Genomic DNA, 121,896 nt, shown 5'->3' with positions numbered 1-121,896 from the left:
TAATGCAGTCGGCATTTATACAATCGCTGTTTGGAATGTCGCTCACTTGATTACGTCGCTATTATGAAGTCGCCGTTTTGACAGTCGCTATCCGGCCTGGATGCCCATTTTTCTAGCAGCACAAGGTGGTCTTCACGTCACACAAATGCATGTGATGTTTGTGGAATGGTTGCACCTTACTATAGACATCGTGTTTGTTGCGCATGTCTCTGAGGTTGAGTGCAGGTTGTGGAGGAATACTTCAGTGGCTGTTTTGCAAATGAGTTGTCATTCTACGAATATAAATTTCTTTAAATATAAAATAGAGAAAAAGCATTGCAAATTAAATACTAATTTACAAGTTTTTGTGTCACAGCAGGAAATCATTTATATTGCCATTTTGCTATATACAAGTGTTTTGACACTGAAAATCACAACTAAACATACTAGCAGAAAATTAGAATAAACTAATTTGGAGCATAAGCACTGTTACAGTCATCTGTATAATACTATAATACATGGTTTGGTCGCAATGTTTCGATTGTTTTTTCAAAAATTTGGTTTTGATACTCATAAACTGATTCAGTACTCCTCTCCTTATTACAAAAGCAATTACTTTTCAAAAGCAATTACAGCACTACTACAAAAGCAAGCAAAACCTGTTTCTGTTTAGTTTCTCCGCCAACAGAAATTAATATAGCTGAAATATGGTTTAGGCTAACACTTATGTTATTTTACACTGGCCACCCCTACCAACTCATGTAAAAAAATGATAGCCACCATATGGTGTGCTACACATTTATATGCAATAAAGTCGGCTTTAATATGACAACCCGCTTTATATGACCATGATGATATAGTCCCAAATTTTGCCATACAAATGTCTCTGTTTACTATGACCTGTATTTGAGTATTACGACCACTTTTTCAATTTTATTCACCCAATGTTTCTTTGTCAATTATGCAATGTGACAGGAATGATTGTGCCATGTGAGTTTTCTTTCGCATCATGTAAGAAATGTATGAGATTTTAGAAAGTTCAGTCAATTTTTTTCCGACTGTGTCGATACTGCTTAGTGTGTGGTGCTGTATCAGGCTTGCAGCTGTGGTTATTATGACTATTCCGATGTTGTGACCAGAATGGTTTGGTCCAAAGAGAGTCATAATAAGCGAAGTCTACTGCATTAACATGCAGTGTAATAATTTCGTTCATTTCTCTTTGCTATCATGGTATTAGAAGATAGTTTTTACACGACCTCAGAGATGATTCCCCACCAATCAAACATCGGTTATTGAGCAAGACTTAGTACAGTTCTCAGAGGTGAGCAGTACAGCAGTACTACAGTACCAAATTATTTTATTGCGGTACTTTAATCAGTACCGATACCATCGGTACTTTCAGAGAACAGTACAGAATACCTGTACTGAATTACTTTTTTCTAGAAATTTAAGTTCGTCCCAGTACTTGGTACTTCTAAAATGATTACTTCAAGGTTTTCAGAAATTTGCTTTTTAAAATTTCATTTTAATTGAAACTTGATTTCAATTTTAGTGTTTTTTGCTCTCTTTTAATCTACAAATGTCTAATAAAGCGGCATAGAGTGAGTTCACATTGTTTTTGACCTGAAGTAACCTTTAGCGGGGCCATAATATCAGCAAAAGTTGCACTTGTAACATGATCCACTGTACGAAAAGTAGTTTGGTACCCAGTACTGGCAAAGTACCGGACTACTTTTTTGAAATAGTACCAAATCCAGAACCGTTGGTACATGTTTTGCCAAGTACCGTTACCGATGGTACTTTCTACGTACTGAGTGCCCACCTCTGACTGTTCGAGATCCATGTACTTTATAATAAAACGGTGTCATGCACAGTGCATATTATTTAAAACAATGCATTGTAATACATAACCGTTATAAAATAAAAGATCCTCTAGCAACTGCTCTTAACATGCAGTCCTCAAATATTACTACAACCAATTTTTTCTTTTCAACATTATATATACTGTGCCTATTTCGGAAACTACACTTTATCAAATTTGTATGAAAATATTGTTTTAGAACGTTAGTAATCAGCAGCAAAACGATAAAATAGTTGTTTGTTTTATGAGCAGCCATTCGCACAGTTTGGTAAATCAAAAATGCAACTTCAGTAAATGGCATCCAGTCAGTTAAAAAAATGCAAATTTAGCAAATCAGCAAGTAGGCTTATATGCAAAAAAATTGGCAATAGTTTCATTTAGTACATTTCACTGCATTCTAGCCTACAGTTACTTGCAAGCTATTTTGTATAGGCCTAGACTATATTTGTCACCTGTCCGTATTAAGCTTGATAATAATTTATTTCCAGATGTTGCTGAGAAGAGGAGGATTTGGATAGAAGCACTAAAGTCACAGCTGGTACGATTTGAAAAGCTAACAATTTGGTCAGGTAAGTTTATTTTCTGACTTTGTCCTAAATCTGCGATTAAATGAATAAACTGCATGTGCATGTTATGTATTATTTGCCATAGACATGCATCAAGTGCAGCAGAACAAACATTTATGTTGAATTTCAAAACTTACCTTTACTTGGCCTAGTACAGTAAGGCTGCTGGCAGACTGGTGATGCTGTGAAAATATTTGTGTGATAATATTTTGTGAAACTTGATTGAAATGACATGTGGCCTATTTAGCCGGGAAATATTTCCACATAATCACTGGTAGATTAATACAGCAGCCTACTAGGCCAAGTAAAGGTAAGTTTTGTAATTTACATGTCTATTGCAAACATATTGCCAGTGCTAGTGTACAGAGCCTAGCTTAGTAGGCTGCTGGTAATTCTGGTGAAAATATTTGCCGGCTAAATAGGCCACATGTCATTTAGATCAATTCTGGTTGTTGTATTAAGTTTATCTTCAGTTTGAAATGCCTGCTTCTTTTTTTAATTCGTTCCAAACAGATAATTTAAAGTAAATTAAGTTTTCGCTTTCAACTTGACTTTGTTTCTTAAACAAGAAAAATTTCCGTCTTAAATTTATTTTTATAACGCGGCGAACTACAACCGGTAAATAATTAACTATTATGTTTATTTAGACAACAACCCACGCAGATATATTTCGCTTTTATGCGAATTAAACGAATCCAGCGACATGGAACTCTTCAATATGGCGTCACTGCGCTTTCCAACAGAGATGAATCTGTATCCATTGAAATTGTCATCATCGGAAGCCGCGATCTTTTGTGACGTTTTAAGGAAACAACGAAAGGAGTTGAAGGAGCTTCATCTGAGCGACTGCTTCTCCCCTGGTGATGTGGAAAGATTAATTTCGGCGATCTCTGAGATGCCTGGAAAGGTTTGACGATTTATTCAACTTTTTATCGTTTGCTTAGAACAGCATATGACGTCATAATGAATTGTTTACATTTGTGCTTATGACGTCATAATGGCTAGTACGAAGATATTTTTCAAGGCAGTTTGTTGAGATTACTGGGCAGTGTAGGTCGGATATTTTGTGCTAATTTATATAAAATTGCAGAATAATTTTGCGACGGTTTAGTGATTATTTGAATCTACAAGGAATGTGGAATCTGCGATAAACTTGGTCGCTTAAAATTCCTTCTTTTTAACGAAAAAATGACAAAATTTTGTTGGATCAGTTTTAGCCTGACATGTGCCGGTTAATTTTTGGGTCGACTAAAAAGTTCTAATTTTATTAAAACTGAAAATATTTTTGCGAACTTATTATCAGGATTTGTTTTTACAACTAATACTCGATACCGGTTTTAATTGACCGCTCAAAATTATTTCTATTTAATTCAAAAACCAAGAATTTGTGTTGGACCAGTAGGCTAGGCCTAAATCTGACCGCGTGGTGCTGGTTAGTTATTAACCAATTAATGGTAATATTAACTTGTATGTAGTAATATATTAGCTGCATCAATACACCAGGTTGTAGTTTACAAACATTTCATCTGCAGGTAAAAAGGTTGAACATCGGTGGCAACAAAATCAAAGACATTCCAGGACCAGAATTTTTCGCTAAAATTGGAGAAGTTCTGTGTATGGAAGATTGCTTCGAAGATGGAAGAAAGAGATGATTGTTGGTTGGTTGCTTGGTTGCTTGGTTGCAAAGGTTGCTTCGAAGATGATTTCTCCGCAAATTCGAGCGAGAAACAAAAAATTCAACTCGTCCTTGACCAGCTTCATGGCTCGGTATTCTTTATATCTCGTCATGTTTGTGTCAACTTGAACTTTGCACAGAAATTTAATTTTTAACAAAATTTTTAATTTATAGCGGTTGCGAGTTAATGTTGGTTATGATGACGAAGGTAATGACGTCATTCTCTCTTCGAGCAAGCACTGCTGACGTAATAATGGTAAGTAGGTTTCATTTTTAAACAGAAATTCATTATTTACTCAAAATTATAAAAATTCCTTCCACACATCGATTCACTTTTATAAAAGGAATTGCGTCGTGGCCGGGATTCGAACCGCGGACTCCTGCGACATCGAGCGATCGCTCAACCAGATGCGCCATCTACAGATTTATTAATTCATTGATAATATTGATTTATATTTGTACATAAACTAATAGTGATGTCATAATTATAATTGTTGGACATGTTTATTCAAATAAATATTCACTGCATTATGTTAAATGGTGAATTTGCTGTAATATTTTAGATTTGCTGATTCTTTGTGATTTGAAATATCCAGAGTGAGTTTTGTGGAAATAAAATTTGTTGTAAGACAGAAATTGGTTTTGTGCCATATTTTTAGCATCACATTTATGCACAAACGTTATAGATAGGATTTTATCATCGCTAATTGCTTTGTAGAGTTCAGCTCTAAATTGCTTATATCTGCTCAAATCTAATGAGACTGGTGCTATGGCTTGTAGGCTAAAGCATCCGTCTCGAATGCTGCCTCTACCTTGTAACCAATGATTAACAGAAATATAAGCTACCAAAATTTTTATCAACTTGATGCAGACAAATAACAGTAGTAATAATAATAACAGCACGGCGTGTAATTGGGGCAAGACATCAAACACACAGAGTTATATCAGGGGATTATCTTCCTGCTGCAACTTTCGCTACGAGTTGTTCGGCTGGAAATTTACGAAAACAGTCGCTGTTATGCGTTCCTGAGATTCGGAAAGAAACTGCGTCTTTGCTTACACCCCGTTTTTATGACAACCAGGTTAGCAAGCAGTGACGTATTTTGAATTGCGTTGAGGAGGGGGGAAATGCCGGATGTCGATGTCGGAACGGAACCACGCCCGCGCTCCCTTTTAGGAATTATTCGCTTCTCGCTCTTTTTTTGCACAAGCAACGCTAGGTTTAAGGACTGCTGTAAGAACATCATTTTATGTAGTGACTAAAAATTATACCTTTGAGACTAATTCAACAACAAAACGGTGAAAAGGATACAACTTAATACGCAACACAATGCACAGCAGCACGTCAGAACCTTGTGATGTCGTGTGTGACCGTGTGATCGTGTCGTGCGTGATCTACTTTTGCATGAGACGCGAAAGCGATATTTGTCGTGGGTTTTGTGCAGTCTGATATCACTTTAACAGCTTAGCAGTGTCACTGCCATATTTTCATACTCGGTTTATGGTTGTAGCAATAGTTATGAAAGGACGGTTATGACGACACATCACCAACATTGTTTTCTGCTTTTGTCCGGCTTTGAAAAAACGGCAAAGTGGGCAAAGAGCCGAGTGCAGATGTCGCATTTCAATTGCATCTACACAGAGAATGAATACAGATAAAAAGCTATTTAACGATATTTGTGTGCATAGAATGTACCAAAAAAGAAGATTGCGTAATAACGTAATTTTTAGCAAACGTTTGTGAAAGGAGCTCCGTGACGTGGTTACGTACGTTGCGTAATTATTTATAATTTCGTGCAACATTAGCGAGCACACACACTTGGTATAAACATATTGAAGTGGAAATAAAAACTCTCCAGGAAATTTGATTTTCTTGCGAAGCGAAAAACTGGCAGTTATACCCCGACCTTTTCATGATGGCCGGTTAAGGTGAAAAGCGAAACTCGGCGGGCCCTGGATGCATAATAATTGATACGTTTGCTTTTGTAAGACCTCAAAAATTTCCTCTTTCAGTATCAGAACTCCAAAGACATCAATTGCGGAGCGGAAGTATCGACCAAAGCTTCTTCCTTTAATGTGAGGTGTAAAACTAAAAAAATTTGCGTCCCTCGCGTTTTGGCCTGGATGGTCAACCAGCCTTTAAAAACTTTCGACTTTCTACGAAATTCAAAATATGGCTTCGGGAATGGTGCGATATGTTTTGCTTTAGCGCAGGGCGGCTAAAATCTAGGTTACGCCGCTGTTACAGAATAACTATGACGCGGTGAAAATGAATCTCCAAGATTTAACTTTGCCTAAGCGCTAAAACATCACATCATAATCATCATCTGCCAATGATGTGATCTATGTGTGTGATCTACTTTTGCATGAGACGCAAAAGCGATATTTGTCGTGGGCTTTGTGCAGTCTGATATCACTTTAACAGCTTAGCAGCGTTTATGGTTGTAGCAATAGTTATCAAAGGACGGTTATTACGTCACATCACCAAAATTGTTTTCTGCTATTGCCCGGCTTTGAAAAACGGCAAAGTGGTCAAAGAGCCGAGTGCAGATGTCGCATTTCAATCGCATTTACGCAGAGAATTCATACAGATAAAAAGCTATTTAACGATGGTTTGTGTGCATAAAATGTACCAAAAATGAAGATTGCGTAATAACGTAATTTGTAGCAAACATTCGTGACAGGAGCTCTGTTACGTGGTTAATACGTTGCGTAATTATTGATAATTTCGTGCAACATTAGCGAGGACACACACTTGGTATAAACCTATTTAGGTGCAAATGAAAACTCTCCAGGGAAGTTGACTCTCTTGCGCAGCGAAAAACTGGCAGTTATACCCCGTCCTTTTCATGATGGCCGGTTAAGGTGAAAAACGAAACTCGGCGGGGTCCTGGATGCATAATATTTGCCTCTTTTGCTTTTATAAGATGTCAAAGATTTCCTCTTTCAGTATGAGAACTTCAAAGACATTCATCGCGGAGCTGAAAGATCGCCCAAAGCTTCCACCTTTGAAGTCGTGACAGAGATGCCTCTGGTTTTGCATCGACAATTCCAGGTCAGCCCCGCTTTGGTGATGGCTTTGCTGACGGCCGCTTGCGATGGCATTCTCACCCCAGTCTTCTGCATGAGCTCAATGTTCTTCGTCTGGCGAAGAAGTTCGAGGTCGACGGAATCCCATTCGAAGATGCAGCTCGACATGAACTAACATTGGATGAGATACTTTAGTGCACCTCGCAGCTAAGCGACGCATGAAGCGCCAAACAATAAGCCACACGATAAGGTGAAAATTTCGAAATTTCCGCAGCGATTTTAAATGTAGCCTAAGTAGGAAAATAAATTTAACTTTTGAGGCATTTTAAAGCGTTTTATACGAGGTGTAAAAATAGATAAGTTTTGCGTCCCTCGTGTTCTGAGTTGGATGGTCGAAACGCAGGAATTTAACAACCAGCCTTTATGCACTTTCAGCTTTCTACGAAACTCAATATATGGCTTCGGGAATGGGGCGATATTTTCTGCCTTAGCGCAGGGCGGCTAAAACCTAGGTTACGCCGTGGTTTCAGAATAACTATGACGTGGTGACAATGAAGCTCCACGATTTAAGTTGCTACTCCTCCTAAAGTTGCCTCAGAGCTAAAACATCACACCATCATCATCATCATCATCTGCCAATGGCTTATTGGAATCTGCCTCGCGTCCATCGTAACAAAGCGACTGCTTTGCACGAAGTATACACATGATGACACGTGATGACGCATGACGTATAGGCCTACAGAGTGGTGAAAACAAACCGGAACGGTCCGGAACACAGTTCCCGCAAATGAGTTATTGCCGGTACGGTGTACCTGCAAGGGAGAAACGCCAAGATGTCAAAAAGTGATAAGTCAGTTCGTTAAAGTAGAAAGTTAAAAGTTGTGATACGAAACGAAACAAAATTTTCCGTGTAAAGTTTTTAATAGATATTTGCACCAAACGTAATCACCGCTTTATAAACCACCAAGACCAGAATTCTTTTACACTCAATTTACACTCACCGTGTCAATTTATTTTACTTGTTGACCTGCTTTTAGCCCCTCTTGTTCAAAAGTTGGGGAACCCCCTTTTCCATAATATTTGCCCCTTTTGCTTTTGTAAGATCTCAAAGATTTCCTCTTTCTGGATGAGAATTTCAAAGACATCCATCGCGGAGCTGAAGGATCGACCAAAGCTTCCCCTTTTGAAGTCGTGACAGAGATGCCTCTGGTTTTGCGACGACAATTCCGGGCCATCTCGGCGTTGGTGATGATTTTGCTGACGGCCGCTTGCGATGGCATTCTCACCTCAGTCTTCTGCATGAGCTCATTTCAAACATCAAGTCAACAGGAACAGATACATCAGCTTTAAAATTCTGTGCCTTCATAGTTTACAAATTTTGTCTTCTTCAATTCTTCAATTCTTCAAATTTCAGTCTTCTAGCTGCAAGGTCAGACCGCTGAGCTAAAAGTACGTTGTGCTTTGACAGACCATTTTGGATTGCAACAATCTCCACCAATAAACAAAAGCTAAGAAGGACTCTCACCGGCCTTCGCGCATCGCTTCATCAACCCATCGGCCATGCTTTGTAGTGTGGGTTTTATTTCCGACGTTGTCACCATCGACAGCAAAATTTCTCACAATTCGTTGTCGATACTCGTCGACCAGTTGGCAGGGCTTAAAGAAAATCAAATACATTTTAATTTTGACAAGGCATTTACATCAAATTTTACCAATTTTGCTCGAGCTCGAGCATTAAAGCTCGACATATATACTTAGTCAATGCCAGTACTAATAATAATACAATAATAGTAATACTATTTAATCTCTTTATTCGTTATAGCATGGTACTCTTTACTCTAGTGTAGAGCTTGCATGTATATTACAAGTTTTCTTATGTATTTGTATATTTCACGTTGTACTGTACATTTTCAAAACATTATTACAATTCGCAACGGACTGTGACGTAACCGCCACATTTATTGCTTAGTTAACTAGTTACTCTAGGCCAATTTTTATGAACACATGACCATACCTCTGCCTTGACACACCTAGTGTTGAAGAGTTAATGCAGATGTAGTATTCGCTTTAACCACCTAAAATGTCGGGCTATTTTAGCCTAAATGGTCCAAATAATAAAACAACTTAAAAATTAATATGTGTTCATCTGATCGTATGCAAGTCATTCCTAGGACAGTAACTAATTAGCATTATTCACGTATTGAGATGAGGTTCGTTAGCATCGAGGAATACTGTTCGTCTTGCTCAGTTAACGGAATGATAGAGGAATAGCCTACCTTGAAACAGCGTTACACTTCACCATCCATCACGTGCGGGTAAAGGAATGACAGAATCCGCAACTCCGGCACGTAGCATTGACGGATGTTATTGCAATATGTCAAGTAATGTAGCACATATCTCGAAGCGTTACGCATGTGACGTGAAATGCATCAAATTTTTCGTGGTAGCTGCAGCGCTGTATTTATATAATTTTGCCTTGTATTTTAAGTAAAGTTTAAAAAATAGACAAATGTAGCAGCAGATACCAACTAAATTACTTTTAGTACATTCCACCCAAACAGTGATTCCTAAAGGTGCTATTGTTACGCCAAGTGATTATGACATTCTGCTAACTGGGCGTATTGTTGGGGTTGTGAACTGTTGTTAATTATTGCCTGATCGTTTGTTCGCTAATCTGACTCCATTGATATGGCATTCATTAACCCGTGATAGCCAGTTAAGCATCACAGTATTAAAACCAAACTGTCGATGTCTTGAATCATTATTTATTATAGGTTCTCAACGAAACGGTTGCTGTTTTCAGAGCATAGAATCTAGCTGCATTCGGTAGACTGCAAATAACAGAATGTCCAAAAACAGAACTAACGCATTGAGCGCTGTAGTGCGAATGATGTAATTCAGAAGTAATCAAAACTGAGTCTTGTATACTAAACACGGCCAGAGTATAGTACGGCGCTTGTTGTTAAACACACGAAACAGAACACAAATAACGTTATATATCATTAGATCTGCACGAGAATTCCGTAGGAATAAGAGCTAATTATGACAATTAGCACAAAATAATTAACGTAATGTAGAATGAACATTCGACTATGCTCCAACCTGCGGACCTTGTTGCCACCAAACTACGGATCGCGAGATTAGTTTACCCGGCCCGCCTCACTGTGGCAAAATAGAGCTTATTGTTTTGAAGTCTATTAAAACAAAGTGGCAATCCGGCGCGCGATCGTCAGTTCTCTGCTTATCTGGCCCTTTGTGAAAAAAGCTTGGCTGCCGCTATTTCATCGGAAAAAATCGTGCGTTCGAAGCTTTGCTCTTTTTCACAGATTCTTGTTAACCTATAAACTTAGATTTAAAACATAATAAGCCTAACCTAAATCTAACTTCTAACCTAAATCTTACTTTACATTCGCGGCCAAAGGTTTAGGACCACCCCTAAAAATTCTGAATCAGACAACAAATACCATTTAAAAACTTCGACTTAACAATTTCATTACTTTTTAAAATTTCTTCAATTTTCAACTTGATAGATGTTGGATTTTTGCACCGTTCTTAGCTCCCTTTCATCAATATTTGCGCTCCATGGAGAGAATTCCGGTTGTTCAGACATCTACAATGGTATTTATATTTACCAAAACCCAACAAAATCACTTGCATAAGGAGTGATCCCGCAATGTAAGATGTCTACGCTGTACACTCTGAAACAGCAATGTAACGTAAACCAATGTAAAGTTGTAACACCTTATGTTGTAACAGTTGTAATTAAAAATAAAAACACTCAAAAACAAAATAAATATTACATTAGTAACTGCATTTAAATGGACGAACTTTACTTAAAATAGCATGATAGCTTATGTTTTTACAGTTATCTTGATTGAATGCAGTGTAGTCACTGTCATGTTGTTGAACGACGCTTTCCGTGCGCTGTTCATCACAATCACCGTGTTGCCGTTTTAAAAATATTCCATCGAAAATCAGGCGTTTCAAAGCTAAAAGCCTACCGACATAGGACAAAAATCCAAGATGCTGTATCTAGGATAAAATATCTTGCAAATGACCTTCGTTTTCAGGAAATTTCTTCGGAGAAGAAATGAAAGCGCTCTGGTCAGAACGACGGGAGTTTCACGGTTTTGGTTTCCGGAAAATGACTGAGTGGGTTGGACTGAACGTCTAGAAGAAACGGGTTCGCGGCTGAAAACTGGACAGAGTGACGCTGTGTAGGAGGGTAAATTAAATTTTGCGGCAAATCAAGCAAGGAATCACCGCAGAAACCAAACAAAAGGCTTTCAAGATCTATCAGCCCGAGGTGGTTCAGACAAAAGTCAAATCACAGGTACGATTATGGCAGGGCAGGCGGCGAAAGAGCAACCTGGGCGTGGCCTTGACCATGAGATAAAATTGAAAAGTTGTTTTGCATATCTTGGAGATAGGACAATCTTCAACAACTTGTCGTCGGAGTCACCAGAATATAAGGCATGACACGAGTTCTCAAAATTGTGTAGACTAAATAAAAATTCAAATTATAATTTAAAGCGCATGGGCAACATAAATGCAATAAAGCGAGGAGACAACGCGTTATAAAGTAATTTATTATCACGAGCTATCTTCGTTAAGCAGATGTCTAATAGAATACACCTTCTTTATAACTACCTCTATTTTCAAGTAAGTGATGTTGAAAAGCTTAATGCTTGACAAGAAATATCTTGATAATGCCACCAGGCGGACCCAAATAAACCTGATCTTGTTGGCTTAGATGACAAAGACTGGTACAACTGGGCTGTGCTTACTGCTCAGGAGATGATCCTTTACTCCAACAAAAAAAGGACAAGAAGCAAAAAAATCCAAGGTAATCGTCTTCATTGGTAGGTACACTTAAAGGTTTCCAACCAAGACGATATACACTTCACTAGGTAGCTACAAAAAACATGTGAACGTCTGTTTGCCAATTAACAAAGGAATCGTACTCCAACCCTCATCTTTCCACAAGGTATAGTCAACAAAACAACATAAACCTGCCAAAGGTGACCAAGGTACAATCCAACCAAGGAAAAGTGTTAAAAAATATCTTTTCAATCGGATTCCAATCCTGCCGGCCGGGAGCCATCAATGGATAAAAGTTGAAAGAAATTCAAATTTACATAGCCAACATGGCTGCAAACCAGTACTATGAGCTGGATTTAAAACTGTGACGTCTGCCAAGCTGGATTATAAGCTGATCTAAAACTACGTAAAACTCTCTAGTCAATGGCGATGTCTGTGGCGCTGGGTGGGTTTTACAGGACCCGGATGAAGACACGATTTTCTTACGAGTTCTTGCTGCCTTATCCTGTCATGTTCTCAGACCTCAATTCAAAATATGAGATTCATTACCATTACCAAATCGCCTTTGTCCCAAAAACATAAAATAAAGGAACGGAACGATTTTAAATCGTGGCTACTTACAGTTGTGATTCCATTCAACTGAAAAACGCAGCAACGAGACTGAAAGCTACATCATAAATTAAATTACGTCATAATTACGTCGGCAAGGGCGCCTTTAAAGGTGATTATCCATAAACATAAATTCGTTAGGCAGAAGAGCCTTCTCGCGGATAAAATTTTACGTTATGTTAACTGGTTAATGTTAAAACCTAAAAATAGGACACAATAGGTTGATGGGTTAGGTAGACACAGTAGGTAAGCAAGTACCTGAACTACAATAAATATAAAAACGTATTCTGCCATAGGGTTATATCAGACATGTGCAACCAGTGGCCCGCGGGCCGCACTGCGGCCCGCCAGGTTGTTCCGTGCGGCCCGCGTGGTGCTCAGCAAAATGTTAGAACGTCATACTAGCCATCACTATTTCATGCAGTTTACATCAAAGCAATGGAAATTTTCGCACGCTGTGTATAGAAATATTGCCCTTTGTGATGCAACAATGCTGCGTTGCATAATTTCTCAATACGCTTGACTGAATTTAGTTTCCTCATCTTCCATCGACAATTATTTATAGTTTTTCAATAAATTGTCGCACAAGTGTGTCGTGGACTGCATTAAATCTATTTCTTAACTACATAAACTGCATAGGAAAGTCGTTTTACCATACTATTTTTTTCTGAAAAAATCATGTGGCCCGCGTTGTCATTCAAAAGTTTGTATTTGGCCCTCCAGTGAAAAAGGTTGCACATGCCTGGGTTATATCAACGTTTAAAGCAAATGGCCTCACGCAGCTTCAATTTCTTACCTCTGCCATGCTCAGGATTCCCTTTTCAGCTGTTCCACAATTCCTATTATACTTTCTAGGTTATAACGTAAACGAAAAAAGCTCTTTCGGTGGTTTGAGGCGAAGCACTCTCTTTTCAAGTCTTTAACTTGCAGAGCCTCATTCAAAAACATCCAAAAGTTTTTGGCAGAAAAACACCAACGTCACCTCTGTATGCTGTTGCAAGACGAAAATTTATTTGCGTCCAAGTATATTCTGGGACCACAAGTTCATCTGTTTAACAACTTTTCTGCCGATGTGTTGACTTTTCTCAGCGTCATGCCACACAATCGTTTGTACTTTCGATGGATAGAAATTGATGGTGTAAAATATAACATTGGTTGTTTTGTTGCTACATATGTTCAAGATGGTCTTCCTGAGTTTGGGAGACTAGAATTGGTAATGTTGTGTGAAACTATGTACGTGTCTCTTGTTAGAAAGTATGTAGTGATTCCAGAGGACGAGGTCTTAAATGCTTACGCTACGAAATTGCAAAAAACGAACTGTTTGAAATTAAATATTCACATATTGTGAGTCCACAGGTTTTTCATGTTATAAGTTGAACAGTAAACTTTTAATTCCTCAAATAATCGATATTAGTGGGATTGTTTGATTGCAATTCTGTTTGAATTTGTTCTAACAAAGTGCATAACATTTGTTATTATATAGTTAGGAACCACATATTTTAGCTTAAATTTAGGTTATCTTGAGCATATTCGTTGTGATTGTTAGCATAAATGCCGTGTTTTTATGTGAAAAATAAATCAAAGAATCGTAGCACTTGTGCATGTTAGCATTCCCTGATTGTTAAAAATAGGTCTTTATATTTCGAGGAAAGTAATTAGGGTAATGAAATTTGTATTAAATGTCTGCCTATTGTACTTACACAGGATTACTTTTAAGTTGTTTCGACCTTGTTTAACCTTGCATCTAGTAACAAAGTTCATAAAAATATGGCATTGCATGGATAAGGAAGGTTTTGAATTAAACAGTGACGAAATGTCACCATCTCAATATTAATGTGATATTTATCGCGATAACAGCAACTGTTAGGTCAATAACTCTGACTGTGTCAAGTGGCTTCGTATATTACATGGCACGAATGAGATTAAGCCACTAGTCTTTCACTTATAACGAAGTAAATGCCAATCACATCGTACACTGGGTTTTAGTTGTAGCCATCATTGTTTCCAGTGCATCGGTGGTGCGTAGGCCTAGTCAGCCATATAAAGGAGTTGCAAACTGTATGCAGGCAGATTTATGGGTATTACTTGGACCACAATAAGGTATGGGCAATGTTTTTTCAACGAAATCAACGTCTTAATAGTCAATGATAAAAATTTTGGACTGATGACGGTCACTTTTTTTCCAGTGTAGTAGGCCTATGCTACATAGCCTAGACATGAAAAAATGCTAGTCCTAACTTCATTATCGATATTGAAAGCATTCATTGCAAATGCAGCAGAAGTAGTTCACAGATCTGCCAATTGACTGACCTATGCGTCGAAGTGATGAAGCTGTTGTCTGTCGATCCACAAAATTACTGTGATGCTCCCAGGGAAGGAATTCGAAGCATTATGGAAAAGGTATGTTACAAAAATAAACATAAATAAAGCCTATATATATGGAAAAGTTTATCATAATTTTGTGAATAATTTTATTTCTCATTGTTGCTTCAAGTTTAATTTGTTGCTTTGTTGACGAGGCTAAAAAGATTATTATCAAATGTAGTTTGATTTTATTGTTGGTGCTTAATTACAAATATGCCTGTAATTTTGTCTGTAATTAATGTTAGTTTCTCATCATCTCCACAAGTTTAACCATTTGTCAACTTGGCTAAAACCACTGCTATGAAATGCTGTTTAAATCTATAGACCGCCTAATTATGTATACATAGTTTATTTTTGTTTTGAAGAGTTGAAAATTATAATGCGTTAATCACTCGACTTGATTAAGATCGATTTCATCCGGATGGGAACGACCGTTGCCACAAATTTTCTCCTCGAGAGGAAAGATGAGACAATGGCACTTGCTCTCACTGAGGGTTGGAGAGATCCTCTTGGAAACCAATCAAAACCAAAAATGTTGGACCTCGTAAGTTTATTAACTCTGATATTTCCAGTTGACAATGCAGTTGGATTCAGCTACTACCTACTAGTGACTTTAAATGTGGGTTTTGTATTTTTCGTCTTTGCTTATTTTATAGTTTCTATGGTTTTAAATACTTAATCAGAGATGAGTTTATTATCACTTTTTACTTTGATTTAAAGCAGCGGTTCTTAACCTTTTTGATCTGCTTTCCTATTCCTAATTATATCCTAGTTTTCTGTTGGTTGTAGAACTGCACCTACGCTTATGTTAGTGTCAGGCAAGAGCTCAAGTAAGCCTCACTTCTGTGCGTAATTATAGTAGTTTATTTGTTTGATGCTGTCATGCATTCATACATGTGAGTCTATGCTGTTGTTAGATTGAAATTATATACAGCTTGGCAATGCATATGTTTTGGTGCCTACAACTGTTTTGCTTTGTTTGGCAGCAAAAGTAAAAGAATGCTGAGTTTGAGTCTTGTTTAAGCTCAATTGCTTTAAGTTGTCTTCACAAAACTTTGCCTCATCGATTGTTTGGTTAATGGTTATTGTTCACTTTGTGATGCTGGTCTATTGTGTTTATATATTGATTAGTAATTATGCTATTGCATAATCAAGTTTAATTTAATATTTTTAACGTTCAACTGTGACATCAGATGTCTATGTATGCAGCTTTTCCGAGTATGAAGTAGCAGTTAAAAAGATTGCCATGGAGATGAGATTTAAACAAGTCTTAACTATCATCTCAAGTCCATGGTCAAGATTGTCTCGCACGACTTCACTGCATGCGTAGATGCCTACCTCACACTGTGAGTTGAAGAATATATAGAAGCTTTCAGTCTGACGTCAGCAACATAGACATCAACTCGCTCTTTATGCAGTCTGATGATGGCCTCACTCCTATTGATAAGTAAGTTTGTTCGTAAGGCTGTGATTATATTATTATATTAACATGAAGTATAACAACAGATCGTCATATTCATTTAAATCAGCGATAAGCAAGCTACCAACGAAGTGACACCTATCATTGCAAACTGTGTTGTAGATTGAGGAACGTAGATATAGGAGCAAGTAACAGCTCCAACTAATTATGACATCGTTTGTGCTTATGATCTGGCCCGCCTGTAAAAACTCAACACTCAAACAGCCCTTGAGTTGGAAAAGATTCATCAAATGTTTACGTCTTCTGATATAAAATACAACATCTCACACTCCTCAATGCTCAGGTTCGATGGAAATAGAGCAATATTATCTGGCCCAGCAGGTGGCGTAGTGGGGTACACTATGACATCATTTGAAGACCAACCCAGCATTGGGTGCAACATGGGAGGTATGGTGCCGCTAGGATATCCAGTATCAATATGAGCATGTATGTTGCATGCATGCGCAAGCTAGTCAAATATTAATAAGATTACGTAAGTTATGTCCTTGTGTTGTCATCGTGAAATTTATGACACTATTTACACAGGAACATCAACAGATCTAAGTCGATACGACGAGGAATATGAGCATGTGTTCAAGTCTACTACAGCTGGTGTCACCATACAAGCGCCACAGGTATTTTATTTTGAAATCTTAAATTAAGACAAAATTTCAACAATGACACAAATTTTCCTGTTAATGTCAACAACAGAACAAAGTTTGTTTTTATTTCAATGTGCCGATATGTGCTTATATGTGTTGTTTGGACTCTACATGCTTTGTTGTATTTTTGTGTATACAGTCGAAATCAGTTAATCGCATAGTCAATTTTCCAAGCTTTTTTATGCGATTAACCGGTGTATGTGTTCCTACATTTTCTCCGTTATTCTCTTTTAAACACCGGCGCACGCATTCTTGCTCCTCCGCCGATTTTTGGAATGACGCAATGCATTATGACGCAACAAGTGAGCTTCCTTCTTTTCGATTTCTACACAAAAAATTTTTCAATAACAAGGATTCTATCGGACAGACATAAATCTTTTCGCTTTGCTGGCTTACTATTTCCTGGCATTTTATATCGTATACGTAGGCTACAGTACAGTACAGGTATTCTACGTTTTTGCAGTGGTTTGCGCTTTGCGACGTAACAATGCTGAAATAAAAATTAGTCTTGTTGTTCTATTGTGATGTAACGATTCGTAACAATCCTTAAATGAAACGTAGTTTTGTGGTTCATAATCACTGTAGAGAAGGCTTTTTTTCGTGAAGTTTTACTTTATTGTTCAAATCATTTACGTGCTACTGTCTCTATAGCCTTGCGAGAGATCTGACGATGATTTTTGTTTATTGGTGAGGATAATCTTCAGCGACTTAACACTTCATCAAAGGAAATATGCGGTTAAGTGATACAAGTCTACAAATCAATCAAGAAAACCTATTCGATTAACCGATTTATGCGATTAACCCTTATGCGATTAACCGTTGAATTTTCTTCACAAGTGAATGGGAATGGTTTGGGATTATGCAATGCTATTAAGCGATTTATGCCTTTAACCCATATGCGATTAACCGATTTCGACTGTATATTATAGTATTGAGTATCTTGTTTTCTTTCGATCTTTTTGAGATATTTTATCTTTACCTTTTGTAAAATATTGTGACTTTGTGACTTTCATAGAGGATCTGTCAGGTGATTCACGGTCCAGCGATTATCATCCACAAAATCAGCACAATCTTGGTGGAACCTGACTGCAAGGGAAAGATGACTAAGAAAGGTATTGCGGTATGACATCATGGTTGCGTATGACTATGTATTGCATTATGACATCATGGTAACATCACTTTAGATTGTGTTGAGGGTTGTCTTTTTGTTACATGATAGACTGACAACATCATTGTAGCTTGCCGCGATTAGAAATTGTAATTTTGTGAAAATTCGCTTATTCAGGTGACGTGACCATCATGATAGGGAAGGGAAAGCCGAGGCATATTGGCCAGGAATTGGACGCCATCCAACTCTCTATATTTTCACACAGGTCAGTGTTATTTCGTAGATACAGTTTTTGGAAGCAAGTTTTATAACTGACAATAACTGGAAAATTGAATATCAAATGCATGCAATAACCATTGTGGTAGTTGTAAGGTGTGGTTGGGTTCTTTGTCATTCTCCGTTATTTTAAATAGGTGGTATTTGTTATTGTTAAGTGTTATTTGGTGGACTGAATTTCTCGAAGCGATTTTTATGACTGACAATTTCCCCAAAAGACAATAACTGGGAAATTGAATACCAAATGCATACAATTATTATTGGGGTAGCTGTAAGGCGTGGTTGGTTTTTTGTCATTCCCAATTAACTTTTATGGGTTATGTGCTATACTGGGATCACTGACCCCATCACTATATTATAACCTCTGACTACTAACCACTAACATTAAGGTCTGGCTTGAACTTGTCATATTTATACATGTTTGTTATTTTATATTACTGGTCTAGATAATCGTCCAACAGTGCTTTTACTTGTTTGTTCTAATTTCTGCGAATTTATTGCACCAAGATTTCTCAGCCCTTGACATTTTATCTGTGGTTCAGTCGTTGAAAGTCCTGTCTAGTCTTTGTATATTGCAAGACTTGCTTGTGTAAATACGTTGTTGATAGCTGAGTAGGTGTAATTCTAGTATGATCATTCTGTGTCATTAGAACACTCATTGTTTATTGTGTAACATTACATGAATCGACAGGAACGACTTGACTTCTCGTGCGCTCTTTTCGGACATGATGGTGGTCTTGTTTCCAACGCTTCTCACATCCTAGGCCACCTAGGGGCCATGTTGGATGCCGTGCAGTACCAGATGAGGGCGATAGATATCAATGAAGGAGATTGCATCCTCTCCAACCATCCATGTACTGGAGGAGTTCATCTTCCTGATCAATCTCGTGAGTATGATCATGTGATTTGCTTGGTGATGTGATAAATGTTATAGATCTGAACATGAAGTTTGCCATACGATGTTCAAAAATTTCATGGTTGTTTCACAACGGTGTTTATGTTAACCAACCGCTACTAATACATTATCAGAAGTTTGCGATTTATGCTGGGACCACCACCATTATGTGGTTACCTAATTTACCAGCTATGTGGTTATTTGGCAATTTAGTTGCTGATGTGGTAATTTATGTGGTTACCAACAATCATTTGTTTAGTTGGTATTATATCATATGAAATTACCTGATTATATCAGACAACATTATGTAGCATGGCTTCATTATTTCCAACCACACACCAGGTTTTCATTCCTGAGCACACGAAGCCGATATTTCTCACGGCGAATTGCCACGAAAAATTTGCCATTCCGTTCGTGGTCCATGTGTATTTAGTGCTAGTTTTGCGGTAGCTCAGGCAACTTGACAATCTCTTCTCTCTACAACAAAGGCTGTCTCTTATTTAAACAAGATTAAATAGTTACGTCTTTTTCGAATGTTTTTACTTATTTAATTCATTTGGGTGACTTTTTTTTAATTAACAGTTTGCGACAGTTATTTTACTTCATTATTACCAATTTGTTACATCACAGTGTATTATCACAGTTTAAATCATCATCTCACTGTAATGGTTGGATAATAAAATGTCATATAAACATCTCAATATACATATGTTAATTGATAATCTCGTATTGGTAAATTGGATGATTGCAATTACCTAATAATTTGTTCTTTTCTGATTTGTTTGATATAAATCTTTTGAGAACAATTTCGTTGCATTTCGATCACAGAGCCCATATCTGCACTAGATGTCACTATTGATGAGCTTATAGTCGAGTGTGTGCAAGCATTATCAGATCAGGGTTTCCCCTGAAAGCATCAAAACCGATCTTTATTTGAATCCGAGGTATGAGCGGACCGACTGCGCCCTCATGTGTCAGCCTTCCACGGTGAAAAACTTAGATTTTGTCGCATCAAAGTTTGGTGACTTTTTGCAGACTTTCCAAGCCAGGTGGGTTCTAAGGTCAACACTGATGCAGTTTGAAGTATTTTCCACATTTAGTCGCAAAGAACCTCATCCATGTATAAGTTGTTGTCGAATGATATTTGTAGAATGTTCACAACCAATTACTATGCAACAGCTACGCTGTCGTTTTATTAAAACTTAGCATTCAAATTTTTAGATTATTCAAACATTATTATTTAGGTCACTAACATCAAACTGATTCACGCATCTGCAGATACAAGAAAGGATTTGGTTTTGCCAGTCCAGGACGTGACATCATCAACGACGGTGGCAGAGTTGGAGGTATCGGACTTTCTGGGATTGAAGATCACGCTCTAGTGACATCGAGTGGTAAGCCACCACATGTCGAAAAATTAAACAGTTTTTTCATATCTAGTTCTCGTATCCTGGACATAAGATCATATCAGATTTCATCCATCAACAATGCCACCTTCTAATGGAAATAATTCAGCCCTTTTAAACACGTTTTCTATCGCTGATTCTGATATCGCATCCCATGCATAGTTGACGTAATTCGCTGCATCTAGCAGATGATGGTTGCCATAGGCAACATCCGCTGCCCCTCTGGGTAACCTTTTTGCTTGCTCTTGTTTGCGTAACTTCAAAGTCTCTTTTAGCTCATAAAGGCTAAGAACATCCTTAACATACAAATATCTCAACTTTTCTTTAGTGCTGCAATTATACCCATATCGCATGGTTGCTTCCAGCTAGTGCAGTTGGAAGGGAAAATGCCACCTTGACGTTGTTTCTCTCAAAAGCAGAAAAATGACAAGGAGCGGTGTCCATCTACAAGAGAACCCGGCGTCCTGTTCTCTTCTTCACTTCAGGATGAAAAACTTTATTGAACCATTTCCAACACATGTCAACATCCATCCATGCTTTACCCTGACTTAGTACTTTAGAGGCCATTCTCGACTGTTGACACAAGCCGGAAATTTTGGTTTCCCAATCAATGTACAAGGAACTTTATGCGTTCCTGTGGTATTTGTGCAAACACCCAGTGACACTCATTCGTTAGCTTTCTTTTTCCTCGGATAGTGCTGACATCGCCAGATGGCATGAGCAAGGTATATCTGAGCAAGAGCTAAAAAAATAACCCAGTTTCCCAGTTTTGTTATAAACATTCTCGGGATCATACTGAGCAATAGCATGCATATAAATCATTTAATGCAGCCAGTAATCCAAAGTTTTCTTTATCCACTTCTGCTCGTTCACCGTGGAGAAGAAGTTTCTGCTCCACCATGTGATCGGAATCGGCTAAGCCACTGCCATGAAGCTTTCAAGTCATACTCTGATATTAATAGTTGTTCGGCGATTTGCTTGGCTTTTAAAACAAGCAATGAAGGCTGAACTGGAAGGCTTGTGCAGTGCATGCTATCAATCCAAACATACAACATATCCTCCAGTTCAGAAAATCGAACAACAGATGCTCGAAATTGTTATGTTTTGGTCTCTTCATACATCAAAGCAGATCATTTTCAAATAGCTTCTCGATTCTCCCAAACCTTTCGAATAATGTCTTCACTCACTTTGTCCTTTTGAGCAAAACTTTGCTTACTAGGAGGAGCTGGGTCGCTCAACTCTGTGATTCTCTTAAACGCTTTCCTTTGCCTGTCATCATGCGCAGTTAAAAGTTACAGAATTACTAGGAGTAAGCTACTGTGCAATTATACTCACAGTCTAACACAATAATTTCATCTGCAAAAACTTGTACAATTTTACTGCAGGCTAGCTCACTACTGCACCCATCTCGTGCAGGCGTTGTATAAAGTGCATGCAGATTTGAATCCACTGACCTGGTACACTAATGATCTATTTGCGATTACAAGTTTGATACTTAGGCCTACTTTACTAATCTAAATTAAAAAGTTCATCTCAAGGACCAAGCTGTGCATTTGTTGTCATAACCGTAAACCCAGAAGACGAAATTACACTTGTGTAATTGTTACGGCTTAAAAGAGTTGATTGTGATGCGCAGTACTGTCACCATACACATTTCAAGGGAAGAAAAAACGAAAACATTGCTAAGTACGCGCACCTACCAGTTGCGTACTTAAGCTGGAGATTACTGGTCTAGATAATTGTCCAGCACTGCATTTACTTGTTTAGTCTAATTTCTACGAATTTATTGCACCAAGATCTCTCAGCCCTTGACATTTTATCTGTGGTTCAGTCGTTGAAAGTCCTGTATAGTCCTGTGTATATTGCAAGACTTGCTTGTGTAAATACGTTGTTGATAACTGTGTAGGTGTAGTTCTATTATGATCATTGTGTGTCGTGAAAGCACTCAGTATTTTATGTGGAACATTACATGAATCGACAGGAACGACTTGACTTCTCGTGCGCTCTTTTCGGACCCGATGGTGGTCTTGTTTCCAACGCTCCTCACATCCCAGGCCACCTAGGGGTCATGCAGGATGTCGTGCAGTACCACATGATGGTGATACAGAATAAGGAAGGTGATTACATCCTCTCTAAATATCCATGGGCTGGAGGACTTCATCTTTTTTATCTAACTGTGATCACTCCTGTGAGTATGATCATGTGATTTGCTTGGTGATGTGATAAATGTTATAGATCTGATCACAAAGTTTATCATATGATGTTCAAAAATTTCATGGTTGTGTAGCAACGGTGTTTGTGTTAACCAACCGCTACTGAAGTATTATCAGAAGGTTGCCATTTATGCTAGGATGTAATAGTGATTTATGTGGTAATGTTGTGAATGACGTGCTTTATCATATCATATGATGCTGAAAACTTTCATGGTAGTTGTTAAGTGAAATGATGAATTGATTTCTGGTTTTCTAGAAGGTCAGAATTATCTTTAAACCCTGTTGAACTTGTTTTTACTTGTGACCTCACAGAAGTAACAGCGGTTCTCATGCTCCCAGGAGAATTCACTAGTTGCAACCGGACCCACAATCTCCATGGCAACCTGGCCGACTTGAGAACGCTAGTTGCCGCTAACCAGAAGGTAAGTGTCTTTGTGACGTCACAACTGTATAAATCACAGACATTTCAACGAAGCTTTCTGTTTAGGGTATCCACCTAGTCCAGGAGCTCATATTGAGCAGCGCGACATTCGATTTCGAGGGGACATCCCCCATCGCGATAAACAAGTTGAACGCGCCGAGAGCGATCAGAAAGTCTGTCATCATCTACTCCCTCAGGTGCATGGTGAGCTACGACATCCCGCTTAACCAGGGCTGCCTCGCCCCTATCCACGTCAACATACCCAAGTGGTCCATACTCAACCCCGATATCCAGATATCCGGTCGTCCTCAAGAACTTCCAGCATCCCCCGGGCACTGGCAGAGACGGGGTTTTGAGGAAGATTCTCTTTTGAAACAACTTGACGCTGTCAGTGTCGTTTATTAAACTCTGTTCTAGCAAATGTTTTGATTTTTTAAAGTTACTGATTTTTTTCAAAACTTTACGTTTTTAAGCCATATTTTGTTGCACTCGTAGATAATATTTTTTGCGTCACTCGCAAAATAACCGCGGTGTAGTTTCAAATGACATCTGGTCGTATTATTGGCTGTCGCCCTTTCAAACCTTGTCACGTGCATCAGCCTCAGCACTGCTTCTACAAGATTTAATTTTAAAACAATTTTGCGAGATAATTCACTGAAAGCGAAATGCAGCTTATTCCAACACCAGCCGGACACAAAATCCAGCTCCATGCGACCTGATGCGTGTTGTTGAAGCTTCTCGACTACTTGTGAGTGACCTTGCAGCCCAGCATTGGAGAGATCGCATTCTCAACTTACTCCACATACAAGCCTGATGCGGAGAACGACGCAGGAAAGTTTCGAGCCAGCATCTTTTCTAAGAATCCATTTTTAAAATCAGAGGCAGATAACTTACAGCAGATACCGATTATACACGGCCCACAAGGTAAAAATATGTTTCATGGCAAGTTTGTATCTACCCAAGGTCCCGGCTCACACCTACTCGTCTAACCACACAATTACGTAATTTTTGTGACCTCATTTGACCTTCCTTGCGCCTTATCACGTTACGATAGTCGATCTAGTGGCCATTTTTTATCGCATGTTGGCGCTAGTGCGCTACGATTATTCCAAGCTTTTATGTGAACATCTTACATCATTTGCTGCGCTGGTGTTAAGTAATCGCTTGTACACGAAGCAAAATAATGGTTGGTTGCTGTGTTTTTCATAATAATTATTCTATACAAAGCAAAGACTAATTTTCTTTGATAACAATACGTTTTAACATTACCTATTATTACGCAATAAAAGTTGTGTTGATTCATAAATTCTTATGTTAGCCAGAATAAATCAATCAAATAGGACAAAGTAACGTACACGTGACAAAACTCATCCAATCAGTGGCGATAAATATGACTCTGAAACACGACGACAACCTGAAAATTTTTAAAGCAGAGCGGAAGTTCAGCTGAAATATGTTGCGCATGCGCACAAGTATTCCACGTATGCGTGCATAGCTGCAACCGACCTTCTTCTTTGCGTAGTGATGCGTGTCTGGTCCAGGTCAGTGCACAAGTGACGTCATCTCGCTCCACCGACGGTGGGGAAATAATTGGGTGATTTCACCCCATCTAAAGCGATATATTCGACTTTAAATGCGATTTTTAATGAATGCTAATAAGATCACTTGAACCATCAATGCGTAGGTTTATGCGCAACGTAACAAAGCATTGTGTTACGCAACATAGCGTAAATGTAATCCAACCACCTTTAGTAACAGACATGGGCGAGGTATTTTGCTGTCGAGCAATGTGTCGGTCATTTGATGAGATCAGTGTGAAGTGCTGGTGCTGGTTGGAGCTGGACCTCAGTGCGAGTTGACTCCAGCAATATCAAGCTCCTTCTGGATGGAACCGTCGTTCCTGATAAAAGATTGTTTTTAATATAAACATGAATTGATTGATTGAAACCGCTTTGACCACGATTTGCTGCATTTTTTGTTCTTGGCAGCGAGTTTATCTTGATAATATTTGTCTTTTCGGGAAAGCATCTGTAAAATAAATTGAACGAAGTTCTAAAACAGCGCCGGTGTGGTGCAAAAGGCAAAAGTACGTTCCAACACCAGAAGGTTTCATATTTAATTTAGCTGCTGCTCCTACGTCACGACTCGCGATTCCTACAATGTTTTGTCAGTTTAACAAAAATCAAGCAAACTAACACAATTGCGCTGATAGGGGCGATAAAACGAAGCAGTAAATCTCTGATATTCTTCACAGTCTTCACATATCATTCACAGTGTCATAAAAAACTTTACCTCTTTAAATTTACGTTTGTTTACTCACGCGGAGAAGCTTGTTTGGCTTCACAAAGCTGACCACCTTTTGAGCCTGGGCTGCAAAATTTTTGTTTAATTTTGAGCAATACGCTTTCCTGCTCGTATGAAGCGGTTTGACAAGAATCCACTTTCAACAAACAAGACCAGTCCAGACCTGTCCAATACCAAGACATGTCACCAACAACAAAGTTACAGACGTAGAAACAAGCGTGGTCACTCCACGAATGCGGTTTTGACATCTGAGACCAAAATTAGATCGAATGTACAAGTGGTATGTAATGTAAATGCGCTTGGTTGGTTATGTAAGGCGACATTATCATTCAACCCCACAGCATTGGTGCCGGATCACTGCAAGTAATGCGTCATCGAGAATTAAGAAAAATAAAATTTGATTAGGAGATTTTTTCCTAACTTTGTGCTTTTCCAGGAAGTTGCATAAATTTTATGAGATATCGGGCGACATATAAATATGAGCAAATACGCTTCTTGTCACCACTAACTGGCTGGTCATTAATAACAAGATGAGGCTTGGCGAAATAAACCTCCATCCTAGCTGCAATATTCCACCTGAATAAAAAGCGACTTTTGGTTTATGATTTTGTTACAACTTGCTCGCATATGTTGTTTACAAAGTAACTCTATCATTTTTTGAAGTTCAAGAAAATCGTTTAACATAAAGATTTCATATCGTGTAATATTGGCGTAAAAACAACTTTGCCGATCATATAAATGTATTTTCTGTGTATATATTTATACATGAGTTTATATCGGTTCATTTTCCATGGTCTTTTCCAACAGTATATTGTATAAGCAAATTCGTGTTTACCAATGCACGCCGCAAAATGAAATAAGCTAAATCATACATAATGCTTAGAGTTGAATCCATGTATGTGCATTGAAATGACAAATATGCTAATTTGCAAGGGTCGGGGTATATAGTGATGACTAAACGGCCAATTGTTAGACGACCCTTCACGGACTTGGAATGACCACTCGTTGGCGACTAAACCTTACCCACTTCAGGCAAAATTTTGAGTAGAGATAAAATACTCTTTAGCTTGGTTGTTACTCGATTGAAGAGCAACAAGGACTGTTAAAGCAAGATGCGCAATTATGTCGGAAGTGGCGTTTACCCGTCGGTTATTTTTTACTCTTTGTTTGTCGCCACTGTCTGATCTCAAGTTGCCAGCGACATGACGTTCTAGGTCTAACGCCACTCATGCGTGACAAATACTTCAACGAACCGGAACAAATCCTTCATCAATCAAACCAATGACTGCTGCGATGTAAATATTTAAAAAATAAACTACAATGTAAAACTGGTCACGCGTTGTTTGTAGCTGAGAGCGATCTGCAACTTGCTTCAATGCAATGGACTAAAGTTGCCACAACTGCTCAGAACCGTTTATAACGTCACTGATCATTTCTACATTTTATAATCTATGGAAGTTGGTGAATTATTCTAATAGAATCGAAGTACTCTTATAGTACGTAGAAGTACTACTGTAGTGGTAGTTAATATGATATTACTGTGATAAAGATCTGCTACAGCTTTACTTGAATCAAAACGAACCCCGTGATAAAGCAACTGAACAAGGATAATTAACTTGCTTATGCCCATGCATGGAGTTCATTACAGTAATGTAACTCATGTTTTAATAATGATGATGCCAAAAGTAAATATTTCAATGGCATTAAGTCTTATTTAAGCTATAGATTACGTAACAAATTACGTTTGACTAAATTTCGACCTAAATTGTTTTCCAAAGCACATTGTGTGAAGTCGGATGTTGGACGATTTTGTTATTAAGCTTGTGATTAAGGTTCATAATGTTATAACAACATAAGTCAAATGTTCAACCATTTTTTTTTTGTTAAATATTTCTATTAGCTCAAAGTTAAATATATCTTACATTAACGATACTTTCAAATCCTTTTAACAGCTTTGTTTACGACGCACACGTCACAAAAGTGAACGCCGGAGTTATTTTACGACCCAGTTCCACAATCGTCGTCTACATCGAGCTAACCATTAAATAAATTCTTTGCTTTTCATTATTTAGCAACGTAAGTTGAAAGATTTTTTCCTGACTTTGTACTTTTCCAGGAAGTTGCATAAACTTTATGAGATATTGGGCGACCTATAAATGTGAGCAAACACGCTTCTTGTCATTCGTGACGCTTTGAAACCGGGGAAAGGATTTTAAATGATATGAAGTGGTGTAGAATGTTTTGCAAAAATAGAAAGACAGATATTTGCTCTTTCTGACAGATGTGTCAGTCGATATTATACACAATGTAAAACAATTACACTTGATGACTTGGGTTTGAATTAAGTGCAATAGTAATGGTAAACTATAGCTAAAACGTATTGGATGGAATACGTTTCGTAGGTAAGCGATGTGTGGCGGGAAGTATTTATTTGCAGAATAGAAATGTTAGAAATAACAATGCATTTACGAATAAAGCATTTTAGTTTGTTACGGCTCTGTGGCGGTTAATGCCAAATTTTACTTCCCTTTAAATACTCCGCATCCCAAAAATTTTTATACTTTCCGCTAATTGCCTTGGGTAGTGTTTAGGTTTCACATATATGTGTCTATGTAGATTTTCATTCAGTTTATTTTGTCCAGTTCGGTTTACTTTAATGCAACTTTTATCGATGTTTATCATTGTGCTGGCAGCATCGATTTATTTGCAGTGCTGGTCGAGGCTTCTTATATAAACAAGTGTGTCTGTGTTGATTTTCATTCAGTCGAAAAAAGCACAGAACTTTTATTGGAGTCAGATCATCTCGAAGTCATGACGAGGCCATCTCTATCTCTCTCTTTTGTGGCCATAGACGATGCCCGTTAAGCGTTTTCGCTTCTCAGTGTCCATCCTACGCTTTCAGAGGATGATTTCATATGATGGATGATGACGTAGATACCGTCTTTCGCCACAGTTATTACCGGTACCGGGCTAGCGCCAACAGCCAAAACAGAGCTGTGGCTCAGCATCTTCGACTACATTTGCATGCTTCTAAATGTGAGGCAGTAAAATTACAATTAAAACAACCAATAGTTCTACATGAGCTGGTTTGTGGTCCGTGGGTTGAGGTGCTTCTAATTGGCTGAAGTTCAATTAATGTTGAGTCGTAATAGAATGTGGATGACTTGTTGTTTCTTCATCGTTTATTTAAAGTGAAGCGATTATAGCCACCATATGTTTATTCACGATATGAGGTCGGCAATTTTATATCGTCTTATTATTTTAACGTTAAGCTGATTGCTGATTTTTAACAAAACTACCTAATTGTCGACAAAATTGCTGAAGCTGCAAAGACTGCTCCTCCTACCGCCAAGAAAAGTGCTCGGCTATTTGCTGAGATTTGACGTTTAACACTGTTGCTTATATGATATGTCAATGGCGAAAAATGAACGCTATGATAATTCCATTTGTTTTATTTTGCAGGTTTCAAGTTAGGTGTATGATTAATACTAGCAGTAATAGCAGATTTATCTTAATATCATTTGTATTTTCAACGTTTTCATCTTGAAGATCAGGTAAATGTTGTTGGTTATTACTTAGCTATATGTTGCTAGCACCTGGAATAGCGTAATAATTACAATCGCCGTAATCGCCGTAAATCTATGAACTAAAAATAATCAATTCCGATACCATGTGTAGTAGCTTGCCTGTTGTATTACGTTGTGGTTAGGAAATAAGAGCTTGCGTGGCTGGAGAGAACTTGTTATCAGCGGCAGTTAAAGAGCAATTATGCAGCTATTGAGAATGTGACGTTCTGCGTTGTCCTTATTTCAATTTGGGAATTCCCCGAGCATGATTCGCCGAATTCATAATCAAAAAATTGGCGGGAAACGTACCACTGCTGGTTATATGTCATAATCGCTATTGTCTGTATCAGTCAACAAAAGAGTTGCTCACTTGTCTAAGATTATACCCGCTATAGAACATGAGTTTTACAAATTTTGCAAAAAAAGGCTTTTAACGAAAAAACTGTCACTTAGCTTCTTCTTTCGTATGAAGTCGGCTCAAGCATATTCGGCTACCAATTGCAGCCATTTCCTCCCTTCTCCGTCAGGGGTCTTCAGGTCCTCTTGGCTTATGGGTGGGTGTAGGACACGACAGTCAAAGAAGATGTGTTCTGCTGTTTGTGATTCTGCACCGCAATTGCATGATGGTGATATTTTGAGGCCCCAGCGGTGCATGCATTCGCCAAAACGACCTACTCCTGTTCTGAGGCGGTTCAGGATTGTCCAGACTTTTCGAGGAAGGTCTGCGCCAGCAGGAGGGGGGGGGGGGTGGAGGGATCCACATTGAACTGAGGGGGGGGGGGTGCGGGACACTTCTTTCCAGTCGTTGCACCATGCAGTGTCGATGTTAAAGTCACTTAGCTCATGATTTACGACATCTCAATATCTCATATTTCATTGCTTTTATTTAAACTCTTTTGATTGTTTCGATGTTTCGTTTGTTGTTTGATGATTATGATGTAACACACAAAGTAAATATAACTTACTTACGTCATTAAATTAAGAAAAACAGCATTAGAGACTTCCAAGTATTTTTCCAGCTGGGCTTGTAAATAGAAAAGTGACTAAAAACTCAAAGTAATTCGGGACGTCTATCTTCTAATAAATGTATATGACGTTATATTCACTGCACATGAGCTATGTGCTTGAGACCTACCCAGGTCTAGTGTGGTCAGATATGAAACATAGATAAACGAAATTTTAAAAGCATTGATTGCAAAATAGGAAGTATTAGAAGTATAGGAAGTACATTGCATTGATTGCTAAATATGATGTCGTATTAACTGGAGTAATAAAAATTATATTCTATTTTTTTACTGAGCACAAAAGCAATGAAAAGTGTAAGTTATATCGCCGAGTTATTAGCAACCGTTGTTTGTTCAGCGTAATACGGTGCCAGGACGCAATAAAGTGTCCAGGAGATAACCCGCCATATATCAACGTAAGCAAACAAGCTCGGCTCGACTTGGTGTAAACTGGGTGCCCTCCTAAAATGTGCAAAATGGTTGACTTCGATCGGGAATTTTAGAAGTGCCGCGTTTTGTTTTTGCCGACCACAAAAATTTTTACGACGTGCGTAGTCCATTCTGGCTTTGCGTTGAAACGTAAAAGCGTCAAAGTGACGTCTTAAACCCATGTTATAGATCTGATGGTTTGACACCGACCCCATTTATCAAATATCCAAGGAAGGTTAATTTTGACTTTGCCTACTTTAGTTCGCATTCGTGCGAAATGACTGTCGTCTAAGTAAAACGTTCAAAATGACTCGAATAGTTTAAGCGATTTACTCATCAGCAAATTAAACGTTCGTGGATTATTTTCCGAGCCAAAGCAAATATTTGCACAAGCATAAATGATTTGCCGTTCCTAGAAAAGGCGGTTTTGATTCTGTCTCTAGGTTCTATGCTATCACATTGTAATGAGCTCTTGTTATATCAAGAGTGGAAAACCATTTCTTACCATTCGAATTGTATGCGCATGCATAGACTGGCAATTATGAATTAAGCTTGAGAATACATTTGTTTAAAGAACAAGAATATCATTCCAAAAACAATAAGTTCTGTTTTTCATTAACGATATCATATCGTATCATATATGCCATATCGTATCATATCACGTACGATATCATGTCCAGCGGTATCATCGTCAAGCAGTTTTTTTACTTCTTGGTCGATTAATTTTCGTCTTTCTGGTGATATTGACTTTGGGTCACACGTAAACAGCTCGCCTGAACACATAATGCGATGCACGATGTAGGGTATTACGTCATCGGGAATCTTCTGCAGACAAGTTGTCAATGCCGGAAACTCAGTTAACATCTTTTGATGTTTATCCGGGCGGTTCAGTTCCAACCAAGAAACGTGTGAAATTGGGACTTGCGTCCCCTTCGCATAAATTGCCGTGTGTTGGACCCAATAACACAGGTTTCGCTGTGTTGGTTAAAGGACTAATTGAAAATAAGTCAGGACATCATATGCTCAAAATCGCCGTCTGACCATCCACTGCAACAGAATTAAATTGGGAAGCCAAGATGGACATCTAAATACTGTTTAAGAAAAAGTAGAAATTTCTGTCTCGTTTGCGGCAACTTGAGAGCTGACGGTTTGCGCTTCGGCGTTGTATGGTCTACCTTAACTATGCTAAGAGCACCACCGCTGTCAATCACAGGGCGAATATGATGACGTGGCATCGTAAAAAGTCAACAGAGAGTTATCACGAGTCGGTTTGTGGATGTCACGTGATGCTTTCGATAACAACCCTGTTAGTTTCCCTGCTCTGACAAATTGGACCCGTGTTTGCACGTTCTCTCACATTTGCGCGCGTTTGCACCGAAACTGGCGTGATAGCAAAATTCATTCTCGTCGCCTGATGCTCTGGTTGTGCGGCTACTCTACCCCGGTCTTCTGCTACACTGATGTCCTCTGCGAGTTGTAGTTTCCTCGGCCTCGGCCTCGATTGTGCGAGTCATTCATTTTCCGACTAATTTTGATTACTTCGCCCTCTGTAATTATTTCTTTAACTTGGTAATTGTTGGAGCTATTACCACACTTTGCTGCGTGGTCTCCATAACACGAATTACTGTGAATAGAATCAGTGAAATCAGTGTGGCTGGTGACGAAATTATCTTCTGAATGCGCTGGCGATGTCGCGCGTGGTTCATTGTCAATGTGATATGTTCGAGCATACGCTTCGTGAAATGTTGAAACGATCTCCAAAATGTCATCGACCAATCAATCAACCAATCAAAATGACATCGGCCTGCCACCGTGTTCGCGAAGGTTCCTAATTGACGGGTTGAAAAGTGCGACGTCAACTTTTTAGTAAATCGAGCTTTAACCTTTCCCTCAGATGTAGGTGTGAGGTTTTTTCACCGATGACGCACAAATATCACCGCATAAGCTGGGAAGGTTTTAAGTCAACGAACGATAAAGCTGATGTTAACATGTCTGTGTTGTCTGTGCGCTCCTCGAAGCTCTGTGTAATTAGACGCAATAACTTGTCGAAGCACTCAGCACTGTCATGAGTTGGGAGCTCTGGCAGCGAACGCAGTTGCGCGTGTGTCAGTGTCTCCGACCAGACTATTGCCGTCTCTGTCCTGTGTTTCCTGACGAGATGCTTTCGGCATCGATCCATTGATCTAGTAACCTTTCGAGTTAGCACAATCGCCATAAATCTATGAACTAAAAATAATCGATTCAGATGCCGTGTGATGCAGTCCTTGGTCGTGTAGCAGCTTGCCTGCGGTATTGCATTGTGGGTAGAAAATAAGAGCGTGCATGGTTGGCAAAAGCTCGGCATGATGACGATATTACTTGCATCGTTGGCAGGATTATAAGTGTAACGAGAGACCTGTTTGTGGCGATTATGCGATCAAAGTAAAATACACGGCGGCGTGTGAAGGTGAACTCTTGGATACAGCGCACAGATCAAAGCTCTGGAACGTGACACATCAAACAAAACCTGGAAAGATTCGAAAACCATCTAACATGCCCACAAAGCTATACGATTTGGCAAAGTACCCAGTACTCGTTTTAACATGCATATGATTGATTGATCGTGGATGTCAAACGTCTGCGAAAACACCAGCAACAATAAGATTCAACCATTTCTTGTTTTCAATTTATATTTTCTTGAAATAACAACTATCGCCGAGCGCTTTTATCATTTAAACAAAATCCCGCGCATTTTGATGGAGAAATTGGTCAGGTTGGACTTAATCTGATCGCAGCTCGTGGGAAAGCTCAACGCTGCTGGTAGCCTAGGATGCGTGTTGAATCGAAGTTCATTGATACTCTTGTCTTTGCCTTCGATTTTTTATCTCAACTTATGACCGATGGCATCCAGGAACAGCAACAAACGCAAGATAAAAGATTAGTCACAAAACTCACGGTTTCTACGAACACCAGGCTATGTTGCTACTTTGACGGGCTTGGCTGACAAACTCAATAGTTTGAGTCATTGCTCCATCTCCCCATCTAGCGGTGATTGAAATGCAGAGATGACTTTCAATTCACTTAAAGTAAATGAGAGTTTAAATGCATTGATTGCTAAATATGATGTGGTATTAACTAGAAAGATAAAATTTATATCTTATTTTTACTGAACATAAAAGCATTGAAAAGTGTAAGTTATATCGCTGAGTTATCAGCAAGCGTTGTTTGCTCAGCGTAATACGGTGCTAGAACGCAATAAAGTATCCAGGAGATAACCCACCATATATCAACGTAAGCAAACAAGCTCGGCGCTCTTGGCTTTTCTTACCTAGGACACTTTCCCATTTTCAGTGCAAAATTGCCACTTTTAGTTGATTTTCTCAAATCACCAATACGGTCGTGTCTAACTAGTTACCACGAAACCGTGTCGCACAATATCCAGTCTCATAGCTTTCATAACTCCGGTGGCAAAGAGTCTGTTCTGCCAACACCGGCAGCAACGAGATCGCTCCGGATATTCGGAAAAAAACGAAACGGCTTTGGGACTCTGGCGACAACGAGACGGCTCTTGAACTCCGGCGGCAAAGAGGTGGCATTGAAACTCCGGCCGCAGCGAGATCGCTCCGAAACTCCTGCGGCAACAAGGCGGCTTGGAACCACCGTCGGAATCGAGACGGTTCGGGAAGTCCGGCGACAAAAAGACGGCTCTGGAACTCCGGTGTCAAGGAGGCGACACTAGAACTCCAGTGGCAACAAGACACCTCCTAAAGTTTTGCTCAGGAACTCAACTCTGTTGGTAACTTCTTCTCCTTGCGTTTGAGTATCTGTTCATCAAATGAACCCGTAACTTTGTCCCTGTACGTAGCCTATTTACCCTGTCGTCTTATGACTTTAATACAAGTTTTAATTCGTGGGTACTTACAGCCGTGATACAACTCAACTAAGTCAGTGCAATAACAAAACTGAAGGACACGGTAATAACATACGTCACAATTACAGCGCAGCATTCGCTGAGCCTTTAAAAAGGTATTCATCGACAGACATATATTTTTTAGGCAGGGGAGCCATCTCGCGGTTACAGTTTTACAATCCACAGCCAAGTTAATTACACTGGTCAATTAAAAAATCTTAATTCTGGACGTGGTTCTAGCTTGGTTGCAGCTCAGTCCTACATTTCCGCCTCTACGTCAATGTCTTGGTGGCATCGAAGCTACTCAGGCGTTAAGATTAGGCGGCGAAGACCCTAGTCCAAGATCGTCGGCGAAAAAAAAATTGAAACAAACTGCACCGGAAATCAGCTCTGTCTACAACAAGACTGTTCCGAAGCACAACTCCAGCGGAAACGAAACTGGTCCTGAAATTAACTTTTGTGGCAAATTTTTACGTATGAGTATAAGCTCATCAAATGTACTCGGCCAGATGTTGAAGCCAGCTCTTCATCCCCTGGTCCAAAACTGTGAAGCTTTGCGCAGTTTTGGGAGGGTGAATGATCCCACGGTCAAATAGTATATGGTCAGCGGTCTGGGACCCTGCTCCACACTCGCATGCTGCTGATGATTTTAGCTCCCAGCGCTGCATGTTTGCGCCAAAACGGTCACTTCTGTTCTAGGGTGGTTTCGGATGAACTAGGTGGGGCGGTGGCTCTGGGCCAAATTTTTCTTGCAGGACTCAAATATTTTGTGGTCAGGGTGTAATCAGTGTCTTGTCTCTTTTGTAGTGTCTTGCCGAATAGCAATAGAAAGGGGTGGCATGAACTCAGACATTGAGGACCAAGCATCTGGAACAAGGTTGTGCAGATGTTGTGTTCTTCATTAGCCCATGGCTGATAAGCTGTCTTGTTCGTAGCACAGTTCCTTCTCAGTGATGCTGGAGCAGTTCCTTGTAGTACCGGCAGCAGGTGTGTAGTGCCAACAAAACAGCTTCAAAATTTCGTCCCGCGTCAACAAGATTAAAGTGCTTGGAGCAGTCTGGAAAACTCTGGAACTTTACTCGGAAAAAGACGGAAACGGAAACGCGGACACGACGCTGTTCTAGGAATTTCGGCAGAAAAAAGACAGCTCTGGAAAGTCGTCGGAAACGAGAGTGCTCTAGAATTTAACTCTGGCGGATGGAAGTCTACTCCGGGAAGTTTGGTGGAAGCGATATTTCTCCGGAATTTAACACAGACGTTAACTAGGCCGTTCCAGGAACTCCGGCAGCCACAAAACAGCTTCGGTGACTCCATCGGCAAAGAAACTGCTCTAGAATTTAACACTGGTGTCAGCGAGACTGTTTCGGGAACTCCGTCAACAACGAGGCTTCTCCGGCAACTCGGACGGAAAAAAGACTGCTTCGAAACTTAACCCGACGGCAACGACGCTGGTCTGAGAAATCCGGCGTGAACGATTCTGCTTCGAGGACTTTGGTGGTGACGAGGTTGCTCAAGGACTTCGGCAGAAACACGACTGCCCTGAAAATCAACTCAGGTGCCAAGGAGACTGATCCAGGACTTAGGAAGAAGCGAGACTGGAACTTAACTCGGGAAGATCGTCCAGAACTTTAACCAAAACGAGATTAGAACTTTTCTTCAGCGGCAACGAGGTTACTAGAGGTTACTCCAGAGTTATACTCTAGTTATATCCAGAGAAACGACGTTACTTCGGATTTATACTTTGGTGGCATTGACACTGCTCCGGGAACCTCGAAGGGTACAAGATTTCTCCGCAATTCCGGAAGAAACAAAGCTACTCAGCAACTTCGGCATAAACAAGCCTGCTCAGGAACTCAAATTCGTCGGCAACGCACAGACGTGTTCGTGCTGGCAACAGCAGCACATATAATCATCATATATATATATATAAACTAATAATATACTAAAATGAAAAATACTAAAACAAAACTATATAGATTAAAGAACTAATCGTTCTGTTAACAAAGTTTAAATTTTCAAGTTTACGTCATCAACAATTTTGACCAGGTATAAAACATAAGCTAAGATAATTACTGCAACGTTGAAGCATGTCGAAGTCAGAAGAGCAAAGATTGACCGAAGATAAACCTCAACTTGTACAACCTGATAACAATGAAGAGAGCTCATCAGATGAAAGTGATGAACAACCTGGAACATCACGTGCTGTTGCAATGCAAGCGGGGATGTCTCATGGTGAGTAATCTGAGATTAAAAAGGTTAAGTCTTTGTACTTTGCTTTAATTACATAAAAACCTGTTAATATATTACTTGGTATAAAAGTTTTGTTTTTCCTTTGCCTTAAATCCAGGGCCTGCAGATGCAGGAAATCAAGTCTTGCAAACAATGGAAAATGCTGAAGCTTCTCAGAGTGCTTTAAGTAGAATCGATCCAGGATTGATTGAGCTTGCAAGCAAAATGGCTGAAAGAAGGATTGGTAAGTTTTATTAAAACTGATTTGCTGAATACGTAGGCACACAATTGTTGTTAAATATTAAGGATAGAGTCTATTTACTATTTGTCTTTTTTCTAATATGATTTTTTTGATAATTTTACTAGGTTGTTTTACAAATGACTGTCTTTGCTTTTAATTGGGTTACGCAGGGCCAGTCACGATTAATTATGCTCCTCAATTTAATCTCCGCGATGAAAGACACTATCAAGACAACAGAGAATATAGTCAAATGGACATCACAGATTCTAAAAATGTAACACCAACACGAGTTAAAGTGAAACAAACAAATCCTTTAGGTAAACATTATAATACCGTGCAATTTTTCCTTGTAAAATTCTTCTTGTTTTTCATTATGGTATCACATTGTTTTTCTTTCCTTGAGTTTAAAAGATGTTTTATAGATTCTGCAAAAAGATCTCAACCAAGCATTGAGCAGCAGGATTCGGCAAATAATCCCTTTGATCCTCCACAATTAAACACCCAACCAAAAGGTGTAATAGATGTGCTAACGTAATTTGTTCAAAGCTAATTGAAATCGCTTCTCTAATAATATCGCTTTTGTGTTCAAGAAATGTAATACTGTGCAATAACAAACTACCTTCGAAGTATAGTAAAGTTAAATGTCTCTGTATTTGCTTGATTTGTGAGTACATTTATTAATTTCTACTTTTGGAACACAGCGCACTTTCGTGCATGAACGAACGCGAGCGGGGTATTAGGTAAATTAACTTATGGATGTTTGCTTATTTATTAACTAAAATCAAGAGCCCTTGCTCTTGTTTGTACAAATAGGTGCACCAGCTTGCCCCGTGCTCTTGTTCACTCATTCTATCTCACACAAATTGTTCATCTTAATTTGTGAGTTTTGCAAGGCTTAACTTTAAATATTAGTTTCAATGCAAAGCTGGTTTCTGATGATGTAAAACACTCCATGCAACAGCTGCAAACACTGTATAAGAAATAATAATTTTTGTTCTATCACCTTTGTCATGTTCTACATTTATATCAGGTTGTAATTTATATCTTGACAAAGTAAAACAATCTTTGATCACCAGTTTAAAACTTTCGTTATCAATTGAAATAGTTTAGCAAGCAACTGAATGTAACCACTTGCTAACTATAGGCCTACTTATAATGTATATTAACTATTTATACGTCAGTGGTTTTTGTTACACGTGATGGTAATACACCTGTTCACGTGGTCATCTCTAGATCCATCTGATGTGACCCAACCAAAGCAACCGATCGAAGCAAATCCACAGGTTGAGCGCCACACAGACATCTCAGAAGTGACCAATCAATCCAATGCTTTGAACACTGAAATACGTTCTACAAGTAATGATTAGGTTATAGACTGAAAAGCAGTGAATACTGTTTGTATAAATCATGTTTTGTTTACACAAGTTACAAATTCTACAGTTAATTAAAATCCGAAACACAAGGTGTATATTCGATACGTTCAATTTCTGTTTGAATCTGATTCAAATGCATCACTTTGGTTTTTAGAAAATGCAATAATGTACAATTAAATATTATCTTTAAAATACAGTTTAATGTTTTTGTATTTATTTTACTTTTGCAAACATTCATTGTGCTTATTTCTATTTTCATTAAACTGGTTTCAGTAACATTAATTTAGACACTTTAATCTCTGTTGTATCGCAGCTTCTGGAAACGTTGCCATTCAACCAACAATATATCAAGCAGATAGGAACACGAGTGGTGTATTAGGTAAGTTAACTTAATCATGTTTGCTTATTTATTAACTAAAATTAAAAGTCCTTGCTCTTGTTTGGGACATGATTGGATTTTACACATCTGTTAATTCTGTTTTGTGGGGATGTGGGGCATACCTTTCAAGCGCATGTTAAAATGCAACGTGGTTGTTGATGAATAATACACCATACACCACTCGCAAACATTGTTTAAGAAGCAATTTGCTAAATGATCTGAGACACCTATACCATTGTTACAGTAGTCATTATTGTGTGCTGCGTTTGTTTTGGCTTGTAATTGTCCATCTTTACAACATCTGATATATTTGCAAATTTTCATGAAGATGTTAAAATCAACGGTTTAAATTTATATGAATTTTATTTGCAAGTTATTATTTGTTGCTTGCAGCTAAAAGCTTCATGCTTTATAAACTGTGTTCGTTTCTTAGAGCAAACCGGTTTTACGCAACCTAAACAACCAATTTCAACATCAACTTTACAAACGGCAGCACCAAGTACCAGTCCCTCAGTTGCCAGTCTACCAACGACCTCATCTGCAGGTATGTTTTGGAAGTGTGCAACATTGCACCTTTTTAAAGTATTCTTTATACATCGGTTTAAAATTTTACTCGAGTTAAGCCTATAAGTAGACTTCATAATACCACTCAGGTCAAACTCTGCCAAAGTTCTGTGTGAATATGCTTTTTTCAATGACTGTAGACAAAAAACAAATGCAATGGCATTACAACGAAAGTGCAATGGGTATCGAACACTGGTTAAAGTACAACGAGTCAAGCGCTCTAACCGCACCGTCACCATGTAACCATGTAACCATGTCTAGTGAAGCTAGTGATTTAGTGATCTAGTAAAGCGATGTGATTTCCCTATTTATGCTGACTGCATGGACAGCACACAAGTATGCATCCAAAGTTTGCTTCGAGAAAGCTCCATTTAAATGACATTTCTGTTGAAACATGTTTTCTTAGGTCCCGGCCTAAAAGTAATCGGTAATTGCACAGAAACATTTAGTGATATTTCTTTTGAAACATAACGCTACTTTACTTAGTATTTAAATCGCTATACCTTATGATTTGCCAAATTGCACAATATTAAATCAAAGTTTGGTTTTAGGAAACAATGCTTGGAACTTTGTAAGTTATTTTAGCTTTATCGAAGTAGTTGCTGATTTTTCATTAAAACTTTTTCTATTGTGTTATTTATTAGAACAAAGAAAGGACACAGAAAGAAGGATTAAAGAACAAGAAGCCATTGAAAAAGTCAGGCAGGAGCAAAAGAAACATCGAGAGGCTGATCTTCGGCCCCAAGCTGGCATCAACGTACCACTACAAAACTTTCCTGTGGTGCATCCCAACCTTGCCGAAGTGACGTTTTATCAAGGAGGAGCAGCACCTAAGCAAGAAACATTTGTCCCATCTACTGATCACTTAAAGGGCATATCACATGAAAGAAGTATTGACTTCGATGACCTGGTGAAGTCAGACAAACGCTACACCGGTGTGATCGGGAACCCCGGTGCAGGGAAATCGACCCTGTCCAAGCGTCTTGCGAAAACTGAGGAGTTCACTACCTTTCACATCAACTTTATGGATTTACCCGATGATGACAAGCTCACTTTACCTGAGATGCTAATTAACATTAATTATCCTAATTTAGATGAGGAAACCTGGAAAAACGCATTTGAGTGGGTTAAAAACAATCAAAGCCAGTGTCTACTGGTTTTTGACGGGCTGGACCAGGCCGATTTCACATTTAAGAAGAAGTTTGCTAAACGCACTTATGACACTAAACAATCTGCGCAAAATATCATTGCTGGCCTTTTTAATAAAAATTACCTTCCTGGTGTTAAAATCATAATTACTTCACGACCTCATAGCATGCTTAATCTTCCCCACTCCCTACAACCAAAACGTACCATTTTTATTCGTGATTTGTCTTATGATAACATGAAATCACTATTTTACGCTTACACTGGTACACATGCTAAAAGTTTGTGGTTTCAACTTTCTCAAAACGCTCCTGTTGTGTTTTCATTGTGTTACAATCCGTTATTGCTTCAGTTAGTTATCACAGCTTCTCTAAATCCTTCAAAAGATGTTGGAGAAATCACCACAACAACTCGTGTCTTTGCTACCGTTTTGGAGGGTCTGAGACGTAGTGATAACACACGGCACCCTGATATCACTGCACTGACACAGCAGGTTTTCAGATTATAACTGGTCATTCAAAGCTTGTTGAAAGTATAGGTCATAATGTGTCTTTATTGCATTGCAGATTAGCAGGTTGGCTTACAATGCCACTAAAAAGTCAACGGTTGTCATTACACCAACCGAAATGAAAGAAGAACTTCCTTCAACTGATGATGTCCAGGATATCATAGTGGCACTTCATGCTTATAGTGGATTGTCACAACGTGTGTTTGATGGCGACCAGAAGTACTTCTTCTCACATCAAATGTTCCAAGAGTGTTTCACGGCTTGGTACTTTATTAGCCAAATGTCGCTGGCTGAATTTCAGATTTTTGTTACAAACGAGGCTTTTGCTGATGAGAAGTGGTCAGTCATTCGACGATTCATTTGCGGCTTGTTAATAGATATGCTCCGAGGTATGTCCACTTTATTAAACTGGCCATCTTAAGCACTAGCTGATAATTTGGTGTACCGACACTTAATCACGCGACAGTTAATCACGCGACACTTAATCACCGACACATAATCACTAGGACACTTAATCACGCGACACATAATCACTAGGACATTTAATCACGCGACACATAATCACTAGGACATTTAATCACGCGACTTGGATACTTAATCACGCGACATTTAATCACGCGACACATAATCACTTGCGAGCACAAACACAAACGCGAGCAACGTACGATCGCATCCTTGATGCAATTAAAACAATGATCCCCACTGCTGCACCGGAATGCGTTTTTCTCGATTTTGAGACTGCCGCAGTAAGTGCTTTCCGCACAGCATTTCTTACAGCAAATGTTAGGAGTTGTTATATTCACCTAACGCGAAGCGTCCTGCGCAAAGTTACTGAAATTGGCATGAAATGTGACTACGAGTCTGATGACGAATTAAGAACAACTGTTCGGTGTTTACCTAGTTATCGGTAGCCGATCCTGTAAATGTGTGATTATGTGTCGCGTGATTAAATGTCCTAGTGATTATGTGTCGGTGATTAAGCGTCGCGTGATTATGTGTCGCGTGATTAAGTGTCACCAAACCGATAATTTGCAGTTGCTCAGCAATTACACATCTGCTTTAGAAGTAGGTGACTCATAAATTAAAATCAATGAAGTTCCTGAACACATTCGTTGATTCTTGATGTTTTGGCCAACTCTACAACAACAAAACATCGTTTTCTTTCTTTATAGCAAACTTGTTCTGTTATTGTATTAGCGTAACATGTTTTAACTGGTCCATCTTTAAGATTGTCATGGCAGAGGTCCAGTGTCGTCAACAAACATGCAGACAAGAAGCACATTTTCCATGAAAGGTCTGTCGCCATCAGGTTAGTTGATGTTCATTGCGTGTCGGTATATAGGCCTATGCTTGTTCTATATGCTTGATTATGCTTGATTCTATTTCACTTTGAGATAAGTGTAACGCAATTATGAAATGTCAGAAGTTTGACTCTGATCTATGTGAATTGTACTGGTAATTTCAACCATCGCTATTTTTACATTAAAACTCTTAACAAAAGTGATCAGTTTAAGATTACTCAAGTGTAATAATGTAATTTCAAATTTAAATCTGCATTGCACAAATATGTGTTGTAGTTAGAGAGAACCACTGGGTTGAGATTTTGTACAATAATATAGATTAGATAATGTTAGAAATTTGTTCAGAAAAGTAAGGTTCGATGAAGAAAAAGTGGATAGCTTATTGGCATCCGTAGAAAGTCAATAGAAGTTTTACAAGATTTAAAGAGAATAATATCCTACCAGACCAGGGCTGTGTTATTGGTTTTGTTCATGATGCAAATGGTTTATGGTTTGTTTGAATTGATTTGAAGGTTACTTGGAAAGTAATTTTTATATTTTTTATGTTGTCCTGGGTACTTTGTGTAGCTTTATTTCTGAGTAAACGTATTAAGCGTTTTATTTTGTTAAATTTTTTTGTTTATATTTAGTGGTTTGTCATCAAAAGATGGCCCAAAGTTTACCAACACACTTGTTAGACCTGATACAGACACAGTTAAACCTTTGTGACTACCCAGTTTACACACCATTTACATAGACACATTGTTTGTGTTAGAGATATCGAAATATAGTACCCGTACTTTGGTCGTCTACTTGCTTGTATTCAGACAGAAAATTTGTAAAGATTGCAAACATAACAAACAAAATGGCACCTCTGCCAACAGATCATTCCAGTTTTCCGCCATTACATTAGGAACCATTGCTAGGCATTACAAAATTGCAGTTAGAAACTGCATAGGCTACCACAAACCATTCATCAGCGTCTAGCCAGCAGCCAGCCAACGTAGGTTATTATATTTCATGTTCATTGTGCTTATGTGAGAAATTATTTGTTGTTTGGTGAGATACATAGCTACTGGTATAAAGGTTTATTGGTCGTGCTAGTTGTTACCAGCAAATATCAACGTTATTTCTGTTGAGCACGTTTTAGGCCTTTTCGGTTTTGTAACTTTTTCCTGTTCATTGGCGGGTGTTAGTAAAAACTGGCGTACAACTGGTAACAGTGGTAACTGGCACAACTGGTAACTGGCAATTGGTGACGTCAGGAGGAAATTTGATGATGTGCCCAGTTAAAACTGCTATTGCGATAAAGGACACGGCTCGATCAGTCTACTGGTAGGCCGCTAAGAAACACTTGGTTTCTAAGCACCATATCTTACTAGTGGACTTTTATTGACTAAATACAAAAATATGCAATATTTTTACATTTAATTTACGCAGTTACTTGTTTTTTTTTAAAAAAAAAAACGGGTTTATCTCGTATTATATAAAAACATAGGCCTACATACCCATACAGGTAAATTGAAAAAAGCAATTTGAAAGCGTCATCGTAAAAACATCGTCTAAAAATACATAAACTATTGTGAAGATGTCATCTGATTTTATCTGTTGCGTCATTGATTTGAAAATAATCAAAACAATAACAAAGTCACGTGATAGATTCATTGCCTTCTTTTGATAACAAACCGATCTAGTCTGGGAACTGCTAAAGTTAACTTTGAAATTGTGCTTGCACGGTTTAACAGTTGTCAAAATTCTGTTGTATTCCAGAAGTAAGTAGGTTAATGGGAAGCTGAAATGGACACTATTACGACATTGAGAAGGGGAGCTTTTTCTGTCGCCGGAATAGTTAGGCTACACATCAGACATCAGCACCACTGATAGGCCTATAGGTTTTGCAAGCTCCCGGTATGTTATTATACAGAAAAATAGGCCGATGACTATGACAAAAAGCAGCCTTTTATGTATGGTCTAGACTCTAGCCTATACTTGGTACTAATTGAAGACAAGTTGCTGGAGATTAAGCCACGTTCCTGCGTATGGTGAAATCAGTGAAGAACCTGGCAGCAGGTAAAACCAGATAAGCTATAAGTTCTTGACAAAATAGCCTACTTGGTATAACACTTGGTAATACATACAGATGATAACAATAGAATACTCATTTGGTTTCCAGAAATAATAAATGTTGGTAAAACACATCTTTATATGTTGTTACTTAAGGTTAGATAACTTGAACACTATTACGCAGTTTGGCAGTGGTGGTCGTGGTGTTGTGTGGTGTGTTGGCAATGGTGTTGTTCAAAGTAACCACATCAGTTAAGTAAAAGTATTATTACTCCGAAAAAATTTGCTCTACTACAAGTATTGCTGTTCAAAACTACTCCATGATTCCTCATCGCTTGAGCCCAGCTTTCTGAGGTAGCCTTTGTGTAAGTTTTGCTTGTCACGTACATTTTTTAGTTTGATTTTTTTATAGTATTGCTCGAATTTAGAACTGTCCACCAGGGCCACTGAACAGGAGCAAGTGTTGTTAATGCCTTGTCTTTGCATCACAATGTTGAGGCGCCACTGGATATTGAACACGGAACCTGAGCCACATGTATTACTTGGCCAGTGCTCGAAGCACTCAGGTTTTGAGCTGATTAAAGTAGTTTAAAGATTACCAGTACTGATAGTTATCGATCTAGAATATGAGGTTGTGAAAGGACAAAGTATCAAGATCTTACTAAAAGCAATACAACTGCAGGAATATACATAGTCTTATGAATTTAAATAATTTCAGACATAGTTTTGTTCTTTGTCAGAGGCTCAGAGCATTGTTACTTGAAATTCAAATTATAGACTGTAAATGCTTTGTGCAGATTTGATTGCAAATGAAAATGACTGCAAATTATTATTTTTGAACTAAAACATTTACTACTTCAGTTTTCGGTAAACCTACTCCGGTATGTTACTTTGGTGTAAAAATTACTTCGGTAAAAGCACCCATGGACCAGACTGGAAAGCATAGAACTTTTGGACAAGATCTCCAGGGTGCAGGAAATCTAAAATTACGTTTACCTGGTGTAAAATGGTACATTTTGCTGGACATCTGGAAAGCAAAGTGCAGTGCCTGTGGGCTCTTTTTTGGGAAGTAAATAAATGTGAAACGTTCGGGTGCAGCAATCATTGTCTACAAAAATCTCAAGGGTGCAGTTGCCATGCGTTCCACTATGGCCCATGAAAAAAAACTACTTAAGTAGCCAAAGTAAAAGAAATTTATTTAAGTAGACCATTTAAGTAAAAATACTCTGTTACTGACTAGAACTGCAATTTAGTAAAAATATACAATTGACAAAAAGCAACCAATTAAATTACATGAGTAAAGTAAAATTGGCTGCATTTTACCATAAAAATATGACTGGGATAATGGTTGAATAATTATCACTATTTATTTTTGCTTGTAAAAGGTAATGTCCAACTGTTATTGCTACTTACAGTAGATCTGGTGCTGTTGGCCTAACCTAGACTATCATTAATCAAAGTAACCTTTCTGAACTGCTTTCTTTCTTGGTTTTATTCATTTTATATTTCACCGTAAATGTGTGGAGCGAAAAATTGTGCTGACACAGATGGTTGCAAAAATAGCTATATCTATGATAATGACAACTGCCACAAATAAGTCGGGTAATTGTGGCAAGGCCTCAAAGACAAAAACATGTATTCTGAGACAACATAAAGTGAAAGAACAAAGTTTTTAGCGTCAGCGTTTGGCAGGACATAAACGTTGTGTCACCGTCAAGTTTAGTTAATTCTTCACATTACAAATGTTTCTAATGTTGTGTATATTTCAGTAGCCCTTGACTGAGGTTCTTAAATTTTATGCACCGGAGTCAACTTTATATTTGAGTAGATTATAGTAAAAAAATAATTAGTTTAGAGAACTTTGAATTTTTAGCCTATGACAACCCATTTGTTAAGCGAATCGTTATGGTGTTAATAATGTTATGCTGTTTTTACAGTGAATGATTTTTTACCATTGTTGAGATAACAGGAGCTACTTATGGCCTTGAAACCACAAAAACACTTGAAATTATTTTTAGTAGTTCACATACATATTAACGTAAATATAGTCAAGTGGGGCAAAAAAATGCAAAATTGACAAACTTTTGATTTTCTCGCTAAAAAATGGGCCAAAAAGTCAAGTTTTACCCTCTATTGATCAATATTAATATTCCATTGATGTATCCAAAAAATTGGAGCATTATATTTATTCTTTTTATTTTTATCGAATATTTTGTGTTGCTTTTTTTTCCCCAGTGTTTGGGGCAATAAAAACCATGCTCGGGGTAAAAAAAACAATCAATTTCGACAGCAAATTTTGTTTGTTAAAAGCAACACAAAGCAGAAGAAATAGCAATATATACAGATGAGGATGAAACTGTAACATCTTGTTCAAACAAACAAAAAAGTTTATGCATTATGAAGTCCATATTTGCTTAGGAACACAAATTTTTCTTTCACTTCCTCTTCTTCGGCAAAACCAAAATATGATTTTGCACCTCCGACAGAAGTTAACACTGCGGTTGAAGGACCCCAAAAACAATTTTCAACGGTGACTATATCTATGTCTTCCTTTGTTTGCCAGTCCCAATACACTGCATCTTCTGAAGTTGATTTCTTGTCCCAAAACTTAAATTCAGCTTGCTCAATTTTTCCATCAACCTCGTCTCTGAAGACCTTCAGAAGTTTTCCCCAATAATATGTTTTTGGCTTCTCCCAAAACACTACAAAGTACTTTCCAACTTGCTTTTTGTTTATTTCCAATTTAAATGTTCTCTTTTCTTTCTTCTGTTCGTTTACACTTTCTTCAGCTACATCTCTTCCTCTACATCTTCCATTCTAACAACTGTGTCTTCTCTTGTTTTGTCATTCATTTCTTCAGATTCATCGTCAGACTCTTCTACCATCTCATCCTCTGTATCTACTCTCTTCATGTCTTCATCCATTTGTCTTTGAATTTCCCGCTCCATCCTTCTTTCTATTTCTTCCTCCAAGTCCAGTGAATTTATTTCTTCATCTTCGTCTGCGTTCCTTTTCCTTCTCCCAGCTTTTCTCTTTTTTGCAATTGTTCCATTTGCTTCAAAGTTTTCAACTTGCTCGTTAAATTCTTCATTTGTTAAAATGCTTCCATTCATCTTCACTCTTTTTCTTTTTTTCTTCTTGTCATTTGTTTGTCGTCCCCTTGATTTTAACACACTTTCTATCGAAACCGATTCATCTTTTGACACAAGCCGTATTTTATACTTCATCCCTTCGGGAGCGTGAAGTTGCAACTCATTGATGATGTCCTTTGTTGTTCTGATCCGTGATTGTACCGTGATCGACGGTGTGGAAACAGCTTAAATGTTGCGGATAGATGAGGTGGATGGCATTTCTTCCACATTACTTGACCATTCAGTTTCCTGTGAACTGGTCTTTTCCCAAATTGGATTGCCTTCTTCATCTTTTGGAGAAACACAATGCTACCAGGACTGGTTAAACTACTACTGAACAGAGACTTCTGAAACTGGTAAATGCTTACAAGAAGGTTAAGCTTTTGAATAGCTATTTGGCAGGAGTTCAACAAAGTGGAATGGTACATAAATCAATTAACTACAAAGAACAACACAAAATGATTGGAGAGTAAAACTTAACGTTTAACTTCACTCGCTTAACTTAATTTCAAATGAAGCATCAGTACATTAGGATTAATGTATTTACTAGAGATCAGGAAACTGAGACAATGCAAGTAAAACATTAAAATGCTAGTTTAATTCCTTATAGCAATCAAAATCGTTTTAAAATGAAAGTTATTAAAGATGGGGTAAAAAAACAAGCACAGGGAAAATAAAAACAACTGTCTTTTTTTGCCCCAACACATTGTGTAGTTTTGGGGTAAAAAAAGACAACATAGAATAGAATGAAAGGTTAACAGCAATCAAAATTGAAGTACTGGAGTATAATCATACTAAAATATCATGTAAATACACATAAAAAGATTGTGATTTTTAACCATCGTTTTCGATCCACAAAAAGTTTAGTAAAGAGCAAAAAAAGTTTTTTTGGACCGTTTTTGGGTCAATTTAGTGATTTGCATAGTTCCTGAAGAGTACTTACCTCTAGACCTGTATTGTATGTTAAAAAACTATGCAAATAAATGATGTTTCTAACCATGCAAAGCTTTATCAAAAAAATCATTCTTAGGGGGAGTTGGGAGGGCTGTCCATTTTTACCCCAAGTACCCCTATGTTTTTTTTTGCCCCAACTGACTATATATGACAATCACACAAACAAACAAAGGATTGAGGAAATGAGAATGGAAGAAAGGATGAGGCACAGCTATTGCATGGCAAGAACAAAAGCAATGTGTAAAAGAGATATTTTTGATAGCCCTTGCATGAGAAGTAAAGATGGACAGTTACAGATCCAGCTGTCAGATAGGTTGAAGTTGTGGAAGGAATATTGCGAAAAGTTACTGAATGAAGAAAACCTGTTGGATATCACACTAAAATCTAAGGAAAATGTTGGACCCGTGAAGGAAATCACAGTCCAGGAGGTTAGGAGAGCGATGTACAAAATAAAAATAGGTAAAGCAGCTGGTTTAAGTTGTGTGCCAATAGAAGCAATTCGCCTATGTAATATGGAGAGCATGGTGGCATGGTCACTATGGTGTTTATGTTTATTTCTACTGAAAATGAATTTTTCACTAATGTTGAGATAATTAGTGCTAACTATGCTCTGGGAAACAAAAAGAACACTTGTGACTATTAGTAGTTTACATGCATTACATGGTTAGTTTACATGCATTACATGGCCTTAAATTGTTTGAATTTCCATTCAAATGAAGTCAAGTTAATGAGCTTTTACTGTATTACAATTGCAACACAAACACCGATACAACATTTTCTACATTCCTTGAATGAATAGATTTACACATATCTATTTGGGTGGTATAAAGCTCAATATTGGGTACATTTATTTTTGCACATTGTTTGTAAGTTCCGTGGCATTAACTGCAATTTGTGCATTGTCATTTCCACAACATTCAACACAGCCAGTCCATAAATGTCATTTTTGTGTTGTATAGTATACAAAACAGGCCTTACTACGCATGAACCCAATGCAAGAACTGATAGGGGGCATTTTTTGCCAATTTGAAATAACTTAATGAAATAATATTCATAACAACGTTAACCAAATATAAACTCTTTGCAAATCAGCTCTCATCAAATCTTTGCTTTGTGATATGTTTTCACCAAGTTCACATTCTCTTTCGAGAAAAAGTTAAATAATAACATTGATAATTAATAACACTTCGAGAACAAATTGAGAATACTGTGATTTGCGATTTCTGTTTTGTTACTATTTCTGTTTTGGTACTAAGCAGCATGTAGCCCAAGTTGGTTAAATCACTGGCAATGGCCTAAGACCAGCCCTGACAATAAATATACATGTATAAGTTACATTAAGCGTTTCTTTTGTCAGTGTCTCATTGTGGCAAATGCAGCACAGAATACAATGTTTACTCTGTTTTAAGAGATAATGATGAACATTGTTGCAGTAATATAAACAATGTCCATTGCCAAATCATGTGATCACTGCTGATAGTCTGTATTTGTTACTGGAGTAAGAGTCTGTGGTTGACTTTTGGGTTGACTATTGATCAGTTTCAGCATTGTAACTGGTATTATAAGCCGGTACCTAAATAAGGCTTTTCATTGATTTTCATCAGTTTTGGTTTGACATAAAGTTCAATCAGGTCTGTTGCAGTTTGATAGCATGTTGCAAGCAGCACAAGGTGGTCTGTACGTCAAACAAATGCATGTGATGTTTATGGATTGGTTGCCACATAAGATAGACATCGTTTTTGTTGCGCTTGTCTCTGAGGTTGAGTGCAGGTTGTGGAGTGCAGGAATACTTCAGTGGCTGTTTTGCACATGAGCTGTCATTTTAAGAATATAAATTTCATTAAATTTGAAACAGAACAAATGTATTGCAATTTAATTACTAATTTACCAGTTTTTGTGTCACAGCTGGAAATCATTTATATTGCCATTTTGCTATATACAAGTATTTTGACACTGAAAATCACAACTAAACATACTAGCAGAAAATTAGAATAAACTAATTTGGAGCATAAGCACAGTTACAGTCATCTGTATAATACAAACGTTTATAATACTATAATACATGGTTTGGTTGCAATGTGTCGATTGTTTTTTCAAAAATTTGGTTTTGAAACTGATTCATTACTCCTCTACTTATTATTACAAAAGCAATTAGTTTCTGTTTGGTGTCTCGGCCAACAGAAAATAATATAGCTGAAATATGGAATATGGTTTAGGCTAACAGTCTAACACTTGTGTAATTTTACACTGGCTGCCCCTACCAACTCATGTAAAAAAATGATAGCCACCAGATGGTGTGCTACACATTTATATGCAATAAATTTGGCTTAATATGACCACCCGCTTTATATGACCATGTTGATATAGTCCCAAACTTTGCCATACAAATGTCTCTGTTTATTATGACCAGTGTTTGAGTATTACGACCACTTTTTCAATTATATTCCTCCAATGTTTCTTAGTCAATTATGCAATGTGACAGGAATGATTGTGCCATGTGAGTTTTCTTTCGCACCATGTAAGAAATGTATGAGATTTTAGAAAGTTTAGTCAATTTGTTTCTGACTGTGTCGATACTGCTTGGTGTATGGCGCTGTATCAGGCTTGCAGCTGTGGTTATTGTGACTAAATTACGATATTGTGACCAAAATGGTCTGTTCTGAAGATAGTCATAATATACGAAGTCTACTGCATTAACATGCAGTGTAATAATTTCGCTTATTTCTCTTTGCTAATATAGTTTTGGAAGATAGATTTTACACGACCTCAGAGATGATTCCCCACCAATCAAGCATCGGTTATTGAGCAAGACTTAGTACAGTTCGCAGATGTGGGCACTGGGCAGTACAGCAGTACTATAGCACCAAATTATTGTATAACGGTACTATATTCAGTAACGATACCATCCTTACTTTTAGAGAACAGTACCGAATCCCTGTACTGAATTACTTTTTTCGAGAAACATAAGTTGGTCCCAGTGCTTGGTACTTTTAAAATGATTACTTCAAGGTTTTCAGAAGTTTGTTTTTTGAAATTTCATTTTGATTGAAACTTGATTTCAATTTTAGTGCTTTTTTAATCTACGAATGTCTAATAAAGTCGCATAGAGTCAGTTCACATATTTTTTGACCTGAAGTAACCTTTAGCGGGGCCATAATATCAGCAAAAGTTGCACTTGTAACATGATACACTGTACGAAAAGTAGTTCAGTACCGAGTACTGGCAAAGTACCTGACTACTTTTTTGAAACAGTACCAAATCCGGAACTGTTGGATCCTTTATTACCAAGTACCGTTACCGACTGTACTTTCAAGTTTCAAAGTACTGTCTGCCCACCTCTGACAGTTCGTGATCCATGTACTTTATATTAAAACAGTCTCATGCACAGTTTGCTTATTATTTAGAACAATGCGTTGTATTTGTTATATATAACCATTATAAAATAAAAGATCCTCTAACAACTGCTCTTAACATGCAGTCTGAAAATATTACTGCAAACCATTTTTTTGTTTTTAGCATTATATAGACTGTGCCTATTTCGAAGACTACTGTTTATCAAATTTGGATGAAAATAGTGTTTTCAAACTGTAGTAATCAGCAAAATAATTGTCTGTTTTATGAGCAGCCATTCGCACAGTTTGGTAAACCAAAAAAGCAACTTCAGTAAATGGCAGCCAGTCAGTCAGAAAAATGCAAATTTGGTGGTATACAGCAAGTATATGCAAAAAAATGTGCGATATTTAAAATTAGTACAATTCACTGCATTCTAGCCTACATTTCATTGCAAGCCATTTCGTCTAGGCCTAGACTATATTTGTCACCTGTCAGTATTAAGCTTGATAATAATTTATTTCCAGATGTTGCTGAGAAGAGGAGGATTTGGATACAAGCACTTAAGTCACAGCTGGTACGATTTGAGAAACTGCAGTGGGATAATTGGGATAGTAAGTTTATTTTCTGACTTTGTCCTAAATCTGCAAATAAATGAATAAACTGCATGTGCATGTTATGTATTATTTGCCATAGACATGCATCATGTGCAGCAGAACACACATTTATGTTGAATTTCAAAACTTACCTTTACTTGGCCTAGTACAGTAAGGCTGCTGGCAGACTGGTGATGCTGTGAAAATATTTGTGTAATAATATTTTGTGAAACTTGATTGAAATGACATGTGGCCTATTTAGCCGGAAATATTTCCACATAATCACTGGTAGATTAGTACAACAGCCTACTAGGCCAAGTAAAAGTAAGTTTTGTCATTTACTTGTCTATTGCAAACATATTGCCAGTGCTAGTGTACAGAGCCTAGCTTAGTAGGCTGCCGGTAATTCTGGTGAAAATATTTACCGGCTAAATAGGCCACATGTCTTTAGATCAATTCTGGTTGTTGTATTAAGTTTATCTTCAGTTTAAAATGCCTGATTCTTTTTTTAATTCGACCCAAACAGATAATTTAAAGAAAAGTAAGTTTTCGCTTTCAACTTGACTTTGTAGCTTAAACATGAAAAATTTCCGTCTTAAATTTATTTTTATAACGCGGCGAACTACAACCGGTAAATAATTAACTATTATGTTTGTTTAGATGAGGACAATAACAAACGCAGATATATTTCGCTTTTATGCGAATTAAACGAATCCGGCGACATGGAACTCTTCAATATGGCGTCACTGCGCTTTCCAACAGAGATGAATCTGTATCCATTGAAATTGTCATCATCGGAAGCCGCGATCTTTTGTGACGTTTTAAGAAAACAACGAAAGGAGTTAAAGGGGCTTGGTCTGAGCAGCTGCTTCTCCCCTGGTGATGTGGAAAGATTAATTTCGGCGATCTCTGAGATGCCTGGAAAGGTTTGACGATTTATTCAACTTTTTATCGTTTGCTTACAACAGCATATGACGTCATAATGAATTGTTTACATTTGTTCTTATGACGTCATAATCGCTAGTACGAAGATATTTTTCAAGGCAGTTTGTTGAGATTACTGGGCAGTGTAGGTCGGATATTTTGTGCTAATTTATATAAAATTGCAGAATAATTTTGCGACGGTTTAGTGATTACTTGAATCTACAAGGAATGTGGAATCTGCGATAAACTTGGTCGCTTAAAATTCCTTCTTTTTAATGAAAAATGACAAAATTTTGTTGGATCAGTTTTAGCCTGGCATGTACAGGTTAATTTTGGGTCAACAGAAAAGTTTCAATTTTATTAAAACTGAAAATATTTTTGCAAATTTATTATCAGGATTTGTTTCTACAACTAATACTCGATACCGGTTTTAATTGGTCGCTCAAAATTATTTCTATTTAATTCAAAAACCATGAATTTGTGTCGGACCAGTGGGCTAGGCCTAAATCTGACCACATGGAGCTGGTTAGTTATTAACCACTTAATGGTAATATTAACTTGTATGTAGTAATATATTAGCTTCACCAATACACCAGGTTGTAGTTTACAAACATTTCATCTACAGGTAAAAGAGTTGTACATCAGTTACAACATAATCAAAGACATTCCAGGACCAGAATTTTTCGCTAAAATTGAAGAATATCTGTGGATGGCTGGTTGCTTCGAAGATGGAAGATTCGCAAATTCGAGCGAGAAACAAAAAATTCAACTCGCCCTTGACCAGCTTCATGACTTGGTATTTTTTATATCTTGTCATGTTTGTGTCAAATTGAACTTTGCACAGAAAAAATTTGCAGAGAAATTTGATTGTTAACAAAATTTTTAATTTGTAGGAGTTAAAAGTTTATCTTGGTGACGTCACACTACACCCACGGGGCGACGTTTGCAATATACCTGATCTATTTACCAATGATAAAAGCGTCCCCCCAAAAGTTTTTGGCAAAGGTAATAATGTATGAAGGTTTTTGACTGATTTTTTTGGAAAAAGAGTCATTCCATTATAATATGAACATTGATTGGAAGCTTCCAATAGGCCTATTCTAATCAAGCCTAATAGGCTATTCTAATTAATTTTCTAAGATGAATTGTGAAAAATGGACAAAAATTAGATCAGCGGTTTTTGAATTATAGACAAAAACTTTTTTGACCACTAGGTGGCTTCAAAGGATTAAGCAACAAACAAACTGTAATATCTCAGGATCTGCTCTTTGTTTTTGGATAATTTTTTGATCTATTTCATGTTTTCGGAGGTGGGCTTTCTATTTATCCACATGAAAATGAGCTACAACCTTTACTTTTTGAGATAAAACCTTTGACCCCTAAGTTTGAACGACAAGAAAACAATGATGCAAAATTTTTTACTTAGAAAGGAAAAAGAGTAAACTTGTGACTCAAGCAGTTACGCTCACAACTTTTAGTTTTTACCAAACTACCATAGTCAATTTTTCTAATTTTAAATATCTGCTATTGTTGTGAAAAGTAATTTGATTTGGTACTGTAAACATCTTTTTTGTATTGGCAGTTCTCGTTATTTTGTAGTTGGTCTTTGTATATGATGTAACAAATATTGCATCTTTCTTATATCATATCCCACATTGACATTAAAGTGCACAACACGTTTGAAAATTTGATTTAAAATAGTAAGCATAATAGGATTAATGAAAAATTCCATTAAAAAAGTTAATGTATAAAATAATACGTTGGTTTGATATTTTGTTTATGTTACCTTGAAAATCGAACTTTAATCAAACTGTGATTGTTAGTGATATTATCTAAAGTAATATTTTAACTATTTTTTTTTATTAAACTGGCTCGATTTTGATAGTCCTCAAAAATACATATTTTGAGCATTGTATTAAGCTTTACAGAAACTCTGTGCGAGCTGTACCATATTATTTGGCAGGTCATAGGTTTTCCACCTCTCCTTAAGAGTTTAGATGAATAATGATGTATAAAAATTTGCTGAATGGATGATAAACAATGCGATGAAAACATTTCAACACAAAAAACTTTTTAAGTGATGACACCAATCTCATATAATGTACTATTATTATTATGTTATTTTATTAAAAATTAATACAGTATAATTCGCCTATAGTGACTTTGGCTATAGTGACACTTCGCCTATAGTGACACCTGTTGCAAAGTCCCGTTTGCAAACCATATGTTTTGCATAGAAATGACTTTGCCTATAGTGACTTCGTGTATAAGAACACTTTGCTTACAGTGACACCACATTTCTATCGCTTGGGCTCAAAAATTTCCGTATAAGGACACTCATTAGTTTGTGATGCAGTAAGTTTGTGATGCATTAGTAAGTAAGTGAAGTAACTGTAACCGGCAAATTTACAGAAGCCGATCACCTATAGTTGATTGGGCCAACAAGGCCTGAATTCCACCTTATTCAAATAGAAATGCACACGTAATCTTGCAGCTGTTATATTGACCAGTTGTAACGATATAGTATATGGTAACGTACATGTGATTTCTACAAAATACTGAACCCAGGTGGTTACTTAGCATCTGAAAGTACAGTACCAACAATGTAGCCTAGTCGTAGATAACAATAAAATAGGTCTCAATCACATGGTTAATCAGTTTACGAATCACAACATGTTCACTGACAACTACTCAACGTACTGCATGCAACCCTCATGGTTAGGCTAACACAATACTGGGCCTCACAACACGGCCTCGACTATAATTACAGCAATTTACGACAAGAACACGAGGCCAAACACACAATCATCAAGTTGTCCGGAATTTTGATTACCGAGGCAATTGGAATTTTAGTTCATATAAGTCCTTATCACAAATCATATAATTTGGAGGAACAACATGTTAATTTGTACGTTACATACCGGCCCCAGAATAACGCAGTGGAATGAAGTTATTCTCAAAGACACGGACAAATTCGACGGCAGCGCGCAAGGCATAACGGGTACCCAAAAGGAGGTCATTGACATAACACCACGTCTTCACAACACTTATTAATAAAGATCAAACACGATCACACTACAATGGTTAATAAGCTACATATGAGTAAGTGAAGGAGAAACATCCTACAAATGGTCACAGCCGATGACAGGTTCAAGTACATTCCAATCAACAATTCAAGAGGTAATTATGTGGGTACAGTATTAACATCGGCCGTCATGGTAAATCCGTGGCAGGCAATATGAATCAATAGTATCAAACTGGCAAGATAATACTAAGCATGCAAGCAACAGTGGAAATGATGTAAATGGCTAGAGTAAGGCAACTACCACAGTTAAAATGTGTATGTACAAATAGAAAGGTGTTTTGTCCTGTGAATGGCTAATGTATGTCTCGCATTGTAATTGCGTATGCTCGCAAATGCGCTGATGGCCAAATTCCTCGTTTGTGGCTCACCAATGTTCTTTTTTCGAAAGTGCTTCCACATGGCGTAACGCCGTAGCTTGTAATTTGCAGCGCAATCATAAACAACTCTGAATTTCCCTCCAGTACAGCAGTGGTGAGGGATGTACCATGTTCTCTTTGCAGGGCAAGACTGACCTTCTGGAACTGGCTTTGCATAGCCAGCTTGCAGCAGTTCATTGATCTTCTTTTTGTATTGATCAAACAAGTTCATGTCCTTCTCAAGCTTGCGCTTCAAATATGCCAATCGCTTCACGGCCAGAAAACGATTGCATGGCAGGGTGACATTGTCGGTTTTCCATAGGAGTCCCAACTGGTATCGTCCATCTTTTTTCTGAACTGATGACTTCAGTTTATGCATGGCGCGAATATCGTCGACGGAGTAATAAAGATCTTCTGAGTCTTCATCCTCCACAAAGTCATGATCAAACATCCTTTGCATTTGCTCATGCAAGATGTGATTGTCGCAACGAGCGTAGTTGACCTGGCAAAAGGCTCTGTCTTCAGTTGCAGGTTCTGGTCCAACCAGTGTCCATCCCAACCCAGTTCTGACTGCTGTTGGCTGATTGGCACCTCCTTCCCTGACCGCATGAATGACATGTGCTTTCCTTGCACCGGCCCCAATGAGCAACTCCACTCCACCAGTAGGTATGGCAGGAAATTGCAGGCCTTCAAGATGAGGATATCGTGTCACGTCCTTGTTGGAAGGTATGCTTCCCTTAAGTTTGGGCAAGCATGAAAGTGTCATGACTTCTTCTAAATCAATGACAGCCGTTCCACTCAGACCCTGAATGCTAAGTGAAACCATCTTACTTTGTTGTGACTCCTCACCGTTTATGCATGAGATATGCAACTGGACCTTGGGTCCTTGTAACCCAAGTTGCTTGGAAAGACGATCGCTGCAGAATGAAGTGTCTGATCCTTCATCCAGGAATGCATAGCACTCAACAGGCTTACGCATGTTGTGGCCCCATGCTCTGACAGGGACCACTTTCAGTCTAACGTTGTTTGCACCATGATGGTTGGTGTCGATCCCAAAGGATTCCACCGGTTTAACTGGATCAGTAGAATCCTTTTCTTCTTTAGGCTTCTCCCCGTCAGATGTTGACTGCATATACACATGCAGTAATGAGTGGTGCAACTTATTGCACGTCTTGCACTTCTTCGTCATTTTACAATCAGTGCTACGATGCCCTGCTCCAAGACAGTTGAAGCAGAGTCCACTATTTCTAACAAGACGGCGTCTGTCTTGAATAGATTTCTTCTGGAACTGGTCACACCTCCAAATGGGATGTTCTCCCTGGCAAACAATGCAATTCTTGTTCGACCTTCTGGTGGAGATTTCTAGGTTATCCACCTTCCTGTCACTTCTTTCAACAGCTGCTTGAGAGGTATACGACCTAGATGTCTTCAGATTCCGTGTCTTGGGCACACGGTTGGTTTTTTATTCTTCCTTGGCTCTGGCCATGGTTCGTCCATATATGTTGTTACAGGCGTGCATCTTCTCTTCAATGAATCCAAGCAGATGAGCAAAGGTCGGTCTTTTGCCCATCTTTATTTGTCTGTTTGTTTCATGGGTAATGCTTTCCTGCATTCTATATGGCAGCCGCTTGAAGATCTGCTTCAATGTGGAGTAGCTATCAAGCTCAGCAGCATAATCCCATGCTTCAAGCACTCGCCTGCAATTGGACATGTCATTATACAGTTTACGGAGATCTTTCTCATCTCCCTTCAGCTGTGGCCCTTGAAACAATGACTGGAGGTGCGCCGCAACAACATCTTCGCGCCTACCAAACAAATCCTCCAATACTGTAAAGGCCTGACGCAAACCTTCTTCAGGCGGGTCAACCCAAATGCATCCCTTAATGCTTTCATGTGCTTCTCCGATGCACATGTCAATAAGATACCGTAGCTGTTGAGCAGGATCAGCAATGTGGCTTTGAATTGTCTCCTTGAAACCTTTTATGAACACGAAATAATGCAAGGGGTTGCCCTCGAACTTCTCCAACTCCCTCCTTGGCAAGGTTGATCTTCGCATCATCGATCAATTTTCTTCGATCATGCCAACCAACATCATCATGTCACGTTGATGGTCCGATGGTGCAGACTGAGATATGGGCCCGTCCTGGAACACGTCAAGTGGTCTGGAACGAGCATGCAGTTTATTTTGGCCTGCGGCTATCTTTGTTGGTGCCACAGGTATATCCTTCCTCCAGGAATGCATATCATAGGTGTTTCCCTTATCTGGTTCGTTGTATCCTGTGGGAGTAAAGGCGTTGGCAGTTGGTCTTAAACGTGATATCCTGCCTGCTTCATCTGCTCTTGGTGTTTCTTCTGCATGGGGGACTTGATGTATCGTCAGTTCATTTGGAGTAACTTGAAATGGGTTTCCGTACGACGTGCTAGGCTTCGCCAGTATTGCTGTAACATCTGCAAACTTATCTGCTCCAGTATTGGATCTTGAACTTCCCACACTCGAGGCGTTTAGCAGGTCGTCGTCATATTCCGCTTCCAGGGCTGCCCTTTTTACACTTGCCTCAGCCCGAGACATTGCGATTTTCAAGCTGATTCGTTTCTTCTGGATCCTTTGTTTTGCCTCAAGTCTTTTGGCTTCGGCCTTTGCTTCCGCCTCGAGTCTTTTGGCTTCGACCTCGGCCTCGAGTCTTTTGGCTTCGACCTCGGCCTCGAGTCTTTTGGCTTCGACCTCGGCCTCGAGTCTTTTGGCTTCGACCTCGGCCTCGAGTCTTTTGGCTTCGACCTCGGCCGCGAGTCTTTTGGCTTCGACCTCGGCCGCGAGTCTTTTGGCTTCGACCTCAAGTCTTTTGGCTTCGGCCTTTGCTTCAGCCTCAAGTCTTTCTTCTTCGGCCTTGGCTTCAACCATATCCTGCTCAAACACCAGCTGCGCCTCCAATCTTGCTTCTTCTGCCTCAATTTGAGCCTGTAGCAGTCTCTTCCTTCTGGTGCTTGAGCAGGTGCTAGCCCTGGAAGACCGAGCCGACACCGAAGAACGCCGAGTTGAAGCGTCCACGTTGTACTGCCGAGTGTATACCGTATACTCCTCATTCGCTTCCCGCTGCCTTTCCTTCATTTGGTGTAGTTTTTCACTTGCCTCGGTGCGCTGCTGATCATGTTTATCATTCTCTGGGATTTTATGGAGGTAGTCCTGGCAGGTTCGTAGACATGTTGCCAGTCTTTCATCCAATTTATCCTTTACCTCGGCCACCATTGGGTGTGTTGCTGCCGGGTTGGCAATCAGTGCGTTTAGCTTCTTCTGTAATTTGGTGACTGCACCCATCAGTCCGCTCCTCCTTTGCTTAAGTGATATCAGCTGCTCACTGAGGTAGCCTTCCATATCATCAGATTGTGGCTCCTGCCTTACCCCTGGCACATCTTCAACTCCAGTGATATTGTTCATAGTCACGCGTTACCTCAACAGGTGCACAGCACGGGAGGACACAATGCCCACGCCAGTAAAGATTTCAACCCGAAATATACGTACACGCCCAACCCGGGCTCTCGTAGAAATTGTGTAAAACCCGCAAGGGTTCCTTTGTAGAAATTATGTAACCGGCAAATTTACAGAAGCCGATCACCTATAGTTGATTGGGCCAACAAGGCCTGAATTCCACCTTATTCAAATAGAAATGCACACGTAATCTTGCAGCTGTTATATTGACCAGTTGTAACGATATAGTATATGGTAACGTACATGTGATTTCTACAAAATACTGAACCCAGGTGGTTACTTAGCATCTGAAAGTACAGTACCTACAATGTAGCCTAGTCGTAGATAACAATAAAATAGGTCTCAATCACATGGTTAATCAGTTTACGAATCACAACATGTTCACTGACAACTACTCAACGTACTGCATGCAACCCTCATGGTTAGGCTAACACAATACTGGGCCTCACAACACGGCCTCGACTATAATTACAGCAATTTACGACAAGAACACGAGGCCAAACACACAATCATCAAGTTGTCCGGAATTTTGATTACCGAGGCAATTGGAATTTTAGTTCATATAAGTCCTTATCACAAATCATATAATTTGGAGGAACAACATGTTAATTTGTACGTTACAGTAAGTTTGTGATACTTTATCCATGCGCAAGCAAGATGATGGAAAAGGTTTATGAGCAGGCTTCATAATTGTGATGTAATAAAAGCGTAGGCTACTGTGGCTGCTAGGCTAGTTCCAGGCTTTTGTTCTTGTGAGTTGTGATCTCAGTTCTCTCTGCATAAGCCAGGTTGATTGTCATTGCATAGCTTGTCGATCTAGCACAAATTTCTAACTTTGTACAAAGCCACTAAGACTAAAGAGAAGAGCGTATTGACTGAGCGTATCGACTGAGAAATGTCTATCAAATCTAAGCAAACAACAATTTCGGATTTTTTCAAAAAGTAACTTTATTTGATGTGTTGATTGTAATAAACGGCTTGTTTTGTTTGTTTACTTGTTTGGGTTTGTACACAGTATATTCTGACAGTAGCCTATTGTATAGTTGTGTATTGTACCATACTGAAGTAGCTGATTCAACAATCGCTATGTACAGTAGAACTTGCATATAATGGACACGTGTATCACGAATAACCCTATACAACGGACTATATCTCCAGCCCCTTTGAGAAAAACAATGTAAAATACCTCGTATATAGCGGATATCGCATATAACGGACGAATTTCGCTGGTCCCGACTGGTCCGTTATATGCGAGTTCTACTGTAGTCATCTGCGGCCATTTTACCTTGACTTCGTCTATAGTGACACTTCGGATATAGTGACACTTTTTCCGCGGTCCCTTTAGGTGTCACTATAGGCGAATTCTACTGTAATTATTTATTATACCAAAAGTATTATTACAAGTACTAATTACTTCTTTCATTTTTCAAGACCAACTGTCTTTAGGCAACTTTACTTACAACTAAGTAACTAACTTAACTTTATCTTACAAAAAGAGCCCAATCTAACTTACCCAATTTTTGCAACAGTAGCTGTCTGGTAATTTCTAAGCAATTTTTAAAAGTTACCATTTCGGAATTATTTTTGTGAATATCCCATGATAAAATTTCCTGTGACTTTTTCCTTAGTTTATCAAAAAAAGCTAGCGTTTTGTTGTTGGCCTAAGTGTACAGATTAAACTTTGTTTTAACTTTGGTTTGTTTTACTTTTCATTCAATAGACCCAAATGACACTTTGTCTAGTACAGTCGGACCAATTACTAGTTATTTTTCAACAACCAGCAGTAAATTTTCATCTGCAGGTAATGAAAGCCGCAATTTTGATAACTGGAATTGCTATCACAGGTTGTTGATTGGCTAGCTCCCTTGGAATTACAACTTGTCTTAATAGAGTTTTTGGTTTGGCTTTGGTTTTGGTTTATGGCTCGGTAGCTGAGTGGTTCGAGCACTGTAAATGTCGAACACAACACAACAAATATGAATTTCTATTATAATATAATATCTACACAACAATATGAAATCGCACACTCGAACACAACAAATATGGGTTACCTGCTCGATACTGTCGCGCTATACTGTTGTAATGCCCTTGAACAAGACATTAAAAACACTTGTTCCTGATCAATGGACATTGTGGACATTTCTAAATTGAGGCAATACGATATAAAGAATCAAAAATCCAAAATAAAAAATGTATGACAATTAGCACTTGTACAGAGGCTAGCTCGATAAGCGGGCTCGAGCGATCAGGAATTATTGCTGGTTTTAAGTCGAGCAAAGACTTTCCTCAGTCCGAGAGCAGACATTATCATACCATATCATGGATTGCAATATATTTACAATTTAACTGGCTGTTTTCTCTATAGTTTAATCTCCCATATTGTATTGCTTCTGATTTGTAAACAAAGCTGATAACGTGAAGATAACATTCTTCCAAGGTATATCTTTTACTTTGATTTTTATCTTAGAAGTATCTGTAAACAAGTTGGGCAGAAGTGATGCAAGTGACAGCTTTGATGAACCACTGGAGTATATTCCAGTCCAAACTACTGCCGTAAGTTATGTTATTTGCTTTGATATTTGTTGACTCGGTGGCGTAGCAGCTTGATGGCTGCAATGGGTTGTAGAAATGTGCCTCAGGTTTGATTCCCAGTGCCTCTGTCATTGGTCTTTGGGCAAGGTATTTGGCAATAGGTCTTTGGGAAGAATGTTTGCTCTTGTTCAGTAGTCCGGGTGGACCGTTCTAAATACAATACTATAAAAAAAAATCAAAAACCCAAATAAAAATATACGACAGAAAAAAACAAACTTGACAACTGGGGCTTGAGCGATGAGGAATTTTCTTCAAGTTGTGCAAAGACTTTCCTCCTCAGTCTGTGGATAAAGATTGTGATATCTTACATACAATGGTCGTTATTCTGTTTCCGAGTATTGAAATTTTTCTAGCAATTACCTGTTGTAAAAAATGCAGATAATTGGAAGCAGTGGAGGTCGGGTTGAGTTTGATGGTTGTGTGATTGAGGTACCTGAAGGTGCAATGAAGGAAAACATGTTCTTTGTTTTCACTCTGATCTATGACGACGACGACGAAGAAGAGGTGAGGAAATGAAAGTTTTGCCATGAAGCATTGAACACTGAATAAATATTATATGTACTTAGTAGCTTTTTGTCATCATTGTCTAACTTCAATACGTTCTGAAGTTTCGTACTAGAGAGACCTCTCATTGAACTGGATTTAAAGTTATTTTCTCACGTTTTCAGTATTTTGCTGTATTAGCATCTCGTTAGGTGATATGAATTCTGTTTTATAGAATACAGACAAGATGAAATTAACTCCTACTCTGAAATGTTCACCAAGTTACAAGTTTGAAAAAGCTGTCACCATAACTTTGCCGACCTGCTACTTGCCAGACAAGTCTGATGTGCTTGTGACTGTGAGTACATTAAAAATTTCCCAATTTTCAATCGTTTACTTGAGGTATTTTATCTGTCCGTGTATTTCTCACAGCCTCGAACTCATGACGGTAAGGATTGGAGTCCATTAGGGAATGTGCCCCATCACAACAAATACTCTCTGTCGTTTGAAACCATGTCATTTTGCGGGTAAATACTTTTAGCAAGCGGATGACTTTGGAAATTTTTAGAGCCGTAAAATTTAATGCATATTTATGATAAAACTTTTGTTGTCTGATTTGCAGAAAAGACTTTGTGGGCAATCGTGGTGACTTCAGCAGTAAACGGCTGCTGTTTAAATGTAGCATGGTTCATAAAAACTCAAGAAATCCTCACATTAATTGGTGGATTTTAAGTTATATGGGTCAGAACACAGCAGAGAACAGGGGCCAGAGATGCTTTATATGTGAAGTCAGGTAAATACAACGCCGTGCATCGTTCTCGCCTGTTTATATTGTGTATATCACTGCATCAATCACTGCCATATGCATCAATTAAAACACAGTAAAACAATGGAAATAATGATGTACTGTACTGTAATATAATAATGTATGTATATAATATATACATATATATGTATAAAGATATAAGAAACAATTAAAACGCAGTTACTCGTATTTAGGAAAACAGGAAATCGATAGAGAATGGTTATTACATTTACGCTTCATCGTCATGGTTTCTTTAACAGTTTATAATAGCAAGACTTACGTTACACTATAATTGTGACTTAGATCAGACCAAAACTTGATCTTGAAACTAAAAAGTGACAACATTGTCTTCGATCACCGAGAGTCCGTCATAGACAGCTCAGAGCTCTTTCGTCGTCCAACCAAGGTCAGGCGTCAATTTTCAATTCGTCGAGCAGATTATTCCATGATTTTGGAGGAGGATTCTTCATTTGATTTTGAGATCGTTGCTGAAAACACCGGCATCAAACTTCATGAAGGCAACATCAGTTTAGCTTCGTTGTCTGCTACAGGTTAAGTTTATTTCACATTTACAGCACAATTTTTACTGGATAGTGATCTCCCAATTTTATCATGCACAGAATAAAGTGTTAAATAATATAACTTAACCTTCCGTCTACCATAGGGTCAAATTGACCCCAATCGTACTTTCACTGTGTGATTATTTCTTTAGTTTTAAAGATAGAACATTGAAACTGGGCGACTTTGTGCGCATGCCCCAGTGGTATATTTCACAGAATTTATTTCACAGAAACAACAGCATCACCAGATGAATGTGATTTTAATGGCAACCAAGTGACGGTAGATTCTGCTTCACAAGATGCCTACGAGCATCATTTGGACAAAGATAACGTAAACAACAGCTGGTTTGAAGACAAGTTCTTATGTATTAGTAATTTTATGTAGGATAATGCTGTCATTACTATTTTCAGATCTACAAGGTTGTACAAAAACCAAAAGCACATGTCCTGTTCTTGTACAACACAAGATTTCCAACATGGCCCACAGAAGCTGATTTAAGACAAATTGAACCGACGTTGGACTTGCTCAGACAATTATTTCAAGGACTCGGTTGTGAAGTGAATGTCCGACCAAACTTAAAAGCTGGCGTAAGGATTAGGAAACGTGTTTTCAAAGCGGTTCAAAAAATACATATACAGTTTTCAAGGATGAATTAACTTGGAATTTTTTTACACAGGAAATGCGGCAAACTATAACCAACTTTTCCAGAGATGACCAACACACTGATTTTTGTGTTCTGTTTATTATCAGTCATGGTGGCCACAGTAAGTAGCATGTTTTCTACTTTTAATTTTTACTGCATTTATATAATCTTACATTCAGTTTCAGGTCAAGATGTGGTGTATGGGACAGACGGGGATTATTTAACCATCTCAGAGGTAGTTAACAATTTCACTCCTAATAACCCATCATTATTGGAAAAGCCTAAGTTGCTGTTCTTCCACTGCTGCAGAGGAGGTACAGAAACTTAATTGTTTTGAAAAAAAAAACGAATTCTTCTCAAGTTTCGTCTCAACTTGGCATCATGTCTGCTGCTGTTTACTTTAAAGTTCTTTGCATTTAAACATAAAACTCCAAAGGCGAAGTTACTTTGGTTACTTTGGAAATTGTGTAATAACCCTTTCATTAATTGTAGGTGTCATAGACATAGGTGTGAGACCAGCGACGCTACCAACACCACCTCATTCAGGTACAGACATGAATGTTTGATAAACCAGTTGCGTATCAGCTTCATCAATTGTTTCATGATTTTCGAATCCTCATTTAAGCCCAACTTACTTTGTATTAGACCTGGAGCAAGAAATCGAACGTTTATTGGAGAAATACGAGAGACATCATCCTGACAACTCAAACAACATTCCAAGATCACTCCACATAGCAACCGTACAATCAACCCTGGAAGGTCGTGAAACTTTTAATCACCAACCACAAAGTTTTATTTGTTTTAACAAACTTAACATTTCTAGGTTATGTCAGCTCATTTGGAAGATTCTTTTTTGCGGTTGTAAACGTGTTTTCCAGAAATGCGAAAGATGATCATTTCCTGGACCTGATGACAAAGGTAAATGATACAGCCCAAAGTTTCCTCTTATTGCTTGAGTGGAGCTTAAAAATACTTTAATTTCAAAGCTAATTGCCTACACTTAAGGAGCCGTCAAACACCCAAAAATGCCATAAGATTCTTGTTTGTTTTATAACACAGTGAATTTACTAAAAAACTCATTACTCAAAAATTCCTCCATGGGGCTCTCTGAAATTTTGCGTGTCAATTTAGTATGCTTTGGACTAAAACCATTCCATAAAATGCCATCAAAAAACCATGATTCAAACTTTTTTAACAGAGGCGCAAAATTGACACGAGAATTTTTGGCCCAAAAAGCAATTTTAGCTACTTTCATGGCAACTTTTAACCTAAACCTGCAAGCGACCTAGGACATTCAAGCATGCCAACTGCTAGGGTAATTCCCAGGTCAAAATAATACACCAACCATACCGCCCAGGAGTCCAACAAAATCATAAAGATCTTAGTTTTTCCTGTTGGACGGCTTCTTAAAGCATTTCACTTTTCTTGTCATAATAAGTTTATGAAATAAATATTCATGAAGTTTATTTTCCAGGTGACTAGAGCGATGGGCCGCCGGACGCCACAGTTATCAAGGCAGCTGCCGGTAGTGGTATCACATCTTGATAAATCTCTCTACTTCTTCCCTGGTTGTGATTACTGAGAAGTTCCGACCAGCATATTTCTTGTACTTTCTCATTCCTATCAACTATAGCATTTATATTTTTATGCAAGTTTTTTTATTTTCTGCATCAGCATGTTATTATTTTTATCGTGTTCAATATTCCAATTCAAATCATTTGCCTTGAAACATATGTGCCACGTTTTACGAATGTCACCGGTCGCATGCCAATGTAATATGCTAAAATGCATGCGATGTAGATGGTCATTTTTTACGTAATAGTTTATTTTGTATCATTATTGTGTATGACGTAAAAAATTGACACACTAGTTTGAAATGTGGGCCTAATAGCCAGTTGTATGAACGCACTGGTGTGAAAGGGCTGATGTTTGAACCAATGCATAATACAGCAGAATTCGCCTATATCGACACCTCAAGGGGATGAAGGAAAAGTGTCGATATAGTGGAATCAATACAAATTGTTCGTAAATTCCTGTTTTACTTCAATGGAAGGGCATGGTAAGGGGTAAGTGTGTACTCTAATCAGCACTACCGCTTTTTTATGTTTTCGCGTACACTACAGCAAAAAACTACACAAACAAGATCGTAAAAAATAATGGATTGAATTGAACCGAGTGCATTCAAGGCAAACGTGATTACTTCGACTATATTATCGGGCGATTAAAAGCTGTAAATAAATATGTATTCTGTTTGCTTCTGTGGAGTTCATTTCTTTGCAGGCAATCTAATACATAAGTAAGTGTGCGTTAAATTCAGTTTTCATATTGATGTAAACGGAGCAATCAAATTTCATGGTCAGAAGAGAGAGACTCATCAGTCGATAAAGACGATAGTTAAATCGGAGACAGTTATCTAATGTGACGATTTGTGGACATTGCTTGTCGTAATAAATCATAGTGACATCATATTTACCTCAAATACGACTAGGCAACCTAAACCGTTATACGATAACGTCATTAAGTCGTAAGTGGGATTACGTCAAGGAGTGAAAAGAAGAGTTACAACTGTCACTATAAAATACAAATGAACAAAATGCCCTGGGGGATCAAAAAAGTTGGTAATTGCTGTCTTTTAAGGTGGTAATTGCTGCAGCAGATTAAGGGGGTGTCAAAGACCTAAAACTAAGATCTCTATAAATTTTGTTGGGCGCCTTACAAAGGACTTTAAAAAATATGTTTAGACCAATCAGAATGCAGCATGGTTGGAGTTGTTTTCTAGCCTGGGAGTTACCCTAGCAGTTTGCGTGCTTCAATGTCCCAGGTCGCGTGCAGAATTATGCTAAAATTTTAGCATGAAAGTAGCTAAAATTGCTTTTTAGATCTAAATTTAGTGTTTATTTTGTACCTCTGTAAAAAAAGTTTGAATCATTGTTTTTGATGTCATTTTACGGAGTGGTAGTTCAAAGCTTACTAAATTGACATGCAAAATTTCAGAGAGCCCCATCTTGGATTTTTTGAACAATCGGTAATTTAGTAAATTCACTGTATAATAAAACAAACAAAGAATTTATGACATTTTTGGTCTTTGAAACCACCTTAACGCCTTCAAGATGGCACCACATTCCCGAACCATCCTAATAACCAACTCACTCAAAATCCACTTTGAGATCCGACTGCCATAGCTTAGCTTTGCACTGCAACGAGATTCCAATTCAACGTTCTTCGTTTGAGGCTGGGGTGTTTTGGAATCACAGCTATTTCGAGCCTGACCTATGCTCAACCGACGTAAGTTGAACTGATTATCCGTGGTATTGTAGGCGTCTGATCTTAAAATTTTGGTTTGCTCTACAACGCAGCAATGATGTTCTGGATTGATGGTTTTAATCCGCGCTTGGACCAGGTCAGGTTTTGGGTCAACTAAACGACATGACGTCGCTCTTCAAACAGGGCCATATAAAGCTTTAAATTCTTCTAACCTGAGCCTGCCTGAACAATTACAAGCGCACATCTTGCAGCAAACCATTTATGTCCGATCTGCTTAAAATGTGACGTAATAACTTACTCAACAATGGCGTCACAATCAACCATAGAAAATTGATTTGCAACAGTGAGTACAGTATTACTAAACCAGCAAGCGTTAGCTCTACTCAAACGGAAAAACTTTAATCGGGACTTCTTAAACTTATTATTTTGCAGGAAGTATCTCTGTCAGTCTTTTGATATCAAACAAACACAATTTGCACCAAGGCCTCACATCAGTAACCGTGGCTCGAGCAATGAGGAACCATCGTCGGGCTTAAGTGGTGCAATAGCTTTCCTTAGTCCGAAGATAACGATTGTCATGCCACAAAACTCTACTTTCGGACCAGAATAAAACACTCCCAGCCAATGAACGTCGAGTCCACTTGGTTTGTAGTGGCCATTAATATATTATTCAATTGTCGCTAGTTGGCGCTCTTAAACCAGTTTGCGTCTTGTGCGAAAACTTTGTATTTTAATCTGCTGCATGTTTAATGGCTGCCTATCTACTGTCCTGCTGTTATTATGTTAAAAGTATATAAGTGATCTTCAGTCTTTAATAAAGCACAGATGAACTTATCTATTGTTTAACGTATGAACAAAGAACGTAACAGCAGCCTTTGTAGCCAAGAGTCAGATATACTGAGAATCTTTCGTATTGTAACAACCAACCCTCACCATACGCTAACCTCGCGGCATTTGCAGTGTTTAAGACTCAGGGGTCGGCAACCTACGGCCCGCGGGCCGGATCCGGCCCGCCATGCGAAATCGTCCGGCCCGAGACATATTAATTAGTTATCACAAGAATGCGGCCCGCCGTGTCTTATTGAGTTTCAAACTGTAGTGTTAGCATTGTTTGAAAAAAATGTGGTACTGTTACGCCATAAGTACGTCGTACTAGTAACTAGTCTATTGTTACGCCATAAAACTGGTGAGAAGGCGGTAGACTAGTATCTCGTAATGACGTAATCAGTACGAGATTGTCTGTAGAGTACTCATTTACGCACCACATCGTTCCCTTCTCGCGGTCAGCTGGTTTCCCGCACAGCGGGGGCGCGGCGTAACAAGAAAAATTTGTAGAAATGTGTCACTTTTAGAAATAATTAATTTATTCTCACGCCTTGACGACATTCGTTGTCTACGAAATAAATTCAGGCTTATCAGTAATCCCTTTGATGTAGGCGCCAATACCATTCCCGAAAAATTTCAAATGGATCTTATTGAAATGCAATGCAGTGACGAAATGAAGGCAACATTTCATACAAAGGGCACATCGCTGCTTGACTTTTACAAAAAGTACCTTCTTGAAACTGGTCTTTATCCCAGCTTGACCAACAATGCAAAAGAAATGGCATCGATATTTGGTAGCACAAACACATGTGAACAAATGTTTTCAACAATGAAATTCACGAAGAGCAAGCTAAGATCCCGAATTTCTGACGCCCATTTAGAAAATGTTCTGGTTCTTGCTTCATCTGACTTGTCACCAGATGTTGAAAAACTTTCACAAAGCAAGCATCATCAAGTGTCTCATTAATGCTGTGTTGTTGAAGTGTGAATACATAAATTTTGTTCTTTTTGTGATTGGTATGATTGAGATTGCACCAATGTGGCGTAATATACTCAAGTGAGTGTGAATTATAGTATTAATGAAAATTCCGGCCCGTCAAAGAGTTGTACGCTCGACATTTGGCCCGTGACCAGCAAAAGGTTGCCGACTTCTGGACTTTAAGTAATACAGAAGTTTTACCCAACCCATAAAAAAGTTGTATCAACAAACGCAAAAGAAAACGACGGATAGAAGTTTCTCCATTATTTTAATATTATATAGTACTGTACCAACATATTTCGAAACTATTACTTAATAATTTCTGAGCTGTTTATGCTTGTTTCTTAGCATTTTGTTCGATGATGTGTTTTGTACATTAACGAACTTTTGAAGCCGTTAACAATTCTGCTGTTTTTACGTAACAAAATTTTAGTAAGTTTCTCGACTTGAGTGAGCATTAACCTTGAAATACCCGAACCTTCCTAAACAAAACTTAAAAGTTTCATCGCACATTGAAAAGCTCAACCAGTTATTTGTGATTGTACAAAATTTTAATCAGATTATAAGCAAGAGATAAAGAATGGATTTTTCACAAAGGTTTCCCGCCTCCATATTGTTTAAGTACCTATAGTCCTATAGCATCGTATGCCAGCTAAGGAAGAACTCGGGTGCTTAAAAATGACAATAGCTGGTCATTTTTGGTTAGACACACAAAGTCGTCAAAACACCTGGCTTCATTGGGTTCCTTTTATGTCACCTAAAGCGAAGGAATGAAGTGAAGCGTCAATCTTTCGTCCTCGCGTAGATTGTGAGGCAACAATGAAGAGTACACTCTTGCTCCTCTCATTGTGAAATAGATTATATAAAGATTATATAATTGAGCATACAAGTCGTTACCATTGCATTATTACGATTATGTAGCCTACTGTCGAAGCCTGTTTGCGTTTTGTGCGAAAACTTTGTATTTTAATCTGCTGCATGTTTTATGTTCTCCTTCTGCTGTTATTACGTTGCAAAACTTTGTAAGTTTTCCGACTTCAGTGAACATTTTGAAATATCCGAAATATAAAACACGTGATAAATCTTGCGCAATTGAAAAGCGGTACCAGGTGCGATTGGACACAAAATTTCAGACAGAGATAAAGAGAAGAAGATAAGATAAGATAAGCAAGATATAAAGAATGGATTTTCACAAACGCTCCCGCCTCGATATATTCTGTGCATAAACATCTGTAATATGACTAATATCATATGTTCCCTAAAGAAAACTCAACTGAACGTGAGTGGTTTAAAAAAGAGAAAGCCGCTAAAGACGCAAAAGTTGTCAAAACTTCACGCTTCAGTTATTTTCTTTTATTTCAAAAGATGCCCGAACGAAGCGATTAATCTCGCTGCATTGCTTAGAGGTCGAACAAGTAATTTAATCTTTTTTATTCACTGTTGCTAGGCAGAAGTGTTTGCTTGCTGGAAAAACTTTCAGCAATTACTGTAGGAAAAGATCACAAGTCTAGCAAAGTATTGGTAAAATGATTTTAGGCTTGATGATTTTACCCTTAGGCATGACTTAAGCGATTGGTTGCAGATCACGTTTATTTTGGCGCAAGATATTGGGATCACGTGAATTGACCGTGAACAAATTCACCGGCGACAACTGGTAGTGGTCAACTGACCAGCGATCAAATTAAACGTGACGTAAATTGGCCGGCAATGAAATTAAGCGTCGATAAATTGGCCGGCGATGAAATTAACCGGCGACAATTTGGCCGTCAAAAGGTCAAAATTCTAATTCACTATCTAGTCGCGCATCAGCTTTAATCCCAGCCAATTTAGTATGTGTATTGCAGTCAAGGTTGCCACTCGTAGGGTTTGTTGGCCCCTTGTAGGGTGTAGGGTGAACCTACGGGTTTTTAACCTTTATTCGTAGATTTCCTATTGTTACATGCATTTTCCCGGTCTAGACGAGTTGTTTGATGAAATTATGAAACAATTCAGCACTTGCACGGTCAATTTACCTCCCGGTCAATTTTCATTCCGGTCAGTCTGTTCCTGGTTAGTTTGTTCGCGGTCAATTTACATCACGGTCAGTTGTCAGTTTGTTCGCGGTCGATTTCCCGCGGTCAAATGTCATGGAACCCAAGATATTATGGTTAGGCACTTGAGTGCAACAAAAAATTACACCTGCAGTATTTCTTGTCTTTTGCATGAAAATTGTTGATCATACTTTATCAAAGCACCTAGAGCCAACCTTAGGTCTTTTTGGAAAAATATTTTGAAACGTCGAACGTTACTATGGGTGGTGGCAATAGCGATAGTGATCCTTTTTTAGACGTACTTGACGCATATCTCTTGACGACAAGTTGGGATGATCAGGACGTAATAGTACCTGGTGGGTTTGCTTGTTTACGAAAATGCAAACTTCGTGAAGAAACTTGTGCTGTGAAATGTTTTTGCCTAGCTGGGAACCATCAGAGTCAAACAAGAGCATTTCTTCAGTAAGTTTGAATGGGGATCACGTGAATAGACCGTGAACAAATTCACCGGCGACAACTGGTAGTGGTCAACTAACCGGCAACAAAATGGCCGGCGATCAAATTAAACGTGACGTAAATTGGCCAACGATCAAATTAACCGGCGACAAATTGGCCGTCAAAAGGTCAAATTTTTAATTTACTATACAGTATAGTCGCGCATCAGCTTTAATCCCAGCCAATTAAGTATTATTGCAGTCAAGGTTGCCTGATTTGTCAAATAACAGTTTGTGTAAATTTTAGTGCCCTTATTATGTAGTGTCATATGTGTTTTGCAGTGAACGTCTTTTAATATTGTTACTCGTATTTCTTGTATTTCCGGAAATATTTCTGTTTATTTCAATAAATGTTTCAATGTGTATTAAAATAAAAATAAATTTTTTTAAAAACAAAGGAAATAGTTACAAACAAATATTTACTTTACATATCATATACTACCATCAACTTAAACACAATAATTCAGCACTTGCACGGTCAATTTACCTCCCGGTCAATTTTCATTCCGGTCAGTCTGTTCCCGATTAGTTTGTTTGCGGTCAATTTACATCACAATCAGTTTGTTCGCGGACAATTTACGTCACGTTCAGTTGTCCCCGGTGAGTTTGTTCGCGGTCATATGTCATGGAACCGTTTGAATGTTACATTGAAATATTACAGTAGGTGCCGATTGTTTACGTACATACATGTAACGTGATTGTACGTGGTAGTTAATGCTTTCTTATCAGCGCATGCCGTTGTAAATGTTTTTCAGAGTAAAAGAAAAAGTGAAACATATTTCTCGGCTGCGACACAAAAACCTTATAAAGTTTTTGGGAACAACGATATGGTTGAATTACATGGGAATTGTGATGGAATATGTCCCTGAAGGCAATCTCAGAGACTTTTTATTGTCAAAAAAAGTCTCAAAAATACCTTGGCTGTTGCGACTTCGTTTCTATTGTGAAATCACCAACGCCTTGTCATACTTACACAGAACTGAAATAATTTCGGTGGCTTCTTATGATTTCAGGCCTGAAAAAATTTTGTTAACTTGGGATTTGTGTGTAAAAATAGCAGCATCTTCTTCAACCAGCTCCTCCAAAACTTCTTGGTCAAGTTCCTCGTTTTATGTAGCACCAGAACTACTACGAGATCCAAGTTTACAAAAAGAACTCTCGTCAGACGTTTACAGGTATTAGCTGGTTTTTAACAAAAGATGTGTGTAAAACTTCTATGAAAAATATTTTGCAGAAGTATCTATTTTAAATTGAAATTTAGAATTACAGTGTAGTACCAAAACCTGGTCCCCGTCCAAAACCTGTCGCCCCGTTTTGACGTCATAAATTCAAATCCAGTCATGGTTTTGACTAAGCAGACAAAGGGGCCAGTGGCAGTTGGCCGAGTTTCAATATTAAACACTTCGTCCCCCATCGTCTAAGTACTCTAACAAGACAAGCGTTGTGAAGGTTTAAATACGGTTGACTGATGAGTAAAATAGAGTTGTTTTTCTATTTTTTATGGCTATTTGTTTGAGTGCTGAGTGTAAACTTGACCGCTTACGCAAATCTTATGAAGATCTTGTGCAAACTTCAATTTTGATTCTCACTTTAGCTCAATATTTAGTATGCCAGTGTTTCACTTTCAATATTCTAACTGCGTTCGCCCTAGTTTTCTGCTGATTGAAAACCACAATCAAAATATGATTTATGATGTCACCATGAGGGGGACAGATTTTTGGACGGTAGACAAATGTTGGCATTACATCGGAACATGCAACTTAAACAAATTACTGGTATTTAATATAACAGACAATAATAGTGTTTTGCAAAACATGTCAAAAATATGTGCTGTCCTCAATATACTGTATGCAAAAACGCTTGAATTAAGATGTCGGCCACTTAAAAACTTTTTAATGAGAGTGACCATTTCACCGTAAGTAGGATCATGCAGCTTGTTGTAAAAGATAGTCGTCAAGTCGGTTAGGTTTGAAGAATGGCCTTGTAAAAACTAGATTTTAACACTAGAAGGACGGGCGCGTCAATTGACGCATTTTCAACCTATGTGCATCTATAACTTTTATGTGGTGCATCGCACAACCGCGATATTTCCTGACTTTTCCTACATTAGTGTTAGGTAACTAACCCATGAAAATGAAGTTTTTATTTTACCGGTTGAGATAATTAACGTGGTCACTACCTGGAAGGACGGGGTGCGTCAATTGACGCATTGTTACTTAACCGTACAAAAACCAGTTCTCGCAATAGAGAGCACTGTTTTCTTTCTGCTGATAAATAGTAAATTACAGGTTTATTGAATTAGGTCACAGCTGCCAGCACAGAGGTGTGACAAACGTGTCGACGAACTATGTAAATCGACTTTTCCGCAAAACAGAGTAGTTTCGTCACAAGCGCAGCCTAATTTCGGAATTTTTGAAGTTTATCGAAGCGTAAGTGTTGTAAGAGTTTCTTAGTTAGATAAATTAGATCAATTCGTCGGGTTGGTGGTTGCTCGTGGCGTGATAGGAAGGCGCAACTTCCCTGTGAAGTGTTTGTGGGGGAGGTCGTGGGGATGTCCGATGTTTTCCCAAACCATGGCAAGAGACAGGTTTCTGGAACTCATACGATTCCTTCGCTTCGATCTGAAGACGGAAAGGCGTAGGAATCTATTGCATGATAAATTTGAACTCGCTTCACAACTTTGGAACAGTTTTATATCAAACTGCCAAAAAGCATTCATTCCACAGTTGAAGATAACTGTGGATGAGCAACTATTGCCGTGTAAGGCACGCTGCAAGTTCATCCAATATATGGCCAATAAACCAGACAAGTTTGGTCTAAAGTTCTGGCTGACAGTTGACGTTGAAAACAAATATTTATTCAACGGTTTTCCTTACGTTGGAAAAGATGACCCAAGGAGCCCCCAAGGGAGTGTGCCCACCGACGTTGTACTGAAACTCATGGCTCCGCTTTTTCAAGGAGGTTACAACGTCACTTGCAATAATTTTTTCACCTGACTTGACCTGGCATTGCGAGTTGCGGAAAGGAGGTGCAGCCTCGTAGGGACAATGTGCCAGAACAGGAGAGAAGTCTCGGAAGAGTGCAAGAAGAAAAAGGAGTTGCGTGAAACAGAAGTGTTTAGGTACGACGGCTTGTATTTTCAATGCGATTGCTTTTGTTAATTAAAATGCACAAAGCGGACATGCGATAGAAGTAGTTTTTTTGGAGCAACAACACAGTTTACTCAACAAAAAACGTTAGATTTGGGCCGTTTTCACCTTTTGCATCAATTGACGCACTACGTCATTCTATAGGTATACGAAAATTGCCGTCCTTCTAGTGTTAACTGTTGAAAGTTTCATTGCAGTTGTAGATTTGGATTAGAAGGTAGATTTAGGTTAGATTTAGTTTACTATGTTACAAACATAAAGATTGGGTTAACAAGAAACTAGGAAAAAAGCTTTGAACGCATCTAAAACTTTAAAACAAACGTAAAAGAATTTGAAACATTTGGACTTTAAACAACGGTTTATTTTCTTGTTAGTGTTGGCATTGTATGTTATGACATCATTACTCGGCACGAAGCTTTTGCTGACGTCACTCTTCCATTCAATTTGGTCCTCGCCAAGATTACAATTGATGGAGAGAAGCCGAGCCAGAAATATTTGGATGAAGTTGAGGAGTCTTTGGAAAATGAACCTGAAAATGTTGAGATATTCAAATTCATGAAAAGCATCATGGTCAAATGTTGGGATTTTGATCCGACAAAACGTCCTGAAGCACAAAAAAGTGGGAATTATTCAGTTTCAATAAAACTGGTTCTGCACCAATATGAAGCAACAGAAATAATTGTACTTAATATTTTTGTCGATATCACAGTTTACGAAGAAATCGAAATAATGTTCCAGTCAAAAGCAGATGATACACTCAACTTCAACATATCCGACCTTAAAGAGGACATTGACAGTGGTGACACTATACAGGAGAGCATGAAGGTGGGGTTGGACAAGATTTTGGCTCCTTTTCATACAATACCAAAACAACCAGCAGCAGAAAAGGACTATTGTAAGTAGTAGTGACAAATTACTCAGTTTAATAATTTTTATTTTTAGCTGAATGAAATTACCTTATCATTACAGCGAAGCATGACCAACTGTCATTTTCGACACCATCCGTCAACTTATCGGTTGTTCATCATGGTGAAGGTAAGACCACTAACAGGTGAGTAATCGAGGTGACACAGTAGCTGACATATATCAATTTTAGGTGCAGTGAACATTCGAATAGAAAACACAGATCGATCACAAAAGGATTCCAGAAGGGTCTCATTACAGCAGGGCTATCATCATTACCAAGATGGACCCCCTCATAACAAAGCCGACAAATATGGTAAAGTTTTGTTTTTGCTCTTTATGAACTTAATTTATTGTCACAAACGTTGGACTATTTTTACTTTTTAATATTATTATTATTAATCAGTTACAGCCTCCAAATATAGTCAAAATTTCTAGCGCAATAATCCGATTTAGTACCTTTGAAAAAAACATACTAACTTCATGGGCTCTACTATGCTTTTATTTGCAATGAAAGAACACAAAAGACACACTTCTTTTCTGAAAGGATGTAAAAATATGCAATCGTGCGATCAGTTTATGCAGATTTGACAATGTAGTTTAATCCCTATAGTATGCTAATAACATGCTAATAGGTTTTCAAAACTTTACATTTTTATGATTAATCTTTTTACGATTTATTTTTGTAGGCTCGTCCATGGTAGATGAGTTTTATTATGTAATTGAGGCAATCGACCCCAGTGATTGGGGACAGTTTGCTCGGGGACAACTACAACTACCGCATAGTTTTGTTCAGAATGTACGTCATGACTATGATCGTGATATTATGGAACAAAAGTATCAGATGCTTGTTATGTGGGACAAACAGAATGGTAACCTTATCACACCTAAATGTGCTAATAGGCATGTCCCTACTGGTATGGCGTTCACTGTGGTTAAATACTGCAGTTAGTGGACTGATGTAGCTTGCACAGGCTATGTATGTATTTGTATGCATTTTTCAGAATATACACCTGGCTGTTTAAAGGACAAAGTTAAGAAATTCTACAATCGACTTCAAGACCAAAATACAACAAATTTATCTACAAAAGATGAAGATTCTTTACTTAAAGCAGCTCACAAATTGAGTACTTCCAAATCAACTCATGAGAAGTTCAAAGTTCAAAGTTGTAGTGAACCTTTTACTGAAGATTGTGGCAAGTGTCTGTTTTTAGTTTGAGTAAATCTAAATCAATGGTTTTGAAACTATTTTCGCTCGATGCGCATCACACAAGATAAGTTTCATGTGACGATCAACTCGCTGATGCTTCATTTTTCCTTAATTGTGACGTAATAACTGACAAGCATTTTAAAATCTGCAAACACTATTAGTCTTAAAACTTGAACTGCTGTTTAATGCTGCTATTAAATGAATATGGTCAATTAGAAAGATGAAGTATAGGTTAATGTTCTACAGCAATCGCCTAAAATTCAAGAACTGTATTGTCAAAATTATTTTATCACAATGGGGAAATAATTTACGTGCGCCAATCTAAACAAAATCACAAATTACTCCAGAATCGTAGGCAATGGATACCTTGGCAGTGGGTGCATGGCTGATAGTGTTAATTGTAATCGATATAAAATGTTTGCAGTGGGTTGATTACGGGCCATGATAAAACAACGTTGTAGACCCAGAGTCTGTAGATTCATCGAGTCTTACAAACTCCTACTGGATTTTATAAATGACAATCTTTGCTTTTAATTATGTAAACTATATATATACTAAATGTGCTAATAGAAATGGCTCTATTGGTATGGCATTCACTGTGGTTAAATACTGCAGTTGGTGGACTGATGTAGCTTGCGCAGGCTATGTATGTATTTGTATGCATTTTTGCAGATTATACACCTGGTTGTTTAAAGAACAAAGTTAAGAAATTAAATAACTGCTTGTGAATCATAAATTTTGCAGTACGCATGTGGTCGTTTCACAGCATATAGTTTAAGATATCCTGGCCTGGTAAGAATGACTGCAAGTTTTATCATGTTTTGTTCATATTTTTAGAGTTGGCATCTGAAGTTTTGAAGCCTAATGTCAAACAATTCTCTGAAAACATCACTTCTGGTTTACAAAGCAATCAGTCACTGACAGTAGATGTTGATTTGAACAAAACGGCTCCAATAAAATCTGCCATGAAACGCTTTTCGGATGAAGGAATTCTCGATTTTGGTACATCTGACAAAAAGACTGCATTGCAAGCACCTTCCAAAACACCCCAACACAATTTTTTGCCTTCAGCTGTAGATTTTCGTAAGTAATGTCTCCTACGAATCACCAACAAAGTCACGATACTGTAGATAACAATGTCAAGGTAAAGTGGCTACGAACTTTGAACATATTTTAGCCTAGGTCATTGTTAAACGTTTATCATTGTACAATCTACAATAACGACTTCTTTGTATATCATACAGCTTTTGTGGTTTTTTTAGTGACTATGGATTACTCACCACTTCAGACTTCTCTGGTAAGTTTTTTTTTTGATGAGATTACGGTGGCAAATATAACTAAAAAGTTTATAAAACAATAATCTAATAAACATCTGTTTGAGGAACTATAAAATGCTATGATAAGAACAGAAGTTAATCGCTTTAGGAAACCTGTTATTTTGGACTCGTAAGTTGTTTTAATTGATGTTCAGTTGAAGTTGTTACAATACAGATAACTGGTAAACAAGGAGGCTTGGTCAAACTTGGCGGTTGTGTGATTGAGATACCTGAAGGTGCCATGAAGGAAAACATGTTCTTTTCGTTCATGTTGATTTACATTGATGAAGCTTATGAAGAGGTTGGAAATGACGACATTAGACAGCTTTATGGTTTGGATACATTTGTGCATGATGAAAATGAATTTGACTTATTTCTCGCATTTTTTTAAAGATTCTGGGAAAAATCAAGTTAACTCCCACCTTGAAATGTTCACCAAGTTACAAGTTCGAAAAAGCCGTCACTATAACCTTGCCAACCTGCTACTTGCCAAACAAATCTGATGTGCTTGTGACTGTGAGTAGACTTTATATTTCGTGAAACTAAGAGCTTATGTGAAAAAATTTATAAAATTAAATATGTTTGATGTATAATTTCTTTCACCTGCCTACATGCTTCACACCCTCCTGACAGCGCTTCAGTTGAGACAAAATTGAACACAATTTGACAACATTTTCATCTTTGTAATCGATAAAAATTTCTTGTAGTAAACGTAAAAAGTTTAACAAATTTCTGGCAAATTTTGTTGTTCGTACGGCACGCTTGTCTTGAAAACTATATGCGGGTTGATACAAGCAACAAACTCTTTTTTAATAACAAGTTTGTTGAACCACCACAAGTTATCCACTGTTGGGCTATGCGGGCTGTTTTAATTATAGAAAGACGTAAGGTTGTAAGAATTAGTTGGGCCCCTTCTAAAGAGAGGACCTTCCTTACCACATTTTATTTACACGTATAGCCTCAGACTAAACATGAAAAAAATTGGAGTTGCTTGGAACAAGTCCGTTTCGGAGATGAATTTTCAATCACATTTAAGGACTCATCTTTTTGCAAGTCAGTTATTCTTTGCAAATTTATCTTCGCTATATTTCTATGATTATGCCTCCATCACTTCCCATGCAGGAAAACTGTTCTGGGCGATGCAGGAGATATTGATAAAAAGCGTCTGCTCTTCAAACATTACAAAGATCCCGATGATGAAAGCGGCCGCCGTATTGTTTGGACAATCCTTGATGGAGATGTATTCGTTGAAGAATCTCTCGCTCAGCAACATTTCTACCTGGATATAAAGTTAGTATTTGATTCAAACTGTAATATCACCCGTTTATGCAAATACCATGTTTTTTACAAAATTTTTCACTTGAACTTTGTCATTTTACATTAACCCTTGATAACGTTTATTTGTCTATAATTGTAATTGTTCTTGGACAAAAAGTAGGAAATAAAGATTTTTATTGACGTTGAGTTACTGAAATTGTCAGTGATTTTTAAATAGAAATGCCAAATTATATTTAATTTTATCTTCTGTTTTCATTCGTTAGACGTGGGCAAAATTTAATGATCCAACTTCACAGTCCCAACATTGATTTTGAGAGAGGTCGAATCACAGTAAAGAGCGAAGTGCTCTTCCAACAACGATTCATCAAACGTCTGTTCTCAGTGATTGATCACGATGACACCATGGTGCCATTATTAGATGATGTCTATAAATATGATGTAATAGATGAAAGCTCGGGAGATGTGCTTCACTCAGGTGGTGGAAGTTTTAAATTAACGTCACCAAGTCCAGCAGCTGTCGGTAGGTTTGAATGCTGCAAGATATTATTTTAACATGTCAATAGAAAGATAACTGTTTCATGTTTTCCAGGACCATCTCCAATTTCAGATGAACATGCTCATAGTGATGGCCAAGTTGTGGTCCATCCAGCTTCACAAAGCGATTATGACAACCATTTACGCTACAATGATGTAAGCACCAATGGTAATTTTCTCGGTAACGTTAAATGATCTACGTGTCGCCAACACAGTAGCTTCATTTATAGCCTACTTTAAGTCAGCACCCATTCTATGCTACTCTTAGAAAACTTGGGTTATCTGTAACCGTATGGCATCGAAGTTTTTATAGGAATATGTGTTTTTGTTTTAGATCTACCAGATTGTACAAAGACCAAAAGCACATGTGCTGTTCTTGTACAACACGAGATTTCCAGCTTGGTCCACAGAAGCTGATTTAAGACAAATTGAACCAAAGCTAGACTTACTCAGACAGTTATTTGAAGGTCTTGATTGTCAAGTGCATGTCCGGTCAAACATTTCAGCTGAAGTGAGTGCTGTTGAGGTTTGCAAGCTGTACAGTAGTGTTAGCTCATATATACTGATCGTGAATACGTTTTGCAGGAAATGAAGGAAGCAATTAAACTGTTCTCAGCCTCTGACCGACACACTGACTTTTGTGCTCTTTTTATAGTGAGCCATGGAGGCCACGGTCAGTTGGTAGATAAATTTCTTAAAAATTGCATTTTGCTTAAAATTTCAGCCTATTAATTATTTAATCAGTTGAAAGTGTTGGGGATGTGGTTTATGCTTCGGACGCTGAATACCTGACCATCTCAGAAATAACAAGTTTTTTCACTCCCACCACTCGTAGCGCGAGGTTGGTGGACAAACCAAGGTTGCTTTTCTTTCACTGCTGCAGAGGAGGTGATTGGCACAATTTTGGTTTTGAATGAAGTTTCATTCATTTTCAAATACACCATATATAGATAAAACTTTGCTGATTTAACTCTACTAACGTCTCCTATCAAGTGTTATATAGGTAGCCAAGTATAATACTTGAAAGTTTATTAATGTAATTGTGATGTCACAGTTGCGACAGATACAGGTGTGAGATGGATATCTCAAATGGCTCGGCCCTCACTTACTGGTGAGTAAGTGTAGGTGGCTTATTAAAACATGTGGTAAAATATGTTTTGAGAGAAATGGATATTTTGATCAACTTAGTATTGCGTTACCTCACTAGATGTCGCACAAGAGCTCGAAGAAATCCAAGAAGAGTATCGATCGCTCCAACCTGGTTATTCAGTTTACCACAACCCAAGGTCTCTGCATATCGCAACCATCCAGTCGACTGAGGAAGGTAAGTCCTGGTTAAGTGATGGCAGTCCAAGAGATTGGTTCCCAAGCTTTTAAAAAAAATATTAAGCATCACAGACTTGTTGCATTTTTTTAATGAGTTGCGGATCATCACAAAAACAATGTCTAACATTTTGAACCAATAAGATTATTATCTAACCTGCAAACACACAAATGCTGTAGGGAACTGATGCAAATAAAATAATAAAAAGAATGAAGATCACAACAAAAAGAACAAATTATGTAAAATTTGAAGTAAAAAAATTAATATTGCCAAGAACTTTCCTTTCCAGCTCCTACTTTCGTAGCCACAGGTGCCAACTCGTTAATTTGTTTCTATGTTGTCAACAGGATATGTGGCTGAGTTTGGAAGATTTTTCAATGCTTTCATCAACATCTTCTCTCAACATTCAAAAGATTCCCATTTTATGGAGTTGATGACACAAGTAAACAAACGATGTTGTTGTTTTCTGGAAATGTATATTGTTATAAATATGATGAAGTGTTGAACTTTCTAATCAAAACACATTCGCTTCTAACTCTCTGATTTATAATTTCAACATTGTGACGTAAGCACATATTTACTTGCCGTGATATTTATGTTTCAGCTCACAAAAGCGATGGCTAGTTTGTCCTTCGACGAATCAAAGCAGCTACCGGTGGTGATATCACATCTTGACAAGCTGCTCTACTTTTTCCCCGGATGCGATTACTAAGGGATTGTTTGCGTTGTGCTGTAAATTTCCTCTCTCAACTTTGTGTTTTGTTAGTTTTTGTAGAATTTTCTTTTTTGCCTTCATAGTCACTAAACCAGATTATTACTTATAATGTAAACAATTGAACGCTTTAACAACTTTTCTATTAGCCAAATAACAACAATTTTCTAACTTGCTGATAATATGTGTGTGCGATATATTGCGTGGTTGGCTTTTTCCATTGCACAAACATCTTCCATCACACCTGGATGTTGCAGCTTGTGTGACCAGAGATGGGATGAGAGATGCTAAATTTTGGTCTCCTCTTCACATCATGACCTCACAGCATGAGTGATACTGAACAACTGGGACCGCGTTATCAATCTGCTGTTAAAGAAGCGCAAGGAAGATTTACTGCTCCGCATCGAGGTACAACTCTTTTTCCGATGCGAGGAGAACTTTGCGTTCAAGCCGTTCATCCCTTGGGAAAGATCTGTCAATGTTGTAAGATCGAAGTAAAGATCACAACAAGCAGGTTTTGTCCCAGGTCGCTCTGGCGGCGAGCGCTGAGTCATTTGACGTAGAATTGCGCTTTGGCAACATCATGCGGTCAATCGTGTTGTGTCACTATAGTGTGATTTCTACTCAGTCATCATAGTCGATCGAACTTGGGGAAAAAGGCCAATGTACATAGTAACTCATTGGATATAAGTTAAAAGTTGATATTATTTGCTTTCGTGTTCCGAGCTTCTAATCGTGCTCAATCTGTGTGCTGGGAATTTCAACCCTTTTATATATCTTCAATCATTCGAGTTCCAGTCAAGTTGTGTGTGATAAAATATAAGACATATTATGTTTGTATCAGGGCTTTGGAGCCGGAGCTGGAGCCCGGAGCCCCGGAGCCGTGCATTTTCACCGGAGCTGGAGCTGGAGCCGGAGCTCTTCTTGAAATTCAAATGGAGCCGGAGCAGGAGCTGGAGCCAGTTGTTTGAAACATAGCTCCGGCTCCGATGTATTTCATAAGATGCTATGCTACTAGCGTACTACTATAGGTTGAATTCACATAATTTAAAAGCAACCTTTCACAAAATTAAGAATTACTGGGGATTTAACAGCAGAGCAGTCACATGTTCATAGCTGCAACCGATGGCACTGACTACTGACTTACCCATTGAGATAGATATTCCAAATTGAGCCTTCATCCTTAAACCTTAGTTTGTGACGTAATGAAGCCGGAGCAGTGGTATCAATGAGCTCCGGATCTGGAGCTAATTTATGATAAAAGAGAGCTCCGGAGCTGGAGCAATTTAAAATTTACGCCTGCTCCGAATCCCTGGTTTGTATCATATTGAACATGCTATGTTACTAGAGATTATTGTTGTGATTTGTTATTGGCTTTGAGGGCAATTGACAGACACAGATACCTACACAGCGATTAATAATTACGTCTGTATTAGCATATGCAGTGTTGTATTCGTCTGATAAGATAAATGCAACGGTGAGATAATGTTGCACTGTTGCCAAACTCTATCATCGATTACAACTTTACACCCCACCAAGCAATCGGAGATCTCGGTGGAACTGGACACGTGGTTTGCATTGACTTAAAGGCTGGCTGCAGAAACGTCTCTGGACCAAGAACAAGCTTTGCTGTTTATTTGGAACGCTTCGCAAGAACTCGTTACGCTTCGTTGGGTTCGTCACCAGCACCTTTGACCACTTGTGGTGTGAGATAAAATTGCGTTGTTGCATTTGACTTCTGCAGCAACACTGTCCACCACGCCCCCCCAGTGGTTGATTACTTGGATAATGCTGGCCTTGCCATACGGACGATCATAGATATGTAGACCTACCGCTGTTTAATATTATTTGTAACAAGACTGGAAGGAAATTTACCTTCAAAATACAATACGTAAGCTATACCTAAACTGAATTATACATAAAATAATTGTGTTTAGACATAAAACCTTTATAACTACATCACAGCATTCTGGTATTTGAAGTAAATGTTTCAATCGTTGTTGAAACAATTTCTTTATTTGTCACAATATTCATTGTTGACCTCACGCCATTCAAGCATGGTACTAAAACGGATGAAAGCAAAGGAATACAATCTGTAATGGAATGATTGGTTATTGTTGTTGAACTTGACTGTACCAGTCACTCCAATACAATCTTTGATTGTCTGAATGTTTATTGTCTTCGATATAATGAGCCTCAAGGTCGTTGTTTGCTTAATCAATCCTAGACTCGATTATTCAGCTAAAAGCTGATTGTCTTGTGAAGCCGACAAGCAAAGTTGTCTGACTTAACACTGAGCTTATCTTAAGTTGTACTGTTCAGTAGTTTGCACAAAATTGTTGATTGTATAAACTGATTATATTGTTTCCTCGTTATACGATTACAAATTGACAGAACATTGGCACATCAACAGCACTTCATTCAACATTCAATGTAACAGCATTTTGGCTTAGCTATATTCAACTGCATTAAATTGCTGATTGCTGATTATTCACAAACTTGTTACATCGTACTGCCATACGCTAACAAACTTAGATTTTATCAGAATGGCGTTATAAGCTGTATGTGTATAGCCGTGGGGCCAGACATACTTGACGGAATTAGAATTATGAGTACTCCATGTGAAATCATTAGAGCTTAGTAAAGGACCATAGCCAGAAACATGCTTAGTTCTGACCCAATCTGCACAAGCTTCCACGCTTGGTGCAGGATTAATGAGTGATTTCTCATCACACGTTTTGGCCCCAAAAAAGAAATAAGTAGTTTTAAGAGTCGTAGAAATAACTGAACATTTGAATATGGATATGGTTTTCCTCATTGGAACAGGATCATAGATCGACACTCCACAGTTCTGAATTAGTGTTGCATTCTGTCTCACACACTTATGAGGTTTGGGAATCAGATATTCTCCAGTATGAATATTATCATGACACAGCCTTAAATGCAGCCGTGTTCCGCTTATGCAAGAAAAAACAAAAATGCTTACAATACACAATGAGATGTTTGGAGAACGCATTCTACTGGTAACGTGCAGGCTTTGTGATCACACGTCCAGTTCTCGTGGTATACTGAGGAACAGGTTCTTCGTCAGTGTTTAAGCTTTGTGACACCGGATGGGAGTCAATTTCCTCTTCTGCAACAGAAAATGGTAAGTCAGATTGTAAAATGAAGTTTTGTGACACAGGATGTGAGTCAATTTCCTCTTCTGCAACAGAAAATGGTAAGTCAGACGGTAAAATTAAATTTTCATCATCGTTAAACGAATTATTTTGACTGCCTGTGTTGGGCAAAAAACTTTCAGATAATAATAGCCATTAGATACAGTAAGTGGTCCAACAATGTCAACGTGGACATGCGAAAATCTCTCGTCTGGTTTCTTAAGTGTTTTCAATGGTGCAACAATATGTCTACGCACCTTTGTTTGTTGACAAGGAATACAAGTTTTGCACATGTCCCTAATTTCAATCATCATTCTAGGCCAAACAAAACGTTCTGCTATGAGTTTTTGAGTTACCTTTATTCCTGCGTGACTTAACGAATGAATCGTGTCAAAGATTTGTTTTCTGAAGGAAGCTGGCACAATTGGTCGTGCTTGTTTTGTTGACATATCGCATAAAATGCTAACTCCATGATCTGGTAACGTCACCCGTTTCAGTTGCAGCGAGCTTTCTCCATGGAGTACTGCATCCAACGTGCGATCTGTATGTTGATGACTGGCCATCTGTAAATAATCTATGGAAGGCAAGTCATAATTTATACCAGCCACTGTTATTCGTGAAAGGGCATCAGAAACTACATTGGATTCACCTGAAATGTGTTCAATTACTGGACAAAACTGTGCAATATACGACAAATATCTGAACTGCTGTGCTGTGGCATTGTCTAATTTAGAATGAATGCCTGTGACCAATGCTTTATGGTCAGTGAACAGACGAAATTGTCGACCATCCAAAAAATATCGAAAATATTTGATGCTAAGGTATAGACCAAGTAATTCGCGATCATACACACTGTATTTACGTTGTGCTTTGTTAAAGGATTTTGAAAAAAATGCAAGTGGCTGCGGACAGCCATCTATTACTTGTTCTAATACTCCAGCACAGCTGACGTCTGAAGCATCAACAGAAAGTCTGATTTCCGCGTCGTGTATCGGAAATGCCAATTTTGTGGCGGCGCAAAGCGCCTGTTTTGTTTCCTGAAACGCTTGCCTGGCAATCGGAGACCATATGACGCGTCGTCTGCCAGATCCAGTCCCTACAAGTTTGTTTAGCGGATCCTGGATTCCTGCAGCATTGGGTAAAAATCGTCTATAAAAGTTCACCATACCTAAAAAGCGACGAAGCTCCTTGATTGTCACAGGTAGTGGGTATTTTTCAACAGCATCAACTTTGGATTTGATTGGACTGGCTCCATCTTCATTCACAGTAAAGCCAAGAAATTTCACTTCTGTAGCATTAAACACACATTTTCTCTTGTTAACAATGATGTTGTGTTCCTGAAAGCGTTGCAAAACAGTTTCAAGATGCTTCTTGTGTTCTTCAGGTGTGGAACTAAATACAATGACATCATCAATATAATTAAAAGTGTAATCTGACAGTCCTCGTAAAACATTATCTATACAACGTTGAAAAGTTTGTGAACTGTTGCACAATCCCATGGGAAGTCTGACATATTGGTAAGTGCCACTTGTGGTGGTAAAAGCGGTTTTGGGAATGTCTTGATCTGCAATTCTAATTTGGTGAAAACCTTTGAGCAAATCCAAAACTGAAAAGATTTTTGAACCGGCCATGGCATTTAAGAAATTACTAATTAACGGCAGGTTGTAAGTATCAAATTGTGTTTGTTGGTTCAAAATTTTATAGTTGTTAACAATCCGATATTGACCAGCATCTTTTTTCTGTATTAACATTACCGGCGAGGAAAACGGCGAGTTACTCCTTTCGATGACACCAAGTTCAAGTAATTTGTTGAGCTCTTGTTTGAGGATCTTTTCTTTCTCAGGAGACATCCGATAAGGTCTGCAACGTATTGGTTCACCTGTGGTTATAATGTGATGAACAGCATTGTTTATTGGGCGATTCGAATAGGCTGAAACATCAAAAACATTGGGATAAGTTTTAGTCAAATTTGTAAGCAATCCACCTGACGTCATGTCAGCTTCTGCAGCATGCGAAATAGAAGAAGGCTTAGTTTCCTGACAACAGCTTGAAGAAAAAATCGGCAATTTGGGCGTGGTATGCTCTGTGACGTCATTTTTGGCATGTGGCAGTGTCAAACGCTTAGCAGTGAGATCAATATTCAGACTAAAATGTATCAAAAAGTCAGAACCAATGATAGAATAAGCTATATCACTACTCATTTCAAAATGCCACAAAAATGTCCTATTGAGGTTTAAGGAAACCTTCAAAGGCTCATTGCCCTTGATTACAATACGTGAGCCATTAATAGCATTATAAAATTTCTGCTTAAAACCATGCAAAAAGTAATCACGACGTACTTTTATCATACTGACTGGGGACCCTGTGTCTACCAAAAATCTAATCCCAGTTAATTTATCAGTAATAAAAAATAGGTGTGTTGATAAAAGTCCACCAACAGTTCGCAACCTAGAACGAACTGTTGGTTCTAGGCGTTTTTTGGACGTGGCCCTGTCCACGCACAAGGTGGAACACATTTATAGGCGTCACGACCAAATTTCTGATGAAAATAGCAAAATCTTGGGCGACTGTCAAAATGATTTTCCCTTCTGGAATGATTGCCCTGTGTACGATTTGGTATGGCTCTTTCAAAGCGACGGGGTCTGCGGTCTTCAAAGCCATGGTTGAACGTGGGTCTACGTTGTTCTGGTATCCTCGGTCTAAAATCAGACCGACCAAAACGGTTTGTGGGACCTGAAAATTGCCGATTGAAAGTCTCACGGCTTTCTGGACGTGAAAAATTTGCAGATTGATATCTAGACCTCGGGTTTCTATCGCCATATGCAGTGTCATCTGAAGCTAGCTTATTAAATTTATCAGTCAGGGAGCAAATTTGACTTTCCAAAAGTCTATTGACGACAGCCTGTCGATCGTTATGAGCAAAGCTGGAGTGATCATTGAATTCTGGTCTACGCGACTGGGACATGATTTCGTCCGCCCGTAAAGCTAAATTGTCCAAGTCATCCTCTAAATAGCCAACCAAGATTTTACGTATATCTGAAGGCATTTTGTCAAGAAACAAATTACGTAAAAGTGATTCAATTTGGGGAATAGATCTGTTCTGAGTGCCCATAAATTTTCTCATGTCCCGAAGCATTTCAGACGGTTTCTGGTCACCTAAGGTTGTATGGTGTAATAATCGGTCTAAGCGGACGTGTTCGCTGACCTCATGTTCAGATAATAGTGAATTTTTAAGAAATGTGTAAGGTCTATCCTCAGGACGATTGAAAATGACATATTCAACACTCTCTAAGTGACGGGGTCCCAAATTAGCTATGCATAAATCAAACCGTTCAATTTCTGATGTTATATGATGTTGTCTAAAAATACTCTCCGCAATGCCAAACCACAGTTTTGCATTTTGCGCTGAGAACGGCGGTAAGGTAGGGGCAGAGAAGATTCTATCAGAAGTACGTTTAGAAGAATTAGGGTTACCAATAGAAAAAGGATTGTTATCACTAGCAGTGGTATTATCATTTGCAAACCGCACAGAACCTTCACTAGTGCCAGCCATCGCTCGCCTACGTGAAAAATTATCCATTTCTATTTCAGTATCAAAATCCAAAGTACCAGCATTTATGTTAGATCTATCAGCCATATCAAGACCACTATGTTCAGGATACCCTGAATCAAACAAATCACGTCTAATTGAGCTTAAATTCGAAGGCGGTAAATTACGTCTTCGATCAATAAATTTACGATAGGGACCAGAAAGAGAATTAAGAAGATTATACTTAGAATTCATTCAGGAAAGAAAATACACAACACATTAAAAATAAAAAATCCATGTACCGATTGTTTGAAAGAGGATGTCTTTAAGTCCGTTGAAGTCCCGCGACGTTGAGAACGTTCCAATTGTCTTCTAAGTTGTAGATGTCCTTCGATGATGAGAAGGCGTTCCAAGATTCCGAGATTCCAGGATTGAAAAGCGAAGTTTCCACCGATTCGCGGGGCACCACGTTGTAATGGAATGATTGGTTATTGTTGTTGAACTTGATTGTACCAGTCACTCCAATACAATCTTTGATTGTCTGAATGTTTATTGTCTTCGAAATAATGAGTCTCAAGGCCGTTGTTTGCTTAATCAATCCTAGACTCGTCTGTTCAGCTAAAAGCTGATTGTCTTGTAAAGCCAACAAGCAGAGTGGTCCGACCTGACACTGAGCTTGTCTTAAATTGTACTGTTCAATAGTTTGCACAAATTGTTGATTGTATAAACTGGTTATATTGATTCTTCGTTGTACGATTGCAAATTGACAGAACATTGGCACATCAACAGTATTTCATTTATCAGTTAATGCAATAGCATTGTGGCTTAGCTATATTCAACTGCATTAAATTGCTGATTGCTGATTATTCCCAGACTTGTTAATTCGTACTGCCATACGCTAACAAACTTATTTTTGATAAGCTGAACGCATACGAGAAAGGCAAAATGTTACGTCACAACAATGGTACAGGAAGTGATTGCGTGTCGTGTTACTCTTTGCTAAAACGACTCAAAGTACTAGAATTGTATATCTCACATAATTTGTATATTAGTTTTGGTTATAATCACAATATTATCACAGCTGCAACCGACCTTCTTCTTTGCGTGGTGATGCGTGTCTGGTCTGAAGAAGATTTTCTTTCGAAAGAGCTTAACCCGTTCAGTGTTGAGCGAAAGGAGGGTTTTCCAACCCTATGGAGCTGAAGGTAAAGGGGATTCCCCGTGTACCCACTTACAACCAGTTTGTGATGAAATATTTGATAATCTTGGAAGATGAAAAAGCGGCGATGTAGGAACCGGTGTTACGAGGATGAGAGAGATATTACGAAAGTTCTGACCATTTTGCATCATAAACCTTAAATATAACCCATCACCAGCGCACGACCTCTGGTGGAGAATTTGCTAAAATGTCGTTAAACTTGACCTTCTTATAATGCAGGTGGTGGATCTGGAAGTCGATGTAACATCGTTATGTTATAAAGGACAACACCTCTGAAGCGTGACGTGTCATTGGAGAAAGAATTACGTCTTCCACTACATTGCTCATAGTTTTACCTTTTCGAGCAAAGTACGTGTTTCTTGCAGAGAAATGAAAGTTTTGAGTTTAAAGATTGTTCGTCTTTCGCGCGCATTTTGCAACCGTTTAACATCGAATGAGGCGATGGCCAAGTAGCAGTAAACGTTTTTATTGGTTTGTTAAAAATTTTAGCTACTTGTTTGGTTATTTTGCCAGCTTCTTAGTCGTGAGTACAGGTGGAGGAACAATAGAAAACAAAGACTAGTCTGCAACCACATTAAATAACTCTAAACCGGGTTTCTTTGCTTAAAATGGGAACATCTTCGGTAAAATGGGAACCACGTTCACACTTTCCACCGGACAACTTGGAATAAATGAGACAATCATCACAAACTGGACATAAAGCTAAGAACGTCGCTTTTGTTGAAGCAAGTTATTCAGCAGAAATATTTTGCCAAGTGGACAGAAGTTATGAGCGACAAGTAGAATGCGAAGGAATTTTATATTTATTTGCTACATCCAGCAGGTTTATTGCTGTAAAGTATGTCTCAAGGTGGCGCCCTGCAGCTATTAAAGCAGATTTCCAACATCGTTTTCTTCAAAAGCAATAAAAACCTACAGCCCTCGTGTATAGGAGTCATATAAGAACCTCGACCACTTGAAGGAATTTTTGCTGGAACGTTTTGTTCCTGGCAGCGAGTTTACCTTATCGACACCCGGTGGCGTTATAGCCCGCAGTTGTAACGCACTTGGACAAGGCATTAATGACACTTGCTCCTGTTCGGTGGACCTGGTGGGTTGTTCTTAATTCAGGCGATAACTTATTATATAAAAGTCAAAGATAAACTAATAAACAATGTGTGAGAATCAAAATATGCACAAAGGCTACCTCGGTAACCGGGACTCGAGGGATAAGAAATCATCACCATGTTTAAGACTTGCAAATACTGTTCTCAGTCCGAGGACAACGATTAATTAATTATCATACCAAGCATTAAACAAACCTTTCCTAGTTTTATGATAATAATAATCTTTACTTCTCTGTGCAGGGTTTCGTGACATATAAGTTGAATAAATTTCTCCTTCGTAGTCAACAGCTTTATACCTGCTGCTCGGTCTCCTCTCAAACAGACACAACTTCCGTGTGGTCATGAACTTGGTGCTTTTCTCCTCGGAGTTGTCTTTGTTTTTGGCAGGAAATATGGAATTGTTAAAGCATGGAGTGGAATGAAAGATTTCATTTATGGAATGGAACGAATCTTCAATAATAAAGTTGAATGCACATTCACACAATTGAACTAAGTTCACGCATTCCCAGAACAGCACACGTGCACGCTCATTCACACAATCAAGTGCGTTCACCACAAAACTTCTAAATTTATAACAGTGTGGTTTCTTCCATTTTCGAAGGTGTTAATATCGTACAAAGTATGGAATATGAAATGAAAGATTTTGCAGGATATGGACCTTGGAAATTTCCATTCCACAGCATGTCTTGGTCTTTGGAATTGTGGGAACGTCGCTCAAGCGTGACCAAGCTTTGAGACTGCGCATGACTCGTGTGTCATTCATTCTATCTGTGCTGTTGTGGAAAGCGGCCACTTCTTTCATCTGGTGCTTTTAACATGTTATTCACATATTTTATCCGGGTCGTTGATTGCTCGGAAACCTGCAGGTTTTAAAGAGCCTAAGAAAATACAACACTACAACTGGTGCTTTACCGTCATCACCGGTAACACCAACACAAAACTTAATGCTAATCTGAAACTAACAAACCTAAATCCGTTCGTCGCCTCCTATCAGTGAACAGTAATTTGATTGGTTTAAATATTCCCACAACTTTATCGTAGTAATTAACGAGTTTTTCTCATCATACTTCGTTCACTCACTTCATCGCCCGCCACTTTGTTGCATTTGTTTGAAAGTATATTGTGTTATTTTATATTGCTATGTCTATAAGTATCAGTATATGATCTGGAAAGTATCATATTTTCCTTCGAACATTTATACAATATTTATACAAGTGCTTTAAAGTCTGATTTTATGACAACTCTGTTTATCATTAAATCCATGTAGGCTACGTCACAAGGGTTATTGTTTCATCATTTGACAAATGAAACTTTCTGCGCAAGTGAATACACTAATATCAAATTTTATGTGAGATCGTATCACATCTTGTAGGAAAGAGTTCTTCATTACAAAAGAAATAAGATCTGGTCGCCATTATCTCTGTGTACTAACTGCAGCTTGTGGTAGTTCAAGCCGTCCCTGGAATTGATTTGTTTTATAGGGACTTTATATTTTGATGATATTTTATTCTGCTGCAAATCCAGCATTTATCGTTTTTAAATTTATTTGAAGGTAGTAAAGCTCTCATAGTTTTAAGTTCATTTGTGAGTTACAACTTACGCAACCGAGGAAAAACGATGACGTCACAATCGGTGAGTCTATTAATGATCAAACAATGTAGTAATTTGTTGATTGTCTTGCTAGTCGTTGATATTGTCTCGTACATTGACCGTAAATTTACTTAATTTGTGTTTAAACATTCAAAAACAAATACAATCACATGTTTCCTTGCTGGCTTATTCTGTGTATGCAGTGGGATTCATCAATTCACGTGAATGTAACGCGTGGTAATTAGTAGCGGTAAAGTTTCAATTATTTGAGGCTTAATATGTGTTGGACTTAGGCTTATTTTTATCTACATATTTTACAAAAGGTCACTGCGAATATGTTGTCAGTTGTGGGGAAGCTGAAATTACCTTGGATTGTGTTGCAAATATTAGAACTGAGGTAACTTTTCAGCATTCTAATACATTGAGGATCCATTGTAGTGATTTATTGACTTAAACGTCTGGTCAATACAATGGTTTCATTCATTATTTTATGTTTCGATAACTCTACCAACTCTGTAGCTTTGTTTAAGCTGAGACCTTTTGTCATTGCTTCATTGTGACGTTTGTTCGTAACAATCCCGGTTTCCAAGCGCGGCCTGCGAAGTATAGTGCAAAGTTCAATTCAAATTAAAATTTATCTGAAGGCAGTAAAGCTCTGGTAGTTTTTAGTTTATTTGTGAGTTACAACTTACGTAATCGGGGAAAAACCATGACGTCACAACCGGTGAGTCTATTAATGATCAAACAATGTAGTAATTTGTTGAATGTCTTTCTAGTTGTTGATTTTTTTTCGTACATTGACCGTTCAATTTGCTTAATTTGTGTTTAAACATTTAATAAGCAAGTTCTAAACAAATATAATCACAAGTTTCCTTGCTGGCTTATTCTGTGTATGCGGTGGGATTCATCAATTCACGTGCATGTAACATGTGGTATTTAGTAGCGGTAAAGTTTGAATTATTTGAGGCTTAATATGTGTTGGGCTTATGCTTATTTTCATCTACATATTTTGCAAAAAGGTCACTGCGAATATGTTGTCAGTTGTGGGAAAGCTGAAATTACCTTGGGTTGTGTCGCAAATATTAGAACCGAGGTAACTTTGCAGCATTCTAATACATTGAGGATCCATTGTAGTGATGTGTTGACTTAAACGTCTGGTCAATACAATGGTTTCAATGATTATTGTATGTTTTGATAACTCTACCAACTTTAAACTTTGTTTGCTTTGTTTGCACTGAGACCTTTTGTCATTGCTTCATTGTGACGTTTGTTCGTAACAATCCCAGTGCAAAGTGCGGCTTGCGCTTGGTTACAAATGATTTAGCCGCTGAATTTTGACCAAACTTTGTTTGTTAGACAAGGAAAGTTGCCGGTCCTGTCATGGCCACGCACCAATGGCATCAATTGACTTTTTAAGTTAGCATCGGTTCAATCCGACATCTAACGACTTTCTTTTATTACTTGTTCATTGAACCGAAACCGGTTGGTAACTTTCATATCTGGAACAGTTTTACAAAATCCTTTAAAAAGTTCGATTAAATTTTAGTAAAATTTTATATGAAGCCTTCCACAATATCGAGAAAAAGAGATGCTTTGTACTTAATGAGTTTGTCGTGAAACCTGGTTCAGCTTAAATTACAATAGTTAAGATTCCAACCATTGTTTAATATTTTCCCGCTCTTTAATCTTTCAATTGAATTTTTATTTCATGCGGCCGCTTCATTGTGACCGTTGCTACGTCAAAGAACACGTTTCTTAGAAATTCTACGTCATTAATTTGGGCTTTCATCAAATTTTTAAATTCTAAATTTTTCCCGGAAAAGTTCTCAGAAACCAGTGATCCGAAACGAAAACATATGAAAATGCTTCACAGACGATGTGTTTGTTTTTGGTGTGTCGTGTCCGATGACCATGGTAGGCCTATTTAAGGATAAATCGTACCAAACTATTTAGCCTACACAGAATTTTGTTTCCAACCTTTACAATAAAACAAAATGTGCTTGAAATAAAACGACGCTTCGCTTGACTGCACTTGGCTTGAAGCAAACTGCGCAAATTGGTCACTCCGTCTTTGCACTCAATATTATGCGATGGTGTTTGGAAAACGGGCTCATATGAAACGGGGTTTCGTGTTTATTAAGTGTGGTGTTTTACTACCGGAATGAACGGAGTGCGTCTGAACCACGCAACATCGGGTTTCATTAGCAGGTGGGCTTATTATACCGGAACGTATAAAGCGGCGACCAGTGTATTGAAACAAATAGTATTCTTCTAAACATTGAGTAAAAATTCTCTTTATTAAACACTTTGTCGACACCAACCAGATAAAACATGTTGAAATGTTCCGATTTTCAACATGTAGAGTGGACTACGCTGTAATTCACTTATTTAAGAATTTGACCTCTAGTGTCGCATTAGGGTAATTACCGTCGAACGCAACGTAGGCTATTCTTAAAGTGTTACGTTGTTAATTAGAACAGGCAACATTGTTCGACGTCATACTATGTTTTGATTGAATGAAATCGTTGATTTTCTGAATGTCTGATACAACCCTCCACTATGGTGGACGTCTGGGCCTTTGTGTCTGTGCGTTGATTCATTGAACGGAGATTGCTATCTCAATTGCGCTTTGTCAACATCAAGTGGCCAACTGTAGATATTGCTCAATGCGGTTCTGAAGCGTTTTATGGTTGGAGCGGCAGCGCAATGTGCTGTGTTGGTGTAATGTGATTGTTAGCCGACCATCATCATTGAATAAATTTAGAGACAAAAGTAATAATTCTTCAGTTATAAATCAGTTGGTTTATTCGCTTTCTTCGCGTCTCTCTCCGGATGTTGCTTAATTTCTATTTTGTTGCACTAAATCGTTGTGTTTCGATCAGTCAAGTTTAATTCTGGTTGTGTTTTTGCATTTGCCAGTCTGGCCAGCACGGTACACAGCAACGGTATTTTTTATTTTTATTTGCCCGATGTGTCGACTTGACAGATTCAAGTCACTTCTTTCAAAAAACTTTACTTGGGACTCGAGTTTAATGACTTAGTTACGACTCGGCAAACGAGTGGGTGTAGCATAAATACGTCACTATAAGCTTTATACGTTGGTTAAATTCTGTTGATGATTTTAAATCACTCGATTGTCGGTGAATTGCTTTTCCGTTGGTTTTCTCGTACGTCACGCCACAATTTGGCACGTGATTCCCTATCTAGAAACAATGAACTCTTTTTAGAGAGAAGTTAATAATAAATGATTTTGTTCGACAAAACTCGTCAAACGGAACAAAAGTTAAGGGAACTTCGCGTCTTAGAAGCTCAACGTTTCAATTAAGGCTGCATGAACAAAAGAACAAGCCAGAATTTAAACTCCCGATAGATGGAAAATTAACTTTGCTTTCTACAACTCGCTTAAATATTTGTGCTTGGACAATTGACGAGTAGCAGAGAGAAATTGGTATTGTGATGTTATGATCATCTTTATCTTCGGACTGACAAAAGTTTTATGCGACTTAAACCCGGCGATGATTCTTCATCGCTCGAGCCCCGATCTCCGAGCTAGCTTCTGTGCAATTCCGATTGTCACACATTTTTTATTTTTGACATAGTATTGCCCGAATTTAGATCTGACCACCTTGTCCACTGAACAGGAGCAAGTGTGGTTATAACCTTATTATATCATATTAATGGCGTGGCCAAGGACATTGCAAGGATAATGCCACTGGGTGTCGACCACGGAACACGAGTTGCATTTGTTCCATGGACAGCGCCCAAACCACTCGGCTACCAAGAAGACTTAATCAAGAAATTAAGTGACGCAGTCATTTAAGTATTGTGCAATTAAGCATCTTTCTGTGAATAAGCGTTTATAGCCTTTAAGTTTATTTGTTACGACATAATCGGCAGCCGATGATGCAAAGCATCCAACTTTTTGAAAATCCATCCATCCGAATATTTGGAAAGCAATTTCTAAATTATTGAGATATCTAAAAATGTTTGAAATTTACCTTTTTGTTCGAATGACCTGGACCCGGGCAGGATGACGTCAAAGCCACCATCTCACCGATGGAAACCTGATACCTGAGCGAAAGTTACGAAGCCGCTTTGTGAAGAAATAGCTTAAGAAAGAAGTTTAATGTGCTTTGGTTTTCCATTTTTCTTATCCTGTAACCGCCCGATTAACCGCCCAGTGGTTTGAAAGTCCGCCTTTTGTGAGGAAGCTTTTTTTCCAGGGTCGAGCCATGCTGCAAATATTTTACGAGTGAAAGTCTCCATCAACCGGTGTCCGGCATGTGGATGTAGAGTGTAGCTAGATGAGAGTAAATAAACATATGTATACATTATGTCTATGTTTAGAAGTAGTTCGTATGTAGTGATATATGGGAAAAAGTAGGCCTATATATTTCGCATGGGTCTGTAGGTTGCAGCAACAAAAATACGACTTTCCACGCATTTGTGGTCGATGTCCACCTTCAATAACTTGACCTGAGGCTTGTGACCAGTATAAGCGCAGACGGCCTACATTGACTAGTTATAGTAACCAAATCACTTCTGCCAGGAGGGAATATTTGTGAAAACACTATTGTCTCAAAATAGTAATAAAGTTCATGTTTTGTAAGCTGTATGGAATAAATATGTGGAAATAGCCATCGAAAGTCGACCATCATTGAAGGTTTGAAGCATTCGCATGTAATAGATTTTATCCACAATTATCGCAACCGCATCTACAGCATCGTATGTATCAAATGTAAATGTAGCCAAGGATATAAGCAGGCTGAGTATTGTAAGCTAGCTCGTTATAATGGCTGGCGGTACAAGTTTCTTTTTTAACCTTAGACAGTTAAAAAAGATCGTTTTATAAAGTCCTTGCCCACCCAAGTACAACTCGAACACGGACAGTGTCAAATTTCCAGCTCAACCTGAGCAAGATTGTTCGCGCCAGGAAAAGTTTAAACATAGACCGCGAACAACCTTCGAGATTTTTCGCTTTTGTTCGCATGACGCATCTGTGATGACGACACAGATACAAAACCTTGTCAATTTCTGAGAAAGACAAACACGTCAATGGAAGGCTACTTTTTGATTTTCTGAAACCTGACACTATGATGCGATCGCCTGTTCTGCTTTTCAATAGAATTGATTTACGACTTGCCTTATTCCATAAGCAATCCTCGTTTCCATTTGAATTAAAAATCTTGATGCGCCTGTGGTAGGCCTATTGTCTTTCAGTCTTATTTGGGCGGGATAGGCATCCCATCGACATAACATGGTGGAATGCCCTGGGGCCCAGTTTTGGTGGGGGCTCAATCAATAAAATTATAATTTAGGCACATATTCTCCAAGTTTAGCTTTATAGACTTGGTCTATCCAGTGTTGTTGTACTGTTCGGTAAAGAATTGGAAATTTAACATAACAGCGTCTGTTTGAAAATATTAAAATACAAATAACCACCGTAATATTACATTTTACGATTGTAAAACACTGTAGTTAGCGTGTAATAGCATTTAGGAGGGTAAATGACAAATCCTTCGAACTTGAAAACGTTAAAAGTGTGCGTTGTTGCTTCGTCCCTCCGTCTAGCGGTGGTTGCAGTTCAGAAATGATTCTTAATTCACTTCAAGCAACTGAAACTTAAAACGCAGTGCTTGCTGACTATAGTCGACTAAAAATTATCATAACTTAATACAGATGACTTATTTCAAGTAACCAATAGGAGAGCGACGAGTAACGTGTAATCCGGTCAAGCACCCAAAGGCAATGAGACGGTAATCAACAGTATGTTAAGAAATCAAATAAATTGACAGCAACTGCTCATAAAAACAAATCAATACAAAGCACAAAAGGCAACACAACAAAACTGATCAATACGGTTAGAGCAAAACACACCAAACCGGGAAAGTAAAGAACACCGAAATATAGACTCACCCTTCATGTAAATATGATTTAATAATATGACATATATTGATCATATAATGTTCCACCTGAGTGAACTATGTTTCTGTAAAAATACTATGTTTGCCACCAGGCAAAATTTCAATAACTAAAGGTGCTCAGCTGGTGGATTAATTCGTTTATGAACCAACATTTCACAAACCAATGTGAGTGAGCTTCGTCAGGGAGAATAAGAAATATGCCAAAGTAAGACAAAATAATCTATTTGAATAAGGCTGATGATGCAATCTTCGGGTGAAATATATTTCTGGTTTTAAAATCTGCAAGCTGGCCCTGGTTTTAATTTCATATTTTACTCAACACTCGCCAGTGCAACCCAAATGATTCAGTGATAACTTGGTGTTTAATAACCGACGTTGAGAAGATTTTTAAATCCAGGTTCTAGACAAATTTTATTCTATCAAAATAAGAATTGAAAACTTTTCCAGATTTCAGCCAAGTCAGCACCCAAATTAAATTGGAGAGTAGGAATTATCAAGTTGAACACCATCCTGTGTCGGCGGGTGTAGAACAATGTGGTCTGGTTACCTACAACAACATTTAATAATTAAATTTCAAGAAATTTCCTTTCTTAAAAGTTAGAGTCTGCTTAAAAGTTGGTAGACTAGCAAGGGGCAGAGATCATGTTATTATAAAAACACTTCGAATGTTGTTAATTTCGTTAAAATTTAAAGCTCAGTTACTGCATTTTTTGGAAAACTTTTACGTCATCAAATTAATTTTTACTAAGTGTATATAACAAAAGCTAAGATAATTATTTCACGTCATCAACAATTTGACCAGGTATAAAACATAAGCTAAGATAATTACTGCAACGTTGAAATATGTCGAAGCCAGAAGAGCAAAGATTGACCGAAGATAAACTTCAACTTGTACAACCTGATAACAATGAAGAGAGCTCATCAGGTGAAAGTGATGAACAACCTGGAACATCACGTGCTGTTGCAATGCAAGAGGGTATGCCTCATGGTGAGTAATCTGAGATTAGAAAGAATAAGTTTTTGTACTTGGCTTTAATTACATAAAAACCTTTTAATATATTTCTTGGTATAAAAGTTTTGTTTTTCTTTTGCTTTAAATCCAGGGCCTGCAGATGCAGGAAATCAAGTCTTGCAAACAATGGAAAATGCTGAAGCTTCTCAGAGTGTTATAGGTAGAATCGATCCAGGGTTGATTGAGCTTGCAAGCAGAGTGGCTGAAAGCAGAGTTGGTAAGTTTTATGAATATGTTTCGCTGAACACGTAGGCACACAATTGTTTTTAAATACTTAAGATAAAGCCTATTAGTTGCATTTATCAAATTATGTTTCCATATTATTGTGATGCCTTTCTATAGATGAAAATCTTAACTTTTACCCCAAATCAGGGCCAGTCATGATTAAATATGCTCCTAAAATTTACCACCACGATGAAAGACAATACCAACATCACGATCAAAGACAGTACCAAGACAACAGAGAATATAAGCAAAAGGATGTCAGTGATTTAAAAAATGTAAATTCGACACAAGTTAAAGAGAAACAAATAAACTCTTTAGGTAAGCATTATAAGACCGTACAACGTTTTCTTGTAAAATGCTTATTGTCTTTCATTATCGTTTCACATTTTTTTTCTTTCATCTTCTCACTTCCTGAATTATTTTACATGTGTCGCTACTTGTTTAAGTGCTTCGCGTTTCTTTTCTCCAACAGCGGTACAAGACCCATGCATCTTTGCTTAAATATTACATCTTATTTCTGAACCTAATAATCCACAAGCAACAAATTCACCTTGTGGACATGGGGCCAGTCAACACCAGGATGACAACAAAGGCAACCAGCATATAATGATCAGTTATAACTGGAATGATTCAAAGGATCTTGCTCATAAGGTTTGTAAATAGATTTTATATTCTCAGTATACATGTTTTAACGAAGTACACGAAATGTTAATAGAATTAATAATCAAAAAATGTTTAAAACTCCAAATTCAAACTTTGTCTTTTGGTAAATACATAGTTTCGTTCTTCACTTTCGCTGTATCTTAATTTAAAAATTTGTGCTATGGTCAGAAAGAAACTTTTATTTCATACACATATCGTAAATATCAGCAAAAACATCATTTAGATGATGTGGAATTTATAAAATGCGCTGTTCTGTTTTCGTCTTAGATTTATTTTGCAAATTACTAATAACCGAAACCGCTTGTTGGTTTTAGAAAGATTACGAAAGTAGAAGAGTTGCAAATTAGCTACTCACAAACATAACTTAACAGTCTAGTTTAATTTTCTCGCACTTTTGCAGATATCCGATGAACTCTCTGCCGCTGGTTACAAAGTGTGGATTGATAAAGACGAGATCAGAGGAGACATTTATGACAGAATGTATGAAGCCGTTGACAACGCTTACTTGGTCCTCATGTTTCTGTCCGAAAATTATAAACTCAGTGAAAACTGCAAAAGGGAAGTCAAACTTGCCGCTGACAAGAGAAAACGTATAATACCCATTATCACCCAAGACAATTATAAAATGGATGGCTGGACAGGTATGCATTTTTATTATACTTTTCATTTGTGCTTGGTTGTTTTCAACGCATTTTTATGCCTATGACTCGTTGATTTTTTTAAATTGATTTCTACGTCACAAAATGGGATGTTGCTTAAGGTTTGAATGGTAACATTATATTTAGTATTGTTATTTTCATTATTAATCATAATTGTTACACCAGAAGACGCAAACTCAAGTAAACGAAAGTTTGTGTCGATAAATCAATGTTAACTTTAAGAGTTCTTATATTCTGCTCTTGCTTTAACTAATCATTTATGTAAGTTTATGTTTTTTTTCTATTTTTACCTTTGGATATTCTTTACTGAATTAATTTTTATCACCAACTTTCACCACAGATAACATTTTTATTTTTACAATTTTTATCAAAAGCTCTTTTGGTGTCGGGAAAACTCTACTACGATTTTAGCAAAGAATCATTTCAGGATAACTTTGATAGACTTATCCAAGAAATAGGTAATTAAACTCATAAGTTGAAATAGTAATTACCACAACATTTTATCATTAAAAAAATAACTGAAGTTGTTGTTATTAGTTATTAGTTCTTTTTATTTTACTTACTGTTAGTTTTTATGCTTTTATCTGCTGCTACCTCCAGAAATATTAATTGGAAATTTTACAAAACTGCTGACACATTTTGTAATTATAGCGTGTTCGATTTTTCATCACAACTTTTATTTGCTAAACCAAATTTTTGTTAAAAGCAAACTGCTGTTATTATTATCATACTATCGTTTTATAACAGAGTGCAGCTGTGCATAACACCGATTATATATGGATCGATTTAAACTTTTAGTCAAGGCTTTTGCATTTTGGCACTGTTATGGCTTGTATTTATTTGGGTTTGGAACCAAAACCAAAATATCTCCTAAGAACAGTTTTCCTTTCAACGATACATAACTATTTTTTAACTGTTCCATAGATCATCCCAATGAACAACAGCAACTCACGAAATGTTTGGATACAAATAAAGCAGGTTAGTATACACAATGATGTATTTAATGGACCATTAATGTATGTTTTATATGCCGTAGTTGCTGAGGAAACTACAAGTGCGTTTTGCAACTGTCACGATTTATAAATATATATATAACCTTATGCAGTTTCCTTTTTAAATATTCATGCTTTAAAGGTCTGTATTCTTATCAGACCATCGAAAACTCGGAAAGCGAGAGGAAGCCATTGGAAAGGTTTTGCAAGAGCAAAATAAACGCCGTGAAGATGACATCCGTCTCCAAGCTGGAATCGACGTCTCAGTAGCAGATATTCCAGTTGTCCATCCAAAGTACACTAAGGTATCTTATTTCCAAGGACGGGCAGTTCCAGAACATGAAATCTATGCCCCGTCAACTGGTGAACCTGATACATTTAAGCGGGATGATAATATTGAATTTGAAGAATTGCTGAAGTCCAACAATCGCTTTACAGCATTCATAGGTTACCCCGGATCCGGAAAGACGACTTTGTCCAAAAGATTAGCCAAAACAGAAAAATACAAATGTCTTTATTACAAATTTATGGAGATGCCAGTTGGCGAAAAGGTCAGTTTCCGGAAGCTCATTATGGATAACATTTATCCGGATTTAGACGAAACCACTCGAGAGGATGCATGGGAGTGGATCAAAGAAAATCAGAAAAGTTGTCTTCTACTCTTTGATGGTCTGGATCAGGCGGAGTGGTCACTTAAAGACAAAGTACCCAAAGTGGACTATGATACTCCCCAAAGTGTACCAGACCTTATTGCCAACTTATGCAATAAACATTTCCTTCCAGACATTAAGCTTGTTTTCACATCCAGGCCCCACAGCATTAGCGCGCTTCCTGCTCCACTACGTCCAGACTCTACAATCTTACTTGGTGATCTACCCCTTGACCGTATGAAGGAACTGTTTTATTTTTACGCTGGTGCTTCTGCCGACGAGCTTTGGAATGATCTTTCCCGAAATGCTAAAATTGTGTTTGCACTTTGTTTTAACCCGTTGTTGCTTCAGTTAGTTATAGCAGCAGGTTTGGCTCCTACAACAACAATTGGAAAAATCATCACCACAACGCGGGTTTTTGCCACAGTTTTGGAGAACCTCCGATGCAGTGAGCATGCAAAACACCAAGACATCCTTTTACTAGTAAAGCAGGTGAGAAAACTGAACATGTTTCTGTTTGCCTAAAATGGTGATAATGTACAAGAACATATTATTACTTCTTTTGTTGTTGCAGCTCAGTGAAGTGGCCTACAAAGCCACCATGAGGTCTTCAGTTGTCATAAAACGTGACGACCTCAGTGCAGTTGGTCTTGAACCAGACCAGATACAAGATATCGTCGTCGGCATTTACGCCCATTTTGCGGAAGTCTGCCATGTGTTTGATGGCCACGTGAAGTATTACTTCGCCCACCAGCTGTATCAGGAGTTTTTCACCGCAAAGTTCATCGTTAATGAGCTGCCCATGGATAAGTTTAAGCACCTTGTTTCAAACAAGCTATTTTCCGATGAGAAGTGGTCTGTTATTAGGAGATTTGTTTGCGGTCTGCTCATAGATATGATGAAAGGTATTTTCAGGAAAGTGACAATGTGCATTTTGAGATATGATTTACTATTATTCAAACATGAAAATTGCAAAATATCAACTTTCCTTCAGATTCCAGCATCAGCAATATTGCCGCAACTGGACGCGATCAGCCAGATCGCTCGTGCTTGACCTCACTTCCTTTCAACAGGTGACGTTAAAAAAATTTTTGCTGTTCTATAAGCGGTCTCATACTAGGCATGAAAGAGAAAAACGCAATTATGGCTTTTTTAGACAAAATAAGGTGGTGGAGGAGCAGATTTCATTTACACAAAAGTCAGCAGAAGAAGAGTCACAATCTTCAGAATATCAGCCATCAGCCTTACTTTCACGTAGGTCTACAGAACACCAGACAGAAGAGATGGAATCATCCGGTTTGTACCATATCATGTTTTTACGATTTTGCACACATTTATGAAAAGCATAATAAGAAAGAAGATGTGAAACTTTTCTGTTAAAGAAGCAATTTTTTTATTAAAGCGCTTTAAAAAAAAAAAAAACAAGCTTCCGGTGTAACGCTCGACATTTTCTCTACTATTCTCGACTTACCGATCTTTGCTATAGGCCTACTACTATCACTTAAAGACCGGGTAGGGCAATTGGGCCAAGGGTGCTCTTTACAAACCCAAACGTTTTTTGACTCTTAGATGTTTTCACGTTTTCATCAATTTTCGTTGAGTCTCTTATATCTTGTTTTCAATTCTTGAAGCTATAATTATGTGCAGTCTGATCATACAGTAAATATCAAAAAAGGATATTTTACGCAAAGTGTTCTATATGCAAATACCTATTTCTGTTAACGCTTTGCCATTATGTAAACATTTTCTAAACATGAACCCGATCAAACGATATATTTTTTTCAGATTCCAGCATCAGCAAGATTGCCACATCTGGGCACGAACAGCGAGAACGCTCGTGCTTGTTATCTCGTTGTTTTTGCTGCTTAAACAGGTGAAGTTTAAAAAGATTTTGTTGTTCTATTTTGTTGTTCTATATGTTCTACATGAAAAAGACAAAAGCAATTATGACTTATTCAGACAAGATGAGCAGGTAGAGGAGCAGATTTCACTTACACAAAAGCCAGCAGAGGAGAAGATATCATCTCCAGAACATCAGTCATCATCCTTACTTTCGCCTAGGTCTACAGAACAGCAGGATCATATGAAGGCATGCTCTTCATCATCCGGTTTGTACCATTCTGTTCTTGTTACAGTAATTTGCAAATGCTTTTGCAAAGTAATTTGATACGGTTTCCAAAAGTACCAACGGTACCAGAAACTCTGTATTATATAGAACAGTAGGCCTATCAAATTGTATACGACTTTGCAGAACAATTTGTAAGTTACGATTGCAAGTTTTATTTATTTTGAGTTACGTTTCTGTTCATCTTTATAAAGCTATAGCTCAGGGATGTCCAGCCTGTGGCCCGCGGGCCACAGTGCGGCCCCCCTGAGATATTTGTGCGGCCCACTAGTCATTTTCACTCCAAAAGTATGTACTTCATGTACCCATTTTTCTTGAAATTTAATAGGTTTTGCGGCCCATTCAATTATTTCAAGTGACAATGCGGCCCACTATAATAAAAGGTTGGACATCCCTTCTATAGCTAGTGTTTTTCTGACTAAGTTGGATGAGTTTCGTATCTATCGGTGATGAAGTATTCCGCCGCAATTAGAGTCATGATATTATTGCACACGCTCCAGCTTGAAAAGCTTTTTCAATATGATGTTCATTGTATTAACATCGCGGTAACTTCTAATTCCACAATAACACTACAATAACGTATCCCTTCAATCACATGTTTTTCGTTTTATTTTAGGCCTTAAAAATGAGAGACGAAAAATTTTGCCGATGTAGGCGGTCGCAAAGATATAAACACTTACGATGATATTTACCACAAATAAAACGGGCAAAGTGTCCTCGAAGGCTATAAACGTGCATCACAATAATATAACGGCAAAGAATAAAATTTTTTTTTAAATGGTTTCGATTAAAAAATGACTATTCATTTATTCATAACTATTATCATCTCCAGAACATCAGTCATCAGTAGGGCAAGTTTTTGTTGCACTAAAAAAGTGAGAAAGTTGCACTTAATTTTAACAAAAGTTGCAGTAAAAAGTTGCATTGATGCACAAGTTTTTAAAAGCATTAGGATATGAGATACTCGAAAGGATCCGTTGTATAACCCAACAGTCTAAGATTTGCAGGGTGTCTGCTTGTTCCGTTTCTTTCTTCGCTATACAATCGATCATGCATACATTTTTATGTTCTTTAGGTTTGAAACCTACATGACAGCATTTCGCTGTCAGCTCCTGTAGAGCTGTCAAATTTGGTACTTTCCCATTTCACGGACGGCCTGGCGAGACCGCCGAAAATAACATTTTTTGCCGGTACGCAGCAAGAAAATAACGCAATGCGGAAATAATTTTCCGCAAAAAGCCAAACAGCAAAGCGTTAACCACCCTCTCCTCCCCCCAAAACAAGTCAAATACCATACCCCAAACCCCCTAGGTCTGCAACTAACTAAGCTATCTCAACAAAAATTGACCTCGAAAGACTAGACACAACCAGTTTCCGTTTGTGCGAGCTTGGCCAAAAGCCAAGTCATACTTCCACTTCTAATTTAGTTCGGGCACTCTCGTGCTTGGCTGGGGTTGTTGAACTTCTAGCTTGCAAGCCAACTGTTGCGTCATAGATAACATTGAGATGCAGCATTTCCATTACATAGCTCTTTGTTATGCAAAGGAAAGAGAATAGAACCATACTAGAAATACAGTAGTTTTATAGCATATTTTTTAAATCACTCCTTTACATTTCTCGCAATACTTGATAAAAGTTGCAGTAAAAAGTTGCATGTAAAATAGAAAAAAGTTGCAAAAAGTTTCAATATAAAATTCCTACAAACAGCTGAAAACATCATTCTATATAAATTCTGAGTATTTAGGAAGCTGCCGGAAACTGTAAAAAAAAGTTGCAAAAGTTGCAAAAACTTGCCCTAGTCATCAGCCTTACTTTCACCTAGATCTACAGAACAGCAAGCATATAAGAAGCCATCCTTTTAATTGGGTTTGTACCATTCTGTTCTTGTTACAGTACTTTGCAAATGCTTTTGCAAAATAATTTGATACAGTTTCCAAAACTACCAACGCCGAACGGTACCAGAAACTTTGTATTATATAGAACAGTGCCAAATTGTATAGGACTTTGCAGAAGAATTTGTAAGGTACGATTGCAAGTTTTACTTTTTTTGAGTTACGTTTATGTTCATCGTAATAAGGCTAAAGCTTCGTATCTATCGGTGATGAAGTATTCCGCTGCAAAGGCCATGATACTATTGCACTCGCTCCATCTTGACAAGCTTTGTCAATATGATGTTCATTGAATTAACATCGCGGTAACTTCTAATTCCACAATAACATTACAATAAAGTATCCCTTCAATCACATGTTCTTCGTTTTATTTTAGGCCTTAAAAATGAGGGACGAAAAATTGTGCCGACGTAGGTGGTCGCAAAGACATAAACAATTACGATGATAATTACCACAAATAAAACAGGCAAATGTGGCCTAGAAGACTAAAACGTGTATCACAATAATATAATGGCAAAGAATAAAGTTTCAAATGGTAACGAATAAAAAATAAATGCTTATTTTAATAATTTACTTTTCATTGTAAATCAATTCCAAAGTATTACAAAGCACATAGCAAAGGATTTATTAAAACTTCCAAAGGTTTGGTGGAAACATCGTCTCTTATGGTTATTCTGAAATAATCAAAATAACAACAAAGTCACGTGATCGTTCCATTGTTGTCATTTTGTATCAAACTGATCCAGACCTGAAATTGATGAAGTTACTACTGTGACTGCTACTTGTACAACTGTTTAAAATTTTAGTTATACTCTAAAAGTAAACGTTGCGAAGTTAAGATGGACACTATTACAGTTAATGAGGTATGGAGCTTACATAGCGTCTGAATACTCCCATCATCACCACAGGACAAGGGTAATGCTAAAGTCGAGATACCGGTAAAAACCATAGCCTATAGCCTATGTGAAAAACCTACGTTTTATGTCTGACTAAAACTTAGTAATATTCCACGAAAAGTCGCTGAAGATTACGGCATGTTTCAGTGTATGAGAAACATAGTAGTATAGTAACATAAAATGTGGGCAAAGACAAGGCAAAAATGATTAAAAAGGATCGTAATTGTAGTTCTGTAGTGGCAAATTACACGAAAATGTGTTAACTGGTAGCCTATAGCCTACGTAGGCTAACTACGGTACTCAAACTTCTCAGAAAATTATTCATATTTTGTTTTACATCCTACCAAATTCTTTAGCCTACTATGTTTCTCATACACTGAAACATGCCGTAATATTCCAAGCTGCCGAAAATTAGGGCATGTTTCAGTGTATCACAAACATAGTGAAGAATCCGGTAGGATGTAAAACGAAATATGAATAGATTTCTGAGTAGTTTGTGTGGTTAGCCTATGTATAGGCTACCGGCAAATATACTTTCATATCAGTTGCAACTAGAGAGCTACAATTACGATACTTTTTAATCATTTTTGCTTTGTCTTTGCCCACATTTTACTGTAAATTTTAGCACACTACCGGCTAACGAATTGCAAAACTCACATATATAATAGATGTTTTGACGGTCTGGCTAAATTTCCTGGGTTACCGTACTGCTTACAGAAATGTTCTAATGTGAAAGCTCTGTTCATATTTTACAAAAGCTTTTTGTGTACATTGTTGTTTTAGGCCCAACTTGAACACAAGTGCATAATAATAACATCGAAAAGTGGATAACCTATTAACACAAAGTAAAAGGACCAATAAACTTACTACCAGTTATCATAGGCTGGTAAAACTGGCTGCAAATAACCATAAACACATGACTGGGGTATAATAGTTGCATTCATTTATCATCTTTTACAATGAATATTTTTTGTAAATTAGATGTGAGAAAAGTGAGAATTGATAGAAGTATTACGCAGCATGATGATGGTATTAGATATAGCACCCATGTTTTTGCTGTGCTACTGCTATATCTGTTTAAGTCTAATATGCTTGGCTTTGTACACTAGCGTTGTGGAGCTCTAGAACTGCTTTTGTCTCACTTAGTTTAGATTCTTAAATTGTTCACAAAACAGTTGTTTCCATTTGTTGTTGCATATATTGTGTATAACCTTCAGCTGAAGTTCTTAAATGTGATACGTAAAAGTTAAAATCATGTCTTTGAGTTGAAAAGGCATTGAGTTAGACAATTTTAGATGAACAGGCGAAACTTATAGCCTACAATAACCCAACACAGAATAAAATCAGTAAATCACAATGATGTTTATGTTTATTTCTATTAATAACGATTTTTTTCACTAATGTTGAGATAATTAGTGTTAACTATGCTCTGAGAAACAAAAAGAACACTTCAGTTACTATTAGTAGTTTACATGCATTTTATTAGGTTGAGTTGACTTAAATTGTTTGAATTTCCATTCAAATGAAGTCAAGTTAATGACATTTTACTGTATTACAATTGCTACACAAACACTGATACAACATTTTGTACATTACTTGAATCAATAGATTTACACATATCTATTTGGGTGGTATAAAGCTCAATATTGGGTACATTTGTTTTCGCACATTGTTTGTAAGTGCCGTGGCGTTAACTGCAATGTGTGCATTGTCGTTAACACGTCATTCAACACAGCCAGTTCATAAATTTTCATTTTTGTGCTCTACAGTATACAGGACAGGCCTTACTAAGCATGAACCCAATGCAAGAACTGATTGTAGGCATTTTACAGATTTTAAATAACTTAATGGAATAATATTCATAACAACGTTGACTAAATAAAAACTCTTTGCAAATCAGCTCTCATCAAATCTTTGCTTTGTGATATGTTTTCACCAAGTTCACATTCTCTTTCGAGAAAAAGTTAAATAATAACATTGATAATAACACTTCAAGAACAAATTGAGAACACTGTGATTTGCGCAAAGAATTGCTATTTCTGTTTTGGTACTAAGCAGCATGGAGCCCAAGTTGGTTAAATCAATGGCAATGGCCCAAGACCAGCCCTGACATTAAATAAACATATATAAGTTGTATGAAATGTTTCTTTTGTCAGTGTTTCAATGTGGCAAATGCTGCACAGTATACAATGCTTAATCTGTTTTAAGGGGTAATGATGAACATTGTTACAGTAATATAAATAATGTCCATTGCCAAATCATGTGATAACTCTGTAGTTGTTACTGGAGTAAGAGTCAGTGGTTGACTTTTGGGTTGACTATTGATCAGTTTCAGAATTGTAACTGGTGGTATAAGCCGGTACTTAAATAAGGCTTTTCATTGATTTTCATCAGTTTTGGTTTGACACACAGTTCACTCAGGTCTGTTGCAATTTGATAGCATGTTGCAAGCAGCACAAGGTGGTCTTCATGTCAAACAAATGTATGTGATGTTCGTGGTATGGTTGCTCCTTACAATAGACATCGTATTTGTTGCGCATGTCTCTGAGGTTGAGTGCAGGTTGTGGAGGAATACTTCAGTGGCTGTTTTGGACATGAGTTGTCATTCTAAGAATATAAATTTCATTAAATTTTAAGCAGAGCAATTGTATTGCAATTTGATTACTATTTTACAAGTTTTTGTGTCACAGCTGGAAATTATTTATATTGCCTTTTTGCTATATACAAGTATTTTTACACTGAAAATCACAACTAAACATAATAGCAGAAAACTAGAATAATTTATTTTTGGAGCTTAAGTACAGTTACAGTTATCTGTATAATACAAACGTTTACAATACTGTAACACATGGTTTGGTTGCAATGTTTCGATTGTTTTTTCAAAAATTTGGTTTTGAAACTGATAAACTCATAAATTGATTCAGTAGTCTTCTACTTATTATTACAAAAGCAATTACAGCACTACTACTAAAGCAAGCAAAACCTGTTTCTGTTTGGTGTCTCAGACAACAGAAAATAATGTAGCTGAAATATGGTTTAGGCTAACACTTATTCGATTTTACGCTGGCCGCCCCTACCAATTCATGTAAAAAAATGATAGCCACCAGATGGTGTGCTACACATTTATATGCAATAAATTTGGCTTAATGTGACCACCCGCTTTATATGACCATGTTGATGTAGTCCTAAATTTTGCCATACAAATGTCTCTGTTTAGTATGACCTGTGTTTGAGCATTACGACCACTTTTTCTATTTTATACCCCCAATGTTTCTTTGTCAGTTATGCATTGTGACAGGAATGATTGAGCCATGTGAGTTTTCATTCGCACCATGTAGGAAATGTATGAGATTGTAGAAAGTTTAGTCAATTTGTTTCTGACTGTGTCGATACTGCTTGGTGTATAGCAATGTATCAGAATTGCAGCTTTGGTTATTTAGACTATTCCGATATTGGAAACAATATGGTTTGGTCCAAAGATAGTCACAATAAGCGAAGTCTACTGCATTACTTGCTCTTTTTTAATCTACGAATGTCTAATAAAGTGAGTTCACATATTTTTTGACCTGAAGTAAGCTTTAGCGGAGCCATAATAAAAGCAAAATTTGCACTTGCAACATGATCCACTGTACGAAAAGTAGTTAGGTACCGAATACTGACAAAGTACCGGACTACTTTTTTGAAATAGTACCAACTACCGGAACCGTTGTTATATTTTTTTGTCAATTATTATTGTTATCGATGTTGCTTTCAAAGTACTGACTGCCCACCTCCGACAGTTCGTGATCTATGTACTTTATAATAAAACAGTCTCATGCATAGTTTGCTTGTTATTTACAACAATGCGTTGTATTTGTTATATACTGTACTGTATAACCGTCATAAAATTAAAGATCCTCTGGCAACTGCTTTTAACATGCACTCTGAAAATACTACTACAACCAATTTTTTTTGTTTTTAGAATTATATTTACTGTGCTTATTCCGAAGACTACTGTTTATCAAATTTGGATGAAAATAGTTATTTCAAACTTTAGTAATCGACAGCAAAAAATAAAACATTTGTCTGTTTTATGAGCAACCATTCGCCCAGTTTGATATACCAAAAATGCAACTTCAGTAAATGGCAGCCAGTCAGTCGGAAAAAGTGCAAGTTTGGTGAACAGCAAGTATATGCAAAAAATGTCCAACAGTTACAATTAGTAAAATTCATTGGGTTTTAGCCTACAGTTTTTTGCAAACTATTTCGTCTAGGCCTAGAATATATTTTTCACCTGACATTATTAAACTTGATAATAACTTATTTCCAGATGTTGCTGAGAAGAGGAGGATTTGGACAGAATCACTAAAGTCACAGCTGGTACATTTTGAGAAACTGCAGCGTTGGAAGGGTAAGTTTATTTTCTGACTTTGTCCTAAATCTGCGAATAATTGAATAAACTGCATGTGCAGGTTATGTAGTATTAGCCATAGACATGCATTATGTGCAGAAGAACACACATTTATGTTGAATTTCAAAACTTACTTTTACTTGGCCTCGTACAATAAGACTGTTGGCAGACTGGTGATGCTATGATATAATTTTTGTGTGATAATATTTTGTGAAACTTGTTTGAAATGACATGTAGCTTATTTAGCTAGGAAAATATTTCCACATAATCACTAGTAGATTCGTACAGCAGCCTACCAGGCCAATTTAAAAAAAATTTTGTAATTTACATGTCTATTGCAAACATATTGCCAGTGCTAGTGTACAGAGCCTAGCTTAGTAGGCTGCCGGTAATTATGGTGAAAATAATTGCCGGATAAATAGGCCACATGTCATTTAGATCAATTCTGGTTGTTGTATTAAGTTTATCTTCAGTTTAAAATGGCTGCTCTTTTTTTAATTGGTCCCAAATAGATAATTTCAAAGAAAAGTCAGTTTTCGTTTTCAACTTGACTTTGTGGGCTAAACAAAAAATTTTCCGTGTTAAATTTATTTCTATAACGCGGCGAACTACAACCTGTGTATAAGTAACTATTATGTTTTTTTAGATGAGGACGGACGAAGATATATTTCGCTTTTATGCGAATTAAACGAATCCAGCAACATGACAATCTTCAATAAGGCGTCACTGCGCTTTCCAAGAAAGCTTGTTTTGTATCCATTGAAATTGTCATCATCGGAAGCCGCGATCTTTTGTGACGTTTTAAGAAAACAACGAAATGAGTTGGAGAAGCTTGATCTAAGCGACTGCTTCTCTCCTGGTGATGTGGAAAGATTAATTTTGGCGATCTCTGAGATGCCTGGAAAGGTTTGACGATTTATTCAACTTTTTATCGTTTGCTTAGAACAACATATAACGATAGACGGAATTTGCGATAAAATTAGTCACTCAAAATTCCTTGTTTTTAATAAAAATATGATAAACTTTTGATGGCTCAGTTTTAGCCTGGCATGTACAGGTTACGTTATGGGTCAATAGAAAAGTTTCAATTTTATTAAAACTGAAAATATTTTCGCAAACTTATTGTCAGGATTTGTTTCTACAACTAATATTCGATACCTAGGCCCAGTGTTTTTTTTAAAGGTGTTTTGGGGGACCGAAACGGTCCCCCAAATTTCTCTAGCGGTTTCCCTAAATTTGGGAAATATTTCGTTTAAGCAAATATGGCTATTTTCTGGTATTTAAATGAAACACTTCCGGTCTCTTAAAACTACTTAGCGGTCACCCAAACCAAACCTTAAAAAAAACCTGCCTAGGCCTAAGCCAGAACACGTGGTGCTGCTTAGTTATTAACCAATTAATGGTGGTATTAACTTGTATGTAATAATATATTAGCTTCATCAATGCACCATGTTGTAGTTTACAAACGTTTCATCTGCAGGTAAAAGTGTTGGACATCAGAGGCAACATAATTAAAGACATTCCAGGACCAGAATTTTTCGTTAAAATTGAAGAACGTCTGTACATGGTTGGTTGCTTCGTAAGAATCCCAAATTCGAGCGAGAAACAAAAAATTCAACTCGTCCTTGACCAGCTTCATGGCTCGGTATTCTTTATACTTTGTCATGTTTGTGTCAACTTTAACTTTGCACAGAAATTTAATTTTTAACCAAATTTTTAATTTATAGCGGTTGAAAATTCGTGTTGGTTACGATGACGCCTTTAATGACGATATGTTCACTTCGGGCAAGCACTCCTGACGTAATATTAGTAATTCTGTTTTTCATCGAATTTTTATACAAATTCCTTCCTCAAATCGATTCGCATGTTTGAAAGAATTTGCGACTTGCCCGGGATTCGAACCTCGAACTTCTGCGACATCGAGCGATCGCTCAACCCGATGTACCATCTACAGATTTACAAATTTATTGATACAATTGATTTATATTTGTACATAAACTAATAGTGATGTCATAATTATAATTGTTAGACAGGTTTATTCAAATAAATATTTACTGCATTATGTTGATTGGTGAATTTGCTCTAATATTTTATATTTGCTGATTTTTTGTGATTTGAAATATCCAAAGCAGAGTTGGATCAATTACATTAATTCAGTTCAATTACAATTACAATTACAATTACTCCCTTGCATGTTTCAATTACATTACAATTACAATTACTCCCTGTTAAAAATATCAAATTACAATTACAATTACATTACGTAATTAGCAACAATCACAAACTATTCATGTTTCATTCATGATACGTAGAATACCCTTTAATTAAAAAAAATTCGAATGTTTTCGAATATTTCAACTATTCCTAATCATGGGTACTGAAAAATACAAACACAGAAATTTTTTTTAAGTGACTGTTAACAACAAAAAGTTTGAGCGACTAACAACGAATAGGCTACAAGACAGGCAATGAAATGTAATCAAACGAATACACCAAGCTGATAGCGGTAAGGCGACAGCGATAAGGATGATAGCGATAAGGAGTGTAAAATTAAAATAAATGCAAAAGAAAAGAAGCTCCTGATAACTACAAATTGCAAAATTTTGGTTCGCATTTACATTTTCACTTTCTCAAAAACTGTTGGATTGCATTTGATGAACATTAGGGTGCGTAAAGTTTCTGACCACAGTAAATTTCTTCTTGCGTTACCCGCAATTGAAGATATTCTTTCTGACGGGGCTGATGTTGCTGTTAGTCCCAAATAATCCTTGGCTAAACTAGCAAGCGTGGGAAGTTCTTCTGACTTCTTCTTCCAATACATTAGTGGGTCTTCATCGAAATGCATGGTTTCTACCCCCAAATAGCTGTCGACTTCACTTATTGAATTTCTTGGTCTTTTCTTTTTTAAGCCTTCCGCCATGAAGTTAAATAGCTTTGGCTTTTTTGCAGGGTTTTCATCCTCTGTGCTACAACTCTCTTCGTAATCCTTGCCACATGAGCTTTTAGCAAACGTATTGCTTCTTCTTTTTCAACGTCATCTTCAATCCAGCTGTTTTTAAATCGTGGATCAAGAAGAGATGCAAGTCTGTTGTCCGGAGAATTTATATATGGCAACAATCTTTTAGAAAGAGAGTCTTTAAGATTAGCTGCCAGTTTCTGGAAATTTGAGTTTTTTAGTTGTTCCATTGCTTTCAGTAAGCCAAGCACTACCGGACAAATGCAAGAGGATGTTACAATATTTTCTCCTTCAACTTGCTGCATTGCTTCCTTGAAAGGCAGTAGCACACTCATGAGCTCACTCAATGCCAAATAGTCTTGATTTGTTATTTTTTCCCGTGACTGGATCAAGGTGAGAGCCGCGTTAACTTCTTCGTGATCCTTTAAGACACTTTGCAACATAACAAGCTGCGAATTCCATCTTGTCACATTCTGTGCTCTTAACGTTATTTTTTTACGTTGCAAATAAGAGGTAGCATTTACAGATTTTCTTACTGAATTTACAATTTTGGCCACCTTTCCCAGCTGCTTCCCAGACTTAGCAAACTCCGAATTTTGCAGACAATCCTTAATACAAAGTAGTTGTGTATGAGCAAAACAGCTTACTCTTTCTGTTAAGTAATTGAGAAGAGCATGTAAATGAGCACCTTCCTCGATAATTTCTTGTTCAGGATCAGGAGTCAACTGTTTCTCATTGTCCTCATTGATTTCTTCACCAGTTTTATGCCAGTTATATACCAGTTTTTATGTGAAATCAGGATAGGAAACCTGAAATGCTTTTATCATGGAGGAAGCATTGTCTGACACAACCTTTTTTACTTTTGTTGTAAGTCTAAACTATTCTATTACGTTGTAATAAGCCTCAGCAATGTTTTCAGCTGTATGCCGCCCTAAAAATGAGTCCACTGCCAGGACAAAGCTGCGTAGCTTCCATTCTGCATCAACAAAATGCATAGTGATGCCCAAGAAACTTGCCATGTTGCGGTTAGTCCAGAGACCAATTGTCAAGTAAAAATTTGACAAACGTGCAAGTTCACGTCTCATCTCTTCTTCCACTTGCTGAATAACAACTGCAATACATGTACCAAATTGGCTGGGATTAAAGCTGATGCGCGACTAGATATGACACAACGAAACTGGACGCAAGCATGGCTCATCGGCTCTAATGAAAGGAATTCAAGACAAAGAAACACGAGGCTAGAAACACAATGACAAAGCTATTTGGAGTTTTGGGCGACCCAAATCATATAAATCATTATCAGTTAAATCATATAATTGGAATAGACAACAATGCTAATTTGGACGTTCCACATACAGCACACCAGGTCTCAATAACAATGTAATTGAAATTGTAATTAGGCAAAAATTTTATCAAATTACAATTACAATTACAATTACAAAAAATAAAAATGCTTCAATTACAATTACAATTACAATTACATGAAAAATGTAATTAATTACATTCAGCTCAATTATAAATTACAATTGATCCAACTCTGATCCAAAGTGGGTTTTGTGGAAGTAAAATTTGTTGTAAGACAGAAATTTGTTTTTGTGTCAATATTTTTAGCATCACATTTCTGCCCAAGCGTTATTAGTAGCTTTTCATCATCGCTAATTGCCTTGTAGAATTCAGCCTCAAATTGTCCATATCTGCTCAAATCTAATGAGACTGGTGCTATGGCTTGTCGGCAATGTTCCCTCTAATTTTTCACGAGTCTGAGCAAACACACTAACTCCCTGAGGTCCCTTGCACCACTGTGAACAACAACAGACGTGCGCACTGCGGTCATTTTTATGCGTTTACTTTGTTTTCAATTCAGGTTGGATTAAGCTCGGAGACCGTGTCAGCAGTGCGCAGTTGCACACGCGCACAGATTAGAGGAAACAGTGCTTGAAGGCTAAAGCATCCGCCTCGAATGCTGCCTCTCTAACTTGTAACCAAAGATTAACAGAACTATAAGCTACCAAAATTTTATATCAACTTGACGCAGACAAATAACAGCAGTAATAATAATAACAGCACGGCGTGTAGTTGGGGCAAGACATCAAACACACAAAGTTATATCAGAGGATTAGCTTCCTGCTGCAACTTTCGATACGAGCTGTTCGGCTTAAAACTTATGAAAGTAGCCGCTGCTATGGGTCTCTGAGATGCGGAAAGAAACATAATCTCTGCTTACAATCTGTACTTATGACAATTAGATTAGCAAATAGTGACGCATTTTGAATTGCGTTGATGAGCGGGAAAATTTATATTTAAGCCCTATCTGAAATACCCGCGCCTGCCCACTGCATGCTCCTATCAAAATGCGAAAGGGATGCGAAAACCTTTTGCTTGTTACGTTTGATAAACTGCTTAACGACTCGAAATGAACTGTATACTCTATTACTCCCATATTAAGTCACAAGCTTTCGAGCGCGCTCCTGTTCTTTAGGAACGATCTCGAGAGGTCGCTTTTTTGTCAACGTCGAAACGGAACCACGAGCGCTTCCTTCGCTTAGGGGTTATTCGGTCTTCGGTCTTTTTTTGGGTTCCATGACATATGACCGCGAACAAACTCACCGGGGACAACTGAACGTGACGTAAATTGACCGCGAACAAACTGACCGGGAACAGACTGACTGGAATGAAAATTGACTGGGAGGTAAATTGACCGTGCAAGTGCTGAATTATTGTGGTTAAGTTGATGCCACTTGGTGGTAGTATATGATATGTAAAGTAAATATTTGTTTGTAACTATTTCCTTTGTTTTTAACAAAATTTTTTTTTATTTCAATACACATTGAAACATTTATTGAAATAAACAGAAATAATTCCGGAAAGTGAAGGCGCTATTCGATTAATTCGGTCAATTTTCATTCCGGTAAGTCTGTTCCCGGTTAGTTTGTTCGCGGTCAATTTACATCACGGTCAGTTTGTTCGCGGTCAATTTACATCACGGTCAGTTGTCCCCGGTGAGTTTGTTCGCGGTCATTTTCCCGCGGTCATATGTCATGGAACCGTGTGATCTACTTTCGCATGAGACGCAAAAGCGATATTTGTCGTGGGTTTTGTGCAGTCTGACGTCACTTTAACAGCTTAGCAGTGTCACCGCCATACTTCCCCTCTTGGTTTATGGTTTTAGCAATAGTAATCAATGGATGGTTATGACGACATTTCACCAACATTTTTTTCTGTTATTGCCCGGCTTTGAAAAACGGCAAAGTTGTCAAAGAGCCGAGTGCAGATGTCGCATTTCAATCGCTTTTACACAGAGAATGAATACAGATAAAAAGCTATTTAACGATGGTTTGTGTGCATAGAATGTACCAAAAAAGAAGGTTGCGTAATAACGTAATTTGTAGCAAACGTTTGGGACAGGAGCTCCGTTACGTGGTTACGTACGTTGCGTAATTATTTATAATTTCGTGCAACATTAGCGAGCACACACACTTGGTATAAACCTATTGCGGTGGAAATAAAAACTCTCCAGGAAAGTTGACTCTCTTGCGCAGCGAAAAACTGGCAGTTATACCTCATCGTTTTCATGATGGCCAGTTAAGGTGAAAAGCGAGACTCGGCGGGGTCCTGGATGCATAATATTTGCCTCTTTTGCTTTTGTAAGATCTCAAAAATTTCCTCTTTCAAGATGACAACTCCAAAGACATCCATCGCGGGGCTGAAAGATCGACCAAAGCTTCCACCTTTGAAGTCGTGACAGAGATTCCTCTGGTTTTGCGACGACAATTCCAGAACATCTTGTCTTTGCTGACTTAGATTCCATGCCAGCCCCGCTTTGGCGATGGCTTTGCTGACGACCGCTTGCGATGGCATTCTCACCCCAGTCTTCTGCATGAGCTCATTTATCTTCGTTTGGCGAAGAAGTTCGAGGTCGCCGGAATCCCATTCGAAGATGCAGCTCGACATGAACTAACATTGGATGAGATACTTTAGTGCACCTCGCAGCGACGCATGAAGCGCCAAACAATAAGCCACACGATAAGGTGAAAATTTAGAAATTTCCGCAGCGATTTTAAATGTAAGTACGAAAATAAATTTAATTTTTGAGGCGTTTTAAAGCGTTTTATATGAGGTGTAAAAATAGAAAAGTTTTGCGTCCCTCGTGTCCTGAGCTGGATGGTCGAAACGCAGGAATTTATCAACTAGCCTTTAAGCACTTTCGGCTTTCTACGAAATTCAAAATATGGCTTCGGGAATGGGTCGATTATTTCTGCCTTAGCGCAGGGCGGCTAAAACTTAGGTTACGCCGCTGTTTCAGAATAACTATGACGCGGTGATAATGAAGCTCCACGATTTAAGTTGCTACTCCTCCTAAAGTTGCCTCAGAGCTAAAACATCAACATCATGAAGCTCCACGATTTAAAGAGCTAACCATCACTTCATCATCATCATCATCATCATCTGCCAATGGCTTATTGGAGTCTGCCTCGCGTCCATCGTAACAAAGCGACTGCTTTGCATGACGTATACACATGATGACGCGTGTACGGTGTACCTGCAAGGGTACGGTGGTGCAAGGGTACGGTACGGTGTACCTGCAAGGGAGAAACGCCAAGATGTCAAAAAGTAATAAGTCAGTTAGTTAAAGTAGAAAGTTAAAAGTTTTGATACGAAATGAAACAAAATTTTCCGTGTAAAGTTTTTAATAGATATTTGTACCAAACGTAGTCACCGCTTTATAAACCAGCTCAGGACCAGAATTCTTTTACACTCAACGACTGTGTCAATTTATCTTACTTGTTGTCCTGTTTTTAACCCCTCTTGTTCAAGAGTTGGGGAAACCCTTTTTCGAAATTTGAGACATGTCCCACCTTGAAAATAGGCCCTAATCCTTAGTTATTGCTGCATTTAATAGCGTCAATATTTTGTTTGTTTGGTGACACTTAATCACTTAATGACTAATTACACTAATTTATAAACTAATCTAGTAACTAATGATAACTTAATAACTAATCACACAAACACTTAATCACAAATCAATTATGTGTCGCGTGATTAAATGTTGCGTGATTAACTGTCCCAGTAATTATGTGTCGGTGATTAAGTGTCTGTACACCTATTTTGTTTCTCTGATAAATTTTGGAGTCTATCATGATATATGTTGGAAACACAACACTTCTTGTCAAGATTTTCGAGATAAATAGCGCATGGTTATGCCTGCATTTACTAACGTGGTCTGACAATTATAGCAAATATCACAGCCACCGCCAACTAACGGGTAATGCAATCCAGCTGTCAGTTATAGAAAATTCTCGCCGAACACAGGAATCATTTAGACCTAAATAATTTTAATAAGTCATATCATATAGTCTGGAAATAACATAGTTAGGGGAAGTATTAATAGGAAAGGAAGATAAAAATTTTCGAGAGGATGTCTACTCAAAACATGTCGCAAACGGCCTTTTGTTAAAACATCAATTGCTATTGTTGCACTTAGTGCAGAAGTACACCGTCAGACTTTTGACAATCTGTAAATTCGAACAAAGTTAATATTGTTTGAATTGGGGAGGAATTTGTTTGACCGTCAACACAGCGTTGGTTCTGGTGTAAATCCAACACAGCGCCAACATGCGGGGACTAAACCT

The 121,896-nt window shown here is 37.8% G+C and overlaps 9 protein-coding genes and 1 long non-coding RNA gene across 13 annotated transcripts; 8 read left to right on the top strand and 2 right to left on the bottom strand.

Moving 5' to 3' along the window:
* The first annotated feature begins 2,134 nt into the window (after window positions 1-2,134).
* LOC143451740 (uncharacterized) lies at window positions 2,135-4,351 on the top strand. Its single transcript, XM_076952463.1, has 5 exons — window positions 2,135-2,180; window positions 2,329-2,409; window positions 3,054-3,313; window positions 3,939-4,173; window positions 4,256-4,351. Exons 1-4 carry the CDS (start codon window positions 2,135-2,137, stop codon window positions 4,056-4,058), a joined length of 507 nt encoding a protein of 168 aa, XP_076808578.1. The 3' UTR covers window positions 4,059-4,173; window positions 4,256-4,351.
* A 10,423-nt stretch (window positions 4,352-14,774) lies between these two features.
* LOC143452358 (uncharacterized) lies at window positions 14,775-16,526 on the top strand. The gene is made up of 4 exons (XM_076953307.1): window positions 14,775-14,941; window positions 15,312-15,449; window positions 16,115-16,352; window positions 16,488-16,526. The coding sequence occupies exons 1-3, from the start codon at window positions 14,867-14,869 to the stop codon at window positions 16,127-16,129; spliced, it is 228 nt and encodes a 75-aa protein (XP_076809422.1). The 5' UTR covers window positions 14,775-14,866; the 3' UTR covers window positions 16,130-16,352; window positions 16,488-16,526.
* A 35-nt stretch (window positions 16,527-16,561) lies between these two features.
* On the top strand, window positions 16,562-19,332 carry LOC143451739 (5-oxoprolinase-like). The gene is made up of 6 exons (XM_076952462.1): window positions 16,562-16,772; window positions 16,911-16,999; window positions 18,042-18,138; window positions 18,312-18,399; window positions 18,500-18,506; window positions 19,102-19,332. The coding sequence occupies exons 1-6, from the start codon at window positions 16,616-16,618 to the stop codon at window positions 19,330-19,332; spliced, it is 669 nt and encodes a 222-aa protein (XP_076808577.1). The 5' UTR covers window positions 16,562-16,615.
* Window positions 19,333-20,134: 802 nt separating this feature from the next.
* LOC143452354 (uncharacterized) lies at window positions 20,135-20,903 on the top strand. The gene is made up of 2 exons (XM_076953303.1): window positions 20,135-20,354; window positions 20,584-20,903. The coding sequence occupies exons 1-2, from the start codon at window positions 20,275-20,277 to the stop codon at window positions 20,804-20,806; spliced, it is 303 nt and encodes a 100-aa protein (XP_076809418.1). The 5' UTR covers window positions 20,135-20,274; the 3' UTR covers window positions 20,807-20,903.
* A 1,924-nt stretch (window positions 20,904-22,827) lies between these two features.
* LOC143452344 (5-oxoprolinase-like) lies at window positions 22,828-24,556 on the top strand. Its single transcript, XM_076953280.1, has 3 exons — window positions 22,828-22,899; window positions 23,237-23,346; window positions 23,412-24,556. The coding sequence occupies exons 2-3, from the start codon at window positions 23,254-23,256 to the stop codon at window positions 23,748-23,750; spliced, it is 432 nt and encodes a 143-aa protein (XP_076809395.1). The 5' UTR covers window positions 22,828-22,899; window positions 23,237-23,253; the 3' UTR covers window positions 23,751-24,556.
* A 12,063-nt stretch (window positions 24,557-36,619) lies between these two features.
* Window positions 36,620-67,492, top strand: LOC143452329 (uncharacterized). Its single transcript, XM_076953253.1, has 28 exons — window positions 36,620-36,769; window positions 36,885-37,010; window positions 37,178-37,324; window positions 37,430-37,519; window positions 38,241-38,363; window positions 38,694-38,759; window positions 39,193-39,303; window positions 39,968-40,962; window positions 41,036-41,366; window positions 42,206-42,286; window positions 52,264-52,350; window positions 52,993-53,258; window positions 53,882-54,052; window positions 54,150-54,261; window positions 62,649-62,734; window positions 63,152-63,277; window positions 63,492-63,614; window positions 63,689-63,783; window positions 63,879-64,049; window positions 64,365-64,612; window positions 64,852-64,952; window positions 65,033-65,209; window positions 65,299-65,386; window positions 65,445-65,579; window positions 65,758-65,811; window positions 65,911-66,024; window positions 66,089-66,183; window positions 66,740-67,492. Exons 1-28 carry the CDS (start codon window positions 36,625-36,627, stop codon window positions 66,845-66,847), a joined length of 4,572 nt encoding a protein of 1,523 aa, XP_076809368.1. The 5' UTR covers window positions 36,620-36,624; the 3' UTR covers window positions 66,848-67,492.
* On the bottom strand, window positions 58,752-60,464 carry LOC143452335 (uncharacterized). The gene has a single exon (XM_076953264.1). It carries the CDS (start codon window positions 60,128-60,130, stop codon window positions 58,760-58,762), a length of 1,371 nt encoding a protein of 456 aa, XP_076809379.1. The 5' UTR covers window positions 60,131-60,464; the 3' UTR covers window positions 58,752-58,759.
* A 5,115-nt stretch (window positions 67,493-72,607) lies between the features above and the next one.
* On the top strand, window positions 72,608-84,098 carry LOC143452330 (uncharacterized). Of its 4 annotated transcripts, none has more exons than XM_076953256.1 (24): window positions 72,608-72,825; window positions 73,613-74,032; window positions 76,381-76,625; window positions 76,716-76,901; window positions 76,976-77,041; window positions 77,103-77,225; window positions 77,599-77,781; window positions 77,914-78,105; window positions 78,957-79,202; window positions 79,382-79,416; window positions 79,611-79,736; window positions 79,829-79,951; window positions 80,394-80,488; window positions 80,558-80,725; window positions 80,977-81,233; window positions 81,303-81,403; window positions 81,582-81,758; window positions 81,833-81,920; window positions 81,992-82,135; window positions 82,302-82,358; window positions 82,455-82,571; window positions 82,919-83,013; window positions 83,176-83,303; window positions 83,541-84,098. In XM_076953256.1, exons 1-23 carry the CDS (start codon window positions 72,623-72,625, stop codon window positions 83,281-83,283), a joined length of 3,555 nt encoding a protein of 1,184 aa, XP_076809371.1. In that variant the 5' UTR covers window positions 72,608-72,622; the 3' UTR covers window positions 83,284-83,303; window positions 83,541-84,098. The 4 variants fall into 4 exon arrangements, with proteins under 4 accessions (XP_076809371.1, XP_076809370.1, XP_076809369.1 ...); XM_076953255.1 differs by having other exon boundaries at window positions 83,176-83,332; XM_076953254.1 differs by having other exon boundaries at window positions 83,176-84,098.
* On the bottom strand, window positions 82,627-83,284 carry LOC143452364 (uncharacterized). The gene is made up of 2 exons (XR_013115017.1): window positions 83,153-83,284; window positions 82,627-83,037 (listed from the first exon to the last, which is right to left on the bottom strand). It is a non-coding gene; the product is annotated as an uncharacterized LOC143452364 (long non-coding RNA).
* A 29,872-nt stretch (window positions 84,099-113,970) lies between the features above and the next one.
* Window positions 113,971-115,250, top strand: LOC143452342 (uncharacterized). The gene is made up of 3 exons (XM_076953278.1): window positions 113,971-114,216; window positions 114,791-114,955; window positions 115,038-115,250. The coding sequence occupies exons 1-3, from the start codon at window positions 114,013-114,015 to the stop codon at window positions 115,107-115,109; spliced, it is 441 nt and encodes a 146-aa protein (XP_076809393.1). The 5' UTR covers window positions 113,971-114,012; the 3' UTR covers window positions 115,110-115,250.
* The last annotated feature ends 6,646 nt before the right edge of the window (window positions 115,251-121,896 follow it).

This window comes from Clavelina lepadiformis, chromosome 4 (genome assembly GCF_947623445.1).
Source record: "Clavelina lepadiformis chromosome 4, kaClaLepa1.1, whole genome shotgun sequence".
Lineage (NCBI taxonomy): Eukaryota > Metazoa > Chordata > Ascidiacea > Aplousobranchia > Clavelinidae > Clavelina > Clavelina lepadiformis.
The sequence above is the reverse complement of the archived record's forward strand: the minus strand, read 5'-3'. Positions and strand labels throughout refer to the sequence as shown.

What these genes read in the sequence shown, in the direction of transcription:
- LOC143452344 (XM_076953280.1), top strand. Translation starts at nt 23,254, where the DNA reads ATGCTCCCAGGAGAATTCACTAGTTGCAACCGGACCCACAATCTCCAT. An exon ending in TAGTTGCCGCTAACCAGAAG is followed by an intron (nt 23,347 to 23,411) that starts GTAAGTGTCTTT and finishes CTTTCTGTTTAG; the next exon opens with GGTATCCACCTAGTCCAGGA.
- LOC143452354 (XM_076953303.1), top strand. Translation starts at nt 20,275, where the DNA reads ATGTGTCAGCCTTCCACGGTGAAAAACTTAGATTTTGTCGCATCAAAG. An exon ending in TTGCAGACTTTCCAAGCCAG is followed by an intron (nt 20,355 to 20,583) that starts GTGGGTTCTAAG and finishes ACGCATCTGCAG; the next exon opens with ATACAAGAAAGGATTTGGTT.
- LOC143452335 (XM_076953264.1), bottom strand. Translation starts at nt 60,130, where the DNA reads ATGAACAATATCACTGGAGTTGAAGATGTGCCAGGGGTAAGGCAGGAG.
- LOC143452330 (XM_076953256.1), top strand. Translation starts at nt 72,623, where the DNA reads ATGGGTGGTGGCAATAGCGATAGTGATCCTTTTTTAGACGTACTTGAC. An exon ending in TATGTGGGACAAACAGAATG is followed by an intron (nt 77,782 to 77,913) that starts GTAACCTTATCA and finishes TGCATTTTTCAG; the next exon opens with AATATACACCTGGCTGTTTA. An exon ending in AGTGAGCCATGGAGGCCACG is followed by an intron (nt 81,921 to 81,991) that starts GTCAGTTGGTAG and finishes TTATTTAATCAG; the next exon opens with TTGAAAGTGTTGGGGATGTG.
- LOC143452342 (XM_076953278.1), top strand. Translation starts at nt 114,013, where the DNA reads ATGACAATCTTCAATAAGGCGTCACTGCGCTTTCCAAGAAAGCTTGTT. An exon ending in TCTCTGAGATGCCTGGAAAG is followed by an intron (nt 114,217 to 114,790) that starts GTTTGACGATTT and finishes TTTCATCTGCAG; the next exon opens with GTAAAAGTGTTGGACATCAG. An exon ending in TTGACCAGCTTCATGGCTCG is followed by an intron (nt 114,956 to 115,037) that starts GTATTCTTTATA and finishes TTTAATTTATAG; the next exon opens with CGGTTGAAAATTCGTGTTGG.
- LOC143451740 (XM_076952463.1), top strand. Translation starts at nt 2,135, where the DNA reads ATGGCATCCAGTCAGTTAAAAAAATGCAAATTTAGCAAATCAGCAA. An exon ending in CAAATTTAGCAAATCAGCAA is followed by an intron (nt 2,181 to 2,328) that starts GTAGGCTTATAT and finishes ATTTATTTCCAG; the next exon opens with ATGTTGCTGAGAAGAGGAGG. An exon ending in TCTCTGAGATGCCTGGAAAG is followed by an intron (nt 3,314 to 3,938) that starts GTTTGACGATTT and finishes TTTCATCTGCAG; the next exon opens with GTAAAAAGGTTGAACATCGG.
- LOC143452358 (XM_076953307.1), top strand. Translation starts at nt 14,867, where the DNA reads ATGAAGCTGTTGTCTGTCGATCCACAAAATTACTGTGATGCTCCCAGG. An exon ending in TTCGAAGCATTATGGAAAAG is followed by an intron (nt 14,942 to 15,311) that starts GTATGTTACAAA and finishes GACTTGATTAAG; the next exon opens with ATCGATTTCATCCGGATGGG.
- LOC143451739 (XM_076952462.1), top strand. Translation starts at nt 16,616, where the DNA reads ATGTTTACGTCTTCTGATATAAAATACAACATCTCACACTCCTCAATG. An exon ending in CATTGGGTGCAACATGGGAG is followed by an intron (nt 16,773 to 16,910) that starts GTATGGTGCCGC and finishes CTATTTACACAG; the next exon opens with GAACATCAACAGATCTAAGT. An exon ending in GGGAAAGATGACTAAGAAAG is followed by an intron (nt 18,139 to 18,311) that starts GTATTGCGGTAT and finishes TCGCTTATTCAG; the next exon opens with GTGACGTGACCATCATGATA.
- LOC143452329 (XM_076953253.1), top strand. Translation starts at nt 36,625, where the DNA reads ATGTCGAAGTCAGAAGAGCAAAGATTGACCGAAGATAAACCTCAACTT. An exon ending in CCCAAAAGTTTTTGGCAAAG is followed by an intron (nt 54,262 to 62,648) that starts GTAATAATGTAT and finishes TTTTTATCTTAG; the next exon opens with AAGTATCTGTAAACAAGTTG. An exon ending in AGCTTCGTTGTCTGCTACAG is followed by an intron (nt 64,613 to 64,851) that starts GTTAAGTTTATT and finishes TTTATTTCACAG; the next exon opens with AAACAACAGCATCACCAGAT.